General features: G+C 45.1%; 5 protein-coding genes and 1 long non-coding RNA gene across 16 annotated transcripts in view; all 6 read left to right on the top strand.

The window, feature by feature from the left end:
- Positions 1-35,920: 35,920 nt before the first annotated feature.
- On the top strand, positions 35,921-60,490 carry LOC119464915 (PE-PGRS family protein PE_PGRS26-like). 7 transcript variants are annotated; one of them, XM_037725786.2, is made up of 12 exons: positions 35,921-36,032; positions 38,678-38,743; positions 39,603-39,674; positions 41,244-41,324; positions 43,484-43,570; positions 46,719-46,790; positions 47,132-47,203; positions 49,866-49,937; positions 56,289-56,375; positions 56,776-56,847; positions 57,980-58,070; positions 60,197-60,485. In XM_037725786.2, exons 1-12 carry the CDS (start codon positions 35,969-35,971, stop codon positions 60,204-60,206), a joined length of 846 nt encoding a protein of 281 aa, XP_037581714.1. In that variant the 5' UTR covers positions 35,921-35,968; the 3' UTR covers positions 60,207-60,485. The 7 variants fall into 7 exon arrangements, with proteins under 7 accessions (XP_037581714.1, XP_049511884.1, XP_049511883.1 ...); XM_049655927.1 differs by lacking the exon at positions 39,603-39,674 and having other exon boundaries at positions 60,197-60,488; XM_049655926.1 differs by lacking the exon at positions 47,132-47,203 and having other exon boundaries at positions 60,197-60,488.
- A 1,304-nt stretch (positions 60,491-61,794) lies between these two features.
- LOC119464107 (uncharacterized) lies at positions 61,795-78,202 on the top strand. Of its 5 annotated transcripts, none has more exons than XM_049655923.1 (8): positions 61,795-62,100; positions 63,686-63,754; positions 65,045-65,138; positions 67,924-68,006; positions 68,398-68,484; positions 69,582-69,767; positions 72,335-72,406; positions 77,887-78,202. In XM_049655923.1, the coding sequence occupies exons 1-8, from the start codon at positions 61,989-61,991 to the stop codon at positions 78,186-78,188; spliced, it is 1,005 nt and encodes a 334-aa protein (XP_049511880.1). In that variant the 5' UTR covers positions 61,795-61,988; the 3' UTR covers positions 78,189-78,202. The 5 variants fall into 5 exon arrangements, with proteins under 5 accessions (XP_049511880.1, XP_049511878.1, XP_049511881.1 ...); XM_049655921.1 differs by having other exon boundaries at positions 61,797-62,100; positions 68,383-68,484; XM_049655922.1 differs by having other exon boundaries at positions 61,798-62,100; positions 65,048-65,138; positions 68,383-68,484.
- A 6,112-nt stretch (positions 78,203-84,314) lies between these two features.
- Positions 84,315-91,134, top strand: LOC119464106 (ABC transporter F family member 4-like). The gene is made up of 3 exons (XM_049655919.1): positions 84,315-84,479; positions 87,781-88,907; positions 90,974-91,134. Exons 1-2 carry the CDS (start codon positions 84,398-84,400, stop codon positions 88,872-88,874), a joined length of 1,176 nt encoding a protein of 391 aa, XP_049511876.1. The 5' UTR covers positions 84,315-84,397; the 3' UTR covers positions 88,875-88,907; positions 90,974-91,134.
- Positions 91,135-96,804: 5,670 nt separating this feature from the next.
- LOC125939659 (uncharacterized) lies at positions 96,805-117,331 on the top strand. The gene is made up of 8 exons (XM_049655394.1): positions 96,805-96,973; positions 99,220-99,375; positions 105,833-105,949; positions 111,207-111,332; positions 112,142-112,216; positions 114,207-114,290; positions 116,544-116,828; positions 117,324-117,331. The coding sequence occupies exons 1-8, from the start codon at positions 96,907-96,909 to the stop codon at positions 117,329-117,331; spliced, it is 918 nt and encodes a 305-aa protein (XP_049511351.1). The 5' UTR covers positions 96,805-96,906.
- A 692-nt stretch (positions 117,332-118,023) lies between these two features.
- Positions 118,024-138,918, top strand: LOC119464105 (zonadhesin). The gene is made up of 5 exons (XM_049655920.1): positions 118,024-118,101; positions 120,963-121,082; positions 128,085-128,228; positions 132,968-133,289; positions 136,227-138,918. Exons 1-5 carry the CDS (start codon positions 118,095-118,097, stop codon positions 136,690-136,692), a joined length of 1,059 nt encoding a protein of 352 aa, XP_049511877.1. The 5' UTR covers positions 118,024-118,094; the 3' UTR covers positions 136,693-138,918.
- A 4,814-nt stretch (positions 138,919-143,732) lies between these two features.
- LOC125940225 (uncharacterized) overlaps positions 143,733-144,179 on the top strand; it is a 3,670-nt gene continuing 3,223 nt past the window's right edge. The window contains exon 1 of the long non-coding RNA XR_007463450.1: positions 143,733-143,975. This is a non-coding gene — a long non-coding RNA (uncharacterized LOC125940225). The remainder of the gene's footprint in view (positions 143,976-144,179) is intronic.

Raw genomic sequence — 144,179 nt, 5'->3', positions numbered from 1 at the left:
CATACCAATCTAATTAGCTTTAAGTTAGAAGGAATAAGACATTGGAATGTACGCGAAACTTGTGAGCCACTATTTGCAGTGACAGCTGAACATAATGACAAAGAATCCGTTACGATCACAACTTCCGAGATTGATGAGTGCACTTTTCGTAGAGCCAATATAACCGCAAGAAACTCAGCCATCAGATTCCCTAGTGGGGTCGACAAGGGGAGGCCAGTGTTTTATAAGGAGACACCATGTGTGCAGTAGTGTGTCTTGACGTGTTCTGATATGTGCTCAGACATGTAGTGAGCCGAGACTTTCAAAGTGCTCTCCCATGGAGTGGGCTACCATATTTGGAGCCAGTGTAAATATTGTTACGAGATAGAGATGCTCAAGAGACGAGCCGCCGCGAGAAAGACGATGAAGTGTGTCTGGGCGCCGAAAGCCTTTTCTATCTCGTAACAATATTTACACTGGCTCCAAATATGGTAGCCCACTCCATGGGAGAGCACTTTGAAAGTCTCGGCTCACTACATGTCTGAGCACATATCAGAACACGTCAAGACACACTACTGCACACATGGTGTCTCCTTATAAAACACTGGCCTCCCCTTGTCGACCCCACTAGGGAATCTGATGACTTTGGTGCGGCCAATCAGGGGGGTCCTATTGTTTACAGAACTCCGCCTCTAATGTTGCACCTTCGAAGCAAGCACGAGGCAATCTGGAGACAGGAGATTCACACTCCTTTTACAAAAGTCTTCTCCTTGGTTTCTATCTCTCAGTGACGTTCGTCTTGCCAGGGTCGGGAGAGTGACCTTCGCGCTGGTCCCCGCTTCCACGAAAGGTGGCGGTTGTGGTCGCTTCGTGAGCTTCTTTGTCATCGCGTCCCAGCCGGTGTCGCGCCTTGTCGCCGGGTAGGAGGCCGCTGATGAAGGGGGTGGCATCGGGGGAAACACACAAACGATACGCACTGTCGATTCGGGGCGCTTGCTTGTCCTTCAACGTCGGTGTCGGGCACTGTCGCTGTCTGGGCGACGCTGAAAAAAGGGCCTGCCTCGAAGGGAAACAATCAAAGAATACGCCCGGCCGATTCGGGACGCAACAATACCTTAATAGTGACGTACTGATTTCTGTTATTTAGAAAAGTTTCAGTGCAGTTAAGCACTAATGAGTCACTGTTCAAACGACTTAGTTTATGCATTAGGTAGTAGTTGCTGATTAACTTTACCAAAAGCTTTAGGAAAGTCCATGAACATGCAGTAGACTACAAATTCTGAATCATGGAATGAAATGAAATTGTTAGTAAATAAAACCAGTTGAGCCTGGCATTAAAAAACGTTGTCGAAATCCATGCTGATTGTGGTGAAAAATATTATTTGAACAAAGGAAGCTAGCTAAATGTGCGGAAATGATCGTTTGCATGGAATAGACATTAGTTAGGTGGGCTAATAGATGCATGGGTTATTCGTGTCGCCGAACTTGTGAGACCGAACCACCTTGCCTGTTTATCGACACAAATGTTGAGTAACGTACGCAATATTTGTGGACAAAACGAGCTTAGTAGGTTGCGGACCGTAAAAAAAAAATACGTTTGCTTAAGAATTTTTGTACGAAGCACGAGATTTTTATACATCTGAAAGATCCAGCTTTTAACGCTGTCTAGAAACAGGTTAGCGACAACTTAAAGTGAACCAAAGCTTGTTTTCATAAAATGTAAGAGACAAAAAAAATTGTATTATTCTTGGACTATCTCCACTTAAGTCATGAACCCAACAAAATCGATTATGTCGAGTTATCGTGCTGAAATGCACATATTGGCGCTTTTTTGGATTCTTTCAAATATTACCAATTACCACACGATGATGTACTGGTAAGTGAAATTTGCCTGTAGGGCTGATGGGGAAGCGAGAATTTGAAATATTGATCCTAAGTCAGGCACGACGTATCTAATTCTTACATAACACTACACTCATACTTTCTCTTGCAGAGTTCACTGTAAGCTCCTGAATGTGACTGCCATAACCTTCTATTGGCGCCCGTCAAATTTGGAGAAGATGGATCTTTGCATTCTCCTGCGAAAGCCCGATCACATCCGTAAATAAAAAAGAAACCCTTTCAACTTGAATGCTTCGAGTTTAGTTGATGACTTCGAACTTTAATGATAATGGAAACCTGCTCACCACGCTCTAAAGACATTTTGAAAGCAGTCGTTTGTCTCATCAGGACCGTAGTGAGTGGTGCACGATGAAAGCTTCACGGCCACTTCACCTTGTGCTCATAGCAAATATCCACCTGTCGTGCAATACACCGGCTGGTACTGTTAGTCTGTCAGTAAACGCAATATTATGTATGTAATACGAGGTTACTAAAGACTCAAAAGCGAGCAGTTAGGTCGGGGCGTCACCTTGTGACTCAGAGAAATCACAGGGCTATTACTGCAGTGATTAAACCTAATCTTGTTAGTTGCTGTTGTAAAGCGTGTGCAGATGCACAAGTGTTCGAAGAATTGCGGTAACAATTATATGGACACTCCAGGCGGATTTCTGCCATCGGCGTCGCCTTCGCCGAGAGGTTTCGTATGAAGCTCAAAGACGATAAAATCGTCGTCGCTCGCCCTATGCTGTATGTGCGAGTGAAAGCGTGCGAGGGTGAGCCAGCCAGCGATCGCGGCTCAATCTGGGACCAGCAAGAGAGGGAAGTGCTGCTTGCTGGGCCAGTTGGTTCATAATGTAACTTGAGAAAACCGGCGAAAAAATTTAGACACAAACACGAAGGAAAGAGAAGACACCACAATGCTGGACTAGCTGACATATATTGAAAAAAAATGTAGGTTATTTTTTTTTTTCAAATATATGTCAGTTGCTAGTCGAGCATTGTGGTGTTTGTTCTGTCCTTCGTGTTCGCGTCTAAATTTTTTCGCTGGTTTTCTCAAATTACAAGAGAGGGAAGCTGACAAGAAACGCGCCGTCTTCCGCCGTGCGAAAGGCCGGGAGGGGATTGGAGGGAGGGAGATGGGGGTGGAGTTGTTCTCCGGCAGCAACTGCGCATTTCGCGACCGCGTGCATGGGGAACCGCCGATCGTGGCTCACTAACGCGCGCGCAGGGAGTGAGGCAGCGCGGGAGGGAGGGGTTGCAGGGAGGGGCCATGTGTCGCGAGGACGGACATGAAAGGAAAGCGGGTTGGCGCGCACTCTTCCGGGCTCCCCTCGCCTCTCCTTTGAAATCAGGCGTACAATGTACGGCTCAGCACTCGTTTTCAAAAGAAAAACCACAAAACAAGCATCAAAACCACATGATGGATGATAAGGCGCATGTGAACAATGGGAACACCCTCCGACGCGTTCCGGTAAAGATTAAGTTTGCAGCTGCTTCGAAAGGGGTTGACGTCATTCAAAACCCTCGTGAAACCAGTCTCTCTGATTTCAATCTTTGTAGAGCCACGTGTGCGAATTCAAGTGACGTCACAATGGGTGATCGTTGTGGGCGCCGTTTACGGCGTTCCTTCTCTCGCGTGTGTTTCCCGGTAAAGATTACCCTTGCGTAAGCTACTCCGAGTGGAAAAGTACCCAACAGCATAGAAATCACGTCGTGACGTCACCACTGTCCAGCAAGTCATTCAGTTCATTCCAGGCTACCATGGGTAGACCACGGAAAGTAAAGAAGCCAGAAGAACAGCATGAATATAATGTCGTTGTGAAGTAATAAAGGGTGTGGTTAAGTACATTTAACTTGTCTCTGGTTGCACTCTTTGTAGAGCCACATGTGTGAATTCAAGTGATGTCGCAATGGGTAATCGTTGTGGGTGTTGTTTACAGCTTCACTGTCCAATCACCTTCACGGTGTGGATTAGAGCCACAATTTTTTAACAGCAGAGCTGTTTAAGCTTTTAGTTTCCCCGTGTAGTGTTCGCAAAATCTCGCCTAGCAATGACGTCACTGCGCACAGCTGTGCCTCGCTTCGCCGAGCTCCTCCGCCGCCGCGATAGCAATGACGTCACTGCGCACAGCTCCACCTCGCTTCACCTTGCGATAGCCAATCAATAGCTAATCGATAATCGATCAGTAATCAGTAAATCCGGAATATGATGGGGATGACTTGGTAGTGCCTAGCCCAAAAACGTGGCTAATACCTTGCGATAGCCAATCGATAGCTAATCGATAATCGATCAATAATCAATAAATTCTGGAAAATTCTGGGGATGAGTTGGTAGTACTTAGCCTAGCCCAAATACGTGGCCAACACCTAGCAATAGCCAATCCATATCCAATATATAGCTCATCGATAATCGATCAATAATGAATAAATTGCGGAAAATGCGGAGGATGACTTGGTAGTGCTTAGCCTAGCCCAAATACGTGGCTAATACCTTGCGATAGCCAATTGATAGCCAAGCAAAATCTGATCGATAATCGGTCAATAATGAATAAATTGCGAAACATTTTGGGGATGACTTGGTAGAGCTTAGCCTAGCCCAAATTTGTGGCCAATACCTTGCGATAGCCAATCGATAGCCAATTAATAGGTAATGAATAATCGATCAATAATCAATAAATTCTGGAAAAGCATCATCCGTAGGCCAGGACCAACTAGGTGCCAACCCACTGTTTCTTTAGCCTTGCGCCACTAGTCCAAGCTGCGCAATTTTTTTCCCAAGTTTATACGGGCAATAAAACTACCATCCTTACTTCGTATAGTTGTCTACTCTCGCTCCCGCGCTGGCTTCCCGCTTTGCTCCTTTCGCGTGGGAGATTGCGTCGCCAGTTCCCCTTGCGCCCGGTTGCAAAATACGCATTTGTCGCCGCAGCAAAGCGTCGCCCCCCCCTCCCTCCCTCCCTCCCTCCCAAACCACCACGGCGTTTCGCGCCACGGAAGTCGCATTTGCTTTCCGCCGTGCGTTCGCTCTCCGTGATAGCGGGCGTCCCACGCGTGCTTTCACTCACACATACGGCGCGCGGCGACGATTTTCTCGCCCTTGGACTTTATACGGAACCTCACGGCGACGGCGACGCCGACGGCAGAAATCTGCTTGAACTGTCTTGAATCTGCTTGAACTGAATCTGCTCGCAATAAAAAAAAACTATGTAAGTTTTTTGACAGCAGACAAATTCTTATGAAAGAACAGTTCGGGTTTCGTGAGAGGAAGGCAGCTGAAATGGCACTGCTTACTGTAAAAGAAAAAAAAAAACTTTCTAATATGGATGACAAACGGTTCACAGTCGGACTTTTTTTAGATTTCAAAACGGCATTTAATTCAATTAAATATGACATTTTATTTTACAAGCTGCCATTTTGTGGCATTCGAGGAGTTGCCTTAAATCTGCTACGCAGTCATCTTTGCAGTCGCGTGCAATATACATGTTTGAATGGACATAAGTCAGAACTGAAACGATTCATATATGGTGGGTCACAAGGGTCTATTCTAGGTCCAATGTTCTTTAATATCTATATCAATTATATAATTGCCATCCCAAGGACTCCTGGGATAATTCTGCATGCAGCTGGCACCAGTGCATTTTTCTCTGGTATGCATCTCGATAATACAGATATTGAGGCTAATAGATGGTTACAAGAACTATCAATATGGTTGAATATAAATTAACTAGAAATAAATGTTAGTAAAACAAAGGCTATCGTATTTAAAACACGCAACAAACCGGATGATTCTGAACTTGAACTTACATTTGAAAACAATGTAGTTGAACTTGTTTCTTTCTACAAGTGTTTAGGTGTCCTTGTTGAAGAACACGTGAGTTGGTCCCAGCATATTAATAAAATTAATGAAAACATATCAAGGTCACTCGGTATATTGTAGAAAATTAGAAACCTTGTTCCTAAATGGATGTGGTGGCAGTTATATTACACCCTAATTCATTCACGTCTTCACTATTGTTTACTGATTTGGGGGTTTACAACCAAAACTAATCTTATGAAATTGTTAACATCACAGAAGAAAGCGATAGGATATGTCGAAAATATTTCATACAATGACCACACAAGTTGTACTTCTACAGCGAAGCTGTTAAGGGCTCTCTCTTCGATGGTCGCGTCCGGCAAAAGAAAAAAAATCTCCGCATATCCACAAAATGAATTATGATGAGTGGGCGAAGCACCGGGGGATCATTCGGGTAACCGTGAATCCCCCGTACATTTCCCACTCGAATATGCAAATGAGTGCCAATACATGTGTACAGTATGTACAATGTTGATAGCTTCGGGAGCCCTCAGCTCCGGGTCCGCTTGGCGGCATTGCCATTTTGCTGCAGCTTCCCGCGCCCTAGACTCCGGGTCCGCTTGTTGTCTGCGTCGCCGTGCTGCAACAGCCTTGCGAGCCGTCGACTCCGCTTGCAGTTGAGCTGCCACTCTCGCCTTTTCATCCATAGCGGGCGCGCCATTATCAGAAGCAACCATTATCATCCATGGCTGAAAGGAGAGCGCGCGTCGGGAACGAACGCCCTTGTGCACCGCAGCGCCCCTAGCGGTCTCCATGCAAACCAGAGCTACGGCACGACGAACGACGACGAGGGACAAGGATCGGCCCTAAAGTGCTTCGCCCCTAAAAACTCTCATTGGCCGTATGCTGTAGGTGCCAGTGAAAGCGCGAGGGCGAGTGACGTGTGCTTTCACGGGGAGCTAACGCACGGGGGAGAGCAAACGCGACTTCGGAGCGGAAAGGGAGTCGTGGGCGAGGTGGGCATCCAGGCGCCCTGGACTGTGCGTGTGCGTGCCCGCTCTCCCACTGCGGCGCATGCGCGCAGCCCTGCCGGCCTCTGCCGCCTGTGCCGCAGACTCTCTATGGGTTCTCGCCCGCCTCTCCCCTAACAGTGTCGACAACGGCGTTGAGCCGTTCCGTCACGACAGCGGTTGTGTGCGGTCACACAAACAACGCACACAACTATTGTCGACGACGGCGGCGTTTTACCCGCGTTCGCACCGAAGGCACGCGGCGTTGGTGAAGTGTTTATGAGGAACGTGCCAACCTTTGCCGTACACCCTATGGCGGTGTACCGCAGCGACCATAAGGCATCGTCCCTGTGGTAACTAAATAAATAAAAACCACCGGATTATATATATTTCTCATTCTTTAATAGTTAAAATAACCAAAACAGCATCACATCTTAATAATAATAAATGGAAAAACATAATTCCCACCACAGTACAGCTTCGCTGGTATTCCATCTCCACCCCAGTGGAAGGACTGACAGTTTTTTAACACGAAAGTGTTTTATGCCGGGGTCCACCAAGACTTCACTGACGTATTTCCGTCACGGAAATACGTCATAGAACATAATACAAAGAAAGAAACCAGAAGAAAAAGTTCCACAAACATGCAAAATTTGGAAATCGAACCCACGACCTCTCGGTCCGCGACGATAGATCGCCGAGCGTTTAACCCATTGCGCCACAAACGCATTTGCAGAGAGCTACACAGACGCGCCTTATATATCTAACACTCCTCCGTGTACCCGCGCTCTTGCTCGGGGCGGTGCCGCCGCCTACGAGCAGAAAAGAGAAGTACTGCATTATGACACTAACGCGCACCGACAGTGAACGCTTCGGTGGTCTCAGCACTACGACGCCTCGATGCCAGCATTCGAAGGGACGCTGGCATCAAGAAGCACTACCACCTAGGTGGCGTTCACCGTACTCAGCACAGCGGAGCGTGGCCTCCGCAATTAGCTCTGAAAATGTTTCTGAAGTTGATCGCGGAGGCTGCAATTACGACGCGCTGTACGCGCTGATTTGACTCGGTGACGATTCAGTTACGTGCTTTGTCTTGCGCGTTGTATTAGTGTGTCAGTTACGTGCTTCGTCTTTCGCGTTGTGCCAGCGTGTGCAGCGTAGTGCAGCTTCCATATGCACGACGGTTGCTCATGGTCATCGACGTTGGTAGTCGTGATGGAGGAGACGTGCCACCAGGCGTCAGCGTGGGTGCATCAACGCCTAAGGGCGCTTTAGCCACAAAACACCAATAGACATATATCAATGTGCAATAAACATTACACTACTTCTGTGAAGACACGTTTCACTTTCGTGTTCTATACCGATTCCTATATAAGAGGGATCAACCACATTTTTTAGAACACACCGTTCTAAAAGTGAATCAATTATGAAATGGCTCTCTTATGTCTTTAACGAAATCACAATCAATCTTTCTAAATATCTTAAGCAGCATACTAGTATATAGTACTGTGCCGTTTAAATTAAGGCATGACCATTACGAAATTCCGCTTGTGCTGAACAACTGTGGAACTGAAATGCTTTAGTACTTAATTCCAAGTCTTCGCAACAGACACATGCCATAGAAATTATTCAGTAATATGTGTCCCTGAACTCTTTAAAAAATAATGTTAAAGCTTACCTCCTTTCCTGTCCTAATGATTAATACGTTGTGTATACAGAAATTTTTTCTGTTCCCGCGGTTTAGTTATCTGTATGAATTTTCCTTTAAGAGTGCAAAGGTATGCACCTTGGTTCATTGTTTACTTTGCATAAAACTGTGTTCGGTATCTAACGATACTGTATGATGTTCTTGATTCCGTTGCTGCATGCTCGGAGTATGTGCATTCGCATGCTGGGGTCCCGTCAGGCAGAGCACATCTGCCTTTTGCCCTTGTATCCGATACTTCGTTGTCTGAAATACAGAACAGGATTCAAGCGCAAACGCCAAATCAAGTGGATGCACGCTGTGAGATGTCAACGCTGCAGCTTCATGAGTAAACAAAGAACGCCAACGTATATGATGGTTGTATCCACTGTGATATCCTAGGGAAGATTGCTTCTGCCGCAGTAAATATGTTCAGGGGTAAATGAATTGGTGAGCACTCTTTTTCTACTGTTCATGCGATGTCAGTCTGCCGCCTTGAACCACTGGAGGCATATCTCGGAGCCAAACAATTCCACCGAACCAAAACTGAACCAGAAATCTGGTATCGAACAACACGGACGCGAATTCGCACGGAGCCCTTTAATTATTGGGTCGACTTCTTGATCTCGTAGCTGTCCTTGAAGAAAATATTTCAACTGTGAAAAATTCTAATTAGATGGTGAGGACTAAACCACAGGGAAGACTGGGGAGGGTTTACTCGCAGCTTTATATGGCTACAATGTTGCCAGCGCTTGCTTCAACAACGACACATGAAGCAGCATGTATTGCGGCACTGTGGACCGCTATCATAGCCAGTCCTTGCCCAAGTTCGTAGCTCCTACGACGGTAGAGCTTTTGTTTAATCTAGCCATGTGCAAGCTGGACAACGTTTGCAGCACGCCGGCATTGTCTTGACTCACTCTCTCTCTACATCGGTCATGACGATGACAGGAAGGTACTAAGGGAGCTTGCGCATGACGTGCGAACTCGTTTTCCGACTATTGTGGGGCTGGTCGCTGCCTGGCTTTGCGACATCACTGCGCAGAGGTTGACATGGCTGCTCCCGAAAGAAATTCCTCAGTGTAACTGTCGAACCATATGTGTGCATTTGAAAGAAGAAAATCAGAAGAGATGAAGGGACTGGCTCTCCTGAATGCACTTGTGATTTTGGTGGTGGTCACGATAATCAACACTGGTAAGGGTCGCGTGGGCGTACCACGTTCTTTGCGCTTAGCTACGCTATCGATTAGGAGTTGAATTGCTCTTTTTAATATTATAAGACGTTATCTCTTGTTTTGAGCAAGAGATACCGTGTTTCATGAAACTCTAGGGTGAGGTTCTGTGTCTAGAAATCTTGGGCGTCTCAAAATTGCTTTACCAATGTCTAGAAAAAAAAAACGGTGACCGCCCCATAATTTTTGGTTATTGTCAACGCGTCAATTACTGCGAAAAGCTGTCCCAAGTCCCCTACTGCTCGAAACGTTTAGAGAGAAGTACTCGATATCGAGAAAAAATGCCTAGTTTGAAAAAGTTCGTCAGTACAGTGTCTCCTAAAATACAATTAGAGACTTCTGGACAACGGTCATAAGCTGGCCAGAAATTTGAAGGTCACGCAGATGCAGCGGACGTGTGTAGTATTCATTCACATGGCTCCATATGCAGCGACACAGGACGCATATAGGGAGCCTACATGCAAACAGCGCTTGCATGTAGGCTCCCTAGACGCATGCTGTTCGAAGCGCCGCTCATTGGCAAGCAGGGCATTTAAAATATGCGCAGTTAACAGAGTCGATGCGAGGTGGCCTTTGCTGAGTTCGTCTTTACACCTGGCGCGTTTTTACTGCGCAATAGCATAATGCTCTTGGGTATCAAGACTGCAAAACTTTATTAATTCTAATGCACCGCTTAACAGAAGAGCAGTGATAAAATGTTGAATACTAAGAAAAAAATAAAAGAACAAACGCAATTTCAACATTGTCGGATAATAAGTCAAGCCATAAGTATTGAGAAAAATTCCTGGAGCGCAACGCTCAGTATAACACTCAAAGCACACAATGTAGATAAAACGTTGTCGCGGCCAAGTCAAAAGAGATACGGAATTAATATTTCCGACTGGCAAAGTGGAAAAAAAAAGAACAACTGAAGGTCGCATTGCAGCACAACCTAGCTTTTCGCGCACATGTGTTGAGAAGGATAATTTCGCTCGAAAGTCTTCTAGAAGGCAGCAGTGTGCCTAAAGAACACCTGAAAACTTGGTTTCTCAAGAACATCTGAAACGTTATCGCCTCAAAACGTCTCAAACGTCGCAAAAAGGTCAGCGTTCTTTCTCAAAAAGAGTCTTCGTGTCATTCAACAGAGCTTTGTTATGTCACCGTCGTTGTTTTGTCATCGTCATTTTACACGTGGTCGTCATGGTCATCATGCAGAAGTCGTCGTTATTGCAGTGGAATTGTTGTTTTCATACCCTCTGCTGGTAAGCTAAGCGCACGTCATTTTTTTTTTTTGTAACAGATAAAAACGAAATGTTTTCTTCCCACTTGCGTCCTCATTGTTGTCGTCGTGTCGTTGTCGGGGTAGCGCTGTCCTTGTCGGTGCCATGGCAACCTCATAACCGTAAATATAATAAAAGGCTTGAGAATCGGCTTGCCACAAGAAGACCGTACCATGAGGAATTAACAAACATGATTGGCCAATCTGTTAGTTCATAACCACTGTTCGCAGTAAAAGCATTTCATGGTATAAAAACTTCAGCACTGCTCTGGCAGCCATGAGGTATAACATCACATTACAGGGCTCGAAACATGATTGGCCAATCTGTTTGTTCATAACCGCTGTTCCCAGTAAGAGCATTTCATGGTATAAAAACTTCAGCACTGCTCTGGCAACCATGGGGTATAACAACACATTACAGGGCTCGAAATCCAGCAGAAAAAAAAGTGGATTAATCGCGCGGCACTTTCTCGTGTTTCATAAAAACTTTTATGTAGAACGTACTGAGCAACAGAAAGCTGAATCGGGAAGATTTCAAAATGTTTTACGATTTGTTCACTTTCACGTTTGCTCTGAATAAGACGTTTGAGCAGTTTATTAAATAGAAACAACTGATTATGTAATTAGGTGAATCACAAAAAGGTTTGACCTACTTCAAGCGACGGCAAAAAAAATTGTTTGGTCTGCGCAGCTGCCGTAGTATTTGCATATGTTATTGCGTTAGCATTAGGCAGTGTGGTGGAAAAAAGTGTGTGTGTGGTGTGTGGGAAGCCGATGACGTCGCATATATATATATATATATATATATATATATATATATATATACATATATATATTTATATATATATATATATATATCATCGTCACACGCACATATGTGTGCGTGTGACAAAATCCCCAAAGATGGTATGGTGTAATCGTGGTGAAAGAGCACGATGAAGCTTAAAGCAGTGTTTGGGCGACCATGTTTGTCTCCGTCCGCAACCTCCTGCTCACGTCACACAAGTCGACAGGATGAAGTCCTGGCAGCCACCTCATCAGCCACACATCAACATGGAAGTCTTCCACGCTATGCTGTGAAACGTCAGCGCACAGATCCACCACCGAAACAGACCAGTGTTATAACCGCAACATCGGAAGCCTTGGACGTCCCCGAGTACACTGGATCAGCCGATGATGGGCCCGTGGAAGACTGGTTCCGCTGCTTCGAGCTCCACGCAACCACTGCGTCATGGTCGAAACGGAACATGGTCGCCAACTTCAATGCATACGTGACCGGTGAGGCATTTCGCATCTACCTCACCCACATATTTGAATATGATCAATCATGGGAGAAAATCAAAAAGATGATCAGTGGATTTCAAGTATACGTTGCAGACCCCTCCATTATCCAACCGCTAGAGGCATTTCAACTGGGTCGCCGCGGTCACCCGCAGCCTACACTTAACAATCATCATCAGTGCCAAACAAAGCCCCGTATGAGTAAGTCGTCCACAAGTTCTCATGTAGTAATCACCTCGAAGGGACGAAACAGAATGGCACGCCTAGCATTTCAGGACGCACAATGGATAAAGTAAAGCCTCCATTCGCTGAGAGATATCCACGTCGCTTTCTCTCAAGATCAAACCTTCCACCAGAACACCACGATGAAATATCTAACATCGTATGTTCATTTCGCGAAGAAGAGCACTTACCTTCATCAACCGCGGATGAACCCCAACAAACGACTGACATTGCAGAAGCATCGGGGCCGCCAGATATAACACGTTGCCAATTAACACAAGTGTCCGCTCTGCACGACGTCACATGAATGGCAGCCTTAGATGTGGCTTCTCAAGAACCTCACACATCAATTTCACCATCAGACAAGACACAGCAGAAAGCGTTGCCGCAGCAACTCCAAGAACAACTTCGGCTAGTGCAAGGACGAATTCGACACAAACGACGACGAAAAGCATCACAGCAAACAGAGATGCGACAAGAAAAGCACGAACGCGCAAGCCATCTAAACCCAAGGCGAACCCAAGTTGATCGGCTCCCAAGAAAAGAACATCATCAAGGACCTTTTCAACACCACCAGTCAAGACTGCGCCTATTGCGGGGACAACCGCGACGGCACCGCTTGCGACAGCGAAAAGGACGGGTGCGATTTGCTTGCCTCAGGAACATCGAACAACACGCAGTCATTTCAGGAAATGCGTATCCGCAACAACCAGAAATGAGACAATTCACGCGCCAGTGGTACATTTCACGCCACGCGAGCGCAATATCCCAAAGAAAACTTGCATGTGCATCCTTTCATCGGCACTAGTTTCAAGAATTGCTACCGCTCTTGAATCTAGTGCCAGCAAAGAATGACATAGGTGGAATTATTTGTAGTTCTTAATTGAATTAAAGGCATTATAAATAAATGGAAGTGAAAGTAGATGAAAAAAAATTCACCGACGATTACGACACTCCCTAATGCAAAATTTAAGCGAAGCTCTATACGTGTTTTCATTTCGCGATATATTGATGCATCCCACTGATCACCGCACCGACCGGCAGAGCCACGACTCGCGGCGCTATACTATATAAATCGGCCACACAGTTGCCGCTACCCGGCAACCTGAAGCTTATGCCAAGGTAAATATACCTGGTAGCGAAGCTTCCATAGAAGCCCATACGTTCAAAACATGGTTGCTTACCGGCGGTTCATGGAGCTTAGCACCATCTGTGTGAGGAGGGAAAACTTCCGGCGGAACAAAAAATAATTTGACGTCATATCCGTTAAAAAAAAGAAGTGACGTCATTTTGTTCTCATAGGCGCGAAATTTGTTTTCGGAGACCTGCCATTAGAGCTGTATATTCAAATGCCCCGCCATTCGACTTCATGGGCGTTCCGAGTTTTCAGCGCGAAAAGCGACGCCGGAAAAGCCGTACGGGTGTCGAAATCGCATCGTTGCACAGAACATACTTTCTTTGGAGGCCGACGAACGCTTTGGGCATAGATTGCGTAGACTGCTCGTCCTTTCGTCGGACGCCAAGCCCGTCGGCCAGCGCTGTTGCACGAAAACAACTAAAGTAAACAAGTATCTGATGGTCGCAACTGGCTACTTTTGACTGCACAGGTTAAGAAACAATAAAACTACCCGCGTCACCTAATTCAGACAAACGTCGGCGAGCAAAACAACACAACATGTGAGGGGGGCGTATTGTAACAGGTGAAGTTTACGAGCGCGCCTTTCCACGCACTCCAAGACCTGCATGGCATTGCAAGTGATAGCGGCGTCAACGCCCGCCGCTATCGATGGGCGCTCTCACGGCGGGCCCTGAAAAAATGTATTTATTGATAATGATCTAGTAAAATACAGTTGTATCCTGTACAGTTGTATATAAAATGAATTAGGAATTTTATTTTCGTTGAATGAATCTAACTGCGTCTCGCTTTAATTTAAAAACGCTTTTTTTCTTTCCCAGTGTTTATTCCCTCCAAACATAGTCGCGCTTCAATCGCTGCTCCCATAACCACCCTTGTTGATGTCGGTGACAATTGGTTCTGAACCGCTTTTCGCCCGAAGCTTCGCGACCTATGTGGATCGACCTCGCTTATGCAACCGTAATCTTTACCGGGAAACGATTGCGGCGAACGCTATGCGAGAAGGCGAGCTATCTGGTTCTTTTTTTTTTCTTTCCCCTGCTCGGCTGGTGCCACTAAAGTCCCTATACAAGAAAAGTACCGCCATCCTTTGATAAATGCCGATTCTGTCTCTCCTGTATCTCCGATTGGACGTTGATAGCGCGCGCTTTTCACTTCTTTATATTTTCTTTTTTTCCGCCTCAGAACAATGTTGAAAGTGCTCTGCGCAGCCGCAGTCGCCGGCGGCGGCGGCGGCGCACGGCCGGCCTGAAAGCTTCAACGTGGACTTTCTAGGTGCGCCACCGTCGACTAGGCTTTCGCAAGCAAAAAGTAAAGAAAAAAGCAAGCGCTTTAGGAAAGGAGGCGGCGGAGGAAAGAGTAGATGGCGGTACTTTTCTTATAAAGAGATTTTAGGTGCCACCACTGCCGCGGATGCGTACACTACGCTTAAGCCCCTCTATATAAAACGTAGCGACACTCTCCTCCTCCGTCTTCTCTCCTCCTCGTTTCTCCTCTCTTTCGCGCTCCTTTCTCGACCTTGGCGCCGCCTACACCGCTTGAGACACGTGCACTTCTTTATCTTTCACCGTTGACCGCTTTTCACCGGCTAACAAATGTTAAACGTTATCGTTCGGCGCAGGGCGCACCTGCTTGTATCGGAAGTTTCTCGGACGTTATCGATGCGTCTATCCGTTGTCTGTTGTCACCGACGCTTATGTAATCTGATTGTTTGAGTGTCGCGAATTGTGTAGTACTTTCTGGAAGACACGCGGGCACCAGGGATTACTGTCGAACCTTCGATGACTCATGTATGAAAGCCGACGCGTTTCGCCACTGATCAGATTTCGATGATCGCCGACTGTGTTCGCCGCTATCCTTGTGCGCCTCGCCAGTCGGTAGACGCTTCTCGGGCGAAAATGGCGATGGAGCGCGATCGTAAACAAACGCAGTCGGCACCCGACGGCGCGACGGCCCACGTGATGCCATTAGACCAATATCGACACGGCGTCCGCCTCGGACAGGGCGTGCGAGGAGGAGGCGGCATTCTTCTAAGCGTGGCGCTACTTCTTATTGCGATAGCAATATATGGGCACTCCAAAGCGGATACCTGCCGTCGGCGTGTCGTCGCCGTCGCCGTGAGGTCCCGTATGACGTCAACGGCGATGAAATCGTCGCCGCGCTCCGGACGCTGTATGTGCGAGTGAAAGGGCGCGAGGCACGCGCGCTTTCACCGGGAGCGAACGCACGTCGGAGAGCAAACGCGCGTTATGCGCCGTGCTCCCTGAAGGGTGGCAGACTTAAGCGTCTCTTCCTTCCTTTACAATCACCATATATATATATATATATATATATATATATATAATATATATATATATATAGCAAACGCGACTTCTTCCATTGAGCGAAAGGCCGTGGGGCAACGGGAGGGAGGGAGGGAAAATCTAGCTATAGTATCAACTTTGAAGTACTTCCATGTTTTGTATAAGAATACCATTTCCTGGAATGCCCATATTGATATATAGTAGCCAAGGCTGGACGTGTCCTTAACTTCCTGAAACTAAATTTGAAGCAAGCTCCCCCTAGGTTAAAGGAAACTTTCTACTTTTCAAACGTGCGCACTATATTAGAATACGGATGCTCCCCTTGATACCCTGGAACAAAAAGATGTATTGCCGAATTAGAGCGCATCCAAAAGCGTCCAGCAAGATTTGTTTCCTCGAACTATGACTTCACCCAAAGCTCCTCTGATATAAGAATCAATTTAGGATGGCCCCTTTTGGAAGAAAGACGGAAATTCATGGGCCTAAAACTGTTCAACAAAATGTTTTCAGGTGCGGCAGGTTTAAGAAAGATATATACGTGATCCTACCTACAGGTCTGCCCGCCGTTGATCACTCCCTCAAGGTCCGAGAATATGTGTCGAATCAACATTTACAAACATTTTTTTCCCCAAGAACAGTCCATGATTCGAAAGGTCCGCCGTAGGAGATTGTCTCCGCGTCACTCACATGCTTTGACGGTGCTCTTGCTGAATTTTTGTTTAATTAGGTATCGTATCACATTTGTCTGACATTTGAACTTTCTCTATCCGACAGTACCTTTGTATTCACCTTTTTATCCACATTTTTGCATCCACCTTTTTGTATCTGCAAGATCACTGTCGTTGATGGAGCTCTTGCTGAATTTTTTTCTCTAATTAGTCATCGTGTAGCATTCCTGTGACTTATGAACTTTACCCTACAGTAGCCCTAGTGTATAGATTCTGCGGGGTAATGCCGCAGTCATATTGGGCTTCACCAGGTCATCGTCATCACCGCCTTCACGAACTTAACCCAGTAATGAAAATACGGATACCACCCACCATGAAAATGTGCAATGCAAGCTTGCTGCAAAGATTGCGATTAGGCGTGGCCTTCACCCGGCGCTACCTGCATCTCATCGGCCGGGCGGACAGTCCGAATTGGGAGGAGTGTGGTATTCCTGAGACGATAAAAGAGCTCTTGTGCATCTGCCCGCGATTTGATGTACAGACGAAATCACTGGCACACATTTTGTCCAAGTTTGTCGTTGCACCACTGACTGAAAAGGTTCTATTGGGACCTTCGCCTGATTCTCGTCATCAGCCTGATAGTCTGAAGGCTCTCAACAAATTTTTGCATGAGAACGGACTGGACAAGAGACTTTGAAAGGGTCTTGGACCGTGTAAGTTTTTCAGCACCCTCATAATCAACGTCTACTCTATTCTTTCTTTCAACAGCCCATTCCCCTTCGCCCAACGCCGAGTAGCAGGTCCGACCATTGATTCAGGCCGACCTCTTCAGTTTTTTTCTCATAATAAACATCTCTATTTTGTGTCTCCCTTTTTTATAATACGTCGTATTGTACTCCTTTTTTTAGTGTGAATGCGTTGAGAATGTTGCGTTATTTTCAATCATAGCGTTACGTTTCTTTCTATTTTTTTTTCTCTTGTGTTGTACTACCTGTAGTACTTTCTATGTTTCGCCCATTTCAATAATGACTGTATAGAGCTCTGTAGGTATTTGAATAAATTTAAAATATATGTATGTTCCTTCTTCTTCTTTCGGGGGTTTTACGTGCCAAAACCAGTTCTGATTAAGAGGCACGCCGTAGTGGAGGGCTCCGGATTAATTTTGACCACCTGGGGTTCTTTAACGTGCACTACAACGCAAGCACACGTGCGGGTTATGTATGTATGTATGTATGTATGTATGTATGTATGTATGTATGTATGTATGTATGTATGTATGTATGTATGTATGTATGTATGTATGTATGTATGTATGTATGTATGTATGTATGTATGTATGTATGTATGTATGTATGTATGTATGTATGTATGTATGTATGTATGTATGTATGTATGTATGTATGTATGTATGTATTATGTATGCATGTATGTATGTATAAGTGTATGTATGTATGTAGGTATGGATGGATGTATTTACGCATTTATTTATGTATGTACGTATGTATGTGTGTGTGTAGAGTTCAACTGATGGTAATCTCCTCCGGACTACCGTCAGTTGCACTTCGCTCCTCGAAAGAGGCAGAACGTGTGTCGAGTGAGCTATTAAAGAACATCTTTCCATGTAGTGAACAGGAGTAAATTATGAATCCAGGACCTCAAACAGGCTGCATGTAATGTTACAAATTTCTCTTGCATTTACCGATAAATGGGCACCGAAAGTTTTAAAAACTTTGGCACAAGTCACGTGGGACACCTAGCTGTAGAGGCTCAAGCGCTAAGCGTACGCGTGCGTACACGGAAGCTCCCTACGCACCTCGACGGCACACTACACCAATGTAGAACCACCGGCATTGGTCGGCGACAGGTCATCGTATTAGATAACTTTAGCTTGACGTTTCCTGTCCGCTCTACTCAGGCCAGCGCAGGCACCACGGTGTGGTCTGCATACAGCTGATCAGAAAGAATGCTAGTGTTTATGCGCACACTAGGCTCATGCCAACAGCGGAAGGCAGAACGCTGCCCTTGCATCGCACCAGAGCTGATTCAGTGACTCGTGACAGTGCGTCTGCTTGACTTCTTGGGTTTTGCAGTGAGACGCACCGCCTGTCGCTCGTGTCTCTGGAGATGGCTTGTTCCTCGATACTGCAATAGCACCACGACGGCGGCAGCGGCAACCCAGCATGAATACGCGATTAGGCTTCGAGTATGTGTATAAGTGATATCGCAATAAGAAAGTGCCTGCGCGGCACACGCAGTACAGTCACAGCGTAAGCTGGTGGAGTGGCTCAAGAGTAGCCCTAATTTTGGCCCCACGCACGACAGGGTCTTCGTGGGAAAGTCTCATCGCCTCATTTTGACGAGAACGATCTGAACTGTCCGCACGGCGTCGACGGCGAGCTGCGGCTTGTAATGCCCTCTGCATAGCAGTCTGCTGAGCCCGATCACGCCTGGTTGTAGCCGCGCACATAGGTCTACGATTTGCTTCTTCAGCAGCGAATCGGTACCTTGCGAGGAGACGCCATAACGCGTACCGAAGAGGTACCCAGAATACGTGGGCACATCTCACATCCCTTGGCCCGTAGCACGGTACGTTGTTGTTGTAGATGATGATCATGATTGTTTATTGGAATCTTCAAAACGGGCTGGTGACAAATAGTCATCTAGCCTGCTTGAGTTAACCAGCTCCAGTTACATGCAGCATGCAACTGCTATATGCAACTTACATGTCGGGCACGCTGCGTTTGCAGGCACCTTAACTAGATGGTGCCACCATACTGGCAGAGGCTCGGGATCACGCTGATTGCGCGCCTCATCTGAATATCATCTCGTCCTCTGCGCCTGCGCGCTTGCCTAGGGCACGTTTATATGGCATTTTTCGGCTGCCCGACAGCAAGCGCTTGCGTGGCTCAATGGTAGAGTATCTGTCTAGATACAGGTGGTTTTACCCTGACAGACGAGCCGTCAATTCCTGCCTCTGCAGCACTTCTTTCTGGATATACATTTTGTTACCACACATCTGAAAATTAGCTGTCTATAAGAAACGCCAGGCGTAGTACGTCTCGTCTACTGAACTTACTCTTGACATAGTTGGTTTCTGCTGAGTGACATAACTGCCGAAAAAAACCACACATGCAAAACGGTAAACGAAGCACACACACGACCACACAGGTGCCTGTGTTGTCATGTGCGTTTCGATTTTATCGTTTTTTTGTGTATGCTTTTTGCCGCAGTTATGGTACTACCTCTCTTCTATTGGTCAGGTGACCTTCTGACAACACCACACCTTGCGCGCAATTTTGCGTGGCACATCTTGTTCTCTGGGCGTCAAGTGGAATGTTTCGCTGTGCAGTGTAACGCCGGCAAGACTACATGAAATTCTCCGCGTCGCCCATTTCTGCGCTGTCTCCCCACAGAAGGGAACGCCCAAGCTGTTGGCGCGCATATATCACCAACGTCCTATCATCGGCGAACAGATCTCTCGTTTTTTTAAAGCATCGTTTGCGTTACGCCCCACACTGCTTATAACTTCTCGCGTATAAATTGTCTTATCAGATCTAAACTAGAATACACGGCGCCCATCTGGAGTCAGTGCCAGGTATACTTATTCAACCAATTAGAATCCCTGCAAAATCGTGCCACTAGGTTCATTCATTCTTCATACTTATATGACATAAGCATATCATACTTCAAACACAAAACTGGTCTCCTAATTCTTTCTGTGAGTCACCGCATCGCCCGGCTATGTTTGCGTCTTAAGTTTTTCCACAGCTCCCCAATCCCGCACCCTACATCATCCCACCAACATGCATATTACACCGCACCTCCCATCCGTATCAAATTCCACGCTCACGTGCTCGCACCACCACTTTCGCTGCCTCATTTTTCCTTTGTACAACCGGGGACTAGAGTGGCCTTCCCTGTGACATTGCAGCCCTGACGTGTCAATCAACTTTTGCAGAAAACGTCACAGCACATTGTTCCACAACACGTGACATTTCCCGACATCTACTGGGGGCATCCGAGGTGCATTCACTCAGAAATGCTCCCCGCTATTTCTGACCACGCCACCAGTGAGATACGCCGCACCTACCGACGTGGAGTGATGCCCTCGCATGTGCTGTACATGGTGGGGAAGTACCTAAAACTAACGATTTCCATGGGACTTCCGGTTACATTAGAAACACTCAAGAGGTTGCTGAGGCTGCCAGGAAGCTCTAGAATATGTCTATGCAATATCCAATGTGTATATAATTAATTGCTAATCAAATAATTTTTTTCCTGTAACAAGCTGCTCTTTCACAATAATATTCATACCGCGGAAACGAGACTTGATATCGATAACACGTTGTTTGTGCGCCAATGACATCAAGAATGTTACGCTTTACGTAGATGTCAATTGGAGTTATGTTCTTTTTTTCTCTTTACACGCCATGATTTAATTGCTACCTTGTTTTAAGTTTCCAACAATGTCTGCTGTCGGTGTTCTTATCATTCAGGACAGCATGGCACATGAAGAATTAACAAACCGGAAAGGATAAAAAGGTGTATGCTTTACGACATGAATATTCTAAGGAATGCGTATTTAGAGGCGTACAAAAGTGTACTGTTTCTCTCTTGTCCTATACTATACTGTGTTTTTTTCCATACCGCCTTGCAGCAGAAGCAAACACAGGAGAAGAGTTCATGGAAAAAATGGGAAGTGCTGCAGTAACCGCTGGGCGCCACGGTAACCGCCAAATTGTTTCTTGTGTTTTTGGTTAAGGAGGCAACTCTAAATCATTTAGCTATCGCATGTGGTCAGGTTCCTTCTTATAAAGCCTGTGTAAATTTAGATTTACCACAGGAGCGGTTTATGATTGGGTCTCCCGCAGACATAAGGTGTTAGGATGGAGCTGAATCTACGTCATATCCCGTCATCTCCGCACCCAGCCCACATGCTTCAAGCCAAAGGCGTAGGCAATAATTACTTGTTCTCCTGCTTCATTAGAAGAGAATAGTGCTGAGGCGTTCACTACCCTTTATGTCACCAAGGCAGTGAATTTAGGGTATTATGTGGGCGGTATTCTTGAGGTTGATTTTTGACATCGAGGGATGGCTACCGATAGCTTCAGGCATCTTGCACAAGCATATGCTCTGCTTCATTTGTGATTGCCAATAACTTGAAAAATAATTACAGCAATCATAGGCGTACACAAACGCACGAACGACTCAAAACGCCTAATTTTATTATATGTAATGCTGCCAAACAAACGAAAACACATATACACGTCCCTCGTTGTAGGAGCCTCATTCGAAATGAAGAGAATGTGCGCCAGAAGCACATGTGCTTTCTGTATGCTTTTATTTTGTCCTTGTTTATTTCTCGTCATTGTATATCGTATAAATATGAATAAACTATATCAACTAGTCAAAAATTCAGCAGTATTCCAACACACTTACATACGCATAGAGAAATAAATAAACAATCATTATAGTACGGCACACACCAACTTGCCCATAGCCAGTAAGCCAAGCTGGCATCACAAAGCTTCACTGAAGACTACCACAGAATAATTGCCACATGCCCAGTGCTCTTAGTCGGCGTCACAGTTTTATTGAAGGGTGCTACCTACCCAGTCCCGCATCTACAGTGACCTATGTCGGCAGGAAAGAGGTTCGCCGAAGAGTGGCATACATGTGCGCATTGTCACATACGCAATGCCACAAGTTGGTCGAAGGGTTGTTTTTCAACTCTGTTTCCTCAGCGCGGTAACCCGATGCGCTACCCATTTGACCATGAACTATAGAGTGACCCAGATTGGCGGGAAAGTGGTTCCGTACAAACATACGTAGAAAGATAGCCCCCGGAATGTCGGTGAAATACCGTAAGAATACAAACGCATTAACAGCCATTCGAGCAACTCGAAACCCTACATCGCGATTGTCTTCAAGCAATCAGATGCCTTCCTCAACACACCCGTGCAGAAGATTTCTGCCGATACGCGTACCTTCCCCCGCTTGAAGCTATCATCGAGACCCGCAAGGACGGGCACTACTGAAGGCGCACCTCGTCCAATGCGACCCTACGCTTGATCCACCTACACCACCGCATCTTGTGCAGCATTGGTCTTCCTCAACCATCAAGCATGCCACCGTGGGGAGACATTTTGATTCGTCAGCCCAAGTCTCTTACCCACAGGCGCAACCGAGAGGACCACAAGGATGACAGCGGCCATCGCTGCACGCACCGACACCGCAGAGTATGCAGTCCTCGGAGACATTGCGTTGTGCGCCGAGGCAGAAGGAGCCACCGTCACCTGCGCTCGCAGCCAACGCCCCCATACGCCCTGACTTTACAATTCAACAACAAGCCCATGGCGAGCCACGTCACACTGGAAGCTATACACGTAGCTCTTACACCTTCCAAGCGTCGACCGGAGAAGAATCTTCTACTTGCTTCACCGTCTACACAGGTTGCCTAAAGACACTCACGGGGATAGGCAAGATTCCTCGAGTGGGGATGCTCGGACAGCGGATTCACAACCCCTGCGCCCAGCTCCTCACCACTAAGAGAATCGGGGTGCAGGCGACTGGGCCCCGGGGAACGCGGGCGGCCGCGGCAACGAGGTCGCGCACGCCTTTTAGAGCGAGCAAGTTGTCATCCGCTCCGACTCAGACGTCGCAGTCCCCTTTCGCGTCATCGGACCCTTACCACATTGAGCAAGAGGCTGCGTCTCGCCAGGCAGGCAGAGGCCGTCTGCATGATGAGCACACCCCCGTAAATCCTGTGCCCCTACCTTCAGGGGTATACCATAAGGTGCGCAGGTGTTCATACATAAGGCCCGCACCAGAGCGTCTGTACAGAGGTCATCCTCGCCAAATGGAGTATGAATACCCAAAGTAGAAGGCCGACCAACCAAACTTGGAACAAATACGTGAATGATATCCTCCCACCGACAATTACGACAAGGAACGCTAGCGCAAGCCGCACGATTCACCACTTTTTGTAGGATTGCGTCGGCCTGCATGAACTCCGGATATCAAACGCTTGCTGGAGTGAATTTCGTGTCGTAAAGCCAAGGACACCATGCTTTCACTATGGACCTTCGTGCGCGTTAGCGGCATCAACCGACAAATGGGATTCCTTTTTTTCTCCCTCCTCCCTTGCTTTCAAATAACTAGGTCGTCGCGCCACCTGAATCGCTATAAAGGATGCTATCAGAGAACTATAGCTCTGCGAATAGGTACATTTGTTAGAAGTCAGGTATATTAAATGCGAAGCATTTCTTGGCGAACATTTGTTACTTTGACAGCATCTATCTATCTATCTATCTATCTATCTATCTATCTATCTATCTATCTATCTATCTATCTATCTATCTATCTATCTATCTATCTATCTATCTATCTATCTAGCCGCCTACGTCTTTCTGCCCTCATGGTCGTTTCGTTAACTTGTTATGTACCAAAATTGGCATACTATGACAAAAGTATATGACGAACATAAATTATATGTCATGACACGCGTGTCATGTAGGTTATGAAACAGCCGCCTACGTCTTGCTGCTCTCATGGTCGTTTCGTTACCTTGGTAGGTACTAAAATTTGCATAGCCTGACAGGGTGTATGACGAACATAAGATGTAAGAGCTAGGGAACGGTGGTATGTCATGACACGCGTGCATGGACATAAATGTCATGACATGCGTGTCATGTAGGTGATGACAATGAACCAGCGAAAAAGATTAACACTCAAAAACCACTGAAATGGGTTCGGGCGTGGGTACTAATTGAAGGAAACACTAAAGGATGGTGGTAGAAGTCATTTGTCATGAGCATGACTCAGCATAATTGACAATGAATGAGCGAAAAAAACATTAACACTCAAAAACCATTCAAATGGATTCGGACGTGGGTACTAAGTGAAGTAATCACTAAAGGATGCTGGTAGAAGTCGTAGTCATGAGCATGACTCAGCAAAAATGACAATGACTCAGCGAAAAACATACACACTCAAAAACAACTGGAATGGGTTCAGACGTGGGCACTAAGTTAAGGAAACACTAAAGGATTGTGGTAGAAGTCATAGTCATGACCATGACTAAGGCTTTCGCTTTAAGGTCTCTTAGGTGTAGCTAAAGGAAATCCTGAGGACTCGTGACATGCGTGTCATTTAGGCCATGGAAGAGCCGCCTACGTCTTGATGCTCTCATGGTCCTTTGGTTAAATCGGTAGGCTCCCCGCACACTGTTTCCCATAACATCGATTCCCACAGGGCGTGGGATCTGCCGGATTTTTTGTTATAGAAATGAATGAGGCTAAAAAAATGGCGCCATCTTGTGCTCTTACAACTTATGTTTCGTTGTCGTTAAACACGCGCAAGAAACTAGAACGTTTTGTTGTTTCTGTTAGAAGGTAGCATTGTTTTTTATTTTTATTTCTACTTCAAAATGTTTGCATTATTTTTGCAGCCACCTATTGGATGATGGTGCCATTTTAAGTGCAGTGTATTTCAGTGGTATTGTTGCAGAGTTACTCACATTAGAGCTACGCTACTTTTTTCAAAGTTACTTTTTGCCCCAAATAAAAAATCGCTCATGATACCGCTTCTCGAATTTCCTGAACACGGCGCGATTTATAGAACATACTTTTTGTTTGTTTTTTATGGCGTAATGGGCCACCACCAACAGTTGCACGATTCTTCAGCGCATTCATGCGAGGAGTGCGTAACGAAAGGAAGAGGAATAGTCATGTCCCTACTAGCAAAACTTCCGAAGGTGAGTAACGGCTTTCGTCTACTGTCGCGAAAGACAGAGTATTTTTAACTGCCCAAGTTGCAAGTCAGATTAATTTGAGCATATACAGCACGAAAATTATTACAGTAAAGTAAGGTGCTTATTACTTCCCGGAGATTAAACCTAGAACCAAGGAAGGCCATGTGGATTACAAGACTACTAATACTTCAATTCATTAACACTACGAAACAACGAAATCCGTCGCCTGGAGCTACTTTCAAGATGGAGTCATGACTTTGTGGGGGTCGTGAAGATGACCAATCCCTTTGTCAAAACGGTGGCTTTAGTCTGCGACTTCCCGGGCTTGCTAACTGTTCATAACATCATAGCAACACAACAGAATCAATATTAAAAACTTATAGAGCGAAAGCTCTACTACACCCTATCTCGCAAGGTCATTCATCGCGTCGCACTGACCTTGAGCCGCCATAGCGCAAGTGTGGCACGTGTGACGTCACGCCACGTGATCCGCTGCGGAGAGGCTTCGCAGCTGCGCTCGCACGGAGCCTCGCCGCTGCGGTACTACGTGACTAGGCGAGTGTTTAACGGCTGCTTCGCCGGCGCTTGGTCACTCACTCTCACCATGGATGGCGCGCCGGCTGGGTCGTCTGTGCGTGCAACGCTGCAGCGCAAGCGACAGGCTGAATGCAGTCATCCACTAGATATAGCTAGATGGTATGCTGCGAAAGCTCACGCAAAGGCAAAGTTGGCTGCTTCAACACCGGAGCCAAAGAGGGCCAGATTATCACGTTATAGAGAAGCTTACCAAGTGTGGAAGCGTGCATTAATGAAAGACTGTGTGCATAGTATTTGCAAAACTAAGGCAAATAGACCTTTCGCTCGTGATAACTAGGTTTACAAGAGCTAAACCTCAGTCAATTTGTTTTCCACTTCCCCGCATCTTATTTATGCAAGCTTTCGGAAGGCTGGCGAAATAAAGGTGCCCACTTGCCTAGATGGCCATCAGCATTGATGGGAAGCCAGGGACAACCTGGTGAATAATGATTTTTCAGCATTTTCCACCACTGAAAGGTTGGCTTTTATGTAACGTTACTGGTGAACCCTTGAAAAAAGAGCACACGAGAGAACGCTCACTCTAGCCTTAATGCTTCACAACAAATAGCGCGGGCGTCTGCTGGGAAACGTTTCGCAGGTGAGCAGTTTTTACAGCGAAGCTGTATATGGCTAGGTTCTGGCGGATCGCGTTAGCGCACAAAATGACGCGTACAACAATTCTCAGAGGCGAAAACCCGTGTCTCGTTCACTTGGTACATCAAAATTGGCATGGAAGGGTACGAATGTGTGACTAACGCGAACATCATATGCTCGTCAGGTACGTCACGATTAACGATAACAAAATCACGTGTGGCGCATACCCGCATTTGATATGTGGGTATGAGCCAGGGACAATGAAGAAAAAAGAAAGAAAGGAAGAAAAAAAGGAAGAAATCGCGTGTGGCTCATACCGGGGCCGCACATTTCAGCGTCGCTGGTTTACCGTCTGTACGGGGTTCTGAAAGCAATAGCAAAAAAAAAAAAACTTCCAGGTGCCAGCTCATGGTATCAGGGCCTATGGCTTGGTTTCATTTGAGCGTGAGGACCCGTTGTAACAGAAAATCATGCAGCCATGTCAGCATAGCTGTGTGCCCAAATGAAGTAGAAATATTCTTATTTATTCCAAGTTACTTTTTTTCGCAGGACCATCAACACCTACTATTGAAAGCCCCTAACCTACGCCTCCAGGAGGAGCTTGAACATCTTTTCCAATTTATGACACCAAGAGACCTCAAACATTTCAAGCAATAAAACTGCAGTAATTTGAACTTGCATTAGCCCACTGAATTATTTGAACCAATTCTCTTCACAATCTTAAAGGTAATCTGCTTCATTAGTTCCTTTGCGATCAGCTTTCTGCAGGTCACTGAAACAATAGACGGAGCAAGGCAACTTGAAGAACTATGAAGCACATTTTGCTGCAAACGGCATGCGTTTACAAAAACACGTCATTAAGGGTGCTGGTTTGACTAACACTGTTACTTCTTACAGGTAAGATTGTATTGTTGATGGGGGAAAATAAACACGGACAAGGGAGGAACACAGGACTAGCGCTGGCCCTGTGTTCCTCCCTTGTCCGTGTTTATTTCGCACTGAAAAAAATGAAGTTTTATTTTTTCGGAGGATTTTTGTTACAAGGGAACGCATTGATACCTGCGAGAGATGCCACAAAACTGCATGAAATAGATTTTAAACTTAAAACATTTCGACAACGAGATAACGAAGGAGGAATGACAAAGGTGTCAGGACGATGAAATGATGATGACGCAATGTCAACGACCCCATGATAACGATGGCGTATTGGTGTTGGACTTCACGTCCACACTTGCGTGCCTGCTTTGCCACCGTGGGCCATCTCGACTAGCGCTATCCCCGGTGTTTGTCTGCGCTAGGTCCTGTACCGGCCAATGGTCCACAACTGAAGCTAGGAGCCAGTAGGGATGACAATGGTATGACTACGGCTTGATGACGACATTATTTTCCGCATGACCCACGCCTTCGGCAAGAGCAGCCTAGATTCGCACTATATCCGGTGTTTGTTTGCGTAATGTCCGGAATCGCCAAACTGTAGAAGACTGTAGCCAGGAGCCGGCACGGATGACAGTTGTACGACGACGACGGCGACATGACGACATCAGATTCAGTGTGACCCACGTATTGGGCAGGAGCTATTTGGCAATAGCTCCTGGGCCCCGTCAAGCTGTATTCTTGCCGCTTTTAGCCCAGGAGTCCAGCCAGAATATTTTCTGGTAAATAAAGAGAATTGAATTGAATACAGCAGCCAACAGCAGCGGGAGAGCCGCAGAAAAAAAAAACGAAGAATGCTTCACTTTAAAACAGGAAAAAGCGCGAGAAACCTGTCAGACCATTACGATAGCCCCTAATCCGAAATTTCAGGGCAACTGTATACGTGTTTTCATTTCGCTATATATCGAGGCAAAGAATTTGAGACCGAAATTACCACACCGATTGGCAGTGGGCCAGTGCTGTCAGCGTCTTCGCAGAGGGAGGGACAATATGTTATGACAATACGTGTTTACAACGACAATATCTCAATACGTGTTGTGATGACAACACGTGTTGACAATGAAAACATGTGTTGTATGTTTGATTTTGAATCAATCGTGATTTTCAAGGTGTTGAAGTTGAGTTGTGCCGACGAATGTTTTGATGTTGTATCTAATGTACACACCCCCTCCTGCGATAGCCCATTGGGCTGCAGTATGTAAAAATAAATAAATACAACAATATGGCAACGCTGGCATGATGAGCGGCATCAGAGTCAGCTGTGGAAGAAGGCGACGATCGAGGAAACAGTGGCAGAAGCGCGTTCGCACGGTTATGCGGAGGCACGCCGACACTCAACCCGTGAACGGGAGCGTAAGAGCTGTGCTCTAATAGCATTGCGCCATCTCGTAGTCTCGTGCGGCACTCTGCTTTTCTGTTCACCCTTTCGCCATGCTCTCCTTCTTCGCTTCCCGCCTAATGCTTTCACTGTAGCCTCCTTCTCCGCTTTCGTCCTCACACTCTCTTCGCTTTAGCCGTCTTTCATCCCCCACTGTGCTCCGTGTTCGCTCTTTCATCCTTCGCTATGATCGTTCGCTCGGTTACACCGAGGGACGCCGAGACACGCCGACGCTCAACGCAGGAACGCAGCAAGTCATCAACGTAAAATGACTTCTTCAGACTCACCGCCAGTTTCTCGTCTTCAGTACCAACATTGTCTAGATGATTATGAATAGTAGCCATCAACAGGAATGGGCTTGACGTTGACCCAAATGGCACACGCGTGATGCACCATTCGACGACATTAGTGTTCTTTTCTTCGGACGTGGTATCAAACCAAAGAAATCAAAAAGCGTCTATGTCTGGTTCTTGAATTTCAATCGGCAGGAACGCTTTTTCGATCTCTGAGTTCAGGGCGAATAAAAACCATTGAAAACAAAGTAGCACACGCAGAAGTTCTGGATTTGGGTTGGCTCCCTTTTCAAGACAATCGTTGAGTGAAAGTGGTCGTGGGGCATGGAAAGATGCATTGAACACAACCCTCAGTTTTGTGGTTCATAATTCTTCTTTAATGACCTCGCGATGAGGCATGTAATGAAATTGGTGGTGATCGTGAACATTCTTGGGCACAACTTCTGCGTGACCATGTGACATATACTGTCGTATTACTTTATCGTAGCGTTCAAGTAAACCTTCATGTCGTGATAATCTACTCACAAGCTTCTGTAGACGGTGGACGGCAATGTCGCCACTGTCACCGATGAGGTGTTTGCGATCTTCCTGCCCCGGCAACGCGACAGCGTAAGTACCTGCCGTTGGACTTTCGACTGGTCTTTCGGAAATGATCTAGGTACTTGGCTGCAGATGATTCACAGACGTCCTCAATGCCCATTGCTTCCTCTTTCCAGAAAGACTGCAAAATCAGCGAAATCCATTGATCTTCTACTTCCGTGATGTCCATCCAGCAGAACATAAACAATCAAGTTAGTGCTGTGATCGCGAAATCCTCTCTGACGAACGGGTCCTTGCAGCGTCCATCCGGAACAAGTGTTGACTGTAGTCAGCCCTTGAACTTCCGTGCTGCGAATAACTTCACCCCTCCAAGTGGTCCATAGATAGTCAGATCCTATTAACACACTAAGTCCTGGCTCCTCATCAACTTAAGTCAACATTTGGTCTTCAGCCAAGAACTTATTTTCCAGCTGATGCAGGAAACGGCTGTAAGTGAATGGTGCAGCAGTGTCATGGCAGATCACCGGAACGACAATGGCTTGTACAAGGCAAGAACTTGTGCCCGATTGACTGAGTAGCGGCACTTGAACTAATTTGCGACGTTCAGTTCGAGAAGAAGATGCGCTACCAAACGTGTTAAACGCTATCCTTGTCTCTCCTACTACCCTGAGGCTCATCTTCATTGCTACGTCTTCTTTGATGAAGGACCTCTGACTCCCACCATCCAAATGCCTCTGACGCAGTGGTGCTTGTTGTTGTGGATGACCAAAGCACGAAAAGACTGCAGATATACTTCGTTGTCCTTGCTGTTCACTCTCTGTCCACTACTCCATAACTCTCTGGAGCGTGACAATGATGTTTCTGGGGAAATGAATACTGCTGTGCAGCTTCCTGATGACTCTGTATCTTCATGCGTTTTCCGGTACGAGGAATCGCACATGCTTGTTGCATGCCGTGCGCCAAACGCTGTATGTGCGAGTGAAAGGGCGCGAGGGGCGCGCGCTTTCACGGGGAGTGAACGCACGGCGGAGAACAAACGCGCGTTCCGCGCTTTTCCTCCTTTACAATCACCATATATGTAGAGCAAACGCGCCTTGTTCCGACGCGCGAGAGGCCGTGGGGGAGGGAAGGGAGGCGACGTTTAGCTGCGGCACCAAGTGCCTATTTATATCAGAGGCTCCGGCAACAGTCACCAAGGCCGCACGCATTTTGAGCGAACGCGGGCAAAACGCCGACGGCGTCGACAACAGTTCTGCGTGTTGCGGGTGCTGCTGCATGTCCAAGTTTATACAGCTGATAAAGCTAATATCATTACTCCGTATAGCTCTCTACAGATTTGCTATCGCAATTGATGCTTCGCCTTTCAGGTGAAACTGCGACAACTTTTTTTTCACAGACAAGTAATCCGCGGCCATTTGCGAAGCCTAATGGGCACGCTTTCATGCCTTCGTGAGCGACGTATATATATATATATATATATATATATATATATACATATATAGTAACTGGATTTTTCAATGGGCCAAGCGTATTTAGGAAAATCAGAAGCACAACTTCGCGGTTATCTTAGGTTTAATATTTTCCCAACAGTTTCGGTCGGTGAACCGACCGAAACTGTTGGGAAAATATTAAACCTAAGATAACCGCGAAGTTGTGCTTCTGATTTTCCTATATATATATATATATATATATATATATATAATTTGTTATGCCGTTAAGAAGAGATTGTTAAAGTAAAAAATTACACGCTGTAATTAGTGTTGTTTCATTGCTAAAATAAAACGCTCCCACACCCTTAAATCACCTGTAAAATATGCATTTGATACAGCCTTCCTTTCCTTAAGGGTGGCCCGCAAGTCCTTCTGCTAGAGTTAGGACCTTTATTTACGAATCTGGACAAAATAGGCAAGTAAAAAGTATGGTATGAACTGCTCTTTACCTTTAAGGGTGTAAAGTGTTACATCATATAGAGAGACGAAAAGGAGGAAATGTGGTGTTTGTGACCGTTAAATAATTTGTGAAAGCGCAGCTGATATTTCGTGTCGAATCTACAGATTTTCTTTTTGGCTACAGAGCACATGCAGTTGGCGGTGAATCCGGTACTACTTCAATAATTCTCTAAGAATAAAGCAGCGCATGGTCGCCCTTCCGCAGCGTTTAAACAACTAAGAAGCTCTACATCGCACAACCATCTGGAAGATTACAGGTCGCTGTAAGGGCGCAGGGCTATAAGGTCAACTTTTTGTTAGAAATGCTGGAAAAATAAGTTTAAGATTTCTGTGCTCGATTGAGTGAGGCCATGAAGCAGCTACGTTTTATGAAATTCAATTCTGTCCTTGAACATTGTCATAGAAAAAAAAAGATTTTGTTCCAGTTTGAAAAAAAAAAGCAGGGCAGTGCGGAACATTTCTGTAAATTGCCTTTTTTGTCGTTTTTATTTATTTTGCTTACTGTAAAGCACATTAGCATCGTTCATTTCTCAAGTTATCCGTGTAGCAACTTGTGGACGATGTTCGCCACAGCAGAGGACGCAGCCATTATCTTGATTCTTTTGTTGTTTTTGTCAGCTGCGGTGATGGCAAGAACGGTGTCACAGCTATTGCAAAACTCGCGCAGCTGGCTTCCTTGTATTGTAAAAACAGTTCCTGGAATTTTGACGTGAGCAGGGTAAGACTGATAATTTTAACTCATGAAAACACTCCTATGTCTGGTAGCCTACTTGTCGAGCTGCCTAGTTCGACTCCCCATTAGAGCTAACTGGCAATATGAAATAAACAGCTGCATTCAGCACACTCGTGCTATTGCTGGCATTGACTAGGAATGTTGGTAGCAGTCGGAAGGGGAAGTCACGGTAAGTGTCGCTCACCCATTTCATTATCATCACATTTACCATGATTGCTCGAGACCACATTAAGTTGGGTTTCAGCAGTACATTGTATGTCTTCATCAACCTCAAAAGCTAAAATCTGTTCGTGAAAACAAGTCCAGTGCCAGATGCCTTACTGACTAGCTCGCATTCAGAGCTTAAGGCTAAATCGCCTGTGCATCGCGAGACGGGGCCCTCGTTTACAAAGTTCTTGCGCTATAATTGTTCGTAAAAGAAAATTTAAGCCAGTCCTGATGCTGGACGTATTATTAGCAAAGGCGGCTAAACAATGGCAAAAAGTGCTTACAAAAGAAACGCTTTGTGAATTGGGACCCGGATTGCAGAAAGTCTGCAGCTTAAGTGTGGCAGACGAAGCCCCTATGAGGAGTGACAACTTCCTATGTGCGCGTTATTGCACGTGGGCTAAGTGGTTTCACTCCAGCTGTTTTTTATTGCAGTCTCAGTTTACGGACACTTCAGGCGAAGTTCTGCCGTCGGCATAGCCGTCACCGCCCACGTGGCATTCCGTATAAAGCCGAAGGACGATAAAGTCGTCGCCGCGTGCCGTATGCGGCCTGTGCGAGTGAAAGCCTGCGAGGGAGAGCCTGCGATTGTGGCTCAATCTCGCGCACGCAAGGGAGGAAAGCGGTAAGGAAGCGCGCCGTCTTCCGTCGCGCGCAACGCTCCGGGGGAGAGCGTAGGGAGGAGAGGGAAGCGCGTTTTACTCCGGGCCGCTGTATCTTGAAAGTCATCTGTCTCGGGGACGCAGTCCGCTGTACGTAATGTACTCGCGGCTTAGTTGGCGTTGATGCCGAGACGCAGCACGAAAGTCAATTCACTCGCTGCTGCTGCCGCACTTCCTCACTTCCTCACTGCTGAACTCGATGCTGCTGACAGCAAGTTTCCGCGGTCATCAAAAGAGATGTGTTCTTGCTTACTTGTGCGCGTGGGACATCATGCTTGTTCATTTAGTTAGTGTATATGCCTACGCTGACAAGTTTACACGGCCGATAACACTACTATCCGTACTTCGTACAGCTATCCACTAATTTGCTATCGCAATCGATGCTTCGCCTTTCGGGTGACATTACGACTTTTATTTTTTTAACCTTTCACCTGCTCAACACAGACCACTCAATTTGTCTATAAGCTTTTGAGATGTGACTGTGCCGAAGACAACATATATTCATTACCGAAAAAAACTCATTGTTTCCATAATTACGCTGACTCCGCCGCAATATTTCAGACAGCATAAAACGGGTAAATCTTCCATGAAAACTTGTATTCGCTTTATTACCTCAACCTCTTGCGCAAATAGGCCAATAGATAAACGACGGCAGTAATTCAACGACGAATAGTACTTGAAATCAGGGCCGAAATCGGCAGCGATGCGATAACAAGAACACAAGATGAGCGCTCGTCCTGTGTCCTTACTTTCGGGTACGCATCTATTTCAGGTGTGTATTCATTTCGACTCGCCCAACTTTCTACCCTACTGCAAGGGCAAGTACATCAATCCTGGCGGTCATCGTCCTGCATGCTGGCCCTATCGAACAATCCCGTTGATATGGACTGTGCATATAGTGCCGAACTAACGAGGCCTGTGTAGGTGAGCTCGCATGACACCCAGTGCGACGCATAGTTAAAGTTTACCGCCCTTCCAAACAACGTTGACATGAATTCAGAAGGAGGGAAGCAAGAAGGAATAGACGGAAAGACAGGGAGGCTAGCCAGTTCTCAGACCGGCTCGCTAGGCGGTGCTGGGGAAGGTTGTAAAGGAAATAAAAGATAATAGAAAAGAGATGTTACAAAAAAAGGGAAAGAGTCAGAAAAAAAATAAAAAAGGAGAATATGGCCCTGCTTAAAGTCTGTCTCTAATGCCAGTTGTCCGCAAGAAGTGCAACAACGCTTTCATAGCCTTTTGTGCTGAGGACGGTATCGGCCAGTGTTCCAGGACCCTTTCCTCCAACAAAGGGCGCATGGAAGCGATTGGCTGGTTGTATAAAGGTTACTAGAAATGATCTAGAAATTCAGAAAGAAGGCATCTGCCCTACAATATAATTGAACATGAGGATTCCGGGCTCCCGTATAAGACATCTAAGCCTGTGTTATTAACTTGATCTGCTTGTAAAACAAATGTATACGCGACGCATTTGGAAGGTGTTGGTTTATGTAGTTTCTCCATCCAAGTAGTTCTAGCAAGCACAGTAGTGTAGTACTCGTTTAGCACTACTTGTGAGTCGGCCACTCTCGGTTTCTTTAAACAGGATGCAAGGCGACATCTTCCTGCATGATTACCAAAGCGATGTGGCCTACGTTGGCAGCAGCAGTTTACATAGCAGGCTGTGAGATCAGAACGGGCAGTTGTCTTTCGTTGTCGTTTCTGTGGATAATAAGGCACATCTTTGGTAATTTGCGGCAGAGAAGCGTTTCCAAAGGTGCGGAGGTAGAAAACTGAATTATGCTTGCAGAAAGTGCTGACTTGGCTTTGGGAAACATGATTGAGACAGAGAAAATATTTTTACCGTTGACGTTAATGTACTTAACTCTACCAATGAAAAGTTAACGGAGTAAAAGTGAAGTCAATAAGTTCAGCATAAATTTGGCTCCGAAAAATTAAAGAACATTTTACGATTTAGTATTCTTGATTCCCTCAGCCTTCATTAAACTACAAAACTCGCTACAGCTCGCCCAAATCAGCTGCAGCAGCTCGAGCGTATCCGGGAACCAAGAAGAAACCACCAAGTGCCAGTGCAACCTCCTGCGACTGTTACATGCGTAGTGAAGTAAACACATGAAACCATGAATATTTGTTGTTCTTCTCACGTCTTGCCAGGGCGCAGGTGAAGTAAACAATCTCCTCTGCGCCGAATTTCGTAGAAGACTGTATTCGAGTGTAAAAAAAAAATTATGGTGTTTTACGTGCCAAAACCAGTTCTGATTATGAGGCACGCCGTACGTAGTGGGGGACTCCGGAAATTTGGACCACCTGGGGTTCTTTAACGTGCACCTAAATCTAAGTACACGGGTGTTTTCGCATTTCGCGCCCATCGTAATGCGGCCGCCGTGGCCGGCATTGTATTCGAGTGTCATGTGCCAGTTAATTGAGGTTTATTATAAATCACGTCAAAGGCGTTGCTAAGCCTTCTATGTTCGGTTAGGTAATGGAGCTTTTATTTCAGGTTTCTTAGGCAACAGGCTACCTTAACAAAGAGCACTTCCGCGTAATGTAAAAAAAAGAGTGACAGGGTAATGAATTTTTTTTATATCAGAAGACCATCGTTCTAATTTTCTTTACTGGTATTTATCTTAGCACTGTTTGTTTTTACATGCAGTCATGGAGCAACTGGCCGCCCCCATGTACGCGTATCTATGCATGACGCGCAGACATTGTCTTGTTCTCCAGTTGTGTACCATAGATAAAACAATGATGAGAACGCAGCACAGCTTCATGAAAGATGCGCGAACATGTCTTCCAAGCATTGTGCAAAAGGATGATAGGCTTGTTTCCGAAAAACAGCTTTTCGTCTGATAGCCGAACCAGCTGGGTGTCGAGTTTGACTGCTCATAGGAACGAATCAGGCAGGATGTACAGTACGGTTGCATTAAAAACATTCGTAATATTGCTAGCACTCATGAAGGCTAACAGCGGTAAGTGTCGCACATGCGCGTCATGATCATCTCTCGTTTTGTCGTTCCTGGTAAAGAACATAGCTTGAACTTGTACAGAAAAAATGTGTAGTGAAGTCTAGTTCACAATGTGCTCACAATAGGCTGCGCTGCTCTTGATGTTCATTACACCCGCTTCGAAAATGCTTGCGTGGCACGAAACCAATTTCAGAAAAGCAACAGCGTAAATGCGACAGCGCTGTTCAACAGACAAATCTTAGCGTGCTGCCAAGCGTTGGTTTTTAAGGTTACCTAATTTCAGTTTATTTTATTTGTGTTACAAAAATGTGAACGCACCGCACTTGAGTTTTCTGCAAGACATGTGACCGGCTGCAGAGAGGTAGCGTGCAGTATTGTATAAGGAAAAACAAGCAATCATTTTTAATACCAATTCATTATTGTGGTACGTTGTCTGGCTCTGAAGATTTCGCTTATATTGTGCTTGCCGTACATTGTGTCATATTATTTTCATTTCGTGCCATTTGCGCAGCGGATGATTTAGTACCTCGTGAGTTTTAAATTAAAATATAAACACTTGTCGAACAAGGGAAGCTTTCACCAAGTGTAATAGTTTCAAGAAAGGAACCTTTTCTTACGAGGGTCGTTTTGTAGAAATGCTCGCTCCTGGTTTAGGAATCTGTTGTTCTGCCAGCGGAGATTACTTCGAGTTTTCATGTTCCCGAGAACTCTTTCGTATTTTCAATTTAAATTATTGTGCTACTACAACAGCCCCACGCAGTACATCCAAAATTTTTTAGGTAATGCAAAGAGAAGAAGAAGCTCTGTTTGATAAAAATGTTTTGCAAATTGTGTTTGTACACAATTGGTAAAAATCTGAAGAAGCACAATTCTTATCCATTGGAATATTTGTACCCTAATTAACTCCGTTTTAGCCAAACGTGCCGGGGGGCGTCGTTGGTAAGAGTGTATTTTCGAATAATCTGGTTTATGCGCGCTGCAACCACCATGAAGATTTTAACGTGCTGAATTTTTATCAGGAGATTTCTGTTGCATTTGAAATATTTATTCTTGATTTGCAGAAACAATAATTAAAAATGTATTTCGTCCGTAACGGAACTAGTTCGTTAGTAATTTCTGTAGCCAGAAAATTACACGATGAAGGGCGAAATAACTGTTTTTTCTAGTTTACTTGTCAATGATACCCATTGTAGTACCCCAATCTAATATGCAATATACAATAGCTTATGTGCCAAAGACCCCGTTAAAAAGGAGAAATAAAATAGTTTTCACGTTTCAATTGTGTGTTTTAAAGCAGTCATGTTAAGTCCACAAGATTTTTTAGAGTAAAATTGTACATGTCCACTCCAAGACATATATGTGGTTAAGATTACACCCATAGTCTAAAGGTTGTTAATATCAATTCTAGCTCGGAGCCAAACAGCTTAATAAAAGTAGCTTTCTTACGTTTTCAGGCAAAATTACTGCTATAAAATACAGAGCGCTCGACTGCCTTCTTTGATGGGAGACGCAGCACTTTTTTGACGCAGGCCATTATGACTTAAATAAAGTGCAAATTAAAATTCAGTTTTCACAGAACGTGTCAAATTAACAAAATCCGCATGACAAATATTTCACCGATAAGGTGTGTGTTGCAAGATAGTGCGCATTTATTTATGAGTTTCAGGTTCATGAACTGTTATTAGTAAAGTGCACTAAGACAGAGGTAGGTACTCTTTCACTACATTGCAAGTGCGCTTTTCCGCATCGCACACTTATCCAAATACTAGCAGCACCGGTGATGGTTCAAACGAAGACAACGTGCTAGTTGCGCATGCTTGGGGACTTGTCTCTTGCACTTGGTGTCACCATCGCTGCCTTGCGTATCCTTTCCACGTCATAAGCAAGCAATGTACGCTCGCACTAGAGTGTACTAGATTGGGGGAGTGGGTTCAACGCAGGCTCCTCGCTGAGGCTTTTTTTATTGAAAAGTCGGTGAGGCCACCGTCACCTTCTCCTGAATGATCTGCCCTGCGTGCCGGCCGGACGCTTAGCACGTCGGAGACCCTACCGCAGCTACATGAAGCTTTGACAGGTGGATACTAGGTGGTGGCAACACTGATATTATTCCCCAGCGATCTATTGTAAATAAAACGGAAAGAGAGCGGTGGAAAAAATGAAAACGACACAACAACAACGGTGCGTCTAGCAGACGACAGGTACGCAGCCCGTGAGCTCGCCTCAGCCAATGAGCGTTGTCGAAACAGCCGGAGCCAAGGTTTATTGGCCGGAGATTCCGAATAAGGCGACGGTAGCGTCGCTACTATTTCAACGTTTCTTGCTTCACCCTCGGCGCTTGCCAAGACGTCCTCTGAACCCACTCCCCCATCTAATACACTCTACTCGTACGCTCGTGTTGCGGTGGTGACTACGCCGCCGTTATTCTGGCAAGCGGCCTCACAGGAAAGCTAGATTTACAGTTATGAAAATTGTGCATTGAGACAGGTACAGTGAAGTAAATGCGTACGTTTTTTTTTTACTGCACATGAGCTTTGGAACACAACGCTTCACCTGACAAGCGCCCTTTCCAGGCGCCTCCCCCCCCCCCCCCTTTTCGTGCAACGCCCAGCTTTTGCATTTATTATTTTACCACACATGACTTCTTGCAGCGTTCAATATCCCAAGCCAGGACGAGATAACAAAAGCAATCGGTACTGCAGTGCTACGAAACGCAGGTAATGATCTTGTTATTTACACTTACCAATTAAGCACGATTAGTCAATATTTTCAAGTTGGTGACCTAGCCTGCTTCCAAATTTGATGATACCAAGCTAATATTAAGCCATTAGGACATAACTGATTATCTTTCGGCCTGATCTCGGTGAAATATGTTGTGGACTGGAAGAATTGCTTACAAAACATGAAAATTTAGAAATGTGCACCTAAGCAAGAAAATGCCATTGTGAAAATTATAACAAAACACAATTTTAAAGTGGTATACAATAAAATTAATTAAATATAAAAAGACAGAGCCCAAACTATTTTATCAAATTGAGTTCACGATTAAATTGTCAACAGCTACAAAATAGCGAAATTTGGAAGCTTTGGAACTGTTGGAAAACACGATGGAATACTTCGAATTGTGGAAAACAATTTTTACAACAACGTACAGAGATCTACGAGGCGTATTTTGTAGCCTTGAAGCTACAAATATTATCTGCAGGGTTCTTTGACGTCGTGCTCTTGATCTATGAGTATTACTACTCAAAGAATTCTAGGAGAATGTAACGTTTTCTGCTAACAGGAGATAAACTTTGTATACGTCTTGCCTACGTTTATAAATCAGTAGACAATATTATTTTGATGTCCCCTTCTTTAACGCAAGCAACAGGATGGGGCGATCCTGTTGCACATATTACTATTTTAATAATTTACGTCAATATTTCGTCGATATAATCTAATTTACTTTAAGCCGATGACCTCAGCCTATTTATATATCGCAGAAAGCACAACTGGTGATTTTGTGATGCAGATGTTCAAATGACGTTGAACTAACCAAGAATATTTTATTATTTCCGGGACGCCAACACACAGGCACACAACTCGTTGGGAACTTCATGCGAAAATTCACTGGAAACTCCGGCACGTCAAATTCCGGTACTGGAGGTAAAATGTTGAAGGGTGACAATGACCCTTTCTATTCATGGCACGCTTCCGGGTTTCTGGCCTAGAGTATAGGATTGTCGGCGCAGAGTTTATTGAATATGATAAACGTCCTTGAACAGAAATGAGTTTACTACTTGTATTAAGGAAGTGATGAGACGTTAAACATGGACAGTGCTTGGGAATAGTGCGTCTCTATAGAACATTCAGGATGTAAACGGTGAGCTGATCGGACAACGCTGATTCGTTTCACAGCGCTTTAAGTTTCAAGGGCCACTGTATTTTTTCATATCACTATTATGTATGATAAAGTTACTCATAAAGGACTTCTTTATACTGTATCACATTAATGTTTTCGGCAACCACCATAATCTCAAAAGGCTACACATGCTCTATGACTTTTCTAAAATCAGCGGACCTATAAAAACCCTTATAAACACTCTGAATCTTCTACTGTGCAAGTAAACTACTTATCTCCTTTTACCTTCTTATTTATTGCGACAGTAATTATAGGAAAATTCAGGACGAATTTGCACCGTCATCATCGCCATCGGCATCGGCGTCACCGTGATGTTCAGTATAAAGTCCGAGCGCGATAACATGGTGGCCGCGCGCCATATACCGTGGGTGCGAGTGAAAGCGGGCGAGGGTGAGACGAGAATGGCGGCTTGATCTGGCGCGCGCAAGGGAGGGGGACGGAGAGGCTGCGCGCGGTCTAACACCGCGCGCAAGGCACCGAGGGGAAACTGAGTTCTCTTCCGACGACCGCTCCGTATGGCGCGGCTGAGCATGGCCCCGCGGGCTCTATCTTGAATGTGACGGAGTCCGGGCGCGCCGAGGGCTGATGCCTTAGTGTGCGCTGCCTCCTCACCGCTTAGTTCGCGCTGAAGCGAGAGGCAGCACGAACGTCCAATTCGGTCGCTGCTGCCGCCGCTCTTCCTCACGCCAGCGTGTTGACAGCGCGTGCCCGCGGTCATCGAACCACATGTGTTATATATGTTTGCCTGTGCGTGCGTGACATTGCGCATGTTCACTTAGTCAGTAACTGAATGTTTACAAGTTTATACGGCCGGTAAAACGAATATCCTTACTTCGTATAGCTGTCTAATAATTTGCTAAAGCAATCGATGCTTCGCCTTTCGGGTGAAACTGCAACCTTTTTTTTCTAGAATGCCTCGCGTACTATTCCTCGTTCAGGTTAGCCAACCGGACATTCGTAACGTTAACTCCTTGCCTTTCTTTGTTATCTCTTCATCGTTTTAATTAACAGGCATAGGCAAGCACCTATGCACAGTAGAAAAGGTACTGTCACATTTATATGGAACAGAGGCTTTATGCGAACACCTTCACATCGTAATATCATCATAATACCTGCTTTTTTTACAGCTATACTTTATTCCGTGAAATGGTAGATATCTACATTCACGCTCTATAACTGACATGATGGTAGTACGACGAAACTATATGACTTAAAAAATGTAAGCGCAGATTGCAAAAAAATATTTTTATAAGCGAGCAAATGGCGTTGATTTGCGCGTACATTCCTTAAATTGTATCTTGTATGTTTTCTAGGACAAATAGGGGGCGATCCCCTCAGCCCCGGGACACAAAATGGGGCTGGAAACTTCGGCGCATCAAGCCCTGGTGCGGGAGGTAAATTCACTGAATGTTGATAACGACCTCTCTGCGTATCGCTAGCGAGATTTATTGTTCAGCTACCTGGTGCGCCTACACCAGCACATGTCGGTGAACCAAGCATATATAAAGTAGCAAGGTGATTATTAGAGCGTTTTTAACTGCGACATTCAAAAGACCGGGAGCCTTTTATTTCGACAAATTTCAGAAGCAGGAGTTCATACTACAGTGAGAAACAGCATTCCAGTTTTTTCATAGTGTGTGCGGCTTGGTTAAGTTTGCGGTTGAAATGATAATATGCGTACAACTTCTGATGTTAAGAATTGTCATGAAGGGTAAGATTCCGCGTTGATCATCTATGAGAAGGCAAACGGACGTTTCGACTTCCGCACGCAAACCTTGTTCATAATGAAGCACAAAATCTGGGCCAGGCATTAAGCAAGCTTAAAGAAGTAGTGCTGGGACCGTGCATTCATATATGAATAATTTACTAGTTCCATTTAGGCAAGATAGATGCCGAAATGATACTAATAATAAACACCAGCCCCTCCCCTGTCGAGAAAATGGGGGTAAGCGACGCTTGTCGTATGTGTATCTGACCTTCGTGGTGATTTTCTTCCTTTCTCTCTCCCTTTATTTCTTTCTCTCTTTCTCTCTTTTTTTGTTTCTCTGGCCTTCGTGGTGATTTTCTCCCTTGCGCTCTCTCTTTCTTTCTCTTTCTCTCTCTATCTAGCTTTCGTTCTCTCTCTCTTCCTTTCTCTCTCTCTTTGTATATCTTTCTTCCTTTCTGTCTCTTTCTTTGTTTGTCTGACCTTCGTGGTGATTTTCTCTCTTTCTCTCTCTTTATTTTTCTCTCTCTCTTTCTCTGTCTCAATCTTTCTTTCTGTATCTACCTCTCTTTCTCTTTCTATTTCTTTCTCTCGCTCTCTCTCTTTCTTTCTCTTTCTCTCTTTCTTTGACCTTCGTGGTGATTTTCTCCTTCTCTCTTCCTCTTTCTCACAGTCTTTCTTTGTCTGTTTGTTTCTCTCTCTCTCTTCTGCTTTCTCTCTTTCTTCCTCTGTTTCTCTCTATTTCGTCCTGGTATGTGCCAATGAGCTTGGAACCTTTCTGCACTATCGCCAGGATCGGCCCACTTTTCAGCTTGACACCGCCACTACCCCCCCCCCCCCCCCCCCCCCCCACCACCGCCAAAACTTGTGAGCCTATAAAGCTTCGCTTATCGATAAACGCAATAGCTTTTATTTCTGCCTGTAGCCATCATGTTTGCACTAATCTAGTCAATAGCGCAGCCACGTGAGTGTGGAATGTTCGGTGAGTGCTTTAACACACCTTTAAAGAGAAGCATTTTTGGCTCAGTCCAAACACTTTGCGACAGGTAGGTAGATTCGTCGTACACGTTGTTTCGAGTCACTTCAATGAAAATATTTTATTGTGTCGGACACACACAACTGCTTGACGCAGACAAAAACCATTGGTCCCCATTGTTACGCTTTGTAGAACCGCTAATTGTACTGGAAAGCTCGCTGGCGGCAAAATTAATGGCATGACATTCATTCCCACAGTGCGCCGCATAAGCATAGCTTTTTGTAACATTGTCTTAAAATTGCAACAGCGTCTTCTCGTATGCTTTCTAAAGTTCTTGTTTTTCACCGTTGCAAATATTGACTAAATCCACGCATAGTATGCTGTTGCCAACGTTTGGGTATCGACCCGAACGATGTTTGTTATTTTTTTCGTTTACGCACGATGCCTGCACCGTCTCTGGCGCGGAATCTCTCGCGTGGCTACCGTGATTGCAACGGCGCATTGTGCAATTAGGGAGGCCATTACCTTAAGTCATTTCCTTGCGAACAAGTCTCCTATGGACACCCGAGGCGTCTTTGTCTTCTTTTACAAGGTCAGCGTCAGCTTCTTAATTGGGAATACTTACGCTGACCAGACTAGCTGTCATAAACCTCTTGATTTCGATAATGATGGTTGCTATTCAGACGCCTCGAAATGTGAATTTTGGTGCATTAGAATATGCACAACTGCTACGCTTAAAGATTCGCGAATTGATTCGAAAGTTCAAATTGATGAGAGTAATAACTTTCAGAAAAGCATGACAAAAGTGTCAATTCAGGCTGAAATAGAATAAACATTTTTCTTTTGCATGCTTCCTGGCGACTGATCTCTAGGTGGTGGACTGATGAATGCGGTGATGCAGGGTGTGACCGCAGGCATGCGAGGCTACAGTTCTGGCTCTGCTGGAGGAGTTCCTGGAAGTTAGTAATGACTTTCCATTTGTATGATTGGCAGCAAAAAAAAAAATTGACGCATGGACGCAATTGGCTGGTTGTATAAAGGTGACTAGAAATTATCCGCGATATTCATATGAAGTAATTTCTATGCATTTGTCTCAGATCAAAACCGTCAATAATATGTACTTCGCGGGCCTGTGGCGGGCAACTATTTTTGCACAGCCGGGCTCAGAAAAAGCTCTCTGCGTTGAACAGATTAGTCTAGGAGTAAGTGCGATGGACAGCTATCGCCGATCGTGCTGGCGCCTTCCTGTATCCACTCCATTAGTTTCACATATTTGCCCCACCGGTTTCCCAGGAATGGAGCAGACATTGACTTTGTACCAGGAGGAGTACTACCTGAAGCACGAGAGATATGAAAATCGGAATATTTTAACGTTCTCTGATTTTAAAGGCGCAAGTCTGTAAGACCAGCGTGCGTTACATGTCGAAGAAAAAATGTAGGACAGGAAAAGCGTACCGCTCTCTACAAGGCCAGGAATTTGATGGAAGAGAGAAGAGTAAGACGAGCCGATCGGGGCTTAACTTTTTCTTAGTTGCACTTAAATGAAGCTGTGGAAACCTAAAAGAAAGTAACTACTTTGTATTTTTAATTTCGGAGTGTCTATAGCTACTTCGGACGTAGGCGCGAACCATCCAGTTTGTCGCCTTAGTAATACGGCTGAATCGCGGATCTATAAGGACAACGCTTTTCCGCAACCACATTCTGCAAAAGTTCGCGCTATCTTCAGTACAAAATGGTTGAAAATGCATAAAGTTGTGCTTATTATAGACACATACATTCCCGTCATTAAATGTTCGAGCTAGGAACTTGCACGTGTAACTGGATAGAGTACGTGCCATAGTGCATGCTGACGGCAATCAGTGATAGCATGGCGGAGGGCACGCTATTCTAAGGAAAGATGCGTTTAGAAGCGGCTCTAGGCGTTAAATACGTTATAGGACAAGATGTCAGAGAAGAATATACGCAAAACGCATAAGAATCCGCGTTTCGAACGCCGAAATGAGCAAGTATATTGCTGCAAAAGCTCCCACAGTTTTCAGGCAATGGTGAATATGACAACTGAAAAAACATCATGGTCAGCTTCCGTGCTCACGTCCCAGCCAGATGTGTGTGGCAAAAAGGTTTGCCTGACACCGTTCGTCAGGCAAACTGCTACAGCAACAGCAAAAAAGAAAAAAGAAACACAACGCAAATTTTCATGATTTAATGTCCAACACAGGCAGCCGACGTAGCAATTTGATATTTTCTTCAACGATAACAAAACGGCTGAATTGCGGTAGTTTTTGTACACACAATGTGAACCACTCACGGCATACTGCTTACGTTTCTGCCGCATGAGTTTTGTTGATTTCGGGGCTCCTAAAAATACAAATATTGTGCACTTTAATCTATCCTTTGATCTATAATGTGTTCAACGCGAACAGATAATGCATGTTTCGTTAAAAAAGCGAGCCCTCAGCCTCTTTGTTATTGAGTGCCACTGAAGTACGTGTATACCGGATCACGTTTGCGCAGAACTCCATCTATAGAGCATTCAATAGACGAAGCAGCATCAAATTAGAAGTGTTTATATTCTACTGACAAGGCCGGAAATGCATTTAAGCGCATGCAGAACCACGTCTTGTACAATGCCGTACCTTGCGCTACCAGTTATAACATCTTTATTAGGGATCTACCTGGCGGTGTCATCAAAGCAGTCTTCCGATAAAGTCTCAAAAAAGTGTAGGGAGCCTACATGCAACAGCGTAAGAGCTGTTTTGAGCGACAAAGCATGCAGAACGACAAAGGTCGCTCGCGCTTGTTCACGAAAGAAAACTCAACACGACTTGAAGAACGGTGAGCGAAGATAATTGTACGGAGAAGAGTTGCACTTCTCTGCTTTGGTTACTTAACGATTCTGTTCATTTCTGGAATGCAGTTTCGACTTCGTCATCTTCATGATTGTGAACTGCTCCAGAACGAACAGATTTACCCCAATGACTTAGTGCATCGGTAGCGAAGGCTAATTGCAGCATCGCTCTATTTGCGATAAGCACACGTTCTCATGGTATCCCGTCGAGGGGCACCGAAGGGAATGGTTTTTTTTTCTTGCTGTGAGAGCACTCATGAACTCATCAACGCTATGAAAGCAGATACGGCTGTTGTTATAGGAATGACGAGCACGCCGATTGGTGCTGGCGGCACCTACTTAGGTGGGTATCAGCGCAATACATAAAATAAACGATGACGCGAGGGAAAATTGTATTTAGCTGTTCAGTGTGCGTTTGCCCGACGTATCGTAGCGTGAAACATGGAAAACCCAACGACTAATGGCGGACGTACTTCTGAAGAATGTTGGAGGGAGATGTCGGACGTAGCTTTAGCCACATCCCTTAATTTAGATTCAGAAAAAAAAACAGGAAGAAGAGAAATCAAAGGGCACCGAAGGAAAACCTCCCACAGCTCCGAGATAAAACAACAGCTTCCACGTTATGCGCGCAGTGCTCGGCCAGTAAGGTATCATTCCGGTGACAGTTGATGGAAGGAGTGCAGCCGGCGGTAGCCGATTGGGTAATAGTCAAATGGGTGAAATATAGATGTTCAAATACTACCTGAGGCAAAATGTAGTTTCTACCTGTTTTTATGCCGTTACAGTATTATTATTATTATTTAAACTATAAATTTCTCTTAGATTTCCTAGGTTCACTGTCAGTTTAATTTAAACGGTTCCAACTTGAATTAGAAGCTTCGGAGAGCGTGCACGCTGCTGTAACATTAGCAATAAAACCTATCTCCAAAACACTCATTGACTTCTTCTTTCTTCACGCAATGAGAGAGGAGTGTAGATGGTAGAACAGTTTTTCATGGATGCAAAAGAGCCATGGGGCGAAAAAAAAAAGAATTCACGCACAGCAGTTATTAGGCTTACTATAGGCTTACTTGGCTTACTTAATCGTTTCAACAGCATTTCTTTCAAAGGTTAATCTGTTTCAAAGTACTCGATCACATATCGTGGTCTTTTTTATTATATTGTCACAGGAACAATATAAATAAGCGCAACACAAAGTTCTCAGTAAACGTATTTTGTTAATGACTTATCTGTTTGCACGCACGCATGGTAATGACCAGATGGTGGATTCCTTAACAACGTTTTGCAAGCAGCTGGTGGGAACTACGGACAATCCAGTCCGGCCCCTTCAGGTGAGAACAATATTAAAATTTATTAATGCCCTTCTTGCACTTCACGTGCAAAATTTATTTGACATGTTCAAAATATTATTAACATGCTGGGGAGAAATGTATATATCTTCAAGTTCCTCAACAATAATATCTTTGTCCGCTAGAGGTATCGGTAAACCAAGCACTTAGCGTAACAAAAATATAAAGAAGTCAAGTTATTAATGGGATTAGCGCCTCTTGTATTATATAGCCACCGGACAAATTTAAATGAACCCCGCACAAAGTTTTCACTAAACAAATCGAGTCTTACAGTATTTTTTAATGACTTAATATCTGTTTGCACGCACGACACTAATGACCAGGTGGTGGACTTATTAGCAACGTTTTGCGAGCAGTTGGTGGGAATTACGGACAATCCAGTGCTGCCCCTTCAGGTGAGAATATTAAAATTTATTAATGCCCTTCATGCATTTCAAGCGCAACATTTATTTGAAATGTTGAAATTAATATTGATGTGCTTGGGAGAAATTTATATATGTTCCAGTTTCTCAACACTAATGTCTTCTGTCCGCTTGAGGTATTGATAAACCAATCAGTTGGCGTAACACAAATATAAAGAAGTTAAGTTATTGATGGGATCAGCGCCTCTTGTATTTTATTGCCACAGAAAGAATATAAATGAGCCCAACACAGTTTTCACTAAACAAAACGAGTCTTATATTGTTTTGTTCATGACTTATTATCTGATTGCACGCACGCATGGTAATCACCAGCTGGTGGATTAATTAACAACATCTTGCGAGCAGCTGGTGGGAACTACGAACAATACAGTCCTGCCCCTTCAGATGAGAGTATGGGGATGGTCGATTAATTAATTTTTTTATTCGATTAACGAATAATCAATCATCATTGTAGCTTTTATTTGATTAATCGCTTTCGATGCAGGGTTTTTCATCAATTAATCGATTAATCGAAATTCTTTCCGGGAACCTTAAAAAGGTTAAAACACATTTATCTATTCTTCTAGGACGCTATTTAATGTTTTGGGAGGTTGAACAAAGTGAAAAATGCAAGTGCATAATGCTTTATTTTTAATTTGTTAAAGACTAATTAGAGTTGGCACTAGTGGTTTTTGAAAATATAAACATTATATGTTGTAAAATGGCACCTAGGGCAGCATTAAACAAGATTAATGGCACTAGTGAATCCCTGTACAATATAGTTAAACAAGAAATAAGAAAAATGGCAGAAGTGAAAGCTGAAGTCCAAGTAAAATATGCAATTAACTGCAACATGCACAAGGGAAAAGAAAATTACCGGAGTGAGGCGGAAGTCAACACGTCTGATGCTGGATATCAGAGGCCATCAAATTCCTCGTACAACTAGTGTTCGTTTCCTGTGCGTCACCATGGACAGCAAGCTACGGTGGGGACGCGTGGTTGAAAGTGTTGTGGCTGCATCAGTGGAATGAGTCAACGCACTTCGTCGCTTGGCAGGTGTACGTTGGGAAACAATCTAACGCCCATGCTTACACTGAACGCTGCACTGATAACAAGCCGCATTCTATATCAGCTGCCGCTCATATGACCATCACCGAGTCAATTCGAGCGCTTGGAGGCACTGTTAGAAAGAGACTTCGCTTGGAGATGGGAGTTCCTCTGGCAGCTTCAAACACAAAGGTTATTAATGAAGCAGTCTCTCCCACTCCACATTTTGGTATCTCAGGCTTTGTTCACGCAGGTGTTAAGGCTGGGCGAGTCCCCTGCAGGCACGGTGCTTCTCCGGCGGCTAAGAACAAAAATTCGCTCCCATTTCCATGGGGCGCTGAACATCTTCCGATTTTAAGGATTGGAATAGTCTAAACGGAGTAGTCTCGACCCGCCATGGTGTTTTTCGTACTTTAACTGCAGCTTCAATGCACCACGGCTACCAGCGAAACGCACACCATTAAACTGCCGAAGCTAAGTTCCTTGTACGTGGACCACTTGAGCACAGCGTATCAAAGCACTGCCGGACGGATGGGTCGGTGTGTGCACAAACAATTAGCTGCGCAGCGGCATCCTGCATACCCTCCCTTGCTGTATCATGGTTTGGACGCCTGGATCGTGTAGTTTCGTGTACAACAGTTCAAAGCGCCGCAATTATACCGTGGCCTTGCGAAAACTACGGGCCCATTCTGCAAAAGATATCGTGGTGGTGACGGACTCAAATCAGTTCACAAGGCAATCTCTATAGCACTGATGCAAAGCTCCAATGAGCAAGAAATTTAACGTAAACTTTCAATGGATCCTGCCCCACGTAGGAATTGAAAGAAACGAAAAAGCTGACGCTCATGCACGCCTAGCGCTGACAGGTGTCCCAAAAGTGAGAGCGCCAAGTATTTTTCAGAATGAAATGCGTAATCACTTTAGGCCTATCCACAAGACTCCACACCTAACCTGTGTGATTCGGCTCGGCATCACCCGGGACTAGGAAAAACAGTCGACAATCATTCGGCTCGGCATCCCCCGGGACTCGGAAAAACAGTCGACAGTCGCTCTACCACAGCCGCACAGTCACTGCTCGTGCTCTGCCATTCTCGTACGATTTCAAAATTTTCGCGCAACTCCTGTCAAACTCTCAAAAACGAATAATTGAAGACGTGTAAGTGATTAAGTCGATTAAATGAAAGGTGTACATCGATGAAGATTAATGGGTTCGCGAAATACTTTTATTAATTATTCGATTAATCGTTTTATCGATATTACGAACCCTATGAGAGTAATATTAAAATTTATTAATGCCCTTCCTGCACATAACGTGCAAATTTTATTTGAATGTTCAAAATATTATTGACGTGCCGGGGAGAAAATTATATATGTTCAAGTTTCTCAACACTAATATCCTTCTCCGCTTGAGCCATCGGTAAACCAAGGAGCTAGCCTAACAAAATTATAACGTAGTGAAGTTATTGATGGGATTGGCATCTCTTGTATTATATTGCCACCGGACGAATATAAATGAGCCCAACACAATGTTTTCACTAAACAAAACGAGTCTTATAGTATTTTGTTAATGACTTAATATCTGCTTGCACGCACGCACGCTAATGACCAGGTGGTGGACTTATTAGCAACGTTTTGCGAGCAGCTGGTGGGAACTACGGACAACCCAGTCCTGTCCCTTCAGGTGAGAATAATATTAAAATTGATTAATGACCTTCATGCATTTCAAGCGCAAAATTAATTTGGAATGTTCAAAATATTATTGACATGCTGGGGAGAAATTTTTATATGTTCAAGTTTCTTCACACTAAGTTCATTCTCCGCACGAGGTATCGATATACCCAGCAGTCAGCGTAACTAAAACATAACGAAGTGAAATTATTGATGGGATTAGCATACTTTGGGTACTTAAACGCATTTTTCGGGGGCGGTCTGTCTATCCACGTTTCTACCCATTTATCCCGCCAATCTGGGTCACGGCTAGTTCATTGTCGAATAGGTAGTACATCGGGCTACTGCTGCTGAGGGAGCAGGGTTCGAGCCCTACAGTTGGGCCAACTGGGATTCCTGAGTATGCGGCACTCTGTACCCATGTGCAGCACGTCAACGAACCTCTTCGACGCCGAAATGGGTCGCTGCGGATGCGGCACTGCATATGCGATACTGCATGGATATGTACCGCTCTTCAATGCACCTATTTCATGCCGACTTAGAACCAAGGAGGTTTAAAACCTCCTTGTTTAGAACACTGGACATGTGCCACTAGGTCCGTGCTGCTCTTCCATGAACGTCTTTGATACCAAGTTGGGTCCCTGGGTACGTGCCAGCAGGTGTGTGCCGCCTTTTCAATGAAACTGTTTGACGCCAACTTGGCTAGCTTAGTATTTACCACTCGACATATGCCGTTCTACAACGAGAAAAGTGATCGTCTAATTTTCTCGGTGGCTCGACGGAAGTGAACGCGCCCCACGCGTGGTGCTCACAGCCTTGCCGCTAGATGGCAGATCGTGTGCAATGGGAATAGACTTACTGGGAAGCGCCAGAGAGGTGCCAGGCTGTATACGCGGTTCCTCATTCAGAATAAGGTGTGGTGGTTCATTGCTTCAGTGATAATAACAATAACCCCTACACTCATCGCGAGATGGGTTCAACCGCAATTTGTTAGCATGATAGATTATTTGTTTGAAACAAAAAGAGAGTGGCTTCAAGCAGTGTCCCCTCAATTCAATGCGCGCAAAGACCTCAATGGTGAGCCTGTAATTTTTTTTTTTTTTGCTCTCGGGAGGATCACCTGTACTGGTTCTTTGCTGTGAAATTATTTCCAGTAAAGTGATTGCCTGTTCAACGATTTTCTGCACAAAAGAAAGTGTCGATAATATAGAAATAAAGCGAGGGTTCAACTCGGTCTTTTTATAGAACAGGAATGCCCAGCTCCACTTCTTTGATATGCAGGGTGGCCTAGGTAAATTGTGCAAAAATTTAAAAATATGCGAGTGGCCGCATAGCCCAAAATAACTAAGGTAATGTTGTTCGCCATCGCTTGGAGCACGTCAGATATTTCTTTTATTTCGAGCAATGAAATAATTAATTATAATCATACACTTCTCAAGTATTTTAAACAGAGGAAAATAATCAATCAGAAAGTTATAGACTATCATAAAAATTCCCGATCCATCTTCCCATTGCTCGATACGTGCTTCATGAAAGTTTTTTTCCAAGCCTGCGAGAAACACGCAAACGCACGTCAGAAGTGCCGCGCGGCTTGTCACGCGGCACTTTTTCGTGTTTTGCGACGGCCTGGTACAATCGAGTCTCAGTGATGAGATTTATATCATGTGAAAAAGTGATTTTTCTTTCCTTTTTGGGATGTTCAAATTGTTCTGAAATTTAGCAGTTACGTTTATAGATATTGAAACATTTTGGAACATTGTTAATACAAAAGTACAACGCGGTGTCGGCGCCAAGGCGTCTGTGAGTGAGCCCTGAGAACGCGCGCTGTCGCGAGTCTCTTAAGAGTGCATGCAAAGTTCCCTTGCTCGAGTGGAGCGGCAGGTGCCTTCTGGCCTGTAATTCCCAGCACGCCGCGTCCGAGATTTTTTTTATCGAGTTTCAGCACGCCGCGGGCAACCCACTGGCGCCAGGCGCTCAGGCTGTCTCGCGTTGCCACACCTGGAGAACCACAGATAAACAGAACACAGAACACAAGATACACAAAACCACAGCACGTGGTTGTGACCGTATCGGTAGCACGAAGGTCATCCCGCTACCCCTTGGCGGCGGCGGCATCTACGCTACGCAGCAGCTTGGGCTCCGAAATTCCCAAAGTCCATGCCAGCGAGCCTCGCACTAGGTCATGCGTCGCCTCTCGCTGTCTATTACTTATGACGGTGTTTTGATACGAAAGCGTGAAATGGCCCATTTCAACGAAAAAGTCGCGTCCGTCGTCTGTAGCATTGAAACGGCTCCTAAATTCGAAATGGCTACGTCGCCACGTCACGAGCGTGCCTCGACGGTGCAGAAGTGGGCGGCAGGGAACACCTGCTGTCACCATAGCGCGCCATGTGTTTCGTGAGGGGAGAGGGAAACGCCGCGAAGCCACGTCACCCTCGCTGTCGATAGCCTGCGCCCGGTCCGTATCGCTCTCTCTCTCACTCCCACTGGGCTTCGCTGCTGCTGCTGCTGCTTTCGCGGTCTCTAGTCACATAGGACGTCAATGGCATGAGGCGTTGGTATTGCAGGCTGCTGCTGCTTGCTGACTCCGACACCACGTAACCACTATGGTATAATACTCGCAGGGCAAAACTCGAAGGACCGCTCAGAGGCGTTCAATTGGAAAATGTTACTTTCATATTCAGAACTCATAAGAAGTGCTGAGGTGTCTTCAGATTTTCTTGCAGTTTTAGTATCAATAACGGTTATTTCGCTAGCATTTTTGTGACGCTTCTGTTCGAAACTACAAAATTTTCACGGAGCTTCCTCTATATCGCTGGTATTTTCAACTAGGCCTTTTACGCGGTCCAAAATTTCGTTGCAGTGGGCCTTTAAAGTTGGATGGTTGGCCGTTACCTTAAAATATCGTTTCCCGCGTTTTCGCAACTCAGAATATCTTTGACGCAACTCGATCTTCAAAAGAGCTACATACATGTGAAGAGGTTTTAGTGCTCTTTCAATTGGACATGTATGGCTTTATAATTGATTTCGGTTGTTAAAAGTTTCGAACATTTACCAATAAAGGTATTGCTGACCATTGGCGGCATTGCACTTATTTCTGCAACAGCGATTTTTAAGACTAACGCCTAAACTGGCTCATACCCCCAATGGCCTTGAAAAAAATGCATCGTCCAGGCCAGTGCCACAAAAATTGTCACCAGCAATGGGTCATAGCCTCCCCCCCCTCCCTAAGCAAGCAAAAATGCAATGGCTCAACCTCTCGTAATGTAGAAGCTATAAGCACTCAGCAAATTGAAGCGAACAGGGCATACATCCATCGGAATCACCCATACAACGTACAGAAACGCGGCGTCTAGTCAAATGGTACAATAAAAAACCACGTGACCTTCTCAATGGCTCATTCCTCCGTAAGGAATGGCTCATACGGTCGTAAGCAAGCAAAAAATGCAATGGCTCATGCCCCCGTGAGGCGGAGGCTACATGCACTCAGCAAAGTGAAGCCTCGAACAGTGCACACTTTCATTAAAATCACCCATAAAACACACAGAACAGCATACGTTTCAATTCCCTGCTAAAATGATGCAACCTAAATTCAAAGAGAAACGTCATCGGCGCATGTGTGACCCCCCTATACGAGCGCGCGAAGCCGCAGCTTAGCATCGAAAACAAGCCGAAGAAGCCAAACTGCAAAAGAAGAAGCAACGTGATGATGCGAGACAGATCTTTATCATGTGTGCAGCAGGCTTTCGCCTTCACGTGTTATAGGAGTGTAACATACTGCCGAACTTCTAAGTGCGAAGCACTTTAGGGGCCCGGGCTGTCAGCGTCTAATGTGATGTCATGTCGTCGTAGTCACGCGCAAAAACAAGATCTTAAAACAGTGTCAAAACAAGTACAGAATTGATCAAAACCAGTTCGAAATATAATACCACGATTCAGAATAATTTAAAAGACACGAATAATCAAGCGTTAAGCACAATAACTAGCAGAAACTCGTGAAAATCGCTTCCGAAACGCCAGTCTGGTACCAGCGCAGCAGCGCAAGCGGGGCGCCACCACCCCACAAGCGCTCGATTTCTCCTCACTTGAGCAAGAATAGCACAACAATAACATAAGGGAAACACCGGCACATCACTGCTTCGCACTTCCCCAGGTTTCACGTTAGTGGAGCTGCATTAGCGCTGGATTTGAACTACACAAGCACAGAATTTGAATCCAGCCCATAATGTAGCTCTAATCCTGCTCAAATCCTGCTCTTGTGTAGTTCAAACCAATGGTGAGGTAACATAAGGGAAACACCTACTCATCACTGCTTCGCTCTTCCCCATGTTTCACGTTAGTGGAGCTGCATTAGCGGTGAATTTCAGCAGGATTGAAGCTAGATTAAGCGCAGGATTTCCGCAGGGTTTGAACTACACAAGCGCAGGATTTTTTGTTCTTGTTTCATATACATATCCACATGATCCCTTCAGCGAAGGTCCTGTAACCTCTCTATTTGCAAATTCGCAGTGTTCGTCTACGCAGGTCATTGACCTTGAATACCTATTCAAGGTATTCAAGGGGGAGAGTATTCCGCACATTACCCTCTGTCCTAACAGCTCCATGCAGCGCCTTGTGCTGTCAGCGAGTTATTGACAAGACAGAGAGAGGGGCAAAACCTTATTTCTTTTTTGTTTTCGTCATCTATCACAACTTTTAAACTTTTTCAGACAAACAGAGTTGTCTTGTTCACATGCGACACTCACAAGACAGGAATGCCTCATTTCTCATCAAACCTCAAGAAAAAGCGCTGATTCTTCGGAAATTGGCATGCTACCCTGTATCAACAACTTAGTAAAGTGGCTAAGCAATCCGGAGAGAAAAGTTAGAGTAATTATCAGAAAGGGTTTTGAAAAGGAATAACTGGTAGAACAAGTGAAAAATAGTGTTCCTGATGATTTTGTGCTTCATGGTTGACAACTGTACCTTAAATGCGATATCTGGAAAACATTGTTTTTGATGACAAAAGGAACATTATCTGCGCTACTAACAACATTTTCAATGTCAGATTTCGCCCATTTATTTAGGTTTGCCTTAAGCATCTAGGGAAATAAAACAGTTAGGTTGTGTTAAGCAGACCTTTTAATTTAAAAAAATTGCTTCACGGAATTCCCTTTATAAGGAGATGTCAATGCAGAAAAATTAGTTTTAAGGTGAATTGCAATGTGAATCTTAGTGTTAGTTAAGTCAAAAGCCCACTTTGCGAACAATGTTTGAGAGAAGTTTGAGCGTACTAATTGCATTTGTTAGATTATAATTGTTCCTTGAATAAAATACTTGGCTGTATAGATATAAATGCTTTCAATCACAACACTTGTGAATATCTTTAGATAAAGCTTGTCATGAATAATGAAAAATGCCTGTACTAAGCACCTGGAAATTTGAGGAAACTATTTTGATTAGAAAATTTCGGAAAATTACAAAAATGTCGGACATCGCGTATATGTCTACAGCGCACTTTCATACGCGCCGCGGCTAATAAGTCTTAAAAAGAGGAGAACGCGCTATCCTTTTCCTAAGCCTGAATTAAAAAAAAATACTTTTACGCTAATACAGCACTGATGCAGTGTTTACATATATCGGCGCTCGATGCCCTATGTCGGTGGAGTCCTGATCCAAGAGCAAAAATCTGAGATATGTTAGTCTGCCTCGAGCAAATAAAAAGTTTTTGAACTCATTCATTTTGCTGCACCTTGTCAACTCGACACTGCTGGCGCATGCCCGGTGACCCAATTTGGCATCAAAGAGGTTCTTCGAAGACCAGCAAAGGCCGAGTAGCGCATACATAATGCTTCATGTTGGTGTCGAAGAGTTTCATTGAAGAGGGGTGCATACCCAGTCCCGCATCTATACAGTGACCAATGTCGGCGTGAAAGAGGTTAGTTATTGAGCGGTACATATGAACACATTGCCACATACTCAGTCAGCCAAGTTGGTCCGACGGATGGTTTCGAACCTTGTACCCTCAGCACAGCAGCAGCGATGCGTTACCGATTCGATCATAGACGGTTCATTGATCCAGGTTGGCGGGAATACAGTTAGCGACATAGATGCATGGACAGTTGTCCACCCGGAGAGTATGTGAAATACCCAAAGAATGTTTACGCAATGAAATCTTTTTTTTTGTGGTGTATGTGAGCTGGTGCTGCCTTTAATAAACGCGGAAACTTCAGTCTTAGTGCCTTGTGCGGTGTAATTTAATGCATCGGAGAAACGTGAGCTTTTCCAGCGTCTTTTGAACCTGCAGCTGAGATATCTACAAAACACGAAACACGTGTGAACCACGGAGCTTTTTGCATGTTTTTTTTTCTCTTTGGACTACTAGGTGGAGGGCTCCTTGATACAGTCTTGAGAGGTCCAAATACAAGCCCAACCTTGCCCAGCTCCGGCTCTGCTGCTGGAACTAGTGGAGGTTGGTGATTACCTTCCACAATCAAGTTTATCGCAAATGTCGCGCTAGGTGCAACGTCAGTAAACTTCATGTCGGAGCTTCATTCAGACAACCATAGAATTATGTATTCTATATAAAATTGTAATTTTTCTCTATATGGTTTATGTTATCATAAGAATTTCACGATAAAAATATTTCGAATGCAAACAGATCTCCTAACAATACAAGATACTAAGCTGTCAAGGTGTGTGATCTGCTGTAAGTGGTGAAATTCTCACTCTATGCACCTATTGATTATTTTCTTAGATATTTCTGTACTTGATGTGAATTTCATAGCGAATATCTAAGGCACAGTACTATTGTCAATGATGAAGAGGAGGATATTCTTTCTTTTGATGCTGTTACGAACACCGTCATCCAGGAAATGGATTCTTCAACCAGCTCAAGCAGACTGTGGGCTCAGGACTTGGTACCTCTGGTTTAAATTATGGAGGTGAGAATGCTTTGATGCAGGTGAACAAACTTCGTTTTGTTACAGAAGGTGACATGCTTTAACTTAGACAGTAACGTCAGATAGGTTTTATGACTGAAGGAAATTCGTTGGGCTGTTCAAGAAACTAGGATGTTTTGTTAGCTGCATCAAAATTTTAAAAATTGCCTATGGCAGATAGCACCATTCTGAACGTTGACATAAGTTACTCGATAAGGCGGCCATTACTTCTACGAGAACTCAAAGTGATGAATTGAGTAATGAATATAAGTACGCTAAATAACTTTTAATTATTTTTACGGCACATATTTTCATCTACGAATTCTTCTCGGTGAATCCGCAAGGCGTATCCACTTGGAACGAATTCTCAGGACTGCACCAGTCTCGAGGCATTAATTTTCGAAGTGTCGAAATGCATTGGCGTTCCAGTTACATTTTTAAAGAAAACGCTTATTTATCCATTAAAGCACTAAAGTAACTGGAACACCAATTCATTTCATTGGAAACTTTGAAATTTGTAATTTGAAACTGCTGCAGCGCAGAGAATTCTTTCCAAGTGGATACGCCTCGCGAATTGACTAGCTACATTTCGTATATTAAACTGTGCCATAAAATATTTAACTAGATTAGTTTACGTAACTGTTGTGTTTCTTTATTTAAGCATATAATTTATTGTTGAAGGAATGGCCACCTCAGGGAGTAATTTAGATCAAGTGTTAAAATTAGGCTATCTGCCACAGGCAATCTTTAAAAATTCGGTGACACAGGCAAACCACACAGACATCGCATACCAATGTGAATATTAGCCTATGTTGAACGGCTAAAAAATATAGGCAATAGTTTCATGTAGTCTAGATATTCCTTGAGAAAACACAGACGTATTTCTCCCTACGTATCACTGGTATTTCAGCATGTATTGCAACCTGACATTATGACCAGCATGCCTCCAGCTCATATTGTAAATTTGTGGTCCTTAACGAAATTGACGAAGTCTCACATGGCGCATGATTAGTGCGATTCTATTAGCGCCAAACTCAAAATTGAAGTAAAGCTCTTTGTATAGCATGACGTCAAACTCTCATTACCAAAAATGACTGAGCATGTTTGTGTTTTCTTATACATTCCGGACCGCTAGGTGATGGATTACTCGGCAGATTCATGAAGAAGGCGGTGGCTGGTGCTTTCGGCTCTCCTAGTGGCCGGCGCGGGAGGAAGTGCGAATGGTGGTTGGTGACAATTTGTGCTGTCATAAACTATGGTGCATTCGTTTAGCTTCTCAGTAGTGAGATTTAGAAATGGCTTTCCTAAGCAACTTAGCGTTCCCAAATTCCCCAAATTTTTTCTATGCCATTTGTGTTCTTGTTTACTCTCTGCGTGTCTTTTTTTAAACCCTTTGTCGAAAGTGTATCCTAACATTGGGCCCCCTATTTGAAGAAACCCCCTTGAGAGATATCGTAGATCTCCGACATTAACAGGGTTGTTTTAGTGCTGCTGCTGCAGCTTTTTATATTTTTTTCTGAAAACGTTGCTTCATGCTTGAGCACGTTTTATAAATATGTGTTTCCAGTACTACTACCTGCCCCACTGTTCGACATGTCCTTTGATTACTAGATCGCATCGCTTACTAGCTTACTCATCCATTGAATACGCAATGGAAACGGGACAGGCGGTGAGGCCTTTCCGTTTTGACTGAGGACAGGCCTCACCGCAGAGTGGACCAGAAAATTGTTCCGTCATGTGAATCCAGTTGAAGCGGGAAAGTACAACCTGCATGTACGATTGGCCGCTCGAGGCATTTTGCGTGCATTCGCGGGCTTCTTTCACGCTCGGAAAAATACCTGAATGCAGCACGTACTGAGCAACACAAAGCTGCATCGAGAGGTTTTCATGTTGCTCTACAATTTTCTCAATCACACTTTTCATCTAAATATAATATTTCACATGCTAAATAATTAATTAAGACTAATTTTGTAATTACGCAGAATGCCAAAATAATCTGAGTATCTCCATGCGACGGCAAAAAATATTACCTTGCTTTTGTCCAGCTACGTGGCATTTCTTTATATTTAAATCTTGATGTATGATTGTTGGGACACCTTGTATAGCGTAAACCTTAGCCCACTGTTTCTTTGACTGCTGCGCTTCTTTCTCCCGATGCGTAAAGAGAACAATAAAAATAAGGTTCACACCCTTCTGCATATCGAAAAACAGGACACATGTTTCATTATTAGTCCTCAAGTAATGGGAAGCTGAAAAAGAGGTCTCGGTTTTAGAGCTGCCGGTAACCTGCAATCTGCGATGGTATATATAACTATGAACAGTACCATACGCATGCCAGGTCGATGTAGCTCCTGAACTTCCCGCATAGTTAATGCTTCTACGGAGAGTGCAAAGTAGTTGCATCTCCGTAGTCTTCGTATTCTCCGCATCTCCACACTCTCCGTGCAAAATTTTGAATATTTCTGTGCTCCCCCGAGGAAAGCGTTAACTGTTGTATGAACATATATTTATAGATGGCATAGCTTCAAATGCCCCTCGTTATATAAACACTAGCTGAATATTAAAGTGGAGAGACCAAGTGGTCAGGCGAAGAAATCTCAATTGAATTGTAAGAATAAATAAATGATCCCGTCACGAGCTTATAACACTACGTCACACCAACGCTTATAATCACAAGTTTACTGTGGTCAAGATGGCTGGGAAATACCCTTCCATCTAACGCTTAGATTAGCGAGACGAAGTCATGCCAACTCGACGCCTTCAATCGACAGGTGGCTTCAAGGTCGAGTCAGCCTGTGCGGTTTCTTCGTATGTAGCTATGGCGAGTTCTACCTGCTTGCAAAATACATTTAAACGCATTCTATCAGGGTGCCGTTGGCTTTAGCTATTCCAGCTGGTCAAAAAGAAGTTTTAGCTCTGAAGATGCGCGGGTCGTATGGTACCAGGACGACTTGTGACTCAATGGCGCAGCTCTGAATTAATGTAAAATGCTGCATAATGGCAACTGCCTGAAAGCTCGCAGAAACGGCCTACGCGCCGTTCCGGGGAAAAATTTGACAGTCTGTTGTTAAGCTACTACTGTACTTTCTTGATAGTAAGTAAGAGGAAAGCGTTCTCACAGGCACGCTGTATTTCACCGTTAGAAAACAAATTATTTCGACACAACGTACTTTTGTTATTTTGTGCAACATTCTTTCGACAATGTAGTTGATGTAACACCGACGACAAACTCTTCAGCTCTATTGCTAACAGGGGAAGACAACAAATGTAAACTGAGTCGCCTCAGTCAGGAATTGTCACCAAATATAGCACTGAACCATTGATAACTCAATAAACTTCATTTCCTCTTCAGGCTTCAATAAACTCTGAAGCTGGCCACAGCTCGCCCCACTGAAACAGCTTCAGCTCATCGTGGAATCACGAAGACGCTACCTACAGCCTGTCCAAACTTCTGCGACCATCGAGTCGGCGGCACAATAAAATATGATATATTTAGTGTACACTACGTGACAGCAGTTACGTTCTAGTTAGATTTACTGCTTGTAGAATGCACATTATGTTTAAAGCTGAAAAGCCGTATTATCACTTTTTTATTTTACTGCTGCCTCCTGCACTCTCTACCTCTTGGGGGTGAGAATGATTCGTCTCATTCTTCAGGGCGTTAGAACTAATGGCATGCGAGAGGAACTCCCTTTAACGACTGGTACATAGTCTGGTGGTTGCAGGTGCCCTCACCCATATATTTATTATGAAAGCATACGTTCACAAAGTTTAACAGCTGTGGAAATACTGATAATATATTGCCGATTTTCCACACACTAAATGTGTAATGGAACGTTGGTGTTGTCTTTACAGACATCAAAAATGTAGATGTCACAAATGCGGTAGACGACACAGATTTCGACGATGAGAGCGGAAATAAGGAGTCATGGAGGAGCTCTAGAACCAATACACATATATAGGTGTAAATATTACAGCTTTAACTCGCGTACAAAAATATAATGGAAACAATGCAGGTAAGCTCTGTTATCCACTTGATGTCTTTCACTTGAAGTAATGAAGTAAAAACTAATTAAATTGAATAGGTATTAATAGATAATAGGTAATTTATTTTCGGAAATGTTGGAGGACACAGAGAAAGCTGAATAAACTATTTTACATCGCCTAGATGTATTACAGGCTCGGTAGTAAAACGGTGTTGAGATACAAATAATTAGCTCTTACAGTCTTGACTACAATATACCGTACACAAGAGCACCTACAGACACAGATATATATAGATGCAGGCAAGCTAGCCCACATATAGACGCCCCTAGCAAGCTTAACCAAACGCATGGCTGGCTTTTTAGCATATACCATAACGTAGGGGAAGATTGATAGAAACAGGAAGAGGACGCGAAATACCACTGCTCACAAACATTGTGCAAAGCGCATAAAATGTTTTCACAGAGGCCTCACCACATTTCTCGTAAACCCCGTCTCTCTCTCTCTTTTCACTGAGGCCAGGCGACCATGTGAATTGTACCAGTGCTATTGTAGCTTCCTGCACTGATAAAAGGTGGGACCCCATTACCATGATCATAGCAGTGCTGAAACAAACGGATCACGCCCAAGCAACAGGCTCAGAATCATACTCAAGTAAGCTAGAAAAGCGAGAAGCGAGTTGGTAGATTGTCAATGCAGTATTTTATGACAGGAGTTTGTCAAGTCACAGAGATCAATGAATGTTATTTTTTCTGACAAAGAGCGGCCGAATTAGAAAAAAAATAAGAAAAGCTGTAAGACGCGAAGCAAGGCACAATACTATGTTAATGAGGAGCGCGTTATGGTGTACTTACACATTGCAACCAATCTTATGGCAGCTAGTTTTTCAACATAATTTTAGCGGCATTCGCTTTTTTTATGTCGGCGTAAGTTGCATCAAAAGGATTGAGAGCAGACCACACAGAATAACGGCAGCATTGTCTTATATGTCGTTCTTAACATGGGACATGGCTATGACAGGAAGGCTCTTTGTAGTGCTTTTATGAAAAAAAAAAAACGCAACTCAAAGCGCTGTGAAACAGGTGGCTGCCCGCGTTTTTGAAGTCCCTGTGACAAGCGGATAAGTTTGTTTCTGAACAGCTTCTTTCGCATGACCCTAAATGCTTTGGCTCTGGGCTCAGCTGGTGGAAAGAGCAAGCCAAAAAATGTTGAAGCACTTCGTTGTGTTCAGCACCCTCGTGATTTTGCTGGAAGTCTCGAGCGTCAGCAATGGTAAGTGTTACGTAAGCATACTGTGTTTTTTGTGTATGTCATATTTGTCTATAAGTAGCTTGGTGGCAGTTGCAGGGAAGTTTTCATCATTACACCCACCACTGTGGCTAGGAGTTGAACAAAAAATCCCATGCGCTTGTAAACTTGCTACAGCAAGCTTCAAAAGTGTTTCGACTTATGGATCTTGATGACAAAACAGTCGGAGCAGAACGCTTCGAGTGTTACAGATCATTAAAACCTGAATTCAATTGTCCACCGTGATGAGCCAGTAGACGAGGTAGTCATATTCTAACATTATTGACGCCATTGACCCATTAACAAGTAAACTTTACATATTCTTTTGCATGGAATGGCGGCTGAGGCATGGTACTTACGTTGTTCATTCTGACACGAGGAAAAACAAAGAGGATCACTAACTTATTTTTAAACTAATTTATGACGCCTATATCGAAGATGTAGAATTATCTACGCGTAAAAATCCGCACATTATCAGAATACTGATTTTTCATTTTTCATCTGTCTTCTGTGACAGTTGCACGTCAGCAAGATGCTATCTGCCGTGGTGGTTCAGCGGCTGTAGAATTGCGCTGCTAAGCACGAGGCATCGTGTTAGATTCCCAGCCGTGACGGCCGCATTTCGATGGGGAGCGAAATGCAAGAATGCCTGTGCATCGTGCACTGGGAGCACGTTTTGAATGCCTGGTCGTGAAAAGTAATCCGAAGTCCCTCAGTATGACGCGCTTCCTAATCATTTGTGGTTATTGCACGTCAAAACCACAGATTTTTTTTATCAAGATGCGCCTATGCAGCATGAAACAAAGGCGTAATTCACCCGAAATATTTATATTGGGTTAATCCACACCGTAATGTTGAAAACAGTGTTAGCGCAGAAACTGAGCACTGTCAATATCACCCTGGACGTAGGAGCTAAGTAAAATATTTTCAGTATATGCGCTGTAAAAAAAGCACGAAATGGAGCGAAATCAGAAAAGAAAAAAATTCACCGACGATTACAGTACTCCCTAATGCGAAATTTAAGTGCAGCTATATGTGTTTTCATTTCGCGATATATTGGCTGGCGCGGACAATCTGTCTCGTGCGGCACGTAGCAAACGCAGCGAAGTGTCGCCCGACTGCCTCGCTAAGCGGACGATCGCGAGAGCCAGCGCGTGGATGACGTGTGGGCGCGATTCACAGCAGCCGCCGCCGACATACACCCCACACGACGCGCGCTACTATGGCGCCATCTCGTAGCTATCATCGCCGCACTACGCTTTCCTGCTCACGCTTTCTCCATACCCTCCTCCGCTTTCCGCCTCATGGTTCCGCTGCGCCCTCCTCCCCGCTTTCCTCCTCGCGTCTTTCATCCTCCGCTACGATTCCGCGTTTGCTTTCATCGCTCGCTGTGTTCGTTCACTCGGTTACGCCGCCGAGGCTCGCTAAGGATCGGGGGCCTAAGAGCTGCGCTCTAAAGGAACAAGCTCCTTAGAAGGATTAATAGAGACATCGCTTTTATAATGACAAGGTGTGCTAACATGTTGGTGCGTTTTTGTACTAATATTGTTTACTCGATATTGCCTTGCAGCAGATGGGATGCCTGGTCATATGTTGATGGAGCAAATTCGAGGAAGATTACTAGGGGGCCGCAGCCCAGGTAATAATTTTCTGTTAACGTTAGGCATATTTTTTTACTTAGCGTGATGTTTTTGACTGCTTGAACGGGTTACCCCTAGGAAACATTGATTTAACAAAAAAAAAATACTACCCATTTTTACTAAAGCTTCTTTGTGACCTTTGCTACTATCCGCTGTCTATGAAGAAATAAGATAATTCTAATCTTGTGGCAGTATTTGGCTGTATTTTTCCCCAGCAACCGTGGTTTAACTGGGAAGCCATGAGTTTTATTTGACCACACTTCTAGATTAAGAGAACGAAGGGTGAAAATTGAGGGAGGTTGTTGCTAGAAAGAACTGGCCAGATTTATGTCCAAAGCGTGAAAATGCTGCTCCAAATGGAAACAAAAACAGATTTTCTCAAAAGAATCTAAAAACAAAAACAAAACAAAAATCTGTACAGCCAACTCTAAAGTTGATGCTAAATCAGGTTCTAGGCAGTGTAATTGTCAAAAACACGTTTTCCACAGCCTACTCTCTTTCTCTTTCACAATATCCAAGGGAAACCGGAGGTAAAACGTAATGAAACGCACACTAAATGCGCAATAAATGAGAGCTCGTAGTGAGAAGCAATACTGTGCTGTCTAAATACCGAGGTAGTGTCCCAACAGCATGGACGTACACGAAGGGTGATGCAATTCAATCTATCGATGCAGCAATAAAATGTCATGCAAGGTTGGGCTAATAAATGTTTTAAGACATACTGTCTTTTTTGAAGTCAGCAGTCATGATACTTTGTCATGAGGCCAGCGTCACCTTCTCTACGGAGAAGTAGTCTGAATAGCGGAGTACTGGTAATGTGAGAATACTGTAGATCTATAGAATAAATATGGCGCACACGAAAACAAACTCAAGTTACGGGCAGGCTATAGCAACTTGAATGAGATTTTCTGCAGATAGGACAAACATTTTTACGCGAACAATTTTCCTGGTGCGACGCTGTAGCACCATTCGAATAACGTAAAATGAGCCGTCAGAAAACTTCAGGAAGTCCATGTTATCTTATTAGTTGTGAGATGCAATATTTCTTTATAAATATGGTGTTCGCAGCACTTGCGAAAGCATTGCAGATTTTTTAAACATTTCTCACACATTTTTATGACAGTAACGTAAAGAGGTTAGCAATATGGCGGATCCGATTGCTTAGCGTGCAAATACAGACAGAAGAATGTGGAACTTGTAGAAAAGAGAGAGGAGAATTGTAGTTATGAACCAAAATTATGTTTCAATGGGCGTAATAGTGGTTTTATGCTTTTCTAAACGACCATAAGTAGGGAGTGGATTCCTCAGTGGGCCTGGGCCAGGTCGAGGTGCAGGCATGGGCGGCTCCGGTCCCGGCTCACGGATGCGACCAAATAGAGGCTGGTAACAATTCTGCTCTTGCAACCGTGCTACTCCAACCGTTTCAATGTAAAAGCATGTCAAAAGCGAAGTCAATAGCCCATGATACAAGATTCACAGCAGCGCGCACGAAGGCACAAGCAGCTGCTTTCTCAGACGACCCCACCTGGTCGACTAGAGCTACTGTATATGGATGGGGCTCCCTGCGAGAGCCATATATAGTAACTATATCGCCGACGAGACAGTGGCGCCCCCATGGTGGTGCGCACGCGAACTGGTTGCTGCGGAAGTCGCTTGCAAAGTTGCCAGCAGCACAGTCGCAGCCACGCTCTGATTGGTCAGCGCGCATCGAGGCGCTTCTGGCGGCGGGAGGGGCGGCGAGATCTGATGTGTCTTGAGCACGGCGTTTCGACTTGGCGCCTCCCTCAGCGTCGACGCCGGGTGATGAAACGCAAGAAAACGCCGGAAAAACGCTGAATGTGGGGCGGCCTTTACACGCCGTTTAAGTTAGACCGCCAGACTCTTTCGAGCGCTATACCATCTTTACTACTCTTGTAGGTGCTGAGGCTACTGGCCTTGTTTTCTACGGAATTACTCGGTGACAAAGGAAACGATTCCTAAATGTCCTCATTGCAACAAATATATGTCACCAAGAGCACCATTCCTTTTGTAAAGCAAACTAGAGCACTGCACGGGCTCGGGCTTACCCGAAAGCCCAGGCCCGGCCCGGCCCACGGGCCGGGCCGGGCCGGGTAGAACAGTTTTTTCACGGGCTCGGGCCGGGCTCGGGCACGGCGTGTGCTTTTTGACCCGGGCCCGGGCCGGGCTCGGGTTTTTTGACGCGGGCCTGGGCCGGGCTCGGGCTTTCTGGCGGTGTGCATGTAACGTGCACCGAGTTATTCTCGGGCGTCTCAACTCTGAAAAACATGTATTTTTCGGGCTCAGGCCGGGTTCGGGCCAGTTTCGAGCCGGGCTAGGGCCGGGCTCGGACCTAAGGTAAAGGGGTGGCGGGCCGGGCCGGGCGGGTAACGTAGATTATTTCCGGGCCCGGGCTGGGCCCGGGTCTCGCCATAAAAGTTTTGGTCGGGTTCGGGCGGGCCGCCCAACGTAAAAACGGGCCCGGGCTGGGCCCGGGCTGAAAAAATCGGCCCGTGCAGTGCCCTAAAGCAAACATTTGCAAACGTTCCATGCCTACCTTCCTAACCATTAGGTGTGCACTATACGGCAAAGTGTCACTATCTTGCGGATTGGAATGTTTATTATCGTGTGATGTAAATACATTGGACACATTTTCGCTGCATTCCTACAGAGAACACTTTCATGTTAGGAAAGTTTGGGACGAGAGTACATGCAGAATAGGGAATGGTGTCCTGTTTTCTCATGTTACTGCATGGCCGCTCAACATGTGGACGCGCACTTATTGCCGCCAAATTTTGTTTCAAAAACATGATACTGTTGAGTACCGTGGAGTGGAATAGTACTTGTATAGGATATTTACAGGCATATGAAAGGGCAAGGTATATGCCGTGAAACATAAGCAGAATAATGTCATTAGCCATTTCGGCAATACGGTAAAGGCAGCAGATTACTCCTATACTGACCTGTGACGCAGAGCATCCATGCAACCTTGACTGCAAGTATAGCGACGAATTGGATGAAGAAGTTCCATGTGTAATTATATATGAGGTTACAAGGGCTTTGCAAGTTTTGTCCGGGGGAAAAACTCCAGAAGTATTAACAGTCAATTAGTCAAAGAATTAATTAGGGGAAATATAGCTTGCAATCTTTTATATTCAATGCCTCATGGCTTCATGTGTACCAGAGCGTCGGAAGAATACCAAACTTTGATTTATCTCTTCTTATGAATTAGTATAGTGAGAATAGTATAGTATTAGTATTGTAAGTATAGTAAGAATTAAGAATTCAAGAATTTTAGGCACCTTGCTTGCGTTCAGTACTGTATAAAAAAACACCGAGGCAATTTACAATAGAATGAGGACGCCCCTTGACTTCAATAAACCTGGCTGGCTTCAGGTAGGGGTATACTACAATGGACCACATCCCTGTCATTAATAAGATATTTGAGGAATCTGCGTAGTACAACCAACCACTCCAGATGATTTTCGTAGATTGCGACAATGCATTTGATTCAGTAGAAAGTCCAGCGGTAGTATCTAGTACAGTTACAGAATACGTGACATTGGAATGGAAACGCAGTCGAGGACGGCAGAGAATAAGGTGTTGTAATAAAATGACGACATTTGCAGGCACAACTAGGAACCAGTTAGCACAAGACAGGGGTAATTAGGCATCGCTTGGAGAGACTTTCGTCCTGCAGCGGACGTTTAAATTGAGCTGATAATGATGATGACGATGATAGGACTGAATGTTCCTACATTTATTTATCTTCTGAAAGATGAGCCACTTGTTCCACTTATTTACGCGCCACAGCATCCCGATTTCTCTGTCATGTCAAAATGCTTGCAGATTTACAATATTGTTTATGGCAAACACATACAGATTTCGTGAACTGTCGTTTCAATAATGTGAATTTTGGTCGTGTGAAATTATTATGTTGAAGATTTAATTCCATCGCCTGTAATATTATGTTTCCTCTGGTACACGGAAAACTTATGAATATCAAGTTAGTGGTTACCCAATGCAAGAATGTTCAGTTCTGCATATGTTTGGATTGGGCGACAGAATCTTCATTGCGCTTTCGTTTGACAAGCGCTTGCAATGTGTGTAAAATTACATGAAAGTTAAACCATTGCTGGATGAAACTTTTTGTGTGTCTACCACTAGGTAGTGGATTTCTTGGTTCACTGGGGCACGGAACACATGCCAGCTTTGGAGGCGGCGGTGCAGGTTCTGCAGTCGGACGACTTGGAGGTTCGTAACAACTTCATTGCACAAGCGGCAAAATCTTTTTGTCTGCCCACAATACAACCATGGATGTTCGGGACATATGTTATATGAACATGGCGGTGAACGTACGTTATTCTCTGATGTTGCTTATAGGTATACCATTCCACGTCACCAATACTCGTGGGTTTGGGGACACCATGGGTTTTTATTCGTTTCTGAAAGTGTAGCTAGGCTACTGATATGGAAAAACTGATCAAATTTTCACAAAGTTGCAAACATTCATGCGTATTGTGAGGAACAAAATCGAGTCGAGTGCGATAATATTGTTAGTCCACACCAACAATAATGTGTACTCGGGCGAAAGGTATAAATGACGTTTTTGATTAGTTCTCGTTTTAAGGACACCTAATACCAGGTGCTGGTATCTTTGGAGGATCCTTTCCGCTTGGAGGTGGAGGCTTAGGAGACTCAGTTCCTGGCCCCGGAGGTGGACTGTTTGGAGGTTCGTAACCATCCTGCTAGCCCGTCAGAAATGGCAGAGTTGATACAATATTATCTCCCGTTAGACAAGACCTAGCTGCAATAGGGTGATTGATTTTGAAAAATAAAGCTACATGTGGACTAAATGCCAAGCTAAGAGGAAGCTTCAGCTAGGAAGCTGTTGTTCTATTTTAAGGAAATAAACAGAGGAATAGTAGAGCTCGGCAACCATTGCACCATTCCTAACGTGATTTATTGCATTTAAAAGAAAACGACGAAACGATGAAACCTAGCACCTTTAATTAGGAGGTTTTCTGATTAGGCAGCCATATATTTAGAAAATTTTCTAAAATTAGCAAAAGTTCAAAAAATTTAATACCTAGTTCACAACTCTTTAACTGAGCAATAAATAACATTCATAATTCTGTAAACTGCACCTAATAATAAATATGAAGTACACAAAATTGGCGCACTATACGGCTTTGTGAAATGTACCAACAATTTGTTAGTAGGACTTTTGTGAAGCCCTCGTAAACATTGTTACAATTTCATGTAAGCTGTACATTCATATAGAACAGTTGACCGCTGCTAGATGTTCTAAGACATGCAATTTATAGAACTGCGAACTTGTAAACTTCCCGTTTCTTTTATCTAAAACTCACTGATTTTCGTTAATTTTCGTGAAACACATCACGTTTTAAATCAAGATTTACCGCATAGTTGGTAAATTTTACCTTTGTTTCTGAAATGCTATAAATTTTGTTCAGATCGGCTAGTCGGTTATCCCAGAAAATCATTGTGTTTTTCATGTATCTTATAAGGAAATTGTAGTTGGCTCCAAGCTGAGCCTTTCTTTTCAAACAAATTGGAGTCGTGTAATCAATATTTGAAAAGTGCGTTCTTCTATTGTTGGTCACTTTGCTAAACAAATCTGTGTGTATCGCTATGTTTATAACTACTTCAATAAGAATAATTTCTTTAACGTTTCGAGCATACCAATGTTATAGTAACAATTAGAATACAATTGAGGGAAGAGTATATACCTTGGCAGAAATGTACATCGTAGGAATGCATCCGCTCTTCCTAACCTTATTAGTATTTTTATATATATGCGTGCAGGGCCTATCAATGAACATGGCACTTCAGGACCATTGATAGATATTAATGGAGATGGTGGACACCAACCTGGTTCTGGCAACTCAAGAATTAGGCCATCTATAAGACCATCGGGTGGTCTAAGATTTGGCGAACAGAGCAGCGAGAACAGTGAAGAAGGGCTGCTTGATCTTTCCCGAAAAAGAAAAGGTATGGATAGGTGCCATTCAAAATATACCGGATGTCTGCTTAGAATGTGGCATAAAATATATAGAAACTAGATAGAAACATAGAAAGAGAAATAAATATATCAAAATATTATAGAAGATAAAGATTATAAAAATCAGACCCATGCCAAATGCTATATGCAATATATAAAATAAAAGCTGATTAGCAAGATAACGCCAGGCGACTATTTGTCGCGGCCCCATGTCAATACATGGGGCAGTGATAAATGAAAAAATCGTCAGCGATAAATATCATCATTATAATCATCATTACGTTTCGTCACGTACCAGTTGAGGCTCCTATTTTCCTGCATCGTTGCATGCTGACAACAAAGGGCGTTTTAGAAATTGATTTTTCTTTACACTGCAAATTTTATGCGACAAGAAAAGCTCGGCCTTTTTGAACTTATACGCGAGCGTTCCGCTGATAAAGGATGTCGCTGTGTGTCAAGAACATGGAGACTAAGATTATTGGCTGACACACTGAAACAACAGCCGAACGATAGAATTTAGGCAGCCATTAAAACTTGCCCTTATAGGGAGCTTCATTGCTATGTTTGCTATGGTTTGCTATGGTTGCTATGCCATCATTATCAGCCATAGAGCCACGACAAATGATTTTATTTACACCGATCGCTCTCACATTATTTTTCTCTTACTCGTAAAGAAGAGGTCGTAGGAAGTCTTCGTATATATACGTACGTTCACAGGCGTATGCATTTGGCAGTGTATTCCAATGACTTGAAAGTATATGAATGGTTACAACGGAATTAATGCGATGAAATAAGAACGACCGCATGACGACGACGGTGACTTTGTATTGGAGCTCATGTCCCCGCTTACGTAGTGCATTAGCAGCCACATCGGGCCTCGTTGGTTCGCACTATATCCGGTGCCAATTTGCATTATGCCTTGTACCGAACAAGTTGCAAGAGAGAACCTTCCGTATTCATATCCAGAAATATATCTGCCAAGATACGGACCGACCATGCAGCATACTGTCGACAGCATCGGGTAGCAGCAATCATCTGAAAATAGGGAGTAAGCAAAAGAAACTTTACTTCAAAAAGTTAAAGACACTACCACGCTCATAAGGTAGCGAGCGTCACGATTCAAGCAGCTTTGATTGCTTCAGGTAGCATACATGGGTTTCTCGGCCAACTTCTAAAATGCACTCGGCCAACTTCTAAATCACCAATTGCCAAACGACCAATCAGGGTAGTTTGGTGTGTCGCGGTGAGGGAAAGGAATGGAAAGGGGATTGGCGCGCGCTCCGACGGGCTTTCCTCACCTCAAATCAGTTTCGGCGACCAGGTGAGAAGCCCCACCGTGGTGCGTTCCGATGAGGAGCAGGCTGCATTTGAGCAACGGCGCCCCGAACTCGCTCGGGAACGGTGCCCGATTCTAGCGTGAGGGCATCCGAAGCCCAGGCGAAACGTCAGCGAAGTGCCGCGGACCCCTGAGTTGCGGGAGCGCGACGCGACGTTGAGGCCAAACATCTGCGAAAAGCCGCCGACCCTGAGTTAGGGCAAACGAAGCAGAACGTCTGCGACAGCCTCGTCTTGCCACAAGCTTCACTTACCCCCATCTCCTCGACAGGGGAAGGGTTTTGATTTTTTTTTACTGTTTCTATATTTATGTCTAAGAAAACACAAACGATTTCCACGTGCTTTCTTCAGCTACGTTGTCTGCCGCCTTCATAGCGTAGGGAATAACAAAATTGTGGCCCTTGATTTGCCTGCTCGTTGAAGACAATACGCTTTCATCTTTTACAAATTGAAGTACTGTGCTTCATTAATCATGTGGTCATACGCTACTGTTCTGCATTGGGAACACACAGCGCGCAAGTGCTTGCACAGTACAATATCACTTTAGTGACAAAGAAGGGAAGAAATATGCCTTTTTATGCAACGCAATCTAGTGCCAAGTAAAAATCATATTACACCTAGCACGGTATTGTTAATGAGCCCAGCGTTGAACTCCCACATCCTGCGCGAGAAACATATTACAATCGTTGTGAATTGTTCCACACTTCCGCGGCGTTGTGCTGTCTTTTATTATCTTTTTTCGTCGTGTGTCACGTCGTTCTACACACTAGTACGTGGATAGTACTTAGATGAAGACAATAAAAATAATCTAGTTTGCCCTTTGCCTTTAAATGTTCCTGGTTGGTCCCGCATGTCTCGCAAACTTCCTCAATACGAATATATTATAACATCTGCACCCCATGCTGTATAGCAAGAAGATTTGTAGCAGTTTGCACATCGTGATCAATCCAGTGTGATGATGCCATAACTATGGCACCCGAGTGATGAGCGCGATGTCACGAGTTCAGTTACTGATAATCTATGCATGTTCAACATATTCATTTGTACCCATATCCTTGTGGACGTTAAGGATTAAAAAAAAAGACGCTTTCTTGGATACGTAGTGTACGAATTGTTGAATACATTCGTATTCAACAATTCGTTTCGTTTTCATGCCGGCGCTTCCCGTCTCTAATGATTGATTATAAAAGCTTCCATATTCTCGTACTTTCTCGTTTTGCAGGAGAACGGCGGGAACATGACCACGTCGAACATCTGAGATATTCAAGACAAGGTTCTCAAGAAGGTTCCGTAGGTGAGTACGAGCACACATGCGAGAATGTTATAACAAAAAAAAGTATTGCTTGAGCGCAGCCCAAGCTCAAAAAATCACGAGGAAACGAGCATCGGTAGTCGCAGATACGCGCCCAATTGACATCCATCTATGAATGAATGAATATTGATTTCGTATTTTACAAAGAAGGAGGCTGAGGAAAAAACTGCAAATGAAACCGCTTGAAAAACCTTGAATCCCCCGACATATACGACGGCGAGGCAGGGCAGTAAAACGTGTACACACTATAAAAAAAGACAAAGTGACAATAAAGACGTGAATAAGGCGTGGTATGTCCCCACAAATAAAGTAAACACCCCAGACAAACGTACCTAATGAATGCCACAAGTTATAAGCTATAATGTGCATACATGTCAACGAGAATGCCCACGTATGAAATCTTGCAACCACCTTTCGAATTCCCCACACAACCATGATTATTTATGTCATCTGAGAAGGTTCTTTTTACAAATGCTAGCACCGTTATTGTGTTCATGTTCTTGCTCTGGAAGAAGGATATGTTTTGCCACGTCCAAGCAGACGCTTCCAAACGGGTGAGCTTTCCGAATAGGTCAGCTTAAACAGGTATGTATGAGCTGGAAGCCAGAGCACGGTGTATCTTCTTATCTGTCAGCTTAGTGAACTACGCGATCGAGGCGACAGATTGGTTGTCTGCTGTGTGAAAAATGACAGCGTGGACGAAAACGCTTATTTCGCACCATTGTTGTCCATTTATTGATGCAGAAAAAGTTAAAACGTTATTCAATATTTTATTTGATGCCAATTATGGCGTGCTATAACGTAAAATTATTCCAAATTTTCTATTCCAATTGTACAATCAGGCGACCTCACGAAAACCGGGGATAGCTCCTCCATCTGATATGGCACGTATACACTGATTATGCAGGATTAGACCGAACAAATGAAAAATCATTATTTCTGATTCGATGCCTTTTCGCCATTCACCCTCTGCTATTGGTGAAAAGTTCTACGGCTGCGCCCACTTCGGCTGTCTCTCAAGCGACGTCACAAAACCAGGAAAACTCACCGCGTCAAAGTGATGTGTTCGCGTTAAAGATGCACTAGTATGCCGAACAAAAGTGAATACTTTAACACGAAAGTGTTTTATGCCGGCTTTCACGAATGACTTCCTGCAACGGATGTAACGGATGTGACCTGCCGCCTTCTAGGAGCGGTGAAGCGAAGTACTGCTTCGTGACACTAGGATCATTGAAGCACTGGCTACTCGTACCTGCCGGAGAGAATGTATTTATTTGCGTATATATAATAAAACCTTTTGCGTGGCACTATAACATGATCGAGCCCTTACGGCTCGTACACGACATCGTTCTGCCATCTCTTCTTTGCTGGGGATCCGTTTGAGCGACATTCTTAACCTTCCGTTTCACGTCGCCGCGATTTTCGACCAAACACCACAAGCTAAGTAAGGGGAAGAGGACCAATCGCAGACGCCGGCACCACTTTCCTCATCCGGTTATCTATTTTCAGTGCGGTGGCGCGGCCCCATCGAAACCCTCTTCCCTGAGCGTGCTCCTCGCCTCTTGTCAGCCAATTAGATAAGAAAGACAACTAAATGTTGGCAATGTATTCGCTTGGAAAGCCACCAAATGGGACCTTATATATACGAGGAGAGCGTTTGATTGGGCTGTTCAGACAACGCGAGGGTCCCCGCCCGATGCTTGCGTCAGTGGTTACGTCTTAAATTTGACGTCGAGAGTTTAGAATAGCTTTAGGTTACAGGGCCCCTGCTCAGCGAACGTATTTCTGAATTTCATATTTCCGCACATTGGATCTGGTGAGGAGGCAATCTGCGCCTGGTTTATTTATTGATGATTCCTGCACTGTTGTACTAGGCTGCTAGCGTGTATCATGCGAAACGACAAATGAATCATTTTCACTACAAAATGGCTACGGAACTTAATCGCACAGGAGTTTCCGATGTGTCGTGAAATGTAGGCTTGCGTTTCAACACACAACACCGGAAACTTGATAACGAGCGATACCGACGAGATAGAGGACGTTATTCAGAAAGACTCCACAGCGAGACATCGCCCATACGCAGAGTCATGGCTAAGATGTTGGTGGGATTAGCAGTGGACAACGCGGATAGATACGAATAATGTTACAGACTTTGAATCTTACCTTTTGTCCAGGAAGCAATTATTCTTTAACCCACTAAAGAAGTCATAGTTTCACCTGAAAGGCGAAGCATTGACTGCGATAGCAACTTAGTATGCGAAGTAAGGATGGTATAGCTTTATCTGACATGTAAACTTGTAAACATTTGCTTACTAATTAAATTAAGAAGCACGGTGTCACGCGCGCTCACGCAAACATGAACACATCTCACTCGATGACTGCGGAAACTCGCCGCCAAAATGCTGGATTCAGGAAGTGCGGCAGCAGCAGTGAGGGCATTGACCTTCGTGCTGCCTTCGCTTCAACGCGAACTAAGCGGCGAAAACACAGCACACACGAAGCTGTCGGCGTTAGGCGTATATACATGCTGTAACGTTTCTATACTGTTCACACAATATATGTTTTGCCTCTGTACGTTACCGATCGTCCATTGTTCCTCGTTCATAAACTACGCTTTGATTATTTACGCATCGCTATTGCTTAGATCCACGGCAATTTTCTCGGGTACAGTATATTCAGCTGGCCAATGTTTATTGTTTTTCAATAATGTACAATGCTTTAATACTATAAGTTGCGGTTGCACATTCTACCTATATTTTAGATGCATTATTGGTCGGCAATAACATGTTACATTTTCATTGCTGACGCAATGATTTCGTTTAAATCTAACCCATTTTAACCCCATGCTATGTTTGTTGCTGCTCTGCAGTATGCTCAGCCCAAGGCCTCCTGACGACCACATACCTGGGATCAGGACCGCGCCCCACAACACCCTAACCCTCATTTTCCGACTGACGTATGAATGATCGATCGAATCATAATTTGCAAAGGTCCAGAATATAGAACGCATGCCTTAATCGCGTTGTCGATCTTTGTCTTCTGTCTTTATTTATGTAAAATTTATATGCACTCCCTTCTCATTAAACACAAAATATTCTTGCGCAAACTCAGGTGCAGTCCGAGATTAAACTTTTTTCACCTGCTGCCAGCATCCTAAAAATACTTATTTTCTTCCTTGTTTTGAGAGCCCAACCTATTTATCTACATTAGGTAATATTTATTATCTTCTGTTACGTAAATGAATGCACGTCGAATGTCGTTACGTGTACGTTGCTCGCCGATAGAACGCCGTGCCGCAACAGATACAGAGGCATATGTTGTGCGTTCGGCGAAACGCGCGTTTTTTAAAGATATTTCCGGACACACAAATGCAACAGGAAAGGCAAAGACATAGTGGTGACAGGTCTTAGCTTAATTGAGCAATATAGGCTGATTGCAAACGATATTTGCATCGTCGTCTTGTATTCATGTTTTTTTTTTCAGGAGAGACTTCTCCGAAACACAATTCTACGTGTCGTGATTGTGCTACATTTGAGGCTGTTTTAGGGTGAAGTGAGATGTATCTAATTCACGGCAAAAAAAAATCATAAGCACCAAACTCTAACGATTGGTGTTACGTTTGGCGGCTAGTATCTGCTATAATAAATGGCGTTTGGAAAAAATATTTCTTTTTCTTTGGAGTGAGTTATACATTTGTTTTCCAGACGCACTGTGCACACTAGCTTCGTTATTAAAGCCACACGTTTCAAGTTAAAAATATTTAAGAAGCATCGGCAAACTGGTAATAATGAGAGATGCAGCCACGAAAAAGAACTATCTGGTTTTGCATTGCACTGAAAACTTCTAGCATTGCCACAATTCAATACCAAACCATTGCCAAATTGCCGTCATTGGCAAACCATGTTTAAGACTGAATCACAGTCCTGACATATATATATATATATATATATATATATATATATATATATATATATATTTCTTTTACCTGCACTGAATAATATGCAGAAATATTAAACTTGCGCTTCACATATTCCCGTGGGAAGAATTTCCAAACAATAACGTTGTTCAACGACTGTTGTTCATCTATGCTGCTCATGCAGCTGACTCAACGTCACTCCAACAAACTGCTTTTACGATGCACCCTAATTTAACAATGTAAGATTGGTACTTTCATTTATCTTGACGAACTCCTAGCGTGCCTGCATGTAAAAGTATGTTCAGGTCCTTGCTAGCAGGGACACTAATCAGAGTGCGCACATTGCCTCTATTAACAAATTGCGCTTTTCCAGTAGCAAAGCCGCTACTCGTGCAGTGAAAGCATGTTTGGTAACACAAAAAAATCAAATACAAACGCCATCTTACAAACGCTGCCTTACGTCACGCACTTTGACTGTGCTTGAATGTTTTTCTTGAGATGACTACATTGCATTTTCGAAAAACTAGGTTTGGCCTAATAACTTCCGAGGATTGGTCCTTCACCCAAACGTCCGGAACACGAGAGAAGGTTTCAGAATTTATCATCACACTGACCTACAAGAGCTGTTGTTTTGACGGCAAATAATTTGACTCTCATTTACCTAACGAAAGAAAATGGCATCTTGCACTAGTCGTGCAAGGCTGGAGTAAACAGCGGAGCTGGTGATCGACCTAGCTTCTTCCAGGTTTTACTAGGCTTAGCTAAGTTTCGCTAGGAAATGTTACGTGCTGCTAGGCACGGTATTCCGAATCGGCTCGCCGCCGACGCGCAGATTCTCGCTTGGCCGTGCGACGCGTTTCAAGATCAGCGGCTTCTTCTTCGGGTGTCCGGATCTTCTTCTGATCGTCCCATGTCAAGGCTACATGTACTCGTCACAAAGTCAACGAGAGCTTCTGCCGCCATCGCGGCGGCTCCGAGCTTTATCTCCCCGATGACGTCACGCCCAAGCTGCACCTCCACACTTGCCGGGGCGTGGCTGGTCGAAACCTGCCGAGCCGCCGCCAGAGGCGCCTGCTGCAGTCACGGACACCGCGCTTGTTCGGCGCGAACGCGGGCAAACGGAGAAACGTGGACGGCGTCGGCAGCAGCGCGGCGCGTTGCCTCGTTGGTGCTGCTACAATTTCATTCCCTCTCTCTCTCCCTCGCTTTCGTTTTGCTCTCGTTCCCTCTCCTTAACATCCCATGTCGAGGCAACATGTGCACGGCACGGAAAAGAGGCGAAGCACACGCCGCTCCGCGAGGGGGTTGCGATGACGTCACCGCGCTGGTTACGCGTGCTGACGTCATCGCCAGGAGCAGTTCTTGCTCGCACTACGCGGCGCAACCAAGAGCTTAAACAGCTCCGCTGTTAAAACCAACCATTTGCTGCCAAACACACGAGAGATTTTAGAGAATACTTGTAACTGCCTAAACTCATTTAGCGCATTCCTTTTGTGTCCCTTCAAAGCATGCATTCTAACTACAGTTGCCCTGGACTCACTCGCAGCACTTCATGGTGGGAAAGGCCGTGAACCTGATTTCGGCATTAGACCAGCGGTCATGGCTCACGAGGGTGGCGATCATGGTAGTGGTCCGAGAAAGTCCAGAAGAAGACATGGTAACAGGCATTCCCATGGACATGGATCAAATGAAGAGAATGATTGCAGGAATGAAGAAAAGGATGATCACACTTCCCGTAAGGAAGGAAAGGTGTCAATCTCTACTTTTGCAGCTCTCTCGCTGGCGCGTCAATGCTTAAATTTGCTGCATGATATGCTGGCTCTGCTAACATCGAATCGAAGTGCATGAACCAACAAATTAAAGTGCAAAACATACAAAAACGTGTTCTGTTTCTTCGCCTACGTGACGGCATGGGAGTGGTGACAGTAAAATACAAAGGAAGTGTCTTTATGTCTGCTGCGTACTTGTGTGCCCTGTTCCTATGCTTCGAACAGGAGAGCGAACATTATTCCTAAGCGTGTTCGTATTGAAACCAATGCACCGAGCGATCTGACAGTAAAGGAAGGCGACGCAAGTCACACCAAAAATTTTTTAATTGCAAATGAACTTAGTGCTAGTCATAAAACAACAATATCTGATGGAGTTCTTTCCGTTAACGTGCGGCATAATGTTTCCACGGCTTCCACATTTTTTAGCCATTTTCATTGCGTCAATTAGATGACAAATTCACTACGATAGTTATGCGCAAGCAGCCCGACAGACCATGGAGAGTTGCATGCTTAAGTGTTACAGCTGTGAAACAGATTGCAATCGGTAATGTGGAAATAGTCCACGGTCGGCAATATACAAAAGCAAACTGAAAATCAAATATAAACAGAAAGCTTTAGGAATAGCGAACCTAAAGGTAACGAACGCTAGCCACCTTCTCAAGGAGTTCTGCACAAGAGATAATAAACATTGCTTTCTGTCCATGCACTGTGTCACTCATCCTGCGTTTTCAGTATGCCAAGTCGCTACAGTGAGCTGTTTGCTGTCTCAAAAGCTCCTTAATACTATCTCAGTGTTAATCACAGCAGGTGTGCGTTACAGTGAGAAAAAAATGGTAGGATATTGAAGCAACGAGGACTTAGATTTTACTGAAGAAATGCGAGCATGAAACTGCCGCGGGATGAAGTGACCAAAAACATACGGAGCACGGACAGCTTTAAGATGAGATTGGAAGGGAGGTGTATGAAAGATGGCGTCGCAGGAGTGAAAGAAAACTAGTGCGTGCCTCATGGAGACGCACAACAATGGACAATGCTTAGCGGTGAAATGGTAAATACTTTCAGGCAATCTTGACAAGCAAGAAGCTTGTCCTGGTCCAGGGATAGGGCAAAAGCTTGTCCTGGTCCAGGGACAGGACACGGGACAAACGCATTTCAAGGACAACTGTTTAACTGTTGTCTGGACGCTACTGTTGATTGAATGACAATATTTTCTTCCCTTTTATGAAACTGCTCCACATTGCAGGCTTCCACAGTATTTATTCGCCAATGCTTTGTGGTGCACAGCGTTCAGCTCAATGTGTGCGATACGGCCTGGAATCTAACGCAGTATTGTATTTCACTAACATGCACTCCAAAAAGCAAATGGAGGATAGGTCATTGTGGACACATGTACGTGTAAGAAAGTAACCAGACCGTCAACAAGAGCACGTTGCTAGAGGTGATTTGCCAAGCAAAATTACCGTATACAGACATCTTGCGTATTTCACAAATTGTTATTCCGACGTCACCAACCGCAACATTGATGAAAGAATGTCACATTACATTATCATGATAATAATCATCACTTGTGGACAAAAAATTAGATTACCTACAATAAGAAAACGATATATTCTACATGTTTTCACCAATCACAGTAATAATAAACAAGTTGTTGCGATGCTGTTGAGAATACTGGTTGAAGTGTATTTGCAGAAGAACAGAATGAATGACCGTACACCGCTTGGTACAGTTATCCCATATAATATGTGCAACAACAATTGACACATACGTCATTATAACGGAGTGTGGTAACGCAGATATCCAGGGTGAATATATCCATACTATATTGTATATATTGTACATATGTATGTAACCGAGAGTGGCGCCAGTCAGAAGAAGACAATTTGATGTGTGACGGTGGAATCGGTCTCGACAGCCCTGTTGTTTATGTATCGTTGCCGCTCTTGTATATATTGTAAATACATCTTTATCTGTGAATTCCGCATCGTAAGAATATATATGAATGCGATGTAAAGGATGCAGCATGCATTTGACGTCTGGAATTGACAGAGGTATGCACAGACAGCGTGCTACGCTGAAAGCGCAGTACTCACTGCTGGAAATGTGCTGACACTTGTTCTGTGTTTTGGTTTGTACTAACAAACAGTCATATTAGAATATGAATGAGCACGTTCTCGTAACAGCTTTGTTACATATGTTGCACTTGGCGTTAAACGACAGCTGCTGAAAACACAGACGCACGCAGATAATCTCCCACAAAGCCATGCGCGCTTTAGTGACTGCCCTACAGACTTCTACTATACTGTGCACGTACACTCTCTCTGCTATTGCCTGCACCTTCTATTTCTTTTATTTTCTGAGCCGTTTCCCTCGTGCAGTGTAGCCAAACAGACTTCCATCTGCTAATCCTACCTGGATTTGCTTGTTTTCTCTCTCTCTTTGACAATCTCCCAAATTACAAAACTGTGGAAATAAAAAAAAATTGCACCTACCTTGGAAAGCATCACGCATCCAATTTATGAGCCGCTGGCTGTGAGGATAGCGCCACGGCTTTGAGCTGGGAGACGTCGTGTTGCTTATGAGATGTCTTATGAAGATGCTAGCCTTGAAGAGTGCCTTCATGCTACCAGTTCGACAAGTCTTGCCTCCTGGGGGAGATTTCAGGTAACTATACTAAATAGAACTTAGAGGAAAATTAATGTTCTTCAATAGCCTGTGGACTTGTAGTAGCACTGATGTATGATTTAGCGGGTATCATAGCTTTAGGTGTTTTCCTTGCGATTTCATTTGCAAGAATTAAAAAGAATTGTTTGTGAAAGCAATTGCTTTTATTCGTTCGAAATCCCCGGATATTTCTTTCCTCATATTGTCAAACCTCTGCTAAGGTTCTTACCGGGAGGGCAAAAAATACACACACACGCCAGGTAAACAAGTACGTCAAGAGGCAGCGTAATGCTTTAAATACTTATCTAAGGCTTGCTGGAACTGACAAACAGTGTTTGAATCAACAACAAAGCATGACAACGCATTCCACAGTTCAATCACGGCTTGAAAAACCGAATATCAAAACAAACCACTACGAGCAAAGTATGGCTGTAAACATAATTTGGATTAACACAGACGCTTAGTTCCCCTGGCGGTCTTACATACACATCTTGATCAATTTTGAGTCGTCCGTGCAGCCGCTGAAGAAAAGACTTTTGAGCCTATTCTTTTGCCTTCGTGCTTCTAGTGGTTCCAATTTGCAGGACTGCAGCATTTGTGTGAATCTAATTGATGCTACTTGGAGCATATGAAGCGCACTGCGTGGCGTTGAATTTTTTCTAATTTTATAAATCCTGCCTCGTTAGGCAACAAACGACGGAGGCGTATTATAGTAATGGCCTAATGAAATTCTTGTAAGCGATCAGCCTTATACCCCGCGTAGCATGTTCAAGTTTCTGCTTCAAGATTCCTTGTGTCTGATGTGTTTTCGAGCACACGTTTCCTTTATATGTCATTATTGCCGCGTCCCTATCGGTGCCAAGATATACGCTGGCGGTAACGAAGACGACGACCGAAACGCTCGACAGTTCAAGTACGTCATAGAGACGAAGAGGGAGACACTCCTGAGAGTCTCTCTCTCGATCCCTTTATTCGAGTTCGACAGATTACTTCTCGTACCTCTGTCAATAAATCTCCTGCTGCTCAGTGAACTGCGACAGTATAATAGTGAAAGGACATAATGTTGACTTTCTTTAGGGATATGTATGAATGTTGATTTAGTGTAGTTGATTTGCATGCCGATAGGATTACACCACTGATTGAAATTACCTAGACAGTAGCCAATTCTGGGTTGATCCTCCCCGTTGGTTACGGTAGAATAAATTAGACATTCATCTGTGGAAAGCTCCAACCTAACCGGTTGTTTAACTACACTAAGAGTATCATTGAAATATATCAGGAATAACAGCAGGCCCATGCACCGAAGCCTGAGGAACACCGGAAAGTACTCAAAGTGGACTCGATAAACTGGCATCTAAACGCACTGTCTGTTTTCAATCACTTCAATATTATTTTTGCAAGCGACTATGCTTTCATCAGTGCCAATTTCTGGAACTTTAAAGATGAGCTTATCATAATGCACTATAATAAAGGCTTTTGAATGATCTATACAAATGACGTCACTGTGTTGATGGACATCTATGGCTGCAGCGAAGTCATGAACTGTTTCGATTATTTCTGTAATGATCGAAAGCCCAACTCGGATTCCATGCTGACAGGAGTAAACTATTTTCTTCTAGAAAATGTAACATATGTTTTGCGATGATGTGCTATGCTGAGTTTACAACGTAAGCGAGTGAAATAGGACGGCAATAATTTACAAGTGTACGATCACCGCCTTTGAATACCGGTGTACCAACGGCACTGCCCCAGTCCTGTGGCAAAGAATGCGTAAGCAGTGACTTTTCGACGACCATCTTTAGATAATACGGTATCCATTCGGCATAGTGCTTCCAAAACTCAGGAAAATTCTCGATGGGCCCACTATATATTTTTTGCCTAAATTCAGCAGTAATTGAAAGACTGCCTCTAGAGTGGTCGCCAGTACATCCATTGGACAGCGTATCACGTACTCTAGGTGCAAGTCTAATTTTGTGTTTGTATCGCTAGAAAACCCACATTGAAAAAAAAAAACAATTATAAGGTTCTGCAATGTATGCTTATTTGTCAAAGTCTCAGCCCCTGTTAATATTTACTCAATTTTATCTTTTCTGGTGCTGAAATACCTCCAGAAGAGTTGTAGGGAACTTTTAAAAAAACCGCTCAGTGTTTGGTCGAAGAACTGTTTTTGAGGTTGCGTCATAGTAAGGCCTTCAGTCAGTGCGAAATATAGATATTTCATCGCAGGCATTTTTTATTTGCGCGGGCGCTTTAGCTTTTCCTTCGCGTGAATAAGGCCGCGGTTAATCCAGGGTAGCTGTTTAGATTTTTTATTTCTACGCGATGGCACAAATCGGTCCTCATAGTCATTTATCATGGCCTTGAATTCAATCCAAAGATCATCTGCTGTTTTGTTTTTGGTATTGTGCTAAAAATCGTAAAGTGGGTATTCCGAAAAGTATATAATAGTAGGATAATATAAGGTACACTATTTGGAAAGTATGAAAGCTCTCATGCTATGTCTTGCATCTACGAACTTTGCGAAATTCTACATTGTTTGTAAAGCATTGGTCATATGTACAGTCAAATGTCCGTGTTTTCTGGCTTCCAAAATAGGATGCCATGATTGAGAGCATAGCGCTTGAACCAGCGAATTCGTAACAGTGTTTAAACACGAAATCAGCGTGAACGCCCCGCTGAGGGTAAATATTGAACAGACTGCACTTTGATTTCAAGATAGAAGATGAGACACTATGTCCATGAAGTGCTTTTTTAACAGAAGGAATAACTTTTCAGCCTTTGGTTCGGGTAATCTTCTGTCGGCGTAGCCCACATATGAAGTCCAGTTACACCTAAATTCACCAATGCAAGAAAAAAAGCGATTGTCTCCTGCATCCGAAGTCTCCCATTATTTCTAAATGACGTCGCGTCCGCTACCGCACCCCATGATTTGTGACGTTGCCATAATCGGCAACGCCACAAGCATTTCCTGCAATTTGCCGCCAAGACGTTTTATTCCATAAGGCTATGGAAGCTTGGTCACAAGACGGTGCAAAGAAGGAGCGGGTAAAGCCTTCCTTTTCGTACTGCTACTGACGGCAACAATGGAGCACCTGCTGCGCTGCTCATGACAGGAGAATCGAAAGCAGGCTTTGAAGTTACAGTAAAGAAAAAAAATTGAGCACTATGCAGGTTTTGTACGTGTCATCATTGAATATACGCTCCGTCAAGTGGACGTTATTCTGTCAACAAGGCTGCAGAGATACAGAAAAATCCGTTTTGTGGCACCTGCAAATCTCCACCTCTGAGTCCGATGCCATTGCTATAGCTTGCTAGTGTAGACTGTTACCATTTGCCTCGAGCATTCTTCGTACTAACGACGAGGAAAAATAGTCTAACGTTTACGTATACGCAGGTACCGCTGCTGACGTCCGTCGAATTCTCATCCGTTCTATTCTTCCTCACAACAACAATAGTCCGACACAGTGACTCCGCGTGACCTCGACTTGCTTTCAGGCCATTGTTGAGTAGTCCGTCATCAACATTTTCTGGCATTCGTGTGACAGGCTCGATGTAGACCTTGGAATGACTAGTGAGTCTCATTCGTCTTTGAGAAACAGTTAGCAAGACCGTGCTGATCATGGAATGAAGGTGCCAGGCAGGATGAGAAGAACTGTCGATTTGAAGGTTCTCCTGGTGCTAGCGGTTCTGGCCGAGTTGAGCCATGGTAAGCTGTGTTCTGAACATGCTATCCGAGCCTGCCTATAGACACTCGCATTTCGTAGCAGATAGGCACTGCGGACAACCATGAAGCTCTGCAGTTGCGTGTACATTGGGGCCGAGCTAGGTGTCTTCCATAAAATGCAAATTCAATGCGGTCCGGAACGTGATATCTTTTTTCCCTATGGTTAAAGGTTAAAATTATCGTGCATCAACGCATTAATATTTAACACAAATCTAAATCAACTTTGCCTAAACGCACGAACGGGAGTTTAGTCTGACAAAAATGAGTCACAAGTTCGAAGGAACTATATTTTAATTATGCAAACCATTAATAATTTATTCTTCAATGTTACGGTAGAAGTTGTCATGTAAATTTATGTGTACTAATATGTGTAAGTCTTGTGTTAGAAACAAATTTCACATCCACCGCAATAGCCCAGTGCGTGTGGCGTGCAGGTGCTGAGCTCCAGGCAGCGTGTTCTATCCAGGTCCTGGCGGCCAAATTTTGATGGGGGAGAAACGCAAGAACGCTCGCGTTCTTAGGTATACGACAGGTTCACTTTCAAAAACCACGGGTAGCCAAAGTTAATCCGCAGTGCGTCACTATGACAAGCACTTTATTTATATACCAGTCATTGCACGTGAATCCACTAGACTTATTTAATATATTTTCAATAAATTTTACAACCACTGGAAAGTAATTTTACCACGTAAAAATACGATGAGAAATTATATTTATTGTACGAATTAGGACACAAAGTAGTATTCGATTTATTTTTAGTGGCTAAATCCTAATTTAATTATCCTAATTACGTCATGCATAATGGCACAAATGTGCGGATGTCGCATGTCTTCATATTAGCACAGTAATGCACCATAAATATAAAAACCGAATCGCGGAGCATCCGAGGCAGTATGTTCCCGCTGCCTTAGTGTACACCGAAAGCTACTACACACATACTTAGATGAATTTTTTCGATGAATTATTTTTTATTGTACCCACTGACGCTGAAGTCTGACATTTTCTCGGTGTTTTATCAATGCTCGCAAGCTCAATAACCTGCTGCACAACCTATTCTACTGAAAACGGTATGCTCCACGTAAAAAAAAAGGCATGTGATAATACGCAATCACATTTGTTTTCCTCTTCATTACCATGAGCCTATTTTTATGTGCATTGCGTGACGAAGGCCTCTATCTGTGATCTCGAATTACCTTGTAATTTAGCTGACTCTAAATTGTGTATGTAAATTTCCTAAGTTCATCGCATCAGCTAATTCTCTACCGTCCTCGATTGCAATTACGCTTTCCTTGGCACCCATTCTGTAACTCATATAGGCCACTGGCCCTACGCGATCCATGGGCTGCCCAGCACCATTTTCCCTTTTTAATATCACTTGGAAAATCGGCTACCCCCCTTTGCTCTCCGATCCGCACCGCCGTCTTTTTCGCTCATGAACATTACGTCTAACATTATTCGTTCCATCTATTGATTCGCGGTCCTTAGCTTCTCACGTTTCTATGTTAACCTCCGAGACTCTGCCAAATACGTTGGTATCGGGTAGAATACAATGATTGTAAGTTTTCTTTTTCAAAGATTGGTGGTAAGCTGCTGGTCATGATAGAGTAATACCTGCCGTATGCACTCCAACCTTCTTTTATTCTTCTGTGAGTTCCCTTCTCATGATCAGGGTCCTCTGCGAGTGATTGACTCAGATAAACGCACTCTTGCACTGACTGTAGAGGCAGACTGTCAATGAAAAATTCTTCTGCTCTTTTTAGGCCATTATGCATTACATCTGTCTTCTGCATATTAATTTTCAATCCTACTCTTGCACTCTCTCGGCTAAGTTCCTCAATCATTTGTTGCATTTCATCTACATCGTTGCTGAACAAGTCACCATCATCTGCAAACCGTGGCTTGCAGATATATCCGCCGTTGATCATCACTCGTAATTCTTACCGGCCTAGTAGCTTGAATACTTCTTCTAAGCATGCAGTGAATAGAATTCGAGGAATTGTGTCTCTTGTCCTGAATCCTATCTTGATAGGTACTTCCTGCTTCTCTTGTTTTCATACAGAAGGCCATATAAGCGTGCGTGACCCTTACATTTCTGAGTTTTGTAACATGTGCTTTCAATTTATTAGGGGCATTACGTCAGGCATGCTCCGCTAGGCGTCGGCAGCCACATAGAAAAGTGTTTCTGCTAGGCAAGTTGGTTGATATTTGGAAGAAGCATCGTAGCAACATTACCAGATGAACACAATGTGCTGTGCCATTTTTTGTATCCTTTGGTTGCCTAGTTTGGACGGCCATGCTTTATCTTTTCACGCAAATTTTATTCCAACCCAACCTGATGTACACCGTGGCTAGAGAATACAAATATACCGGACAATTTTGGCCTGTATATCGAGAGACATGACTACGGATACCCTGACTTACAGAAACATTCTACAAATGCGTAGGTTTTTAATGCAGAGACTTGGAGAATACTGGCATAGCAGCGTCGTGTTCAGGTATTCGAGTGAGTGCAGAGCGGAGTATAAATAAAAAGTTGCCGCAGCTTCAGAATTTCATAATATTTGTAGACGCACCTTTCAACAAATTCAACAGTACTACGTTACTGCTATCTGCTGCAACCAGAAGACAAGTCGCTCAAATTTTGTCTTCGACCGAAACACGACTTTTGTTCGCAGCTGTCCTAAATCTGGATATTTTAAATTTGCAAAGTGCTAAAATAAAAGTGCAGAGATGCGTCGTTCATTTTCTGACGAGGTCAGCATTTCATGTATGCTATGTCATTACATTCTGAATGATTTCCACTGTAAGTGCCACTTTAAATCTACGACAACGAAATAAAACGATGAAACGCAAAGAACACTTCCTGGGAATATCAAATTACCATGCACATAAAAAATGCATTCCATACAAAAATGCCTGTTTGCTTCTACAAGCATACGAGACGAAAAAAAAGAAAAAAAATAACATTAGGAAATTTCACACATGGTCTGCAAGATGTAATTATTTAACGATAGCGTGGTCGTATGCGGAAGAAAAAATAAATGCATGAGAATAGAATGATGGCCCAGAGAGCTATACCCGACACTGATACATTTGTCACATCAGTGTGTCACATCACACAAGGTTATCGTAAGGCAAAATAGTTTTGGACGCTTAGCGTCTGAGTGTTATGGCACCAGAGCCACAAGCTAATGACGAAGCCATGTTCGTTGACACCCGCTCGTACGCAAATGAGTGATTGCAAAGCAGAGCGTCACCGCACTCGCTTAACCCAATTTTGCAGGAGCCCACGGCGCCAGCAGCTACGGGATGCTGGATGGATCCCTGGCCATGGCACGGTTCCGTCGATCTACGTCTGATCAGCAAGCTGTCTTCCACAACCGAGTAAAAAGAGAGGCGAGAAAAATTAAAGGTGAAAAGGGCCCTTGGGGATTTCATCCACTCTACATAGGAGACGAAGAAGGTGACGAAGATGAGGCTGAAGAAGAAGCGCCCGTGAAGAAGCAGGCGACCCCGACGACGACCACTACTACAACAACTACAAAGCCTCCTCGTCGCCGTGGTCGTGGCAGTGATGAGGAAGAAGAGGAGGAACGACCGAGGAAGCATTCGAGGAAGCATCCGAAGAAGCGCCGACCAAGCAGCAGTGAAGAGAGTGACGAACGCCGCGGCGGTAGACGCCGGGGTTCACGCCGACGCGATGAATCAGAAGAGGACTCATCTGAACGAAGGAGACGCAGACGCAAGAAGAAGAAGCCGAAGAGAGAGAGCGAGGAAGAGAGCTCCGAGAAACGTGGCTCTCAGGCGGCTCGCCCTGGTGGAGGTGCAACGGCTGGGAAAATGTTCAATCCCAAGAGCCAACCCGGAATGAGCGTGACTGGTTTTCATCCTCTATATATTGGCAGCGAGCAGGGTGACGAGGACGAAGAGGAGGAAGAGACACCGAAAAAACGCGGCAACGGAGGCGGTGGCCGTAAGAGGGACGAAGAGGGCTCTGAAGAAGGCGGCCGGCGAAGACGTCCCGCTCGCCGGAGAAAGGGGTCGGAGGAAGAAGATAGCGGAGAGAAGAGAGGACGCCGCAAGAAAGTTGGCGGCGGTTCCTCAGAAGAAGAGGAGGGCGCTAAAAAGAAAAAGCCTCGCGGAGGTGACAGAGGCGCTGGAGGAGGTGGCGGAGGTGGCGGCATTAGAGGAGGAGGCGGAGCCGGCGGAGGCAACGGTGGAGGAGGAGGCGGCGGTGGAGGCCCGAAGGGTGGGGGTGGTCGTGGTCCACCTGCAGGCGCAGGCGGTGTCAAAGGATATGGAAGAGGGTTCGGCCGGGCCACGGCTTCTGCAGAGAATGATGACAAGAATGACGATGATGACGACATGGGCTTCTAAGCGAGAACAGCACAGCAACACAATGAAAAGGAGGTGATGTCTACGGTCACACAATTTTTCGTAGTGTTATTATTTCTTAGATTTTTCATTTAGGTGATGGTAAATGAACACGAAATCAGGAATGTCATGTACGTTTTCAAAACCCGCCATGACATAATTTAGGAAGTCGTTTACTTACAGTTCATTTACTCGTATGTTCAAAAGTAAATAGGTACATAATATACGGACAGAATATTAGACCTGGGACCAGGGACACGCATTCGTAGGATTGCAATGGGACTCAAGATCAAAATTACAGTTGTACAGTTACATAAACAAGGTAGAAACTCAGCGAAAAAATAAGGTGTTACAACAATTGTTAGAATCCCATAAACAACTAGATCCGTGCAAAAAATAGGGATATAATAGGGAAAAAGTGCAGCAAGATAGGCGCAAGGCATCATATAAACCTTTTTGCCATTTGAGGAGAAAATTTTTTAGACCAGCTTCAAATGAAAATAGTGATGACGGCAACTTCACTTGTAGTGGTAGTTAATTATTAAAAAAAAACATATAGCACTAAATGGCTCCGTTTTGAAACCATAATTGTTACACACGCGTGACAATATATTTGCTGTTAGATGTAAAACCAGGGGAGGCATTCTGTAAGAGTCCACTAAGTGGACGGCGCATTTCGGCTGTCCGATTGGCTCCAGCTGCACGAGCGAGAAGGAGACTGGTTGGCTCCTTCTCGCTCGTGCAGCTGGAGCCATCGGCTAGCGGAACATATGTTTAGTAATATCACAACTTAAACAAATCATAAAATGTGTGCCAGTTACACTGAAATCCCATAGTTTCGTTATTTTGGAAACTTCTGTATTTATTTAGTTTTTAATTTATTTCAGCCCGCTCATCTGCTGCGAAAGGCACATAGGATGGAGGGAGATAACATCGTGTATATGAAAGTGCAATGTGCCAATGAGGTGAATTAGAATGCACAAGTTGTCTCATCTCTTCATGCCACCACAATTTGACGTGAAACTCTGTTCTCTGGGGCAATCTAAATTGGCATTTTTTTATTTTTATTGGTGTCACCCTCAGGGGCCCAAGGGTATTGCTCACGGGAGGGAGAAACGGAAAGCGTGACAATGGAAGATGGCAAATAAAGTCAACAATATAACACACAATAATTACTATTTATACTTATTTACTATGCATAATAGCATATAGCTATTACAGAAGATAAAAAAGAAAATTTTCACTTGAGTTTAAGGAAATAACAAAGACTGTATGTGCTTGTTACGTATAACTGTTGCACTAGTACATGGAGCAGAACTCTGTTGAATGACGCTGAAGGTGGGTGAAAGTTGAGTAAATGTCGTGTAAGGCATAACAACATAGGTTTTTTTCATGCAGTAAAACAAACCGTAAAAGAGGCAATGTTAGATTAGGGGACAGTACATTTGCTTTGATATCAGACACGGCACACTGAAACTCAGCAGACTAAACATACCCATGATCCCTTTAAACAAATTGGTAAGTTAGCCTCTATTAAACCACAATGATACGTTATTTCTTAAATAAAGTAAAACAATGTACTTGTTTGTTCAAGCTTTGACCTTAGCTAATGATGCAGGATTTTGTCGAATGGTGAAGAAGGCTGTTGAAATATACGCACACCTTGCGTAAGCAACACTGTAGGTTGCTTCATCTTGCAAGCCAAGCCTTCATTATGAAGGGCGCTAACAAATTGGCGCTTATACCAGATGTGACACACAGAACAAGATAAAGACAGCCGCAATACATCACAGCGAAGGGAAGATTGTGCGTTAATAAACTGGCTGTTATACGCAGAAAAAAATATGATTACCCCTTGTATGTTCATAGGGAGGCATTCTACCTAATTCCTATTGCCTTTGCTGCAGACTAACCTTCCTCAAAAATTTTTGTCAAGAATATCATGCTACTTTCGCCCCATATAACTCCGCAGCTTGCTCCCTCCTTTTGTCATCAGTGTATTGTTCTCGCATGTTCAGGTATCAAATTTTAGAGCATACCTGAAGTCAAATTGCACCACAAATAAACATGCCTATTATCTTTCTTTTCCTGTCTTGTTACAGAGGAACAGCAACATTATTACAAGGCATAGTGGTCCACCACTTGACAAGCTTGCCACATCAATTGATCGAGCCCTCAAGTTACGCAGTTAACAATGTCATTCGATTAGGCCTCTACGGACGTATGCAGTGGCTTCTGTCAATAAAGAGAGAAAACCATCGAATACGCGAAGTGGATTCTCTTCCAGATACAGAACGTGCAACCGTGTCCTGTTGTACACCACGCACAGGGCATTTCCGTTCTTACAAACTAACGACAGTCGTGGTACAATAAAGCTGTTTCAGGAAGAGCCATCTATGCGACTGGCACAACCAAGGGAAATCGATAATAAGCTGGACCAATAGTCGGACTTCGCAATTTCTTGCTGGGATAATCATTATGACAACCTTTGGCATCGCTGTTGATATTAACTGTTTTTTTCTATTTCCGTCATTCGTTATGCTACTGTCCAGAGAAGCGTGTCGAGTTCTTCACGTGCGTTAATAACCCATACGAGAACCAGTAACCATGCACGCAGTTCGTGAAGCTATCAAACCGGATGACGTTTCGTCAATTTCCGAAAACGGCTAAAGAGCTTTGAACTGGGCCTAGAGCGGTTTGAGGTTGATGTAATCGAGTCCGATTGAGACTTGCGAACTAAAAATTCATTACAAATTTTCGCATCTGCAGGTTGCCTTACAGATTCATGCATTATAGGAGTAGAGCAACTATCCGTTCCGAAGGATCGTGCTCTTCGGTATGACGCCACATTATTAGTAGGGTTTAAGTGTTACATACAAGGACGATGCCATCATGTACAACGTCAAATTAGAAGAGGCCGACTCCCAGTATCAAAAAATGGTCCATCCCAGTGCCGCGAGCCCTACAACGAGGCCTTTACGTCGGTCCCAGAGTTTTGCTTCACCTTTACAGACAATACTTCGGAAGAATTAACCATAAGATGCATACAATCAGTCCTGTCGTGTTTCAGACTCGCGAACATCCGTGAATGACATATTTTCTAGAGGCTTTGACAAAGCTTACTCAAACTGAGACAGGTATAGGTAATCTTTGCTCTAAATTTCTTGCGCCAATACTGAACTTTCCTGTTTCTTATTAAGAGCCTTGGACCAATATGTAAGCATGCCACTCCAACAAGTGTTAATCACTTCGAGCATTTCTCCTCTGGCCAGTATAAACATGTATTTTTCGGTTACCAATCTTCTACTGAAGGAAGAATGGTCAACACACAACTGGCGCTTCGAGAGAATTTGTGATTACTGTCATTCGGTAAATTGTTTCGTTAGTAAGGAAGGTTTAACAGAAATGTTATTGTATTGTTCAAAAAGGGAAGCATTGTCCTTTCTTTTACCGGATGAACCTTCCAAGAAAAAAAATTTGTTAATGCTTCTGGTGACACTCAAACTGTCTCACAGGAACACGCGTTCAACTGCAGATGTATGCCACCTGCATTGCAAACAGTTCCACGAGTACTTACTCATGAATTCACATAAAAATAACCATTGAAAATTGTAACTGACAACTGCGCTGACATACATGACATGAAAGCAATGATAGAAAACCCATCACTTTTGTTTTTGTGCACTGCATGAGAGCAGAATAGGTAGTGACGTGTGTCCATTTATTGTATAAGCAATTTCACCACAGTGGATCCGTAACATCTTGAAAAACAAGACAACCCTACTTAAAAAAACGTACTCCTTGTAAATCCCATATATAATTACATAAGGCAAAAACGGGTTTTTATATAGAGTCCATATTTTTTATATCGAATTACTGGATATGCGAGGTAGGGGGTATATGGTTTTTATTTCAACAGGGAAGTGCTGTTGCAAAAAAAGTCTGCATACCTTAATACTGTTTTAGGCGAGACACTAGAGCAACAAAATCTGTTTAGAAGTTATGAAAATTTCTTGTCGGAGGGCAGCCTATAGACAGTATCACATATGACTTTGCCTCTGTTTTTTGATACCAAAAAAATCCGGACGCCACGCGCATGTCACCTAGACAGGCCCTCGCGAACTTCTTGCGGCTCCTGCACCAAACCGCTTTAATTTTTTTAACGCCACCAAGTATGACCATTTCTGCATAAGTGCTCGGAATTTCTTTTCTTATTGTATAGTTATTCTTCTTCTGTAACTACAGTGTATATAATTCTGTATATGCAACATTGAACAAGCACGACAGTGTAGGTAAAAAAAGAACACGTTTTCGTCGCCAGCTCAATCTACCGGAAAGTCAGTCAGGTAGTCAGGTGTAATACATTACTTGGAGCAATATGCCGCATGTGCTCGCCTAATGACTACCCTTTTCTCTTCGCGGTCAGTGGATACGGATTGGGGGGTTGGGAGGGATGTGAGAATTACACGGGTCAAATTTTTGACAGAGTGTTCTAGGTGGCCTATAGAAAAGTGAAAATAAATACAGTGGCTGTAAATCAGGGTTACTAAGCATATGTTTTACACAAGCAAAAACAGCAAACGTCCTTTATTGGCAAGCACTAATTCAGCAGCATTACCGGTCCTCAGATGATCCCGTAAACATCATTGCGTCTAACTCTGAGCAAATACTGCTCCAACCGCAAAAGTTCCCATGCCCAGACCCAACATTAAGACGAAGATTTATCCCGGGGCCAAACTCCGATGCCGCCTATACAAACGCATTTAAAAGACAGAAACGTGGCTATGAGATAATCACTGGACATATTTTATTGAAATTTGTTTTATTTCAGAGAGAAAGCTCAATTCTATTGAATATTCAAAGCGGAATGTCTGTTCGAGGATGAAATTTTTTAATGGTTTTTCAAAAATATTCAAATTTGATAAGAATAGAAGCACAAAGTTTACAAACTCGTAGATCTGCACCAAGAACATGTATTACAGATCTGCAAGCTGCATCATTTACAGCATCCAAAGTGGACAAATTTGATGTCTCAATTTTTATGTTATGTAAATTTGTTACATTGTTTACAAGGGTATTGCTGAAGCCTTACTCACGTATTAATGGCCTAATTGAGAGCCATGTATAATAATGAGTTTTGCCCGCTTTAGATGCACTAATAAATGCAATTCACAGAGTTGTGATACCCTTTTATATTGCTGAGTTACATAGTTGCCAACTTCTTAGTTTCGTTCTCGCAAATTTAGTATTTTGGACGATTTTTATTAAACAATGGACAGGCTAAGTGAAAAATTCGCTACCAACAGTCACTAGGCTTTAACTTTTTCATTTAAATGCAACTAACCTCATAAAATTTTATGCATTGGTTGCTGAGAAAAAAATTTCTCCATTCCCATGTATTTAGACTGGAGCTCCGAGTTAAACTTCATCTTAATCATAGAGCACGCCACGCTCCTACGGAGAGAGAGCAAACTTTACTTTGACGGGGCACGTAGAGGCGTCGATCCCCGTGGTTGATGGAGCCCCCAGTGCCGAGCTGGTCAGCAGCATCTCCCACTGCTCGTGGGTTGCGTTTCGATTAGGGGACTTATTGGGGAGATTTTGGCATGCCCACGTGGTATGGTAGAGGGTAGCCCGCTCTGTACAGAAAGGACAAAGGCGCTCATAAAGGGTGGGCTACATCGCGTGAAGGAGCCTGAGGTGAGAATAGGTGCTGGTCGGAAGTTGCCTCGAGGCCGTGGCTTCAGCTCTGGTGAGGGATGGGTGCGGTGGCGGCATCGTTCTCCTCGAAAGGCGGTAGTGCTGAAGTATATCGTAGTAAGTGTGTAGTGTTTCTAGACTGAAATCTTCTGACGTCTCTTGGAGTGCCCGGTTGCAGTGACCTCGGGTTGCTGTGTGTGCACGATGATTTGCGCTAACGGCTTCAGGTCCCGGTGACCAGATTATCGTGGTGCGGGGTATTTCGTTGAGGCGATTAAGAATATCACATGCTACTTTATGTAGATGGCCATCACGCTCCTACGGAGGAGACAAACTAATACACTGCCAAGTCCCGTCCCCGGTTCCGCATTAAAGGACAACCAGGGCCTTGACCTGAGTCCCCGGCGTGGAAAGGCTACCCAGACCAACGCCACATTCTATGGGAATGTGATTCCCTCCCCCCATAACCTCCCACCTACATCTAGCCTTAAATTTCCTCTTACCCTGGACAGGCTCATTCTCGCCAAGGCAAAGCACAACCAACGCTACCTGGTGGACGACACCCAGAAGTACCTGGAAATGTTCACGGGCAGAGCCCTGGACTTAAGTCTCGCTAACCTAGCGGCTCCTCTTGATATAAATAAATTTTTAATTCATTCATTCAGTCATTCATTTATCCTAGTGTCACTGAACGATTGAAGCGACCATGGCCCGACATATTCCGTCACTGTGCACAGTGACGTCACTAATTGCTTACCTTATCGCTAGTATATCAAAAACAAGTCTGCATCACCACTGTCGTCAGCTTTCACCTCGAAACGAGTCGTGTAGCTTCCATATTTCCCTACGGCGAAGCGGCATGAAGAAAAACAATGCACAGGTTAGCTACCTACATGCAACACACGAACTTCACGATAATGACAGAAACCTCTCAACTGGAGTTTCGGCTTGGACTGAATTGTGGCTGCGTGCGCCGATAGTGCGCATGACTTTTAACAGATGGCGCTTGTCTGCTAAGCACTGTCATCCTCATCGGCAGGAACAAGCAAACTACTGTCGGTGGCCATTTTCGAGGGTGCGATAATTACTGGAGGCAAAAAAAATCATTACAATTTTTGATGGCCAATGTAGCAGGCGTGAGGATTACGCCAGTACAAGAATCATGCTAGTAATTACTGTAAATAATTTTGATGCAAAGAAACAAGAAAATTTGGCTAGCAGTGCTGTGGAGGTTTACGAAACTTAAGGGGTTTTTGCCTCTAGAGGTTCTTGGCAACAAGACGAATTATTAACAGGCACATTACGAACCATCGACTCTACAGGGGCACACTGCCTTGACTCGAATGAAAGTTCACACATTAGATCAGCCGTACCACTGATTCTTCAGTGCTGGGGTATTCAGCAGATATTATTGCTGTGTTTAGAGAGCTCAGGCAACATTTCAACGTAAATTACTTGTGCCCCTGCTATAAATATTTTATTGTGTAAGGAGCTCCTTTATACAAAACATAAACTACAGTTCTATACAGACACGATACGACCAAAACCAGTGGGACTAATAGTAACTGGAAATAACTTTCAAGTCACCACGATGGATAATTGATGTACTCATGATTGACATTATGAAACCATGTACTTTAGGCGCATGCATATTCACAACAGATAGCGAATATATGTTGGCGTGGCATGAGTTCCACAGGTGGTTTTCTTCGACCTGCAGGAAGCATAGAATTGTGACGTTATTAAAATTACATTGGTGGGCAAGTCAAAACATGCGGCTATCAAAGTGGTAATCGGAGAGCCATAAATGGAAGGAGCGCGTAAACTCTGAAGGATCTGTCACCAAAGCACGCAGCTTCTTACTAGCGAAGAAAGAGTTGATTTCAAGTTTGTTGGCAGCTTTACTTTTCTAACTCAAATTTCATGTGTGCCAGTTAAATACTGCGCAACGTTGATCCAATGTACACGATGAACAAGTTCGTCTTATTTAGCGGGTGCTCAACGACCAATTCGAATCTGAAAGTTTGGCCACGAAGAAACAGGCACTGCGTCCTGTGTATTGGGCATTATGATCAAACATGCAGGTATGTGTTTTTAGTCGAAAGGAGTCCGTTTTTTTCTTGCGGCTCGGTTTGACGATGACAATAGGGAGTGAAGACGTGGCTGACCTTGGCCGGCGTCAAGCATTGTGGAGGGAGGGCACATGCCTTCTCTTCATGCGTCAACACGAAACGAAACTCTACAGCGTTCTTCACAAAGGAGCTCCTCCCAGGTCTCCTACAGAGGGTATGCGCCCGTTCTCAGCGCCTTGACGACGCAGCTAGCCCGGGACGACATGATAAAATCCGCAAGCCTGCGCGCTTTTGTGTATTTGACGATATTTTTGACAAGACATTGTCATGGTAAGTGCTGCATGTGCGCGCGATCTCCGTTTCACGCCTACACTTAAACAACATGTCGGCCAACATGTCGCAGCACGCGGCACATTTTTAGAAACTACCGAAGGGCACAAACCTCGAAGTCCCCTTTTTTTGCAAGCGTGCATTTTTTTTTGTTTTTGGTCATACCAAGTATTTGGGAGCAGGTGTGCATGCAATGCGCTTCACCGATGGCTTTGCTTTAGCCAAAAAGCCAGGACTAGCTAAGTGCCCATCAGCTCCACTGTCTCTTTAGCATTTCGCCTCCAGTGCAAGCTACGCAAATTTTTTAAATAATTATGGTGCCAAGGCTTTAATTCTGCAACCAGTAGGAATTAAAGAAGCCGTCTAGATGAAACACGCTGTACAACTTGGTCTATTTTTATCTTGGTTATTAAGCACACCACCTGAAGGAGAAAATGATCCGATTTCGGCGATGTCATCTTTTCTTCCTGCGCCTTGGGAACCAAGAATATATTGCTTTAACAGATGAAGATGAAGAAGATGTTTATTTTCCTGATTATTATGCACAAGTAACAAACACTTGTCGGACCTGTAGCCGAAGGCAAGTTCAAGGTGTGATAAAAAATATAAAGGAAATCCTAGCACAGCAGGAATAAACAAACAGCTATAGTAATTGTATATACAATGTTGTTGATTGTCAATTCACAAGTCAACTAAAAGTAAGTATCACAAGTCAACTAAAATTAAGTTTGATCAGAGTATCAAAGAACAATGTAAGGGGCACAGTTCAAATACAGGAGAATACCTATCTCAATTTAAGGATTTGCCCTATGATGTCAATTTCTTTTACGTATCCCAGAAAAATGCGAAACCAAATCGATTAGTACTGAACTGGTTGATAAATCATACAATTTTTGAAATTCAATACGTACATAATGAGCAAAACGAGAGCTTTATTCTCACTTAACTTGCATGAGGGTGCAGTGAACGTTCTCTCGAGTAGATAGTGCCTGTTATTGAAAGGTAGTTTTTATCGCACTGTCAAAAAGCCATTTGTATGCGATAGCTGAGCTAAACTCGTTACCAAAACTTTTGATATGTTGGCCATTATTAAAAAGTCCTCTCATCGCATCGTGAGATGCACAGAAGTTTGAGTAACTCAACAGAGGAGGTGGCGGCCAGGCACCGCCTGACCACCATCCCTCAGTGATATTTTTTCACTTAATAAAATTGTTTCTCTCTCTCTCAAAAGTAATATAGAAACTCTCAGGCTTGAGGTGACAGATTGATGCGAAATGGCACCTTTCTTTCTTGAATGGCTCTCAGCGACTTTAGAATTTCGATGATAAATTCAGACATGCCTTTGTTATTTTTCTCAAAGCTCAAGTTTCGTGCATTGTTATAAACGTGGTTTCTCCCTTCATTATGGCAACGCCAACCGGCTGCACTGTTTCTCTCGTAGAAAGAAGGGACGCCTGAATGTTCCAGAACCTCATTTTTACTATAGCTGTGAATTCGTTATGGTATTTTTGCTTTGTTGAAGCGCTGCCACACGAAATCAAGCACACATGCAGCAGCTGAGCCTAACTGTGGCGTGGGGGAGCAGTGCCTAAGAAACCACAAGTTTCGTGCGATTGCTAAAAAAATATAGCTGCCGTAGAGTGTGTTTCTGCTCTGTCCTTGCATTGTCGAAGAGCTATTGATACAATACAGATATCTTTTATGAGAATTTCTTGAACACCGCAAGTAGTCTAAAAAATTTAGGTAACATGGCGGCTGGCACATGTGCATGACAGATTGACACCGCTTTTGCCGGCGCAGTAACAATGGTAAACAGAATTTCATATTGTGTCTGAATCACGATATTCTACTTACAAATTATGAACAAGACATACAGGTAATCAAAAAATAAGGCCCACTTGCCAAGGTACGTGTAGCGCAGTGAATCACGTTTTATAGGCCATCAGTAATCAAAACTAGCTTCGCCAAAGTCTTTCATCAAACCCCGAAGAGCTCACTGTAAGAGCACATGCTGCAGTACATTCAATGTTGTACGTATTGAAGCTGAGTTGAAGTTCCTAATGTTCCCGAAGCATAATATTTTTTCAATTTCTTGGCTTCAAGTGAAATGAGCTTTGTGCGATTCAAAACAGCAGTACAACTATTTGAGCACTGAAATGACTTGTAATCTAAAACATTGTATAGTCATATACGTACATTCAGAAACACAGGATCTCACAATATATCTTCTCTTCAATTCGACGCAGTTGCGCGCTCAGAAATAGAGATTCTTGGCTCCGGTGTCAGACCTGTGAACGAACCGATGGGTGGGCCAGGACCCATGCCTGGTGATGGAGATGCACCCATGGGAGGAGGTAGGGAATTGCCTGGGCCGGGCGGTGAAAGCTCCTCTGGGGATTCTGGTAAGTAACATCTAAAAACAAAAGCACTCGCCCGTCGGACTCTTTACTGCAGCATTTAGTAGCTGATACGAATGGTACGTTTCAGCCTGCTGGAGCGATAGCGTTTAGCACCTAATGTTAGAGAGACATGATAGGGTAAACACGACGGGGATAGGTATTCTGTCATGTGGCTTTAACTCTACTTTCCTTATGTGAAAAAATTCAGCAATCCATAGCATTCATTGTAAATGTCTGATTCCTTAATATTATTAGCAACAATCCTTATCGTACAACTATCCTAAAAGAGTTACATACGTTCATGTGGATGGTCCTGCGATGCATGAAACAGAAGTGGGTACTTGTTTATTCCATTGCCTGTTTAACAACGCATCTAATTAATAGAAATGTTCGGTGTTGCACTTCTTTATAGACACGGTGTTCCGAGTGAGCAATGAATTAAAAAATTATGACATAAACCATCCTCCATGATTATCTCGGTCGATGCAAAGCATTTTTTCCTGGACGTGGCGCAAAGGCAGAACGAACTCACGCCCTCCCGGGGAAACACTCAGTCGAGGACCACCACATATGCGCGGGCCGCGACACCCTGACGACATACCATTGTAACCAGAGGCGGTCGCAGATGCTGGACGCAGCACAAACTTAGCCTTCGACAACGTGCTTTTTAAAGTACGCGTTTGCGTCCCCCATGTGACGGTCCTCCGCTCGGCACCACTTGATTTCGCTGACCTGTTCAGCGGCCGCTCGCTTGGCGTGCCGCTGTTCTTCGAGCATGCTTCGCTACTCTTCCTCGCGTATCAGTGGCCACGCGTATCTCGTCAGCCTGTCGCTTCGCCTCTTGCCTCGCCGCTTGAGTACGCATCTCATTCCTATGCAGTCTCGTCAGAGCCTTTGCACTCTTCCGCTTATCTTCCGCTTGATACTTTCGGGGGCACATTGTTTTACCTGAAAATACAGGCCTACGCGCAAAATAGCGGAGCTAGTGCAACCAAGCGACATCTATTTGTGGCGTGCACACCCGTACCGGCGAAGGGAGAAGGAGGCGCCAAGCAAGTAGCGGTGTGCGAGCGGGCGCGTGGGAGAGCGCGCGCGTCAGCGACGCACACCTTGGACGGCCTCGAGTTGGACTTCCCACTAGGCAAAGAAATGCTTATTATACCAGGGAAAGGCGCAGCGAGTAAAAAAGCGTTCTTTCTTTCTCTATCAGATGTAATTTGCTTACGTTTCTGCGCGCAGTGAATTCCGTTAAAATGCAACCTTACGAACTAAAACAAGCTTCAAATCTTTACTATAGGTTGCATCGTTACGGAGATCTTTGGGATATGTATGCTGCCAGGTGCATACTAATTTAGGAAAAAAATGGTCGTCCTTTCAGTTGTCATTCGGGCTGGAGATTTTTGAAGCGAAAGCTTCATTACGCTACCTCGGGCAGCAATCGGCGACTCAACAGTTTTCACCTTCAGAACTAGAGGTCAAACCACAAGAGAGCATTAAGGCGCGTTTATAGTCCATCGGCACGCGCGCGAGCGTCATCAGACACCGGGTGCGTCGTAGCGCATTGGCCGCGCGTCTGGTTACGTAGACGCCGGGCGCGTCGGTTACCTTGGCGGTGCCACTACGTCGAACCATCAGTCAGACTATAGCCGCTGTTGTTCTCGTCAACGTGACATAACGTGTGCGTTATGTCACGTTGGACTATACGTCTGACTATATTTACGCCTTTACGGAGTCCTGAAAGGAGACATTGACGCCGTTGCCCCGAGTAGAGTTGGGCGAAACCACACCTCGGCCACAGCTCGACAATGGGCCTAGCCAGGGCAGTGAAGCTTTCACTCTCAGCCAGCGTTAATCAAAGCTGAATCACAGCAATGTTTTTATTGCGATAGCAATTATATGGACACTCCAAAGCAGATTTCTGCCGTCGCCGTTGCCGTCGCCGTCGCCGTGAGGTTCCGTATGACGTCAATGGAGATGAAATCGTCGCCGCGCGCCGCCGAACGCTGTGTGTGCGAGTGAAAGGGTGCGAGGGACGCGCGCTTTCACGGGGAGTAAACGCACGGCGGAGAACAAACGCGCGTTCTGCGCCGTGCTCCCTTAAGGGCTGCAGAAGTAGGCGTCTCTTTCCTCCTTTACAATCACCATATATGTAGAGGAGGAGGTGTTTATTATACATAAGGAAGAGACGCTTAATTCTGCAGCCCATAAGGGAGCACGGCGCAGCGTCGTAGGGGATAGGGGGAGTAGGAGGTAAAGAAAAAGAGAAGAGAGATAGTTCAGGGGGCTCGTCCGCACATGGGTAGGCAGCAGAGGCCGCAGGGACCGGCAAGGGCAGGTACGCTCAGCGGTATGCTGCTATCCCACTCGCTTCCACGAACTCCACGAGGCTGTGTAGTGCGGGGAGATGGTAGCGGGATGGGAACAGCAGGTTGGTCAGTGAGTCAGCAGGAAGTACCTGCAGTCTATAGGCTCGGATGACCTTTGAACGTTCCTGTGCTAGGGCTGGACAGGCGCAGAGGAGGTGTTCGAGTGTCTCGGGGTCACCGCATCGTTGGCACTAGGGGGAGGCGCTGCGGCCTTTGGCATGAAGCCTAGCTGCTGTCCATATGCAGCCAGTCCGGAGTCGCAGCAGGGTGGCTCTGTCTCGCCTGGTGAGGCCAGACTCGGGGAGCAGCTTGGGTCCCTTGCCATTTGCCACCCTCGGGTCGGGGTGGATCGCCAGTAGAAGCTGCTTCAGTCGTGGCCTCGAGTAGTCTGAAGCCGCCACTGATCGAGTGAATGTGACTCCTGGGTGGTGGGCAGCTTTAGCGAGGGTGTCCGCCTCCTCGTTACCAGCTATGCCCACATGGGAGGGCAGCCAGTGAAAGGAAACGGACACTCCGGAGGAGGCGAGCGCCGAGAACTTCGCGGTCAAGAGGGACCCCGTCAGTCCAACTCGATGGCAGTTGGAAAGGGACTGCAGCGCCGGTTTGCTGTCGCATAGCACAGCAACCGGCCGTGCAGGAGGGTCCTCAGCCAGTAGGTCAGCCCCCAGGTGAAGCCCCGCCAGCTCCGCCGCTGTCGAACTCGCTGGGAACGGCAGACGGCATTGCCTGCTGATGGCTCTGGCAGGGATGACGCACGCCGCTGCTGCTGACCCATCCGGCATCACAGATCCGTCGGTGAACACCTGCAGCCGACCCTCCAGTTGTTCCTCGAGTTTGCAGGATGCTGCCTGCTGCAGAGCGGTCACAGGTGTCCCACGCTTTGTAGCCCCATCGAGGGAGAGGTGGACCTCCGGTGGCCGGTGGTGTGGTGGTGGTGAGGGAACCGCCACTGGTGGGTGAGCCACCATCTGCTCGTAGAGAAGGCAGAGCCCTCCCATCCGTGACGATGGTAGGCTGCGAAGCCGTTCTAGGAGGGCCCTGCCATCAGGTGTCCGGTGTAGCCGGTCCAGGTTTCCCAGCGCTCGCTGGAGCATTCGGAGAGAGAGAGGCCACTCGTTGGCCTCGGCGAGTGTTGCTGCTACTGGGGAATACTTGGGGAGCCCCAGAATGGCCCTCACGGCACCCCTGTGCAGTCCCTCCAGTTGGCATCTATGTAGAGCAAACGCGCCTTCTTCCGACGCGCGAAAGGCCGAGGGGGGAGGACGAGGGAAGGGAGGCGACGTTTAGCTGCGGCACCAAGTGCCTATTTATATCAGAGGCGCCGGCAACAGTCACCAACGCCGCACGCATTTTGTGCGAACGCGGGCAAAACGCCGACGGCGTCGACAACAGTTCTGCGTGTTGCCGGTGCTGCTGCATGTCCAAGTTTATACAGCTGATAAAGCTACTATCATTACTCCGTATAGCTCTCTACAAATTCGCTATCGCAATTGATGCTTCGCCTTTCAGGTGAAACTGCGACAACTTTTTTTACTTTGATAAAAATTAAGCAAGTTTTCTTAAGAGCAGGTTTGATAGTCCGCAGCGGCTAACGGCAACGTAGGTATTGTACATTCCACAATGCGGCCACTAAACCAACAATTTTCTTCCTGCGATTTAAGCAACTATCAACACTAATAGACTTTACCGCAATGTCCTGTAAGGGTACGAACGCACTTGCGGTGCGGCGCGTCACTTCCTGCTGCTCTCGGTTTGCCGTTTCTCGACAGTTCTTCCGCAAAGCAGCGTGGGCTTTCTGCCGCCAAGCCAGTATGTCCATGTGCTACTTTTGCCGCTGCCACTCAAGCAAAGCACTAATCAGCGCCTTTCTCAGGCGTCGTCTTTGCATCCCACCGGAGAGTGACGGTGCCTTGATGTTCCCCTCGCCCGCTGCTTCGTCGGCCGATGAGGATATTTGGGGACTCAGGGCACCCGGCTGAGAGCCTACGGAGAAAAGCGCATGGACAGCGTGTGCGCGAGTGGTAGCGACTCGTGCTGCCTGACTGCCGTGCCGGCAAAATCTACAATAGGGAGTTTTAGGATGTCCAGTATTCCGCTGAACGCATGCGGACTGGGGGTTTTACCGGATGACGGAGACGCACCCATGAACGGCCTGCTCGGAGCGGCCACATGGTGGCGCAGAGCTTGACCATACGAATAGAGCCAATAAGGTAGTATACAAATGTATATTACTTCGTTGCTGGTGTAAATTTCGCGCCTACGCATACTAGGTCACTCGCTCCGAGAAACGCAGTGTCATCTGGTGCCCGGGCCACGCGGGGGTTGCGGGCAATGAAAGGGCAGATGCTCTCGCTCGAGAATTGGCTTGCCGAGCGAGAGTGCAGCTCGAGAGCACCCCGTTTGGATCATTCGACGTCTCCACGCGACATCCTTGAGCATCAGCGTCTGGAACGCTGAACATACGCGGGGCCCTATCCGAGTCTGAGCGGAACGAAACCTTGGGATATGAGACTAATTCAGACAAATACCTACCCGCACCTCGGGCTGTGGCACGCCATTTGGCCTACGGCTTATCCAGGCCACTGCCCGGGGTGCTGGGGGAGCCAACTCTCGCCCACGTAACGTTTGAATGCACGAGTATGCCCCCAAAATTCAATTCCCCCCTGCTGGGATCTAAAATCCCAAATAGGGAGCAGCGGGAGACCATCCTCGCCGGCGCGGACCTGGCGACCCAGACGGTTCTACACGACCAGGCCCGGCGAGTACCTCTGGCCAGTGGAGTCTCGGAATAGGGACCCACCCACCCGCTCCCAACCCCCCTTTCCTTTTCATTCAATAAAATGTTATTCTCTCTCTTCCGCAAGCAACACGATTACGCGGCTGCCGTTAATGTACACCCGCAGTGAAGTAGAACACACTTGGTTACTGCATGCAGCGCGTTTGTCTGGTTGAGCTCTGCGCCAACAGGTGACTGGCACCGTGCAGGCCATTCAAGGTTGCGCCTCCGGTCATCGGGTAAAACGCCCAGTCTCGTTGCGTTTCCCGGAATACCGGATATGCTAAATACCTCTACTAGTGTGGCCAGCGCGAAGCTACTAGCCGTGTGACGGCGCCGACGCGCGGCAGGCAGCGGCGGGAATCTTACCGCTATTGTGTTCCAGCCTTAATCCAGTGTACTAAAGTTCTACTCCGTAACCGGACGTAACGTAACCGGACGCGCGGCCGATGCGCTCCGACGCGCCCGGCGTATACGTAACCGGACGAGCGGCTAATGCGCTCCGACGCGCCCGGCGTCTGACGACGCTCGGCCGCGTGCCGATAACGTCGGACTGTAAACGCGCCATGTGGTTTGACCTCTAGCTCTCAAGGGTAAAACTGTTGAGTCGCCGACGGCAGCCCAAGGTAGCGTAATGAAGTTTCGCTTCAATAACTGGGTGCACCGATGAAACGTATTTGCAGTACAGCGAAGCTGTACAGCACTGTTCCTCGGCAAATTAGGCTACGAATATTCCTTTATTAGCTGCGTGCTGAGCATGCAGTGACAGGAAGTCCCAAGGCAAAACAGCCACAAGGAACCATGCGCGTAGTGCTTGCACAATCTTCAGAAAGTCTCATTTGTAAAAGTGTCATATCTACAATGAATGCTGCACAATACTTACGCAAGGTATGTTGGGAAGAGTCTCTTTCATTCCTACATTATAAGTTTCATAATAAGGTTCCAATTTTGGAATTGAAAATGTCTTTGTATCCAAAAAAGAAAGCAATGGAGTCTAAAGGGCCACTGCCTAAAAAGCGAATCTTCCCGTGACGTCCCGTGGGTCATTTTATTGTCATATTCACAGATTACGGTGTGCGTGAAAGCGAAACACAGTGGAACCGGATTGAGAGGAAGCGCAGGTTTTTGCCAAGCTGGCTGTACAACAACATGGAGGCCCTGATGACGTCCGTGTATACCGTATACATGCTCAAAAGCAATTGTCGGGCATCATCAGTTTTTAAAAAATAAGTTCCTTCAAGTTGATCGATGTCCCTAAGCGTTTATGAAACACGCTTCTTAACCACTTGCATTGAACTATATTTGCTTTTGCTTCCAGAATTTGGAATGTCCAACAGTGGCGGCGGCGGTTCCAGGATTATTGGACTCCGACGGGTGGGCCCCCTCCTGAATGGTGGTGCTCCTCCAGGCAACATGTGGAACGGCAACTTTGGAGGTTTGAAATCAATACAGGCGTAATTTCTAGTTCGTGAATTCTGAGAACAAGATATCTTGGCAATGCGCAGTGCAGTACAGCTAGAAAAATTGCGGCAATCGCAAAAGTTGACGGAGAGACGTCCCAAATGGTGTAACAGTCTCTTACAACCCAATGAGCTCGAATTGTGACGAAGGCGAAGGGCTCCAGGAGGGCACCGCCATATCGAAAGATATGAGTTAGGGGTCGTCCTCCATCGCCTGTGCCGGGGCCAGGACCGGGTCCGGTACTGGAGGAGCAGGAGAGGGAGGAACGGGGACTGGGTTGAAGGGGGGGAGGGGCAGCGGTCCCAGCGAGTTTGCGGCGGCGCGGGGTGGCGTTGGGAGACACCGAGCACGAGTGCGACTTTTTGAACCTGAATTGAGAGCACACCCATATCTGAACGGCCTTGAGAACCTCGGCCATAATTTTGGGCACGATGGTCTCTCCGATGCGCTGGATGAGCAGATCGGGTAGAACTCGGAGTGCACGCTCCCTGGTAAGGCTGCGTTGTTCGAGACCCGTGAGACGGTCTTGAATGAGAAGAGTAGGATCGATTGGAGAAAGTTCATCCAGGGGGACCTGAATTGGGAAGAGGGCCGAAGAGGGATCCTGCGTGGCCGCGGCGGCGACGACTGCCAGAGTTTTCTGGCACTCCTGGGAGGGAGGCCCGGGGCAGATGAAGAATTGGGTTGGGAGGGGGCGGGGGGGGGGACGGCCGCTCGGGCAAATGGAAGGGCCGACTGGGGTGAGTGAAATAACTTTATTGAGGTCCAGAGAAGACGCAGGGGAGACCCCGCGCCCCCCGGCTAGTCCCACGTAGGGACCGCCAAGCCGAGCTTGACGGCCCGATCGCGGGCACTCTGGACGGCCAGGGTTTGGTCGTTGAGTTCGGGGCTGCCCAAAAGCGCACTCCACCTATCCTCGCTGAAGGCGGAGCCGATGGCGTCACACTCCCACAACACATGGTTCAATGTTTCCTTTAGTCCACAGGCAGGACAGTCCGCACTGGGGTACCTTTCAGGGTATATAGCGTGAAGAACCGCTAGGTTACGATACGCACGAGCTTGTAAATGTCGAAGGGTCACCACCCGCGCCCTGCGTAAGGCAGGGTGCGGGAGGGGGAATACCCGTTTTGACAGATAACAACGCTTGGTTGGAGGGAAGCAGTTGGGAGCGAAGGGACTCGAGTTGCTTGGCCAGAGCAGCGACCTGGCGCTGAAGGTCGGGGTTCTGCCGCTGGAGAGTAAGTTCCAGCAGGATGGGGGCAGCGGAGGGAGGGGAGAGGAGAGGCTCAGAGGCAACCCCTGCCCAGCTGCTCACCTGGGGTGGAGCCGCGAGTGGCGGGAAGTGTTCCGCAGTAGCCGGTGGCGGTGCCGGGGACTTGGACCGGGAGCCAGACTTGGGTTGAGTCATGGCCACGTGGCCTTGAGGTGGAGTATGAGGTGGTGGCGAGGCCGGGTGTGCGGGGACCGGCTGGGAGAGCTTGATGGGCTTACGGGACTTGCCGGTGCAGCCCCGAGCCCCGTTCGTGCGGCCGGTGCACAGGATGCAGCGGGATTGACAGTCGTGTTGAGCAAGGCCCTCAGGCTGGTAGGCACCTGGGAGCCGCAGCGGGAGCAGAAGCTCGGTTTTGGGCTGGGGCAAGCCGTGGTCCTGTGGCCAATGGTGCCACAGTAAGAACATACAGGAACGGTCTTCTTATAAAAGCGGACGTAGGCCACCTGGCAGCAGTAGAAGATGAAACGGAAGACCTTTGGGCCCTCCAAGATCAGAACCGCCACGTTGGAGTCCCGGGCCGCGAGGATAGTGCCTTTGGGCCACTCCAGATTCGGCTTGATGCTCGAGGACGATGCAACCGGGTCGATGTTGATGACGACGCGGCAGGTGTCCCCAGACGCCTTGGCATGGCCCCGAAACGGGAGCTGCTGGTCCCCTACCGGCAGCATAATGTCACCAAGAAGTCGTTGAGGAATAGTAATCGAGGTGAGACCGCACACCAGCAGATTTTGGTCCCAGACTGGCCACACGTGGAGGTCGGCCGTCAAACAATCCCTCAGAAATGCACGCACCGCGTCGCCAGCACGTTCCGATGGGATCACCGTCTTGAGTTGAAATGTGGCACGCGGTTTGAGCACAACGATGACGTCGTCACGCCCTATGCGGGGCGTGTAACGCGGCCGCCAAAACGTATTACGTGTCGCCTGAGGAGGAGACGAGTTGGTAGCACCCCCTGGGAGAAGGCGCGTCGACATTCCCTAGCTGCCTGTTGCGAGGCGGCCGGCGTCCACTTCAACTTGGGCGTCTGGGGAGGGGACTTTCGTCCCTTGCGTTGTCAAAGTTGGATAATATCTGCAAGGTACTCATGTTCGGTAGGGACATCCTGGCCCGCCGGGGTGACATCCATGGTCCCCACTCGAACCGAGGCGGGATCGTAGCCCGTAACCGGGGTTGCAGCCGCCATCGTAGGGGAAGTAACCGGCGAGGCCCGTCGGCGCGACGCAGCTGTTCAGCTTAGCCTCCCCGAAGGCTGGGAGAATCTTCAGCGGGCCCAGAATTGGCGAAAAATGGTCCCACCGCGACGAAAGTGGAGTCCAAATGGAGCCCTGGTCTCGCAGAAGACGACGGTACCAAGCTTACGAGAATCTGATGTGGTGGACCGCAGTAGCCAAGGGGCATCCGAGGAGCTGAGGCGAAGTGCGTCCGTCGCCACCGAAAGCCTGCAGCGCCCCCCTTATTGCGTAAGAGCTGTGTTTGTGCACTGCTATACGAGCAGAATGAACAGCACGCGTCAAGCTAACGTTATCCATGGGCGCCGGAAAGCCGACGGTTTCCCATCAGCCTCATCTGGTGCGTCATGATGGTGCGATGCCTGCAACGCCACTGGCGGCGCTCGTTATCAAGCCAGCGTTATGTTTGTTTATTTTTATTGCATTAAGTCCAAAGTTAATTTAGCCCTAAGTAATACTTGGGGTTGTCACATGGGCTTTAGTACTATTTAGGTGAGCTTTTACTAGATTAACAAATGGACGCTCCGCCAGAATAAATGCGCAGAAACTGCGCAACGCTCATTAGTAGGCAAATGTGGCGGGAATAACTAGTGCAGCCATCGAGCGCCTGGCGATTGAGAGAATGTAATATATAATTGCAGTAGGAAACGGGGTGTGAGACATCTGGTAGCTACCAGGACGCTGATCCTTCGGCAAATCAGCAGTTGCCTAGCGAGCTGAGTCGCGCGAACGCGTCGCACCCGCATTATCTCGTGCGACAATCGTTTGTGAAAAAATAAGAAAGAAAAGGTGAACTCATCAGAGAAAGGAAAATGGCAAAACATTTCTTGAACGCGTAAGCAGTTCACCTGTGTGCATCGCACTTTACCTAAATTTTTAAAAATGAATAATATCATGCAAATATTGGACTATGTAAGCACATAACAAAAGAAGTATGGGAAGCGCGTTCTTACACAACCGAGTAACAAAATGGCGGTCTGTTAAATTTAGCGGCAAAATATAGATTTGGCGATGTGAGAAATTTTTATCGAGCGGCCGTGGCTTGACGTTGTGTTTACATGAAGGGTTTTTTGTTAGGTGGATAAGCGCCTTACTTTAACAGCACATAGATATACTCCTTCCAGCAATCCTGCTCCGATATATAAAATCTCTTATGCATGGTAGGAGAAATGCATAACTAGGAAATAGTGCTAAAGTACGTAAGAACTACTACATGAACTGAGGCATAACTGCGAGTCGGCCTAGTTGGAACAGATTCATTTTAAAAGCTTTGTGCGCAAAAAAAAAAAAGAGACAGGGACGAAGAAAAGGAGTAAAACAAGGACGAGCGTCTCTTAACAACTGGTTTTATTTTCGAAGAACCACCTGCTTACATGCCCACAGATCTGTGCGATTCAGTCAATAGAAGCGTTTTGTGGCACCAGGAAGGTGTATATCTACAGCAAGTTCATACGAGATCAACCTTCAACTGCGAGCGAGAGTTCTTGGCACATATTTTGAATGCTGTCTTTATGTGTCGCACATCTGTTGCAAAATATATGTGCAAATATTTTTAATGTGACAGCACTGTAGGTTAACATTTTACACTGATGAGGTATCACATTCTTTTGAGCTAGTTGGAGAGAGGAAAGAATGCGAGAGACTTGCACGTGGCCCAGGTGCAGGATGTTTCAAACAGCCACTTTCGCAGAGGAGAAGTAAGCTTGCGATCGTGGCCTTATGATTAGGTCATTGCACTGCTCTGGTGAAAGACAGGATCGATGCTGCCATCCATTACGCTCGTCTCTTTATCATTATAGGAGGACTTCACCCACTTTGGATCTATCTAACCGAAAACTCGACACATGTGTTGAGCGTGCGGGAGCGCGTCACAGTAAGAGATAAGAGTTACAGAAACGTCACCTGTCCGCTTAGACGAGAAGCTGCGTATTTTCACATACCAATACAGCACACAGACACTTGTGAGACATTGAATGGTGCGGCAAATAAGCACGAACGCCAATAAGCAACAAAACAAAAATGTATTTATTTATTATTTTACTATACCCGGTGACATTCAGTTGCCGTTGTCTAGGACATGCTGATTTATACTTTCCTTAGCAAAGAGTGTTTATTTGGTTATAAAAAGAATATCTGAGAAATTAAACACTTGAGGTCGGCAAATGATTAGGATTCATAATAAAGTGAGGAAACATGCAAGCATAGCATGGAGTTAGCTGACGATATATAGATAAGGCAAGTGAAGATCGCTGGGAAGCGCCTTCGTCCTGTTGTATTCTCAAAGTTGCTGCTGGCGACTATCTTACAGGATCACTGACTTCCAACATCATCAATGTTGTTCAGATGAAGGTGGTGCTGGTGGCTCACCTGGATTAGTAGCACGCTGCTATATTGCGAGCGTCCTATGTGCCCTTTCTGTTTAAAGCTTGTCGAATGGTGGGAGACGCTACACAAAATAAGAGGGCGACGACGTTCAGTAAGCCACGACCAGATTTAACCACCAGGACTTCAAGTCCAATAAACGCTTGTCGTGGATGCAACATTGTAGTATTTTCAGGCATTGAAATCTTCGAAGATACAGCGTCCTCCAATAGGTGAATACGAGATCAGGAATTTGTAGGTATGTGTTGGAGTCGATTGCCGTAGTATAGGGGACAATTGTCGATCACTGGAAAATGCCTTCGCCCTGCTATCGAATGAAGACGTTGCTACTGCGTATGATATTGCAGGTAACTTGCCCTCCAGCAATCTCAATGGTGGTGGAGGCGGAGGTGATGGAGGAGGAGGTGCGCCGGCTGTCCTCGGCCTAGGCCCTGGTGGTTCTCCGTTGGGCTCCGGCAACGTTGACTTTGAGGGTTGGTAGCTGTAATTGTATGGATTAATATATCGCTATAGTTTTCTTCGACCATGTACCAGCATCAAAAATACACGCTACATCACCAGGCAAATATGTACTTAGGAAATTTGCAGCTGGAGAATAGAATAGGCTGACGGAAATACGGATATTTGTACGCAATAAAATAGAAGAGCTGAAAGAAGGACACGGACAAGACTGGGAACAGCACAGGCGTGCCCTAACAGCTGATGTATTTCAAAAAAAAAGTACAAGAATAGTTCATTGCCTGCACATGCGAGAAAATGTGCATCCAGGGGTCAGCAAAAAAAAAAAAGAACCTCAGCTGGTTTTCGATCAGAACTATGGACTTTGTCAATTTACCTTTCAAACAAGCTGTTATGCCCTTCCTGAAGCTGACAGATTGCGATTGCGTTAGTGAGACATCTGTGAACTTGAAGAAGGGCAAAAGTAGGTTGCTGAAAGATTGAATTAACAAGGTCTTTAGCTTCGATAAAGAACCACCTGAGTTTCTTTTTGATCACTCTGGTTGCGTGTGTTTACGCACAGGTGCCAGACAGCTGTCGCTTCAATTTTTTTCTCAAGTGGATCACTTGTTAGTAACCGTTTGGGGTATTCATGCCCGTATCCTTTTTTGCGCTGTTTTATTTATTATATACGACGAACAGGCTCGTTCAATATCCCGTCTCTTTGAGGGATAATTGTACATGGGTGAATAAGTTCTTCGTCCTGTTATCTAATAAAGATGGTGGTAATGCTGGGATCCTCCACGAGGTTTCATAACCTACTACAATATCAATGGCTGTGCAGGTGGAGGCGATGGCAGTGCTTTCAGTGGCCCAGGCTCGGGTGGCTCATTTGGATCCGGTGGCGGCGGTTTTGAAGGTTGGTATCAATCGCATTTATGGATTAGGAGGTGACTATATTATATTTTCGTATATTTGACAACGTCGGAAGTACAGTGCACACGCGGGTGCGCATATAAAATTCGAATATTTGAAGCTATAGGACTGAGAGGGTGGACGTAAGATACCGATGATTTTATATATCTGAGAGAGACCTTCATAGTGCTATGGAGTAATTATGCTGCTATTGCTGATGGTGATGCAAGCCTCCGTACGGCCAACAGTCCATACAACAAAGCTGGTGCAGGTGGAGGCTCTGACGGTTTCTCGCCTAGCCTTGACATAGGCGTTGCGATCATGTGGGAGTGGCTTTGAAGGTCGGTGGCTGTCATACTTTTAGACTAGGACCTTGGTAAGACATATGTTTTAAATGCGTAAGCATTTCTATGCCTACCCAACGAGAAATGTGTCCGTCCGTCACGTAACACGAATGCAATGGCTCACACCCCCCTAAACAATGACTCATACCGCCGTAAGCAAGCAAAACATGCAATAGCCCATGTAGACCCACGTAAGGCAGAGGCTACAAGCACTGAGCATAATGAAGCGAACAGTGCATACATTCATTGAAATCACCCATACAACACACAGAACAGCATAAGTTTCCATAAAGAACAAGCTTCAAATAGGCACCCGAACAATCAATAAAGCAGTGCACACCCCCTCAGCAATCGCAGTGGTGGTTTTGCAACAGCTTCGCTAGACATCCAGGTTGATAAGGACCGATAGGAGTTGATAAGGGTTGGATCAGGTTCAACAAGGTCGATAGCAACCGATTAGGGTTGATAAGGGTTTGTGCTGGAAGAATAAAGTTCGTAACATTGATAATGACACCGGGCAACGTGCAGTTGAGAAAGTGGCACAATGCTTACGCCTACTTAGACAACAGAGGAGTTTCTGCGTGAATTTTTCATTAAGGTGAAAGCCTTGTATGTCTCATCGTTCAGTCGGCCTTCAACGTCCTTGAGCGAAAACGCGTCAATGACACGAAAGGTACAAAAACAGCCTACACCGAAAAGAGTAAGAACACGCCATAAATGCTCGGATTGAGGTCACATTTGTCAGGGAGGTTGCTGTAAACAAGGTATTTCAGTGGCTTTGAAAAGAAAATTTGGTACATTTCAGTCTGGGTGGGGATCGATCCCGGGACTCCGGGGTGCGAGACGAGCACTCTTCCCTGAAGGCACGGCAGCTCCACGGTTCTGGCTTACTAAAAGTGTGCCTAGTGCCTGCGTGATCGCACACGTCACGTCGCAGCCATCTCGCTGACTAAAGGTGTGGCCTAGTGCGTGCGTCATTGGGCACGCCGGAAGAGGAACTTGTACGTCGACGGTGGACGTGAATATAGCGTCGGCTGCTTTCGGTACCCGTTGCTTTAAAAGCAGTGTGTGATGCGGACGTCTACAGAGTATCGCGCCATCTCTGATGCTACGGCAGGGCGTAGTAGGACTTCAGGTCGACCTAAGATATATTGAACGCCACAGGAAGCTGGAGAAGCACGGAATGCAGCTCGCCGAGCCAAGGCACGAGTACGCGGTGTGCAGCCGCAGGTTCCAACGTCGGCGACTCGCCGAAGGGAGCAAAAAGTTGAATGGAAATGGAAAATATGGAAATAACATGTGAAAAAAAATAAAGAGAATGTCAAAAAAGAGAATGTGAAAAAAGAGAACGTGAAACGAAGTACGTCATGTGTTCTGCTTTAATGCATTGGCACTCGGCTTTCTCCTTCAAGTCGCCTTAGGGATAACATAAAAGACCCTGTGAATTTTATTCAACAGCGTCACAAATGAAACATGCACCCATAAGTGAATATCAATAAGACGTACATTTAGAATCAGGAGCAACCAGCTGGCATAAGGTAGGAATAGTTGTACATCTGTGGCTAAATATGTTTTGTGTATATAAGCAAGTTGTTGCTTTACAGGATGAAGCAGGCCTCCTGACCTCCAACAATATCAATTCTTGTGCAGGTGGAAATGGTGGAGGTCTATCATCTAGATTCGGTGCGGGCTTTGGTGGCTCATCGTTCGGGTCAGGCGGAGGTAATTTTGAAGGTTGGTAGCTGTCATACTTGTGGACTAGTACGTTGGCATGACTCAACTTGGATCATGTAAGAGCGTAAATATAGTGCGTACACGTATATGCGAAAGTAGATTAAGAAATTTGCAGTAAAATAGGCACTCCGCAAACCTATGATATGCCTAATTGAAGATCTCTGGGAGAGGCCTAAATCCTGATTTGTACATAAAGAGTTCGATGGCGCTGATAAAGAGTTTGAAGGAGCCCACGTGATTCGAAGTCAGCGTCAGTGTGGACCCGAGTGAGAGGAAATGTGTCGAAGAGGGCATAAGTAGACGAGACGCCGATGATTCAGAACTAATCTTACCCCACTTGTGTACGCACAAGTATAGTTGGTTAAACTCGAACCCATAAACCGGACTGAGGCAATTTGAATAAGAACTTGGTATCCGTGTGGACAAACTTTACAGATTCAGGGTGTTTGTTTTTACTCTGGGTCTATTGGTTATGCAGTGAATTGGTTCGAGCATCCTTCTCTACAGCCCCTAGCTAAGTATTATTGCAACGATATAAAATATTTACAGTAAACAGCAGAGTGGGCCCTCCATAGCGCTTCCCTACAAACCCACTCAAAGGTTGACACAAACTCCGAATAAACAGCACCTATAGCGAGCCAATGCTTTCACGCTGTTACCTATGTATCTACCATTACGTGTCTAGCTGCTACAATTACTGTGAGCTGGTCATTCTCAATCACTGCGGGTTGTGAGACTACCAGTCTAAGTCAATTGAGCAGTCTCAGTGAGTCGGAACATTCTAATCTGCCAGTGACATTGAGTCTCAATCGATGATTACATGAGGCTGAATCGTTGATTTTCTGAAATTGGGTGAAATCAAAAGAGTAGGAGCTCATGAGCGCAAGAGTTAAATTAGAATGCATGAGTTCAGTTTTGGTGAACGTGTTTTCGAATGAGAAGGCCCGAATCTCATTTTTGGTGCTTGAGCCGGAGCAACCAAGCCTGTGCCTGATTTGGTTATTCTGGGTGGGCTCTAAGCTTAATATATGTTAGCTGATTGTGTATGAATGAGCTTTATTTATTTTGCCGACATATGCTTGTTGGTCTTATGTTCATTGCATCTACGCTCTTATGAATGCAAAATTTATTTATGAAAATTTACGCTAATTTAAACAAGCCCTTTAAGAGCGAACATCTACAAAATAGTGCAAGGTTTTATATAGTTAGAATGCTTCTGAAACTTAGTTTTGTAGCTACTATCACAATTATAACCGGTTTCCCGTGCTCTTTATGGTGCTGTTTTCAGAATTACGAACACAAAAGTGCCTGTCATTTCCTGCTTTATTCTGTTATCAAAAATGTTTGCAGTTGTGGTGAAAACTTCATAACATTGATCTCGATGTCCTCATGAAGAACATGTTCTACGCTCAAAAAGCCATGTTACATTGGAGAACGACGCTAAGCTAATGAATTCGGTTCCTTTCGCTATTTATAGCACCATATTTTCTCATATTTTCTGATATTGGAACACTAGAACTGGTTATGCACATCAAAAGGGATGCATAAACAATAATTAATGTCATGGTTAACGCATGCCTGCATGTTATTTTCAATAGATACATGGAAGACTAGCTTGGGTTAAATGGTAAGCGAAAAGACTGCTGTGAAACACTCACTTGAAGATGTGGATTCCAGGCATTTTATAATTAGCAAAAACACAGCTGCGAAACATTCTTCATGATACACGTGATATCAGCAATGCCTTTGCGTATTTTGTTTTCGAACAAAATTTCTTCAGGCTTTAGTCTCATCAAAATCCTAGGCTACGTGTGATACAGTACTGATGTGAACATACATAGCTGCTGCTAGAAATGTCTGCGAAATATACCGGGTTGAGCAATAGAAGCCTGCGATTCTGTGATGTAGTCCCGTTGTTGCCAAGTTTCCGATATTTGTCAGGGAACATATTTCATGCCAAATTATGTTGCTGTAGGTCAAATATGCCGCATCCTTACTGAAACAATAGCAGCGCAAACTGCAAATGCATTCTAAAGTTCGTCATACCATTCAAAGCTCAGGATTGTGCTTGCAGTTTCCATATGTCGACGCCCGCAGCGTGATAGCGGCAAAAAACGAAAAGAGACGGGGACACACGCTGCTTATTCTCTCTCTCTATTTTCTTTAATTGAGCCAACAGCTTTCATCTGTAGGTGTCAACCCCATTAATTTACACACAAAGTCATTGTACAGGAAATGGTGAATTATTAACAGGCCCACAAGAAGGTCCGGGGGGCAACGTCAACAGAGAAGGCCCGCCTTCGGGTGGATTCAGTGGAGGTGGTGGCGGCTTTGGCGGTAGCGGCTTTGGCGGTGGAGGTTTCGGCGGTGGCGGTTTCAACGGGGGTGGAGGTGCCTTCACCGGGACCACTTCAGATCGCGGTTATAGCGGTTATGGCGGCGCCACCATGCCACCGCGGGCACCATCATCGCAAGGAACGCGGGAACCGCAGCCAGAAACGCCAAAAGGCAGCAGCGAAGAAAATTCGGAAGAGACAGGTAAGAATTCTGTTGAGAAAGTGAGTGAAAACTTTTACGTCACATACTTTAGTAAGTTAGTGAACCCTTCAAGGGGTTCACGCAAGTATTATCACACAGAAACGTTGAGCTTCATTATGGGTACGAACCTGAGGGGGTTCAAGTGGGAAAATGGCAGGAAGGGAAAGAGGACAACTAATTGTCGCTAGTGTTAGTCTTGGCATATTTGATGTTGATGTGGGTAATTGTCAAAGAGCATCTATTTTTGACGGTAAGAGAGAAATGATGAGCAAATAAAAGTTTGCCTCTATTCAAATGCGAACTCACGGGAATGTTCATGATCTTGATGAGAAAACTGAAATATCCGACTGGGCGGACAGCGGTTCTTGTCTTAGTTTCAACTTCAGTTGGCGAAGTAGTAGAATGTAGACTAGAATTCAGAGAAATGTATACACACGAGCATGCCCATTAGCTGTAATCCTGTAGTAATGCTTTTGAGCTTGTCTGCATTGGAAGGCTGGTAATGGAATGTGAAATGCCTTTTCTACTGCGGTTGTATTTTAAGATACGCGCCGCTGACTTGTACATGACATTACGCGAATGAAGCAGTAGACCAGTCTGCTCATAGATGGTGCACAAGACAGTACTGCGCACTGCCCTTGCCCCGTTCATGGACCATTCCATAGCGTTGATCATCCGTGCCGTCATTTGGCTAAGTTTAAACTCGGAAAATTTAGGCTCGGCTTCTGTTTTGATCTTGTGACAACAATAGTCTCGAGGGTCTGAGTCATAATTGATAATAACTATGAAATATTCACTGCCATTCAGACACGCATTTTAGAATGATGGGTAGAACAGTTTTTCCAAGTAAAACCTATGTAGTTACACACCGTATAGCCGTCACTCCTCTACACCACCTGCCCCTCTGGGGAAGTAAACGAGAACAGAAAGAAAAGAAAGCTTTTGTTGTGGCGTTGGGGCCGACGATTCTATTGACATATTTTCAATGCGGCCGCAAACTATATGATGAAGGACATCAGCAGAGCGACGACGACGGAAAGGTCAATCAGCTTGACGCTCTGTTAACGTATTTAGACTGTCCGTGGCCATAGAATGTGAACATCGCGCAAGGATATGTGCATATTTTGTCGGTGTTATTATTCACGGCCATTACGTGCATTACATATGAGCACTTGCTCGTACCAGGCCAAGGGCGGAGGAGATGGAGGAGGTAGCGGAGGTGCTTTGACGTCCAGGAGGAGAACCTCGCTCACGGACTTGTTCGACATGAATGGTGAGCAAACTTGTCTATGGCTGATGTTTTTTTAATTATCGAGTCGCATCTTCACTATTTTAATACTTACAGCATCTTATGAAGTTCATTGGATTAAAATCTTTCACATCTGGGGTAGAGATTAGGATCGCGGCCAAATGAAGTCAGCTGGACTCGCCCACGTTGACCCACATTACTTCACTCTCGCTCGCCAGAGCTTGCCGAGGCTCGAACCCGACTTGGAGTTTGTGGATACTGACTAAGGACTTACTTCGATAACCTGTGTGTATTGGTGAGGCTGGATGATTGAACTCATTCGCCTCACCACTACCAGAACTCAGTGAAGGCCCTTACGCCAATTTGAGGTCAATGGATGCGCAGATGCTTTCCCTGTGCGCTCTAAAAATCGTTTACAACCTTCGTGCCTATCTTGTCCTCGAAGGATAATCGTCATCTGTCTTGTTGGCGCTTCTTACTTGAAAACTATACGCTCGCTACTTTCCGTCAGGAATGATATGTCACCCTGATAACGCGCATGCGGTTTGTTACCTGGAAGTTCCGGCGCGCAGGGTTAAAGAAAGGAGAGGCACGCAGGATAGATAACGATTATTGTTTGGGGATAAGATAAACCGCAAGGAAAGCAATCGTTTTTAGAGTGTGCTTGAAAGAGCCATACCTTCATTCAGCGCTTTTGCTTGGCCTAACAGATGTTTATACGTTTTAAGGGAGGCTTGGGCATCACGCCTGTTCTGTTTTGATCAGTCTGGTTCCGGAGTAGCAACTCCGGAGTTGTAATGATTAAATTTTCCAACCCGTGGAATGGAATGGGAATGGAATGGAATGGTGGCACCAGCTGGGGGCCAATGAAATGGGTGTAGCATGTGAACCCGAGATTTCGGAATGGAGTTCGAATGGAGTCAGTCCATAGTCCTGGACCGCTAAACATTTATTGTGAAGACAGGGTCTTCTTTCTTGAGTTGAGCAGCACAAAAAAAAAAACACTTATTACGAAGGCAAGGAAGACGGACACAGCGCTTGCCTTCGTAATGAATACAAACTCGCCCAGAAAACTATGCTTCTGTAGGTCCTCCTTGCTGAGTTTCTTTTTCTTTTTTTGGTTTGGCATGTCTGAGATCTGCTGTCCATGTATATTATTGCTTAACAAAAGGGGCTATTTTATTACTTCGAAATCGTCGTAGTGAGTCGGAAAAGGTGTCAAAATGTAGGTATGAACGAGACCAAAAAAACAGTATTTAGTCTCCCAATAGGTAAATTAACGGCACAGGCGTAATTAGTGCCCCATGTAGACTGAAATAACTATACTGTACCATATGCTACACTGTATCTGGAATAATCCACCTGGCCTCTTGGTCAAAATAATAAATAGGTAGAAAGGCGTGTCAACCCAAGTCGACACAAAAGAACAAATCGTCGAAGTTCTCTCATCCGCATAAAAAAAGCGGATGAGAGAACTTGACATGAATAAACGAAATAGAGGGCGCAGGAGGAAACTGCAAGGTCTCACATGGGGATGAAGAAAATAATGCTAATGATGCACAAATTACTTGCGAACATGCAGCATTGCTATATTTTGAATGCCCCCCCCCCCCTCCCCGATTTCAGTTCATATAGGTACATATAAAAGTTACGTCGACCTTGTCTTCATAAGCGACAACTTTGGTTGACAGGCCTTTCCTTTTAGGCAAAACGAGTGTAGCAAAACGGGTGTGTTTGCTAAATACTCTGTGTTAACTACACTTGGGAAATTCCTTACGTTTCTCGGTTTTTACTCTATACTGGATCTTTGAGTATCTATCTATGGGCGAGAGAGCCTCTGCCGAGGTAATAGAAATACAACGGTATTGTATATATTGTGCACTTCTGTTGACCAGAATTGTTTTTCCATTACGATGTTTAGGATCATTTATTGACAATAACTGTAATGCCCAAGTGTGATTAATTCAGCAAGATCATGATTCGCTCATGAAACAAGGACGCAGGCTAAAAACAATGTTGGAAATGGTTGCACCCAGTATCAATTTATGGTGATTTGAAACGGCATGACACACAGCCACAGAGGCTTCCATGAAAAAAATGATGCCAATTAAAATATGCCTGTAAATATGAAAGAAAATATATTGTCCTGCAAACATAATAATGCATTTCGCTTTTCAAAGTGAAGAGTAGTAGTGCGTAAACGAAAAAATATTGCGTTACCTTGTTTATGATTATTACGTTACGCTGTTAATGATTGAAATATATGCTTTTTCAATGAGGGAGGCAAGCGCAAGCAGTAAACAAATATAGAGAATGCGTTTCATTCACTGGAATTGCAGGGGTGGATTGGACTACTTTAGCCATTTGAAGAGTGGGAATGATCCACCTTTCACCACTTCCGAATTCAAAGGAGTGAAATGAACGGGGATTTCCGCATTCCAAAATTGAGTTAGAATGTAATTGAAAACCCCACTCGACAACTATGTTGCCTACACATGTACTGTGTGCAGGCGGCTATTTTAAATGGTAGCAGGTAGCCATGCAGTGAATTTTCATGTTTGTGTTGTTTTTATGCATTAGGTTGCCATAGATGCAATTGGCACACTTGGTAAACCGATGCACCGAGAGAGAGAGAGAGAATGATATAATGAAAGGCAGGGAGGTTAACCAGTACTGAGCCTGGTTGGCTACCCTACACTGGGGAAGGGAAAAGGAGAGAGAGAGATTAAGAGAAGAACAGAAAGTACGTTGTGGATCGAAATTGACACTAGGTCAATGTCATGACAGGATATTACTTCTAATATAGCCCTGACCTTTGCGCATAGGCTAGAAGCCTTTATTTGCTTTTTCTTTTCCTTGCACTTTCCTATTGCCTATCCTCTCAGCCGTACGTGCTCTTGTTGGAGGCGCTCTCGGCACGGCCGGCACTGGCCTCCTGGTGGGAACGGGAGCGGGCCTGTTACGAGGAACCAGAACCGGAAGACGCGTCGGACGCCTCGGAAGACGTGAGTCCCAAACGCTATTCAGCAGAGTGAAAGAAGATGAATTCCACTAACCTAACAAGTCAAGCAAGAAAATCAGGCAAAAGCCATCGGCAGTGATTGTAAACGTATGAAATTAGGCGGACGCTTCTTAAAATTGTGTTCGCTTTTTTAGAGGAATGGTGTGCTTTGCAGTGCATATTTGTTACAGGCAGGATGGTTAGGTAGCTTTCGTTGCTTCATTGGGCAATTACACAAAGAAAGTGGGTAACCAGCACATCTGGAACAGCAGCATAACACGCCTGAAGTGGCGTCTCAAAGCGCCATACTAGTTGCTCTTTGGAGACGAGCGGACCCTGCAACTTGGTTGCGCAACAAACCGCGTCCTTTGCATCAGCGCCTTTGTATTCTTGGTGAAACTATTACCAGCGACCACGAAAACGGACGAAAAAGCCCAAGAAAGCTATTCGGACTAGAAGAATGTGAATCGGAAACTCGCGGCGAAAAGGAATCTCGACAAATGGAAGCCCATGCATGCGCGGTGTGTTATCGGGCAAGTCATTATGCTTCTTGGCGCAAGTCCGCGATTTTAATGCATTCGGGTTAAAACGTCCAGACAGCGGTGCTGGGAGATCCTGGTACACTTTGGTTGTATCGAGATCGTTCTATTATAATGGTCCAACTTTATTTTGTACCATTGTTCTGGCTCGCTATAGTTGGAGAGTTAAAGAGCACAGCGAGTAAATGAATAGCAGACAGCACTTAAATTGTTCACGTGTGGATGTGGTATTAGGCCTTCAAAGGGTAAGACTACAAATGGCTGGTACTAACTGATTAGCGAGCGTTTCGTACGGAACCCAAAGGTCCAACATTCGTATGCCAAACTAGAGTTGCTTGGCTTCTGAAGTGCGAAACAGCGCAGTAACACGTGGTCAGATGGGGAAGGGCGGCGAAGCTAGCGCAGACTAACAGTGATTGCTTTATTTAATCAAGATAATAGAGAGCCGGGCGCACGTTCGCACGTGCACACATAGGGTAATCCGAATACGCGCGCTTGGTAAATGAAGAACACGTAACTGACAAAGGCTGTGCCACATGTTTTAGCATGCCTTCACTAGATGTTAGTAAAAGATAAATTCATTTCTTGGAAGGTACATCCTGGTAGGAAGCACAAGGTTCCTTCTGAAGGAGTGCTGAGGAGGAGAAGAAGCACGTTTTAAAATTCGTCAAGTCGTCTTTTCTGCAATTTATTCACAGCCGTATACTACTAACGCATTTTAAAGCTGCTTTCTATCGTTACATGTCGATGAGACTTATATGAAAGCGCGTGGTTGTGCGCCCTATATATCCTCTCTAGCTGCAATAAAGACGCCGTTGTTAGCGTTTGCGTTGCCTCTCTTCCACTTTGTCCACGTTTTGGTGCCATGTGTCACACTTGAGAAGTCATGCCACATCAGCTAGCCCAATGTAATCCACTGCTATAGTTTTTTCATAATGTTACAATAAGTGCAGTACTCTCCTCTACTGATTCTGAGGCGCTCCCCCAATAGGCTAAAGTATATAAAGAAATACGTCTTTGTTCCTACTACTAACGGCAACACGACGTCGTCGCCTAGCGGTGGTTGCCAAGATAATAGAGAATGACCGAAATCTAGATGTCGTAGTATGAATTATGCTAAATAAAGCATAGTGACAAAAACACGATGATGTAGAAAAGAAGTAGACAACAAGGTCTACTTATTTTGTACGCACCGGCGTAGAAAAGAAGTTGTCATATACTTCTTTTCCACGTGACCTTGTTTTCTGCACGGTTTTGTTCTTGAAAGCAAGAAGTCACATACAAGGCAATCATGCAATTCTATATGTGCTGCGGTGCACACGATAAATGTAAATCAGTGCGCACATGTAAAAAAATTGAGCAAAAGTGGCGGTACAAAGAGAAAGAATATAGTAAGGCTTAGGAAGCAAGGGCCGAGATCTGTTGGCATGACATCATTCGCGTTCATATGCGGATGCTGACTTTGGTACGGCCCGAAATACACTAAGCTATAGTACGGCATCACTGTAAAGCTTCTAACACCTACTAACGTGCACATTTCACAGTTTAATGTAACCAGTGCTATTTCCATTAAAAAGAAGAGTAAGGGCTGCTAGGCTATGGATGCTTTGTTATTTTTTGATAGATGTAAAGGCATATGATTGGTGTTAAAATATTTAAATGGGCAATATTTAGGCAACAATGGGCAACAATTTTGTAAAAGTTATGCGTTCAGAATTTATTCATTCGAACTCGCTAGAAACTTCAGTGAAACCAAATATTTGTCCTGATAGTACTGCCAGGTCTGCTACCGATTTTAGAGTTATTGAAATGAAAACAAGTAATGCAACATGTAAAGAACTCAACGGAGACGGATAAAGCCGTTCCTCCATTTTATTGAACTTCCTCTTTCTCTTCCTCGCCTCCTGCGGTACTCGCGCCACATCGTCTTCGTCTTGACGACCCTCCGCCTTCTCCGGTGCATCTGACTCCATCACTCCTGGGATAGTACGGCATGATGATCCCAACGGAGCTAACTTCGGTTGTCTTCGCAGGAGTCTCGTAGTACACCGACTTAAAGATTCCTTGCTCGGTTGCCATTTTGGTGACCATAGATGGACCACTAAATTGGCACTTGGGGACACTCAGTCCTTTCTTGACGAGTATGAAACTTCCAGGTTCAATCACAGGCAACTTACGATAGTGCCTATTGTCGAAGTTTCTCTTCATTCCAAATTTATATTTCATTTGCTGTTCGGCTGTCTTGGGGGTCCCTAGAAAAATAACGCAGCCGGCGATTCCTAACTGATGATCTGCAGGAAACCAAGTACTTGTTCCATTTGCAAACGTTTCCCACCGTCCTAACCTGCGTTTCGTGTGCCAATCAGCTTTCTTCTAACGTTGAGTCGATAGTCAATTCATCCTTCAAAGATATGTTTAACTTTAGGCGCTTCAAGTCCGGCCTTGACAATATGAAAGAAAAATTCACGTCATTCATTTCAAGTGCCTTAACCTCAATTGTATGATTCGTGTATTTTACAATCAATGTTGTCAAGTAATGCAGAAGTCTTCTGCTGCCATCGTAACTTTGCACCTCCACTGCTTTATCTTGTCGGATTTCCCTTATGTCTGCCAAGACCTCATTTATGAGACTCACAGACGATCCTGTGTCCACCAGCACATGCTTGCCTCTGCCATTAAACTTCATTGCGGCGTGAAGAATGCCAGTCTTGAATAAATATACAACGACTCTGTCGTTGAATTACACAGATGCATTGTCCTTACAGTTTACCACGCTTTCCATCTCTTCACTGCCAAGTGATCTCTCTTTCGCTGCTGCGTTCATATGCTCTCGGGTTAATGTGCAGTAGGCATCCACTTGACCGACATTTTCAGCTTTCTTCCGCGTAGTCAGATGTCAGTCGGCATGCGCAAAGAAGTCTACAATAACGTTGTTCCATAGGCCGGCAAGAGCTACGCGGACGACATCACCCTGTGGGTCACCGGGGGCAGCGACGGGGACATCCAAGACACGCTGCAGCAAGCCATCAACGAGGTTGTTGCATACGTAGAACCACGCGGCCTTGGTTGCTCCCCACAGAAATCGGAGCTCCTTCTATACAGGCCTACGTGGGGAGGTCGACGCCCAGACCCTCATCCCCCCGAGATACAACTCTACGTGCATCAGCAACTCATACCTACAGTGCCTAGCATCCGTATCCTTGGCTTACGCATCCAACAAAACGGCAGAAACACGGAGATGCTCAAGCAATTAGATAGTCATGTATACCAAACAACTCGCCTCATAGCACGCATCGCAAATCGACATCACGGCATGAAAGAAAACAACCTCATTCGTCTGGTAACCACCTACGCCCTTAGCAGGATCACCTACGTCGCCCCGTACCTTCACCTCAATGCGACTGACAAGCTCAAACTCCACACCATGATTAAGAGGGCCTATAAGCAAGCCCTACAGCTTCCAATTTCCACATCTAACGAGAAACTGGATGCCCTTGGCCTTCACAATACCATAGACGAGCTTATTGAAGCTCAGCGTGTAAGCCAATATGAACGACTCGCCAACTCCACCACGGGCAGACACATTCTGCGCACCCTAGGCATAACCTACACCACCCAATTCGGACCAAAAGTACCCGTCCCTCCAAACATTCGCGCTCAGTTAGTTATATCGCCCATACCTCGTAATATGCACCCAGAACACAATCAGGAGCGACGTGCAGACAGAGCTAAACATCTACAAAAGCGCTACGACCACGCCGCAGATGTAGCCTACGTGGACACCGCGGAATACCCCCATCAGAACGCCATGGCGGTCGCCGTAGTCGCGGGCTCGCAGTACCGCCTCGCCGCGGCCGTATCAATACTCGCCACTCAACCCGAAGAAGGAGAGGAAACGGCCATCGCCTTGGCTTATGCCTCTACCAATGCACACTACATCATCAGCGATTCAAAAACGGCCATTCGCAACTACACAAGAGGACTCATAGCACCCCAAGCACAGAAAATACTCTCCGACACTCCCGCCTCAAGGCAACGCCGCGTACAGATCATCTGGGCCCCTGGTCATTCGGGTCTGGCTGGAAATGAAGCCGCCCACGATGCCGCCCGAGCTCTCGCACACCAGGCGCATCATCCGTCTCCTGGATCTTCCAGTCCTGATGAGCCCTTAGTTCTGCACCGCGGACACGCGCGCGACCGCATGGTCACATTCAGAGAAATCCTCCTCCACTACTGCAGAGAGCGATTACGCTACCCACCAGCACACAAAACACTGAATAAATCACAATCCACCACTTGGCGACTACTTCAGACGCGAACTTTCCCAAACCCCGTGCTATACCACCGAATTTACCCCGATGCATACTCCCACTCTGCAAAGCCTGCGAGGCCCGCGCTGACCTCAATCACATCATCTGGGCATGCCCGAAAGCTACACCCACCAACACTCACCGCACTAACACTACACACATCATAACTACGGCCGAGCAGTGGGAGACTTTGCTGCTCAGCTTGGACCCAGAAGAGCAGCTCTGGGCCGTCCGGATGGCCGAAGACGCCGCCAGAAAACAAGGGCTGGCCGCCGTCTGAGGAAGGGGAGGCCTGGGGGTTAGTCTCCCAACCCCCACCGCCCCCAGACCCCATCATGGACAAAATAAAGTTTTATCTCTCTCTCGACGGTCTTAGAAGATTTCGCCAGCAGCTGTTTCTGACAGTCTTTGTTCATGCCTAGCATAATCAGTGGCACAACTGATCTATCAGGAAGGCTTACGTCAGTGAGCACGAGTAACCTTCGCTTTTCATAAAAGTATTCTTGAAGAATTCCGACAAAATGGCATTGTTCCGCCGTTCTAACTGGTTAATTTCAAAAGATATCAGGAAGCTCCGTTTCCATTGATTCCACGTGTCGCTATGGTGGTCAGTGATTCTCATGTCGAACCACTTTTTCGCGATTCCTGACAGAAATGGCCTGAGGTTTCTTATCTTGTCGTCATCCGAATCATATCGATTTTGTTGGCAAGCATATTCATAAAGGCCAATCCATCTAGTTGCAGCCGTTCACATACCATCCAAATTATTCGGCTTTACGGCATCACCTTTTGTAACGGCTCTGTGCAATGTCGCCTGGCTCAAGATGTTCAAGAGCTGTGACTGTTGCTCAACCTGCTTTGACTGCATCTGCAGTAAGTTAATCATAAAAGATATCGTATTCTGTCTTGAAGGTGACTCATTTGGCACTGTCTGACAGTAGGTCTTGTCAGGATTCATCAAAGTGCTAAATTCCCTCTCTCTGTCAAGGGACACTCGCGTGGGCTTGCCTTGCTGGTGACGTCGATGAGCGTCTCGGTTGATGTAAAAGACCCTCTAGAGTCAACGCCGCTCTGGTCATTTGGGAGGTAGCTACTCAGCGTGTCCATCTTCCCGTTCGGCGAGTCTTCTCAAAGCGCACTAGTTTTAATCTTGCCGGCTGCGCCAAAATGTAAAGAACTCAACAGAGAAGGATAAAGATGCTCCTCCATTTTATTGAACTTCCTCTTTCTGTATCTCTCCTCCTCCAGTACTCGCACCACTTCGTCTTTGTCTTGACGACACTCCACACAACACACATTTTGGTCACCAAGAACGCGGTGACTTCCTTTGAGCAAGTGGTTCGGCAACGGGCTAACGTTAAAAAGACACTCCGTTCACTACTGAGTTGCGCAGGTGAAGCTTCTACGGCGCGCCATAATTAGCCCGATCTTGCTTTCTGTTACCCACTACGCCAAATAAGCGTCTCAAAACATAATACAGTATTAACATTCGAGGCAATTTGTGTACAATTGTGCACGCCAGTTTACTGCATCAGAAGCACTGAAGAAAATGCGATATAAATTGTGTCCCAAATATTTTTAAACACGTCTGATTGGACCTGTGCTTCAGACTTGAATAACACGCGTAGTGTTTTAGTAAGACGGTTTGAAAGGTGGACGTATGAGTGTTTGCTCGCGGTATCGGTAGGTGATCATTAGCAAGTTCACTTTTATCATAGTTTTTCACAATGTTCTACATCTGGCATATATTGCAAATGGCTACATGGAATCTGGATGGAGGGGAGGGGGCTTCCCAGGTAGGCTTGACATGAAACAGCTGGTATTCTCGTATCTATCGTTTCTGCAGAAAGTTATCGCATGGAGTCCAAATTATGCAAACTTGAAAAGATCTTGCTGAAGCAATTAAGATTGTTAATCTGTTCTGCAGCAGCACACTTTCATTATTCCGGAGATGCAGGAAAATGGGGTGAAACAAAATTTTCAACGTCTCAAATATTTGTTGCATTAAGGGGATAAAATATAACCTGTCCTGCCGCGAACCGGCCATCTCTGGTGCGTCGAGGCGCAACAGAATCCAAGCGTGCGATTGTCATTCATTGCTGTTTGTGGCGGGCCTGTGAATATCGCTTATTCAGTATGTATTCCGTTCTTCTACAGGCGTGGCAGTACGTTTAGTTCGAAAAAAGGAATCCTTGGACAGAACAATCAGGGGTCGAAGTGGGAGAAAACGGCGGTCTGTACCGGTAAACGTGAAGTTGCCTGTTACCAAGCTTGCCTCAAGTATCATAGACGACGTTCCAGGTAAGTGCACATGTATGCCTTCTGCGGCCGCATTTCTGTTGTATTACAGCCACTGTTTCAGTAAGTGCTAAAGTGACTGCGCCTAATCTTCATCTCAAGATTGAGGTTGGCGTAGTATTTCGTCGTTTTCAGAAAGGCAGGTCAATGAGCGGTGGTGCTAGCAGGGGGTGGCACATTCACATATTCCGGCTTGATGCTTATCTTGCATGCCGTTATTTGAAGCAGCCACAACCTTCCTCTTCAGTCTATTTAGGAAACATTCTCGGGAAATATCCGTAATTTGTAAATAATGTGAAATGTATTGTTCCGGTGACTTTTTTGACACGTGCTTTTGACATCTGCTTTGATGTTTGTAACACCTGAGGCTTCACGGAGCCTACCATTCCAAAGATGTATTTTGATTGTTCATTTTATACTGAATATTCATGTATTGTGCGATATAGTTTATTTTGGTGGGTTCTAACATTTTCCTCCATTTTATTTTTTGTTTTATTTTGTTTTCTTCTTTTTATTATTTTTATTTCTTACAATGACTGCACTGGGGTTCCGTTTTGGCTTGTGAGCCCGTGACGTGTGTGTCTGTTTTTACGGCAAGTTTGGGATCGTGAATAACATTACTTTATAACAGAGTCCTATAGTGCGTTGACACAGTGTAAAAAACTATTGAATCATTTTACGGGGGTGATTAGGGTAATTGAATGAAATGAAATGAAACGGAAATCACCACCTATGAATGCGTTTATAATGCGGACACCATAATTATATCCACTGAACCCTATAAAGAATACAATTTTGGTTCCTCTTAGCGTCTCTGAATTATAAAAAAATCAACATTTTTCTCCCAGGCATGCATTATCCATGCACAACAGCTTGGATTAGGCTAGAATACTGTAACAAGGAAATTCAAGGAGGGATAAGCGTGATTCGCATCGGTTGAGAGTTTACAATGGGTCAACGCGCGTAGTTAGTTATTTATAGATAAAATATTAGGCTGTAAAGATCATGCAGATGATAAAAGTATTCGGTAATCACAAAGCACGGAACACACATTATCAATCTTCATTTGTGTAGAAATAGTGACTGATAATGTAGTGCTTTAGACATCCAATTAACAAAGAATCCACAAAAGAGCGAACAGTCGGCATCAAAATTTTGCGAACGACCGCATTTGTGAAAACGGGAAACACACGATCGGATAACCAGTAAAACAGTGCAACCCTATGCAGTTATCTTATAGGCTGCATTTGTTTCTTTTTCTACACCAATTTCTTTTAATTACGTTTTAGATAGCGCAATTCTAACTTTTGAGCTAAATTACTTAATGAGGCGTTCATTACATTTACGAAAAATCAAAATGCTTAATTGAATAATTACCATTATTACACAAAAATAACTGTTTAAGTGATTACTTTATGGCGCACGTTTTATTCTAATAATTGCAGCTAGTGAGTATCCAAGGCATATTGGCTTGAACCGAATTCTGAGGATGGCACCAGTTTCTAGATTTCCTCCGTCAAACTTACGTTCAGAATGCACTGTTACTCCGCTTACTTTAGAAAGAAAATGCTGTTTTAAGCATTAAAGCGCAAAAGTAACACGAATTTCAACGCGTTTCGTCGGACACTTTGAAAATATGATCTCGAAGCTGGTGTGGTCGAGAGAATGCTTTCTCAGTTGATACGCCTTGCAAGCTCACCACTTACAATTTGTAAATTGAATTTATGTGCCGTACGAAGTAATAATTAAAAAGATAATTTACACAGTCATGTGTAATTAAGTGAAAATGTGTAATTATGACAATTCTTCAATTATTAATTTTGATTTCTCGTAGAAGTAATGGCCGCCTCGTCGAGTAATTTAGCTGAAGGGTTAGAATTGTGACATATATCATCCACAGGAAATGTTTAAAAATTTTGTGCAGCTAAAAAAAGTACCTGGTATACTAGGTTGTAAGTCCGATTACCAGGCTATGCACCCAGACTGCCGAAATAAACTTTTGATACCGGCTCTACTTAAAAAAAGTTGTGACGGAGTGAATAGACAAATTCCTTGTGAACCGTTCTTAGTGTGCCAATTCACTTTTCTCTACGTTCACATGACTTGACCTTGCTTTTGTTATTTTAGCAGTCTCAAAACTTATTTTTTTAACTTTTGCTCCGTGATACACGCTCCTGCTTTTGTTGCCGCTTTACTCATATGTGGAAGACAATTGAAATTGTGTTGCGTTTTCTCTAAATGTTTCGTCTTTGTTGTTTTCCCATCTATGATTTTGAGATAGCCAACCCTAACCATGGTCAAACTTCTCATACATTACATTTATTGAAAAATAAGGAGGCGCAGAGAAAACAAGGAAAAGCAGGGAGCTTAACCAATACCAAGCCCGGCTGGCTACCTTATTTAAAGGGTAGAGGAAGCGGGAAAGAAAGATAAGAGGACACAGTGCCGCATACCTCCGGACAAACGTACACTGGCATAGTCACTCTCAGTCGTGGAATCAAGAGTATCGGGTCAAGGTACCAAGAACATTTTCTTCAGAGACTGGCTTCGCGCTGAAACACATAACTGACGCTAAAACGACCCACACCAAAAAGCAAACACGCAAACAAGATTAAAAAAGCCGGCAGATCACACACCCTGTGGGAATCGACGTTTTGAGAAGCTGTGTCCGGGGAGCCTACCACGTTAACGAAACGACATGAGAGCACCAAAACACTGGTGGCTCCTTCATGACCTACATGACACGCATGTCATGGCATTCATGTCATGAGTGCTCAGGAGTCCCTTTACGTACACCTAAGAGATCTTAAAGCGAAAGCCTTAGTCATGCTCATGACTATGACTTCTACCACAATCCTTCAGTGTTTCCTTCACTTAGTACCCACTTCCGAACCCATTTCCCGGGTTTTTGTTGTGTAATCTTTTTTCGCTGAGTCTTTGTCATTTTTTCTCATATGTCATGACTATGTTTTCTCACCAGTGGTTTCCTTCTGTAATAGTTATGGTCATGACTATGACTTCTACCATAATTCTTTAGTGTTTCCTTCTCTTAGTATCCACGTCAGAAGCCATTTCAGTGGCTTTTGAGTGTTAATCTTTTTCGCTGGGTCATTGTCATGACATTTATGTCATGACCTATTACTTATGTTTGTCATATACTCCTGTCATACTATGCCAATTTTGGTACCTACCAAGTTAACGAAACCACCCTGAGAGCACCAAGACGCAGGCGGCTGTTCCATGACCTACATGACACGCATGTCATGACATTCATGTTACGACATATCATTTATGTGCGTCATATATTTTTGCCATAGTATGCCAATTTTGGTACATACCAAGTTAACGAAACGACCATGAGAGCACAAATACGTAGGCGGCTAGATAGATAGATAGGTAGATAGATAGATAGATAGATAGATAGATAGATAGATAGATAGATAGATAGATAGATAGATGATGGATAGGGATGGATGGATAGATAGATAGATAGATAGATAGATAGATAGATAGATAGATAGATAGATAGATAGATAGATAGATAGATAGATACTGTCAAAGATGCAAATGTTCGCCAAGAAATGCTTCGCATTTAAAAGAAAACAGTCATGACGAAACGGAGTTTCCGTGCGCGGCGTTCTCGCGATAATTATGTCTCACAGCAAGCACGGACTAGGCTAACACGTTCTTCTGGTATGGGCGCTGCTGAGAATGATGTCGCGGGTTCCATACCAGCTACGGCTTCGCCGCATTTCGATGGCGGTGGTACGAAATCAAGGCTTGCGAACCAAACTTTTATTGCACGTTAAATATTCCCCTGGTGGTCAAAATTAGTCCAGAACCTTCAACTACGTACGGCGTGCGTCATGACCCACTGTATACGGTTACGGGACTATAAAACCCATAATTTGATTTTTATATAGTTATCTGTCCTTTAAGCGGCTTAGCCTATCACATACAAAATCTAGCTGAGAGGCGAACAAAGAGCAGTGACATCGAAGGGGGCCTATAGTTTCATCAGCGTAACAGCAGAGGCCACTCAGATGCTTTGGCAACCTATTGTTGGGAGAGAACCAAGTAGCGAGTTCGTGTTACGGTTTCGTGGTCGCGTTCACTGCGGAAAAATAAGCCTCTTTACTCAGATTTATATGCAACTGAAATACATTTAGGTTGTGTAAACTAATCCATAACTACCCACTGAAGTGTCCATCATTGTCCTTCGATTAGTTTCCACGGCTTTAACGCATAATTATTAAAGCGAAGCAGGGCTTGCCTACTTTCCCCAGTTTCGGCGTGGCTATTTGGTCGGCCGCTATCTCACCGGATATATTTCTGGACATAAATACGAAGGTTATAAGAAATCACCCGAGAATTGGCTTATATAACCTTTGTATGCTAGAGAAGTATGCCCACCCTTGGTCTGCGTAACCAATCATGTCAGCTAGCGGGCATCTCTAAATAACACCATTCTCTTGGCGAAATTATAATTCACCGCTTCTTTTACTTGCTTTATTTCCTTTGTTTAGCCACTCAATATGTGACGCTGGTTGTGTATCTACCCTTGGTCAATCTTCTAGACTAGGTATGTCCCATCGATTCCTGCTTCAAACTCATCAAGCCAAAGCAAACTAGTCTTCGTGAAGCCTCAAATAGGCCTAATCACTCACCAAGGTTTGGCTTCAGATATATTCCAAGATGGTGTTTTGATCTACGCATTTGTTTGTTGGATTTTTCTCAAACAGATCACTTGAAGATGGTGCACTGTGGTCATCATGAGGTTCCTAACCGTGGACACGACAGAGACCGCTTCTGTCACCCGGAGGCCACTTGGAAGACGGTTCTGCGCATGCGCCCAGAGTGTGTCTGCGCGCCAGGATACGTACGCAACTCATGGGGCGACTGCATAAGCTATGACCAGTGCTACCACTGCATCGATAAGCACCACCTGAACATGGACTACAACTTGTGCGAATCGAAGTGCCCTCTCGTCTGCAATCAGCCCATAAATATGAACTGCCCCGACACGTGCTACCAGGAGTGCGCCTGCAGGCCAGGTTACATTAGGTAAATTGCTTGGCTATACAACACGCTTTAAACTTTCACCAGCGTTAATGCGGCTGCCTACGCCCCTCGACTACGTCCTCCAGAACACTTGGGCTTCTGAGTATTTCCGCTTCCTTATCAACGCACCAACCCCCGTTTTGACTATACCCTCGGTATTGATGTCGTTTAAAAAGGAGTGATGGAACGAAAAATTTACGGGTAACGTTACGAGACATGAAAACTGTGGTTAGAATAGAGAGAGGGGGGGAGGGGGTAGCTGACATTCTGGTCCTAGAAGTGGAGCTGGGCAGGGCTATGCTAATGCATAAGGCACAAAATCGTTGGCCTGTTAGAGTAACACAATGAGTGTAAAGAAACAGGTAGTGTTGTCGATGGCGGCAGATAGGTGATGTGATGAAATTAGGAAGTTTGCTGGCCTGATATGGACAGGTGGCGCAACAGAGGGGTAGTTAGGGAACGCCGGTAGAGGCTATCGTGCTGCAGTGGACGTAAACATGCTGCTGCTGCTGCTCCTGATGATGATGATTGAAAGCATTTTAGCAAATATAGTAGAGTGAAGCGCAATCGTGCGCCTCCATACGTAAATTGCACTTGCAAACTTCTCGCTGAGGTAGCTGCAGCACTCGATAGAAGCAGCTTATTTGAATATGAAGTTTCGAATTATGATTAGGAGTTTGTATATGCACAAAGCTGCTTGATGCCTTCTGGCATGGTATTAATCAATGAGGATATGATTATGGAGCTAATTATAGCATCAAATATCTATCAACATGGCAATTGCTTCTCAAATTTCTTGTTTCACCGTAGAAGGCGAAGAACACTTCGCAGACAGCAATTTTTGTATAATTCAGTGTTCCTTACTAAGCAGTTATTACTAGTGTATGCTTGCCCACCAATATAAAAAAGACTGTCCGCACGATACCGCGCCATGCGAGGGCGCGGATATGCGAGTCTTCCGGTGTAACGCGCGGTGCAGGGATGCTGCGCCGGCGAGAAGTCGCCACTCAACACACTAGCGTCAAGACGCAGCCAGCGGAACCAGCGCCATATTGTCACGTAGTAGTGACGCTGAAGTAAACAGTCGTAAAACTGTGCATGACGAAACTGATTCTTTATTGGGCGAACCTGTGCCCACAAAAGCAAGCTACACTCGAAGCACAACGAAAGCGGCGAACACAGTCGGCAATCGTCGAAATCGGATCAGTGGCGAAACGCATCGGCTTTTATACGTGAGTCATCGAAGGTCCCAGATTAAGCCCTGGTGCCCACGTATCTTCCGGAAAGTTCTAGACAATTCGCGTCGCTCATACAATCAGATTACGTGAACGTCGGTGACCACAGGGCAAGGATGGAAGTATCGATAACGTTCGAGAAGCTTCCAATGCAGGCGCGTCCTGCACCGAGCGATAACGTTTAACATTTGTTAGCCGGTGGAAAGCGGCCACCGGTGAAAGACAAACATGTATACTTGTCAATATTGACGCCACTGGCAAGGTAAGAGGACCCAGTAGATCTTACCCAGTAGACCAAAGTGTATTGCGGGCTAGCATGGCCTGTCGGAAGCAGCACGGCCGGGTTACATTGAAAAACACGGCCAGCGATTCGAGGGTCGTCCAACGTGCTCGCTGTTTGCGCCTGCACCAGACTTAAACGCGCTCGATCACCGCACACTTGCGCGCATGCGCGTATACGTAGGTCACAGCTGATCGCCGCGCTGCTGTGGGCAAAGCAGTTGACGCGCCGAATTATGGGGTTTGCAGATACCTACTACATGGCATGGGCCTGCAAACAAAATTCAACCTTAACCCCCAACCCCAACCCTACAGGAAAGGACTGGGAGGCGGGCCGCTTGGCTTCTCAGACCTTCAAGCCCAAGGGACTTGGTCCAGATAGTCAGGACAGTGACTGCAGCCAATAGGGTCCGGGTCTAGGGACATCACCTAGTGTGTAGGTTCCCGCTAAGGGGTCAACACCTCTTTTTTTTAGCTATAAAAGATTGTGACCACCACCACCACCGAATTATGCAGAGGGTGAATTTTCGGTGAACATGGAGTCGCCGGTGCGCCATACAACCTTGTGGTGTATCCCAGTTTCGCCGGTCGCTGCGGGGCCCACGGGAAATGTCGCAGTGTATCTGCATCCCAATCGCTATCACTGTATGATACAAAAGATATGAGACGTGTTTTAATATGATGCTAAATATTTTAACGTTAATTAGGGCGCGCATTTTGGCATTTGATATGTAACAGGCACTTAAATAACGATAATACCGCGAGAATTTTGAGGTTCTCAATGCGCTTTTCAGGCCTGAATTCCGCCTTCCGTCGCAGTGACACTTACGTGAGCAAAAATCAGGTAACTGCCGGGCCAGGTGTCATGTTAGGGGATGTATAAAATGAAACCCAACTCGAAAACGGAGATTGTAATGACCACGTGAACTTTTATAACCTCTATACTATCTGGAAATCAAGCGAAAAATCACCAAAAAGTGTAAGCCTGCCTTGCTGCTACCATTGTTTTACCCCGTACAGCCCAAACTCCGTTCCACATCAAGCAAGAATTGTAACAACTTGCTCACCATTATTTCTATCCATGGAAAGTACATAAAAAACAATGAAATCTTATTTGAGTTAGAACTCAATAATTACAGTAATTATTATTCAGTAATTGTTTTCCTGAACATTCTACTACTGCAAATTCGCTCCAGCCTATGAAAAGCTAAAATAAAGGGCATGCGTTGAGATCTCAAGCTTAAATCTGAAATTCCAAGTATAAAAGTAAGCGTACTATTTAATAAACCTTACCCATTATAGCTGAGATGTACAGTTCCTGTTATCTACAATATCGGAAAGAAGAGCACCTCTTATAAGTGGCCGTGATTCCAGTGCGCCGTTGACACTTTCCTTCGTGTGTCTCTCTTTTTATATCTACTTGCAGGTTGCATCCCAACGGCGGTCCTTGCATCAGCATCAAGAAATGCCTGCCGGGGTGTTCCAGTCACAACCAATACTTCGCTCTCTGCGTCTCTCCATGTCCTGCGACGTGCGCGAACCCTTTCCCAACGAAATGTCCCAAGCTCTGCGCCGGCGAGGGCTGCGTCTGTAAGCCTGGTTACGTCGTCCTGCAGCACGAACCACTCGTGTGCGTTCGCCCGGAAGAATGCCCTGGATTCCGCAACAGGTGTCCCGGAGAGAACCAGGTGTACACCCCATGCAAGCCCCGTTGTCCGGAGACTTGCTGGGACAAACAGCCTCGGATGTGCACCACTGGTTGTGCTGGTGCCGGCTGCGTCTGCAAGCAGGGATTTGTTGTCAAGAGCGCCAATCCACTTGTCTGCGTCCACCGCGCACAATGCGCCATGTTTAACCACACTTCCCATTTCATGCACACCAAGTCGCTTTAAGCTTATTTCCACCGTGGTGTGATGGAGGTTTCACAAAGGACTAGATTTCTTTGTAATCGATCGAAGGACGCAAGTAAATGTACTTCTTCGGCCTACTGGGTTCCAATACTAAGCACTTGTCCTGTTTTGGAGCAATAGGTTGGACCTCGTGAACCCTGCCAGCAGGTTTCTGTTGACAAGGAAACAATCCTTAAAGGTTTGCGAAATGCTCTCGTGCATGAATGAGAAAATAGCGCATGTTGAAGGTTCTTTGATTTGGAAAAGTAAAGGTCCTTACGAAGTGCGAAATGTTGCGCGATTCCTTTTTAAGCACATTGTACGATGGATTCGTAGTCCGTAGTCGCGTTTAGTGCAACTTTGGCGTGAAACACGTATACGGCAGAAGGGTCTGCCGCTTCCAAACTAGGGGCTCTTCAAGCTAATACCAATAATAAAAAAATCATTTTATGAATGAACCGTACACTGTTAGGCATGAATAAGTCACAATTTCGCAGATGTACCATGCTTATCTTGTATAAATAATCGCTTCCCAAAACACATGTTTATATGTTCGAAAGTACACTCAAATAGAGATACTTTTTATTATCTTTTTGATTCCTTCCTTCGAATTGCGACCTATTCAGCCACCACACTATTTTATATTACCAGCAAGCCCACTTCATAATTTCTGAGCTTGAATGGTAAACGTAGAAACGGTGTGGTAATGAAAGGAAACGAAACCAGAATAAAAGTAAAAAATGTCGTTCTAAATACGCAGTTTAATTCGATCGGCCCGCTCATATACAGGGTATCCCAACTATTATGCACCAATATTTAAAAACATGCAAATGTCACGTAGCCTCAAAGACCCAAGGTAATGTTGTTTGCCATAGCTTGGCCATACTCAGGTAATTTTTTGCATTCCGTCGAATTACAAAATTAGTCCTAATAAATATTCGACTTTTCAAATATTTTATATATGAAAAGTGTCAATGAGAAAATTGTACAGCAACACGAAAAACTTCTGATACAGCTGTGTGTTGCTCAATACGTCCTACATAAAGGTGTTTTTCCGAGCACGAAAGAAGCCCGCGAATACACGCAAAATTACCGCGCGACTGTCCGCTCGAGGCACTTTGCGTGTATTCGCGGGCTTCTTTTGAAGTCACTTCAAGCGGTCTTTCTAGCCTCGGTAGAATACTTATGGGCATGCTTTTGATGAACCATCAGCTACAGACTCTTTAGAACTTGACATTATCCATTTGGTGACCAAAACACACTGCATTCATTCCGGTTAACTGCTGTGCTCTCGGAAAACGTGTGGACCATCATAGACCATCATTGCCAACCTGTGCTGCAGCTTCCCAATGCATACAGTAACGTCAGAACAAGCAGCCTAGCGAGCTTTTGAAACTTTTGATCCCTCGCAAGAAATATGGAAGGGACTCTTAACGTTCGCCGTAGAATCACCTCTTGCTTGTAATGAGGGAAGAGTATCCGATATTTATAATTTTCTATGTGCGCATGCTCTGCAGGACTCGGCATTCGTGCGATCGAGATTGCTCGTAGAATGGTGAGCATCCCCATTCTCCAGCTCGGCAACGTCCATTGCGTAACAATCCGATAAAAGATGAAGCGAGGGTCCTTATTTTTGGTGTCTCATTTTGTTCGGATCCCTAGGGGCCGGTGTCGGCGACGTTCTGGAGAGAAATGTGAGCATCGGAGCGCCCCCTGGCTCGTGCAAGCTGCCTATGCTCGTATTTGTCAGTCATGGGCATGCGTTTACAACACAAACGTGGGCATACGTTCGACGTGGACGTGGATGGGGCAAATCATAAAATGTATCGTCGGTCAGCACTAAGACGACCTTACATTTATTATACGCGCTAGCATAGGCTGGCTGCTTTGGCCTGATGACCATGACAGGGTGGTATATTAGGTCGACAGAGAACCAGTCGACTGGCCGTTAATACACAATTACACATATTACAGCACATCGCCAAGAATAGATTTTGGACATAATTTTAATGCCAAGTACGGCTCTGAGTTTCCTGGACATGCCAGGAAAGTAGAGAGAAAGTGAAATAAAAAAATGCTCTGATAGTAACCGGGTGACACTGTTTTCTTGTTGTTCTCCAAGTTCCACCAGCGGCGCTAGGCAGAAAAACAATCTCAAGTATTTCTTTGTTGTGCCCCTTCAGAAGACAAAATGACGTAGCGTCGCGCCATACTGCAATAGCCTTAAAAACATAGCAGATAAAAAAACCGGCTGATGGGGCCATTGCAAGGGTGGTGGTGGTGGTGGTAACATTTATTTAGGTCCGGAAGAATCTTCACGCCGTTTTTGTAGGGGCAAGACTGCGGGCCGCTCCCACGTTGGGACGGGAAGGCCAAGCCTCACCGCCGCATCGTGGGCCTTCTGGACAGCCCGGAGTTGATTAATCCATTCGTGGCTCTTGACCAATGAATAAAATGCTTCCGCCATCAATACGTGGTCCGTGTGGTGCTGTAAAGAGGGGCACTCCCAGAGCATGTGTTTAAAATCGCTAACTCCGCCGCAGTCGGGACACAGAGGGGAGACCTCCGTGTACCTACTGATGACGGAGAGTGTGGGATACGAGGTGATATGGAAAATAAGTTCCTATTTCGTTTCTATTAGCTTTTTCTCACGACAGCAAGCTCGCCGAGCTGCTGAACTTTCGTTACTTAAGGCAGACAAGAAATTTATTTGAGTCCTGAGGAACTGAGATCTAGGCGAGCCGAAGGCAATCAGAAAAAAAAACGTGGACAAAAGACATAAGCCTGCCCAGGCGTAAGAAGCTCAGATTCCTAAGCCTCGTGAAGGCAAAAATACGCTGCGCAATCAGTGACCGGGGGGGCGCAACAAACTACAGCCTTGCGCCCTTTAACGAAGCAAGTGCCCGGTGCCGAAGCACGGCAAGGCGCATGCACGTCACTTAGTACTTGTGAGCATGCCATTATGCCCACTTCAGGCCATCCTGCTGTCGGAAGAGAAATCAGTGCAAAATATTACGCAAGGTGAGCAGCGTCTCTTTTTGCTGTTGTGAAGTGCAACAATTCACCACACGCTCCACCAGCCGAAACAGACACCTTTCTCCAAGCGTATAGTCGTGGGTCGCAGGTCACAAAGTCTGAAACCGACAATACTCATCTAGCGTAAGATTTTGCGCTCATCACGATTCCGACAGTAGGCTGGCGAGAAGACGACGTAATGACCGGCACACTAGCACGCAAGGACACGCCTACGCAGCGCCATATCTTGACGCCAGGCGCTTGCTTCGTTAGAGGGCGCAAGAGTGCTGTTCGGCAGGTGCTCGCAGATCCTTGAATATTTTGTCCCCGCCTGCACTCTCCCGTGTTCAGTTAGTAAGGATTTCGCTGAGGTACGCCAGTTCTCATTTACAAAGATAATCAAAGGATGGCGTTTGCACATACCCTCGCCATCATTGATTTAAGATGGCCATAAGGGGAGCCTTTTTTCTCCCTTCTATCTGTAAAAAACCTAGACTATATATGGTGAAATAAAAAGTTAAATTGTGAGATTTGTGGGGTTCGCTTGCTGTGCTTGTTCGCATCCGTGCAGAGACAGACCAGAGTCCTCAATTCGAAGAGCGTGTACGCGCGCAACTCGAGTGCCGCTCAGCCGGCCAGACAACCCCTGAGGCGCGCAGGCCTCGCATTTTATGCGGATGCATGTCTGGTACGCATGCACCGATACCGATAGCAAGTGCGCCACGGCACCCATGGGCGGCGCCCCGCACACTTCACGTGCGAAAACCACGACACGGCTATTAGGTATGCCGTAGAGGGGACTACAAAATTTTACAGCGACGCTGACTTTGGCTAGGATCTCGGGATTTCTTCATGGCGTAACGTCGATAGAAAAAAATGGTGGGCGGGTCCCGGCGGCCGTGAAGGGCAGAACAAGGGCTCATACCCTCGTAAGCAAACAAAAAATGCAATGGTTTATACCCCCGTAAGGCGGAGGCTACAAGCGCTCAGAAAAGTGAAGCGAACAGTGCACAGGTTCTTTGGCATCATACATATGTGTATATATATATACAAAGCGGAACACCTTTCAATAAAGAACAAGCTCAAAATAGGCATCCCAGCCACAGAATCGATGATAATGTGCTCCCGATAACAATGCGAAGCACGTAGCGCTCCCGCAAGCGTTTCCCGGTAAAGATTACTGTTGCGCAAGCTGCTGCGGCGACGGCAGCTTGCGACGTGCGGAGTCGCGTCCCTAGCCTTTCGTATATAAACTAACCAGCCTAGCAACTGATTTCAATGTTGTTGCAGCAGCGCTATTGGCGACGCCGTGCTGTCGAAACTTGCATTACACCCATTCCTACCATTAGTCACAAGTAGCATCACTACCATTACTCTAAAGCCATAAGGCATTGCATACCCCCCTCCGTAGTTGTAGTGATTGTTTTCAACAGCTTCTCTGGACATCCACTTTCGCAGGGTCGGGATGACGAGTCAATTTTTTGACCACCTTGGGTTCTTTAACGTGCACCGAAAGCAAGCCACGCGGGCGTTCTCGCATTTCACCCCCATCGAAATGCTGCCGCCGCTGCCAGAATTTGATCGTGCGCCGTCGGGCTTAGCAGCAAAATGTCAAAGCCACTTCGTCATTACGGCGCGTAACATATGCTGAAGTGTTGTCGATTATTGGCGCGGATAGTTTCTTTTTCGTTTTTAAAGCAAAGCCTTATATGGTTAGCTGAAATCGCCTGTCCACATAAAACTATCATCATGAGCATTGGCTCGAACGTCGTCCTCTTCTTCCGCAGCTGGCTCGTTGGCTCGTGCTTATGCTCGGCACGCGCTCGCGCCACCGGTCCCGCGTTCGTCGTCGTCGTCGTCTGCTTCCACCGCTGGCTGCGTTGCCGCTAATCATTCCAGCGTAGTATTTAAATTCTCTTCTTTCATCGTAATTATGCCGCGTTTACCGGGTATGAGCAATTGCTTAAGCAAATCCTTACGTAACGGACAGATTTAATTTTAAAGCAATTTAATTTCGAATAAGCACAAGCGGCAATGACGGGCGAATGCTGCTAACCACGCCGCAGAGCAAACTCTAGACATTAGGGAGCCTACATGCGACAGCGTCGCATGTAGGCTACGAGACGTTGAACGCAAGCGACAACGGCGGACTGCGGGCATACCGTCAGTGATGTTGTTCTCTCCGTCGCAGCCGAACGTGTGTGTAACCTCATAATTGATAAATACTTTAATGAATCCTCGGGATTAACCCAGTGATAAACACCGGGGCCGCAAGCAAGTTTCAGCTTCGCTGGTTAACCACTTTCATGGAGTGGAAGGGCCCCCGTACAAAAATGACGGTTGATTTTCCGTTGACGTATTGTTGGGGTATTGTTGAATCAACGGACTTTCAACAAAGTCTCTAAAGTCTTTGAGTTCGCTCAACAGTTGCACAATGATATTACCATTGAGAGCTTCTCAATAAATAATTTATTGAGTAATTTGTGTTGATTTTCGTAGTTGTTTTTTTGTTGTGTAGCAGTTGAGTTTCGCATATACTAATTAGGACTCGCATATGAAGGCGACATTTCAAAACTTTATTAAGAAGCATTCTTTGCCTCATTCTTGTCACTTTGCGGTAGGTAGGTAGGTAGGTAGGTTCTAGTTTGGGCTCGCTTTCGTAAAAAGAAAACAATGTGTGACCGACTTTGGCACCGAACGTTGACCGTCGAGCGCAGCAGCCCGGTGCTCTAACCTTTAGGCCACGAGCGCACGCGTACGTCTCTCGTTCTGAAACCAGTCAGCGCTTTGAATGCTAGGCGCGCGCGCCCCATGTAACTTCTTCGTCTTCTTGCGACAGCTCGCGCTTTGAGGCGCCATGTTAGACTGTACTATGTCCGGGACCAGCCCGCTTTCGTAGCCGTTTACGCTACGTAGAAACTGCGACGTTGAACCATCTTCATGATCGCCCACGAGTGACTTGCTCGCTGGCGTACAAATGCCATCGTCGTTTTAACATACAACATATGGCATAGCCATAGGTGCGATCCAAAATGTGCACGTTTTAGGGAGCAAAAGAATGTGAAATTCACTTGCAAACACGGTGACTGCGCGCATGGGGAGTTCTCCAAAAGTAGACACGGTGGCAGCGCGGATGATGGCGATAAGGCAGGCGCCGACAAGCGACGACGCTACCTTTGAGCATCGGACGCGCTGTGCGAGCCGTAGGATGCAAGCGCGCACAGGCTGTAAACATACACTTCAGAGGTCTTAGAATTTCCTGTGCCACACCCTGTGTCTCGAAAGCATAACACATTTTTTTATCCAACGGCCGTGGTACTAGATATCAAACAACGAACGCGCTTTGAGAGCACAGCGCGTTGAAAGAGTTTCGGATTCAGCAACAGCGGCAACATTACGCAGCTAATCGCTGTCTCAGCGGCTGCTCCCGACACTCGCCTTGCATAAGCATGCGATAAAATTCTTGCCATGGAACGCCTGATAAGCATGCGATAAAATTCTTGCCATGGAAGCCTCCCAAGCCTGCAGCTCTCCTATGTTCAGTGAAACAAACGAAGGCCAAAGAGAAATGAAAGAAATCAAACAACAGTTACGAGCCCACGTTATACCCTACTTTTTACCGCGTCATCTGCAAAGATGCTGCAAACTACTTAAACAAGTTATTGTTCCTAAAAATAAAGATATTAGTAATAACTTTTACTCATAAGTGACGCAATGAACGCCAAACCAGTGTTTGAGCATGTGTTTTTAAGTGTGTGCGTGCGTGCGTGACTTTATTGTGAGCAGTCTTTTGCAACGGTATCCAGTGTGCCGTTAGTTTCGTAGTCGCAATTTTGTTAATCGTATTATTTATTTTTTGCGCTACAAATTAAGTTTTCCTTCAAAATTTATTATGTTTTCTATGAACAAAAATTATCAATCATTATTTATGGATTTTAGTGGTTATTTTTAGCAGGAACGATTTTATTAACTTAATACGATACTGAGGCTGTGACCGGTTTTCGACTCTGTCACTCGTCTGAACTTGTGCGGTGGTTCGTGCCGCTCGCGCTTTGTTGGAAGCATTTTTCTTTTGTTTTTGGACATCATGACGCAAGTTTTAGTGAAATTGCTCTATGATGATAAGTGGGATGTTTATCCGTTGAAGACGTTTGCTGACGCAGCTACTGGTCTTCGGGTGATGTTCGAGCCTGGCAGTTTTGATGAGTTGCGCGGCAGAATTCATGATGGAAGGAAGGCGAACAAAGCCGCAGCCTAACTTCTGCACACAGGTAAGTGATTTCGTTTTCTTGAGCACATAGCCGCGTTTTTTTTTTTCACTTGGACGAGCGTGAGATGTTAAGCACACCGTTCACTTTCTGCAGGCAAACCGCATGCCCTGGAGCGATAGCGTGCGAAGCTAGCGCTTGCTGCCGCCGCTGCTTCGATTGAAATGTTCGTAATATTGTCTACTAATTTGCTATCGCAATCGATGC

This window comes from Dermacentor silvarum, chromosome 9, assembly GCF_013339745.2.
Source record: "Dermacentor silvarum isolate Dsil-2018 chromosome 9, BIME_Dsil_1.4, whole genome shotgun sequence".
In the NCBI taxonomy this organism is placed as follows: Eukaryota; Metazoa; Arthropoda; class Arachnida; order Ixodida; family Ixodidae; genus Dermacentor; species Dermacentor silvarum.
This window is presented reverse-complemented; position numbering and strand designations above follow the sequence as displayed.

What these genes read in the sequence shown, in the direction of transcription:
- LOC119464106 (XM_049655919.1), top strand. Translation starts at nt 84,398, where the DNA reads ATGAAGGTGCCAGGCAGGATGAGAAGAACTGTCGATTTGAAGGTTCTC. An exon ending in TCTGGCCGAGTTGAGCCATG is followed by an intron (nt 84,480 to 87,780) that starts GTAAGCTGTGTT and finishes CCAATTTTGCAG; the next exon opens with GAGCCCACGGCGCCAGCAGC.
- LOC125939659 (XM_049655394.1), top strand. Translation starts at nt 96,907, where the DNA reads ATGATAAAATCCGCAAGCCTGCGCGCTTTTGTGTATTTGACGATATTT. An exon ending in AAGCTCCTCTGGGGATTCTG is followed by an intron (nt 99,376 to 105,832) that starts GTAAGTAACATC and finishes TTTTGCTTCCAG; the next exon opens with AATTTGGAATGTCCAACAGT. An exon ending in CGGTGGCGGCGGTTTTGAAG is followed by an intron (nt 112,217 to 114,206) that starts GTTGGTATCAAT and finishes ATTCTTGTGCAG; the next exon opens with GTGGAAATGGTGGAGGTCTA.
- LOC119464915 (XM_037725786.2), top strand. Translation starts at nt 35,969, where the DNA reads ATGTACAGTACGGTTGCATTAAAAACATTCGTAATATTGCTAGCACTC. An exon ending in ATCCAGTCCGGCCCCTTCAG is followed by an intron (nt 46,791 to 47,131) that starts GTGAGAACAATA and finishes ACTAATGACCAG; the next exon opens with GTGGTGGACTTATTAGCAAC. An exon ending in TGCTGCTGGAACTAGTGGAG is followed by an intron (nt 56,376 to 56,775) that starts GTTGGTGATTAC and finishes ACCGTCATCCAG; the next exon opens with GAAATGGATTCTTCAACCAG.
- LOC119464105 (XM_049655920.1), top strand. An exon ending in CGTCGGACGCCTCGGAAGAC is followed by an intron (nt 121,083 to 128,084) that starts GTGAGTCCCAAA and finishes GTTCTTCTACAG; the next exon opens with GCGTGGCAGTACGTTTAGTT. An exon ending in TGCAGGCCAGGTTACATTAG is followed by an intron (nt 133,290 to 136,226) that starts GTAAATTGCTTG and finishes ATCTACTTGCAG; the next exon opens with GTTGCATCCCAACGGCGGTC.
- LOC119464107 (XM_049655921.1), top strand. Translation starts at nt 61,989, where the DNA reads ATGCTTTGGCTCTGGGCTCAGCTGGTGGAAAGAGCAAGCCAAAAAATG. An exon ending in AGTCTCGAGCGTCAGCAATG is followed by an intron (nt 62,101 to 63,685) that starts GTAAGTGTTACG and finishes ATTGCCTTGCAG; the next exon opens with CAGATGGGATGCCTGGTCAT. An exon ending in CGGAGGTGGACTGTTTGGAG is followed by an intron (nt 68,485 to 69,581) that starts GTTCGTAACCAT and finishes ATATGCGTGCAG; the next exon opens with GGCCTATCAATGAACATGGC.